The following is a 121,896-nucleotide window of genomic DNA, read 5'->3' on the forward strand; positions in this document are numbered from 1 at the left end:
GGATCATTGTAATTTTATGGAGGAAGCTCTACAGGCAAGGTGGGAATCTGTGGGCCAGCAGGAGGTTGGCAGTGCATAGGTCACAGCCAGGGAACCATAGTACTAAAGAAAATATTGGTCTGTATCTCAGCTTGTCAAGGCTTTTGAAACAACACACACCTTCAAGAACTAGAGCTGGGGGATGGTGTCAAACACCATACATCTGCTTCCCCACCAGGCATCTCATCATATATTAATTATGTCTAGGTGGTAAGCGAGATTCCCCTCGCTCCATATCCTTAGGCTTCCTGGTTGTCTTCTGGAAGGGACAGAGATGGTTTGTGACACCACAGTGCTCTGCAACAGCAAGTCCTTTCTGATGGCCTTTTCCCTTCGCTTGCAACACGGTTGCAAGACAGAGAAGCAGCTGATTTCAGGCTGTGCTCCTCATGAGTGATCGCAGGTCTGCAGCACAGAGGCACTTAAGAACAGTATTTGTAATCCCCGGATGCAAGAGACAGAAAGACTTGGGGCCACTTCCAAATATTCATGTAAGCCACAGAGCTTGAGGTGAGTACACATGACAGTTCAGTGCATGTTTTGGTCTTAAGAAAGGGTTATGTCTCTACAACAGTCAAGTTGAACAAGTTCTTGAGAAAACTGGAGAGATACAAGTACATCAAACTCTAGAGAAGCGGTCAAGAGAGGTGGGAAAGAAAAGCCTTCCATTTACTGCCCTGTCATTTCAGCTTCTTTCTGCAAAGAATCACCACATTAAAAGAAGTCATTAGACACCCCTGAAAGGTTGTGAAACCTCGTGTAGGAAGCACTGGTGATTGATAAAGTCCTGACAGACAAGTCGATCACAGATGACAGAATCACAGAAGTAGAGAAGCTGGAGATGAACCTTATCTTCAATAAGACAATTTACGCCCTTACTTAAAAGAAAAAAAAAAACAAAACAAAACACCAACAAATCAAACGTCTCCTTGGCTCTGAGCACACCGGAGGAATGAGACCTGGCTGAGCTGCCATAAACAAGGGTTGCAGAGGGTTGTACAGGAAGAGGAGGCAGAACAGGAGAGGGAAGACGCTCCTGAGATCTAATCTCCTAGAGGAAGGTGAAGCAAGTTACACAAAAGCGCTTTGAACATTTGTTCAGGTGCCAAGGCTCTGATCCTGCACGGTTAAGCAGATTCTTAACTCGTGCCCTTCAGTAGCCCTGTTAAAGTTACCGAGACTGTTCACACACGCGTCCTGGCAGAGCCAGGGCCAAGCTGACAGCTGGGAACTCACACCGTTTCCCTCTCTCCTTCCCAGCAGCACAGCAGCCGTCCGGTGCCTCTGCCATGAGCTCAGAAAGTTCAGTCCAGCCCTTCAGTGTCCACCCGGAGCGCGACTGGCAGCCGGGCAGCACTCGCAGCCCACCGACCCCACTGCCGCCCTAAGCACTCGGGGGCAGAAGGACCCTTCTCCTCGCACGGCAGCCGAGCGGGACGGATGGACGGCGGCGGGGCAGACGCCGCAGCCCTTGGCCGTGCTCGCAGCGCCGGGGTCGAGGCGCTCCCCGGGACTCGCCGCGCGCGCCCCGACAGGAAAGCAGCGCCCGTCCTGCGGGGCCAACAGCCGCCCCGGCGGAGCCGAGATGAGAAGCGCCGGCGGCAGCTGCTCCCTTGCTGGCTCTTTTCGGAGCTCCCGCTCCGCACCCGGACCCTCCGCCGCGCCTTCCCCGCCGCAGCGCAGCCCGCACCCACCTGCAGCGAGTCCCGGCGGAGGCGCGGCGAGAGGCGAACAGCCGCCGCCCGCCCGCCTTCCCCTTTCAGGCCGGCCGGCGGCGGGCGCGGGCGGGGCCGCGCAGCCCCGGCCCACGGGCCGCGCCCATGGGCCACCCCGCCCGGGCGGGCCACGCCAGGCGCTTGGCCGCACGGAGGCAGGGCGAGCACGGAGAGCCGCCCGCGACGCTCCGGCAGCCCAAGCAGGCAGGGAGGCAGCACCTGGCAGCTCCCGCTTGCATCTGCTGCCAGGTCTGTGCGTCAAAAGGGTGTTTAAGCATCCCTCCAGTGACCGGTGCTGGACCCTACTGAGACACTCGCAGGGCCAGGACCCCCTCTGCGGGCTTTGTCAGAGGAGGAGAGCAGGGGGCTGCGCTGCTCTCAGGCTGCGCCCGCATTAGTCAGCATAGCAAAATGGAAAGGACCGTGCACAAGGGACTTAGGATGGCCGGAACAGTGTCCCAGGGCACCCATACAGGTACAGCACATGCCAGAGGGGGATGTCCTGTTAGTCCAGTTCCAGCATTAACCACAGCTGAAACCGCACCAGCGATGCACAGGGAAAGTAGGCCTAAGCGCTCCATGAGGTCTTTCCTTTCACCAGGACAGCAACAGAGAGCAGTGACGTAGGTTAAGTCTGCCTAGCAGCTGCAGAAGCTTGTGAAGGGAATTTTCCCCTAAGGGTTAAGCGCATGGAAGAGCACATAGTTTTGAGAGCATTTCCCTCTCCCAGCACTTCTTGCCCTTGCTCGGTCAGCTCTCTCCCAGAGAGACTAATGACACTCTTCACATCCGCTGCTGACATTTAAGACAGCGTTACACCTTCTCCTACACCACCATGCTCAAGATGAAGGGCTGTGGCACACAGCATTGGTCACAGGGCAACTGACAGCCCAGTCTACCGGGTGATTATGTTCATTCCAACCTCTCCATAGAGGCATAAAAATAAGCATTGCAGCACACAAGACCTCCACTAGGCCCTACCCGCTAGTTTCTTTTCCCTGCACACATGGTCACAGAGCAGGAAGAGATCACAGGAGACTCAGAAATTACTTCCTTTAACCAGGTATATACAGAATTTTTTAGTTATGCCTATTGTTTCTTATTTCCATAGGCTGGTGCTACTTATGTTATATTGCCTGTTGCTATACAGCTAATGTGGTAGCAAAACTGGAGAAGACTTAACAAGATACTGTGGTCTGAAGGGACTCAAGCAGCCTTGGTTTGTCTTGGTGTAAATATTCTTCCACTCGTTTTCTCCAAACTTCTTCACTCAACAGCCAGCTGCACAGGCCCCCTTTCACTTCTGAAGACCTGTTACATGCACATGAGCACGTAACTTAGGAGACAAGAACTGGCCATAGAGAGGTGTAGTCACTTACCCATTCAACTTTGAGATAGTGTGACATCACCCCCAGCACTGATACCCTTCTTTTTCCCACCTGCTATTCCACACCTTTAACTTCCAGATCCACTCAGACTACAAAGGCAGCAATCTTTATTTTCCGATACATTTGTGTGCTCCAGCTTAAAATACCCCCAAAACATAAAAGTTTTTAAAAATTTAAAAAGTTTAAGAGTTCCAAATGTAAGTTCCTGATAAACAGAAAAAAAAAAAAAAAAAAGGCGGCAAATGACAAGTCAAAAGCAAGATGATGTTCAAATCCCCAGGCAGAAAATACTCTCTTCCCACCTTTCTTTGGCCTCTAATCCTTAACTCCTTGTAACAACCGTGGTCTCCTGGGCCCCTCAGCACTGTAGTCTAGAATCCAGGCACCAGAGTGATTGTGTAAGCTGGAAGGGAAGCCCTGAAAAATGCTCATTGGAACATGTTGCAGCTCTTGTCTATGGGGGTGGCTCATCAAGTCTCATCCAACCCTCAATTAGGTGACACTGCTTTGCACACAGATGTAGCTTCCTGTAACAACAGGGCTCTTCTTATTGTCACTCTTTGGGGAGGGAATGGAAACATGGAAATCAGGTCCTGCACAACCTCTTCAGTAGCTGACAGTATCGCAAGATGGGGTGAGCAGTTCTCACAGCCCACCACCTCATTTCCCAAACATGCACTACCACTGTTCAATTCATTCTGGCTATGGGCTCAGTAGACTACTCCACAAACTAAAATTAACTTAACCCACCTAACAAGGGAAAAAAGTAATTGGGGCAACCATTTTCTATCAGATGTGAGTTGCACCAGAAATAAGGAGGCAGACACAAAACTGGAGGGAAAGCAAACCCTCCTCTCAACAGCAGTAAGCCATTGTATTACGTCAGTTGCTCATGAAATCTCAGTTTAGGCTGCAAGTTACTGAACCTGTTTGAGGCTCCCCATACCAAACATGTACTTGTAGCTAATGCTTTGAATCTTACAGTACCAGGCTTTATTGCCTTAGTGCTACGGGAAACTGGCATTTTAGTTCTCGAGAGGGATTTAACAGACAGAAAACGGCTCAAAGGGTAAGTGATTCAACCCAGAAAATAAACTTAAGGCACCAATGACACATTCATCTCGATTCCCAACAAGCTGCACGACACATCGCTCAGAATAGGCATAAGCTGGCATGTTTTACGTTCAGAGAAGACAAGGAGTAACGCCACACTGCAGAGCCTCTGAAACAAAACCTACAGCAAAAAGCAGAGCTGGGTAGAAAAGAGGGCTTTATCTCCTCTGCCTCCTTCCCCATTCCCACTGAGCCAAACATCATGTCTTCTGTGCAGTCAAGAGTTTCTGCCCATCTCCACTCTCCAGCTACATTCCCAATGAAGGTGTTACCAAGAATGCCACAGCAGTACTACAGTCCTTGGTCTTTCTGGCAATAGCCCCCAACTTGCAACTGCAAGCAATGCAGTTACTCAACTACTAAGCTGTATTCAGACTCTGAGTCTCTCTAAATACTCGGGTTAGTGGCCTCAACAGGAGTGGAAAGAAGAGGAGTGTAGGAATTTATTGCAAGGTGTAACCATAAAAGAAGGAAACAGGAAAGAGGAACCCTGTCCGTCACACTGCAACTGTGAACTTGAAACGTCCTGTGGAGGCAGGGATTACAGCCAGAGGGTTTAAATCACTTGTTGCTCTTACAGTAACTAGCCAAAGGCAAGTTACAATACTTGCCATTTCACAGGTATCTGAGTGAAACTGACTGAAAAAGAAGTGGGAGGTTAAAAAACAGGAGAATGATTTCTCTTTCTTCTACTAGATGGGAAGGAAATTTAAAGGAAGATATCACTGCCAGTCTTTTCAAATAAGACAGTAGAAAATTTAAGTCTTGGAAGTCAACCTACTAGTGCCAATAACACCAGCTCAAGGATGGTTCCAAATTAGGGGCCTAACCAGAATTAGAAATAAAAGGGGTAAACATCCAACTATTCTCCCACATGCTCACACTGGAGCTGCCTGTCCAACAATGGGCTAGGGGAGGTAGCATTCCAGGCAGGCTTGACATCCATAATGTCCACACGCCCATCCAAGCCATTCTGGTGAGCAGATGGTTTACGAATTCCCAAGGAAATGTTCTCAGTCACTTTCAAACTTGACAGAATTGACTTCGGTCGATATAGTGCCTCCACGGTAGCTGCCTCGTTTTTTCTTTGTCTTCTCATGGCGGAAAGATTTGCCTTTAGTGAATTTCAGGATATTGTTAGCCTTCTCACCCCAGTCACCAGCTGCTCCTTTCTGTGAGGGATGAAGGGGGACAGGAAAAAGAAATTCAGGTCAGTACCCAAGAGAGGGAAGACAATGCTTTGCACTTCATCCCAGCAAACACCAGTACATTAACACTGGAGCTGATACAGCGCTCCCAAGCACTCCATGCCAGTGCTCACACACTTCCTAATAGCACCGCCTGCTGGAAGATGTTCTCACCAAAGACTGGCCGCAAGCACACTAAGGCTACTCTGCCGATGTGCATTTGCAGAGGTCAAGCGTTACCACTCTGGGCACTACCTAGCCCTACCTTTGCTTCAAATGAGTTATCAGCAACACGGGCATCCACCTCAATCTCTTCTTCCCTTACTCGGCGGAATGGAGAAGCTGGCTGTTAATGAAAACGAGATACAGTAAGTGCATACACATGCGTGATACTGCTTTAGTGACAACCTCCTTCCCTCTTTGCCCTATAAATATGGAGCCCTGCTCAGGTCACCTCAATCTTTAAGTGTTTCTCATATTCATAATCCTTTCCCTTCTTCAGATCGGGCAGCACAGGGATGCTCCTGTGCAAGCATATCCATCAGCCTTCACCAGAATAACATTATACACATACGTACACTCCCTAGGGTTCTCCCGACAAGGTTCAAGTGCTTGAGGAGATAGCACAAATAATCCTGTCTGCCCAACCTCCTCCAAAACCCCCAAACAAGTCTATTTGTTCAGGAGGCAGAGATGCCTCTCCCACCAATCACCACAGTCCACCCTCACTCACCTGTTTCGCTTTGGGAACTGTGTGTGGTGTTTTGGCTTTGATCTTTGCCTTTTTACTGGGTGGCGTCTCTGGCTCCTGAACATCTTCCCTCTTCTGTTTCTTCCCAATCGTGCCTGTTAGATGTACAGCAGTAAAACTTCAAAGGGAGTAGTAACTGCAGTGTTGTGAAAGGTAATGGCATCCCTCCTCCAGAATGCAAACGCAGTGTTGACACAGGTGCAAGAATCAGTCCCTGCACTACCTTACCCAGAAACCAGGCACTAATAGCCATTCTGGGTCAGCAAGGATTTTTCCATCCTATCCTAATGGATAATTTTGTGGACTAGGGTATCTCTATATTAATGATTTAGTGCACTTGAGAAAGTTCTGTTGGTTAAAATTTGCGAGTTCTTGGAGTCACACAGTACGCACTTGCACACACCAGTAATGCATTCAAAGTTGTTTTCCTCCTGGAGGGATAAAGATTGAGATTGTGCACTGGCACATCATCTGTGCTGCCCTACTCAACACAGACGAGGTCCTCCAGCAGTCTGCCTTGCTGTCACCACCAACCTCGTGCATGCACAGATGGCAACGGGCAACAACTGTACAGAAATGTACTTCATGTTACCACAAGTTCCACTGCCAGTAGATAAGCAATACAGACAAAAAGGACTGCACCAAATTAAAAACTAGCCCTTCCCTCTCAGAACTGCACCAGATGGCATAATGTAGTACCACATAGAGATTAAGACTGAATGTTCTTTAGCAAAGGCTCCCATTTAGGGCTAGCTCAATAACATTGCCTGCCTGACAGAACCACTTCCCAGACTGTAGGCAATACCTCCATTGACTTTTCCAGTCTCTTCTTCAGAGCTGCTTTCACTGCTGCTACTGCTGCCACCAGCTGGCTTAGACTTCAGGTTGTTTGCTGCTGGTGTGGATGCTTTTGCTTTCTCTGTGGAGGCAGTGGTCTTAGAACTGTTCTGTGCCACTTTGCCTGTCTTTTTGGGCTTCTTGTCCTCTTCGCTGGAACTATCAGATGAGCTGCTGCTACTACTAGAAGCAGCTGCCTTCTTCCCCACAGTTGCTTTTGCTGCCCCTGTAGATTTGCTGGCTGGTTTCACTGCTGGCTTCTTTTCTTCTTCACTGCTTGAGCTATCAGAGTCAGAAGTGCTTGCTTTTGGAGCTGGGGTAGAAGGTTTGGACACTGGCTTACCAGCTTTGCCAGCTAATTTAGCTGGAATGCCTTTCTTCTTCTCATCCTCGGAGCTGTTGGAGCTGCTATCTGAATCAGAGCTACTTTGTGTTTTCTTTGTGGCAGCTTGTGACTTCTTTGTGGCAGGGGTTGCTGCTTTAGTTGTGGGCTTCACAGGGACCTTCTTGTCAGAGCTATCAGAATCTAGAATGGAAAGGAAAAGAATAATCAAGGCTAAGCCCCATTCCTTCAACGTGAAGCTAACATGCAGATTCAATGCTAATACACAGTTCCCTTCATTAGCTGCTTGAACCAATACTGCAATGGGTATTCCTGTCCAGCTGCACCCTCTTACCCTGTCTAGAAACAGAGATCTGAGCAAGCACAACATGCATGATGAAATTCTCCTTTTCTCCTAACCCAATACCTGAGCTGTCTGAGGAGGAACTGGAGTCTTTCCTTGCTTGTCCAGGCTTGACAGCTACTTTTGCTGGTTTGGAAGTACTCTTCATCATGGGTTGTTTAGCTGGGAGCTTACTCCCTACCTTCTTCTTGTCGTCTTCAGAGGGAGAATCTAAACAAACAAAAAAAGATGTTCTTTAGGTTTGTAAGCTTCTGGTGCAAGTTATTTTAGTAGTAACATGTATACAACTCATAGGGAAGTAAAAATCAAAATGGGTTGTGGCCCAAGGCTGAGCCACTAGATAACCAGTAATAAGCAGTATTTCATGAACACTTCAACGGTCAAGGGATATGGCACCAATCATTCTTATCCAGCTGGACTGAGTTGAGATAATGAACTACTAATGAACTAATTAACTACTCAACTCAAGGTACCTATCCTGCCCACAAGAGGCAGGCCATTTCCTCCTGGCTGCGGAAGATGCAACAGCGTCCCTGGTGCCGCAGCCCAGGCTGGTGAGCAACAACGGGACAGCATTCATCTTTCCATGTATCTTTGTTGGGAGGAAGTGGAAATAATGAGTTTAAGTACTTTGCTACTGCATGCACAAGGAAGCAGGTATTTGGAGAATAACATAAGAGAAGGGGTATGGAATAAGAGACTGGAGAAAGAGGCAGTACAGGTATCACCAAGAACAAACTCAGGGAGAAGAAACATTGAGAAAAGAAGCCATGCGGTAAAGATCAAAGAAAAGGCAAGAAATTAGGAGATAAAGCTGACAAAGCAGGGCAAGTGAGGCAGCAACAGGACAGTATCTCATTTTAGCTTTCTATTTCCTGTACCAGATGTGTTTAGCAACAGTTTGAGGATGGAGTTGAGACTCCTTGGTACAAATATGCCTTCATACTGTGTGTCACAGCAATCTGGAATGCTAAGCCTGATCTGTTCCACCATTTCTGAACGCTTTAATAACAGAAATCAAACCCCTTCCATTTGCGAGAAACTAGGCAACAAAACCAGAAAACAAAGAACTCTGGCCACTTGTTGAAGGGTCAACACAGTCTAGAGCTAGCTGTCTGCAGACCAACAGGCAGCTGCAACCCACAGTCTCTGCTGTGGCACCAGAGATGTTGAGATATACAACAGGAGCACCTTAAACTCGGAGGGGAAACGTAGCACATAGAGAACTTACATGGGAAATACAGCATTGCAAACCTTAAACCTGATCAACAGAAGGTACAAAGCACACTGCCCCCATTTCTAGGGTCACGTTAGGAGAAGGCATCTTTTGAGTCTATTTTGAACTTCGTATGGTGATAACATTTTTTATTTCAGAAACCTCTCCCAAACGCAATGGGATAACAGAAACCAAAAATCTTAAGACAAATCCTCAAAAAGAGTAATCGTTAATGGTCCTGGAGGAACCTCACACACGATGCCCCACCCTTTCCATCCAGCAGCACGCAGACCTTTCTGCATTTGCCAATGGTCTCACTGATGTCTCACGGTCAGACTCCACTCTGCATAGCAGGCTGCTGTTTTTCAATTTCACATCTTGTTAGCTATGGAGACTGTGAAGCTTTCTAGCTCTTACACTAAGGAGCTTAGATACACCACTATACAGCAACCTGGCCAATAAAAATATTAACACAAAAAAACCAAAACTTATTTCTTGCATTACCTGAGTCACTGTCAGAACTAGATTCAGCCTTTTTGGTAGTCACAGCTTTGGTTTTGGGGCCAGGGGTTGTTTTAGCTACTCCCGCTTTGCCTGCAAAAGCAAGTTTAAAATGAACAGGCCACACCCGCACCAAACCTTTGTCCAAGATACAAACCTTTCCAGATGTGAAAAAGCTCCCTTCTCAGTGCACCACTCATTCAACCAGCAGCACATCGGAAGCCAAGCGAGTACATGGCCAGCTGCAGTAATGGGCCTGGCTTACTCCCACTAAACTAGATCTCGATGACTTTTCAAAACGACACATGCAAAGTAAATCAACCTGCACACGGTTTGGATCCACAGGTTGTACACAGTCTTGTCTGGGACACTTCAAATTACTCAGAAGCTTCCAGAGAAGCAAAGAGGAACATTGACCAAAGTCAAATGGCTTTTTCAAGGAAACCAAGACATTGACAAAACATTGTCCTCACCATGTAGTACTTCCTCTGTAGCCTCCTCTCCTCACAAACATACCTGCTCCTCCCTTTGGGGGCACCTGCTCTGCCTCATCACTACTGTCTGAAGAGTCACTGCTCTCAGCCTTTTTTGTAGGAGCCTTGGCAAGGCCTTTCTTTGTCTGCGTAGCTGGAGGAGGTGGAACAGCACTGTACTGACCTATGAAGAGAAACAGAGCATTCAAATGCCTGCATGATAATGCAAGTAGCACAAGGTGTTTGTTGTACTTAGAATAAAGCACTTATGCTATTTGGTTCCATTTATTCCCCTTCTGTAGAATCATAAAATGGTTTTGGCTGGAAGGGACCTTCAAGATCACCTAGTTCCAACCCATCTGCCTTGGGTAGGGACATCTGCCTCTAGGTCAGGTTGCTCAAAGCCCCATACAAGCTGGTCTTGAACACTTCCAGGGATGGGGCAGCCACAACTTCTCTGGACATCCTGTTCCACTGTAGCTACAATCAAAGCTACTGGCTCACAGTTTGAAAGGTTACAGCCACCCCACTGCTGTCTCCTGTTTCTACTGTGAGTTTAACTGCTCTCGGGGTTCAGCTGACCCAACCATCTCTACACAAGTTTTTTCTGCACTTTTAGAAGAATGGCAGCTTGCATTGCCAAACGTTTTCAGAAAAAAAACAAACAGATGTTAATTGTTGTTTGTTTTAATTTACTGCCTTCTCAAATCCTCTGGTTAGAGAATCAGACTGAGTTTCGATGATTGAGCCTCCAGTCAGATCATCTCTCTACTGGAATCCTATAAGCACTATACTATAATGAACAGAGGCTCATTTAGACCATCGGCTGGATTGCAACTGAACAGCCCTGGATACTTCACAAAAAAACTAAAAAAGCTTAAACTGCTGCAGTTACAGAATAACCAAACCACTGGCAAATTATTTTCCAAATCCCAGCAGACAGGAAACCCACAAGAAGAATGTACTTAAATGCGCCTGAATAGAAGACATGCAGCAAAACAAATAGAGTCTGTCACAATCTCTCTCACTCCCCATCCCTTGCTGAGGGAAGAGCTGAACTTCAAGTCTAACCCCTATGGCACACATGAAAAGAGCTGCTGTATTTCTGGTTAACGATACCACCAGCAGCACCACCTGGAACTTTGTGTGCAGCAAGACTTGCCCATGCCCCGAACACGCTTCTCCTGGGACAGCAGGACTAGCAGTAAGCATCCTCCCACACAGCAGCAACGGTATTTAGTACTTACCAGACTTTGGCTTTTGTTTTGCAGGTGGCTTTTCATCATCTGAGCTGTCAGATGAGTCCTCACTACTGGAACTTTCCTTGGCACGTTTGTTTTTCCCAACACACGCTTGAGTGGCTGCAGGTTTCGGCAGCGGAGATTTCTTGGGAACAGCCTTATCATAAGAAGGAAAGAAACACATACTAAAAAAAAGTTACAGAAATCTTGTGGGGACAGCTGGATGTGCATCTTATTTAACCCTACACTTCACTTAGAGAGCAAAGTTTGAAGACAAAGGGAGAAAGATTAATGAAGATTGTCAAATGCAAATTTTAGGAAACACATGAGCATCATGATCCTTCTGGCCACTCTGCTGTTGTTTTCTGCTGAAAGAATCCCTAATGAGGAGCTCCTCTGACTAAGGACCACAGAACTGACTGAAATGGTAGCAACTGCTACTTGATTAAACACAACTATGAATATTTTTGTGTTGTTAGGAAACATTTTCAAACACTCCCTAGTGGAAAACTTACAAATAGCTAAGCACCACAGTCATGCCAAAGTGAAAATCTAAAGGAGACTACAAAATGGTTATGACACAACAAGATGTTTTCCTGTAAAAGGAAGAAGCAGATGAAGCGGTAAGGAGATATTAGGGAAGAAAATCAGTGCATGGAGAGGTGCTAGAACACAAAATCTCACTGTATAAAGGAGGAGGAGGTATAAGAACCAGACATGCTGTGCTCAGCATCTGTGGTCTGTGCCTTTGTCTACGTATTTCACAGTCCCTATGAGACAGAGATACACACAGTCTTGCTAGACTTTTACACTGTTAATGAAGTTTTTCATAGTTTAATTCACCTTCTTCGGTGCAGCCTTTTCCTCATCAGAATCTTCACTGCTGCTGCTACTGCTTGCTGCTTTTCCATTGACCACCTTGGTGGCTGCCTGGACAGCTTTACTTCCTATTGTGACAAGTAAAAAGGGACATTAGAAAATATGCTACAGGAGATGAGAGGTAATTAAATTCAGCATAAAGTATCGTAGAGAGAAAAGAACCACAGGAAGCCAATAGGGCAGATTAAGGTAGTACTGCAAAACTGATGTTTTTATCATACTGCAAGCTCAGAGAAAGTTTTCAGAAAACTGTCCATTCTAGCTCATCAGAAGTTCCAGGACTAAAGGCTAAGTAAAGATCTTCCCTAGTCTTTGAGGGGAATACACTGGCAAAAGCACAACTTAAGCAGTTAAGGTTGCTGATTACAGCTACTTATGCAAACCATGCAGCATCTGGTATCGGATGTTTTATTTGCAATCAGTTCTACACCTCTTCCATGTCAGAAGCAGACTGGACTGGAGTGCAAATGGCAGCAACAGCAGATTTTCAGACTGCTATTTTAACACATATATATGGCTTTGCATGTAGGTACAGCCCCTATTACTCCTCCTGGCTTTTTTGGTTTTGGACTTTGACTCGTGATACACAACAAGAGGTACCCGATTTAGGTGTTGCTGGTTTCGGTGGCTGTTTCTTTGGTGCTTCTTCATCTGAGCTGCTTGAACTGGAACTCTCTGCTTTCTTCTGAGGCTGGATTTTGGTTCCAGCTGGCTTCACCACAGGTTTTGCCCCTTTCTAAACAACAGGAGGGAAAACTGATTAGCCCTTGTAGCCATGAAAAGCAAAAGAGGTTAATAAGTGGGACACATGTAAAGACAGCATAAACAGCTGTCTTTCACAGAGGTTACCATTTAGACCTGGAAACACCACTCTGCCTAATGGTTAGGGCCTTAAAATCCCTGGATAACAATTCTGCTGTGGAAAACCTCCCAGCAGTCTGTGGGAGGCTTCCTTTGCACCTCAGTCTCCAGTTCTGCCTCCTCAAAAGGGGGCAGCTCTGGGGCTGGCACTGTTCTCTTCCTTCTCCAAATCACACTAGTTTGAAGACTGAAAATACTGACTGGGCAACTCTGGTTGCTCTCCTCTAGTGTACACTGACACCATTCTTTCCCTCCCCTCCCACTTCTCAAGACTGTGACTGCAGCAAGAAACAGGAAAGGGAAGATTCTTTTTTTATATACAGACATCTATGTAGAAAAAGATCAAATTTATTTTAAAAATTGTAAATAAAACTTTCTCTGCAAAAAAGGAAGCCCTGGTAATCTCAGGAAAAAAGCAAAGAGTGGACTTGGATATGAAACAAAGTGAGTTCTGGGCATGAAATTAATTTTTCACAGGACAAGTCCAAATGATACACTGTCCACTACAGAAATGTCTTCTTACATTACACCTTCAGCAGCCTAGGAACTTCACAGCTCAGAAAAAGCGAGGTCAATTTCAGAGAGGGTTCTGCTGGTCAAATTTGCTATTATCCCTGACTGTCAAACATGCATTAAATAGACTGGAAAGAAAAACTGACCTTTGCTGGCTTCTTCTCCTCCTCTGAGTCTGAATCATCGCTGGAGTCCTCGCTGCTGCTCTCTGCCTTCTTGGCTGGAGGAACTGCTTTTGCCTTGGGCACAGCTGCTGCTTTAGCTGCAAATAAGGCACAGCACACATTGATGATAAGTTAATACCAACTTTCATGTACTTATACCCTGCACTAGCGGGTATCAGGGTAAAAGGATATACTAAGGTCATTAAACCCCGACTGAAGTTCGTAACACTGACTTTGTTTCTTGAGCAACGTGTGGCAGAAGACTTCGAAATAGGTAGGCAAGAGGATGAAACAGCTTCTAGACAATTATCTTTGTCACGTACACATTTAAGTGCAGACTTCTATCACCAAAAAGGACACCTCACAAGGAAAGTGTCCCCACAAACTGAAATAACATTAACTGGGTTTGCAGGCCTTTCAGCTTACAAAAACCTGCTGAACAAGCACAGACTTCCAAAGAGAACCACTGCAATGCTGTGTTAAGGTTCCAGATACTTTGCTTATTGTGTTTTAGCCAAATCTACTCCTTCCTGGTTACTGATTGTTTTTTAATAACATGGAGCAAAATAAATCATTTTGTCTCAAGTTATATTTGCAACTGTCCTTATCAAATAAAAATCAGATCTAAGTCCAAATTCAGCTTTAGGATAGCTGAAGTTGAAGACTAGATTTCTTTCTGCCTCTCTCCCTCTCCTTGTCTACTCGTTCTCTCCCAGAAATCTGCTGCTAGATACACACAGACTTGCACACACCGTGATTAAGGCAAGGCATAAAAACAATTCCAGATAAAAAGGGAAAAATATAGCTCACCACATGCGAAAATGCAGCAGAGGGACGTATTTTTTGGTAGCACTAGGACACAGACTTGAGAGAAAGGAAGGCAGTAACCTCACACAAGCAGCAGGTGAGTAAGGATGCTTGACACTTCTCTGGAACTTGAGGATATCATCTACAACTGCCCTGTATCAAGCAGGTCACCCTGCTCACCAATAAATCCTACGATTTATCAGGCTCCTAGTCATGCAGAAGTTTTGTAAAGTTACGTATATTTTAACAAATATGAAAGTACTTATAAAACCTGAATCAGTTTTCCTACAATAGCAGGATGAGAAACCATTTTTTAAAGCTCTCAGTGAAAATCAGAGTCCCACAAAAATATCATAGGAAAAAATCACGGGGTACCTACCACCCATGAAGAAAGCATCAGCCCAATCTACATGCACTCAAACCCCAATTTCACTCAGTGTTAAATCAACACATAATTTGAACGTGCCGAAGCAAGCAGGCATAACCCTGCTGAGATATCCTATCGGTGAGTGCTCAGAAAGCAGAATCTCAATATAGACAAGGTAATGAAGGTGCTACTTCAACAGCACCTTTAAAACTCGATACAGCCTAATGCCTTCACCAGTCTCAGCTAAGAGAGACAAAATGAATGGCCAAAACGTTGTAGCAGACACAAACTCTGATGTGCTTACACTACAAGTGGACAAAGCGATCATCTTAGCTCAGATGAACATACCCTACCTGCCATGGGCAAAAGACCTGCCAGAAACAAGATGAGTCAATACAAACCCCGTCCTTGATAGCTGCTGAAGCACCTCAAATGAGCTGCTGAAGCTGAGCTCCATATCCAGGCGAGGAGCCAACGTCGAATACAACCCTGGCCTGCCCTAGGGCTGCTCACAAACCCCACCTGGTTTCTTGGCTGGAGGCGCCTCATCCTCCTCGCTGGAGCTGTCATCGCTGCTGGAGGACGGTTTCCTCTTCGCCTGGGGGCCGTTGGGAACGAGCTTTCTCTTCTTGGCCGCCGGAGACCTACCAGGAGAAAGGCTTAACTGGGGGCTTTACGAGGCGAAGGCCTGACGGCGGCTGGCGCCGGAGGGAGCCCGGCGGCGGCAGCAGCGGCGCCGCCCGCCCGCCCGCCCGCCCGCCCCCCCCCCCCCTCCCCTCCCCTCCCCTCCCCAGGCCTGGTCAGTGCGGCACCCGCCGCCGGCGGGGCACTTACTTCAGCCAGTAACTGAAGATGTCCAGGAGGGAGGCCGCGTTGGGGTCCTGCTCCTTCTAAACCAAGAGAGAGGCCGCGTCAGTCGGTCGGTCGGTGAGCCGCGCCCCCCGGCCGCCCGCCGCCCCCCGCCCCGCCCCGCTCACCGCCGCCGCCTCCCTGGCGAAGGCGCGCGCGGCGCCCTCGAAGCGGTTCTCGCGCAGGAAGGCGAGCACGAAGGGGAAGAGGTCGCTGGGCACCGCGCGCCACTCCGCCATGCTGCCTCCGCCGCCACGTGCCGCCTGCGCGCACGCGCGCGCGGCGCCGCGTACCGACGTGGGCGCGCACGCTCGCGCGGCGCCTGAGCCCCGCCCTCGCCGCCATGTCGGTGGGGCCGTGAGGCGCCGCGGAACAGCGCTCGGTGCTTGGTAGCGGCAGCCCGGCGGAGAGGCGTGGTGGTGGGGCGGAAGGGCGTGCAGAGCAGTGAGCCGCAAGGGCTGCCGTCTTCCCGGCGTAGAGGGGATTTGGAAGGGCCCCGTTCAGTGGCGGCAGTCGGGTCTGGGTGAAGGCAACGAGCAGGGTGGTGATACCCGAAAAGTCGGCGTAATTGAAATCGAACTTTCCAAGACTCATTTTGGAGTTTTAGAAAGCAGGCATTCTTTATTACGGCGCCGGGTACACGGGGGATATCTCCTCCTGGCATGCACACCTGGCCCCTGGACAGAAACTTAATTATACGCTGCAATCATGCATATTCATAACATATTTACGAATCCATTGTTGCTCTCTTAAACGATTGGTTAATTTTGCCTCGCTTTACACGTAAATTACTTTGCGCGCTCAGTTGTCTTCCTCTGTCCCTTTCTTTTGGGTCTGGGGTATATTTAGGGTAGGTGGCCCGTGAGTCAGCAGTCGCGGTCTCCCCCTGTCAGAACTACCTTTTGCCCAAGTCACTGCTGCACATGCTCAAAGTTCAGAAATACATGATAACAAAGTTTATACGTTTTCTGGGATGCTGCCTCCAAGGGCAGACAGTTCTTGTTAAAGAGCCTCCCTTTTAATCACTCCTGACAGCTTCAAGGATGGTCATCTTGTTAGTTTCTTTAGGCATGTGTAAATCACCTGCTGCCTACTAAACCCTTCATGAAACTTTTACACAAAAGCTTTAACCCATTTATTGTTGGGTAACAGCAGGAAAGCTGCTCGTAGTGCAAAGGCAGGCTTGGGGTGCATAGCGAAGAGGAAGAGGTGGGAACCTCGGACAGTCTTTGCAAAGAGACTCAGGAGCTTGCATCTGACATTGAAAGAGGGAAGACTTCAGTCCGTTTAAACCCATTCTCCCCCATCAGTCTACCCCTAGTTGTAATTAATTTTAAGTATGATCACTGAAAGGAGAACAGCAGGGAGCAGAAGGAGCAGGGTTGCTTCATGGAGAAGCAAAAACTGGGAGCTGTGGGCAACCTCAGTGCTGGCACCGTCTCTGCTAATAGCACTGTGGTGTTTGCAGGATGCAGGCAGCCGGCTGCTCTCCAGCTCAGCTAGCTGCAGCCACAGCCCCGCTGCTCTCTCTAGGGAGAGCAGGTCTGTGGCTACAGCACCCCACAGGCCCTGCTGTGAGCCCAGCTAGAAACACAGCCATGTGCCATGCTTTGTGTTACCTGCCCACCTGGCAATAGTCCCAAGCTGGGGTGTAGGGGGAGCACCCCAAGGGCCCCCACAGCACTGCTGGCCTTGTCCCACATAGCTTGAACATGGCAGGCAGAGCCAAATGCTAACAAAATTCATCAGCAATTCAGAAAAGGTGAGCTATGAACCAGGTCCAAACAAGATCTACATGAGGAATCTATTCAGGAGCAATGGGAGAAAGGATAGAAGAAGAGCTAGAATAAAAGTAACACTTTGAGTCTAAAGGGAGTACCTATAAAATAGAGCTAGAGAGGGAATTTGGGATAAGGATACTTACAATGTACAACTGAAAGGCACTAAGGAGGTAACATTGGAGGCAGGACTTGAAACAGGTATATCTACAAAATAGAACAGGCAAGCACTAAAGACCCAGGCCTGAGCTTAAATGGAGCTCCTGGGCCCAGGGGCAAAGGGTGGGTGTGGAAGCCCCAGGTGAGGCTGATCAGGATGAGTATTAGTTAGTGTACCCAGGATCCTGATGAGGGGGAGATTTCATTCAGCTGTTGGATATTGGAGTGGCTTTAAATTAGTCATTTCTCCACTGAAATTTTTTCTTCTGTGAAACTGAAAGTTTGCTCTGATGAATGCTGTGCTCTGTTCTTCTTGCCTTTATAGCACACCTTTTCTGATTCTTTTTAATAAAGCATGCTGTAAAGCCTGCTGAAGGCAAAGGAAGAAGGAAGTCCTATGATGAAAGTCCAGAGTTGCTGCCAGGGTCAAACAAGCAGTAGTAAGTAGTTATGTTCTTTACATTTTGCTCACCTGCCTCCTCCTCTGCTCTTAACTATTTCCAAATGCTGCTGTGCCCTGCTGTGTGTGGGTTCTGTTCCTCTTGTGTGCAGTTAGGTAGTGCCTGCTGAACACACACTTGAGCAAGCTCTGGGTTCAGCAGAGTACATCTGGTGCTGGTGTCTCTGGAAGTTGCTGCATTTGCAGTGCTAGGGAAATAAAAGCAGCTCATGTAATTGGTGGATTGTGTTGTAAGATTCTGTAATTTTGTACAGGTGCCATTGCCTGTAGTGTAGAAAAGGGACATTTGGTTGAGGTCTTGTTAAATCTATGTGCTTTGTTTTCAGATGCCCCTGGTCTGGCCTGCCCCTCTTATGTATGGAATAACTCAGGGTCGTGTTGCAGAAAGGAAACTGTTTCCAGGAACCAATATTTCTCTCAGCTCTTGTAGCTTCCATCTGCAGTAAGCTACACCTGAAAGCTTCATCTGCAAAGCTCAGCACAAGTTCTGTATTTTTTTCTGCACCAGAAAGGAAGAGATGCACCCATTGCTGGTAAACTGTCCTTATTTTAAGCCCTGCTGTCTGAAGTAACTGCTGTGAAGAACCAGAGGAATTACTGGCTGTGCTTGATTCGCAGGCTCACTTTGCTTCTTGCCTGGTTTGTAAGCATCTCCCTCTTCCTTCTGCCTTTGACAGTTTGGTCTGTTCCCAGATGCTGTGTGAGTGCTTCTCTTCAGAGGTGTGTGTGGCTGTCTAGGTGTGCTCCCCTGTGTTGTGCCTGTGACTCTCCAGATGACCTGGCAGGGCAATAACCATGTGAGTAAAGCTATTTTGTTCTTATATTCCCTGAGGCAGTAGTGGGAGATCCTGGGATCTAAAAAGCAAGCAAATTCAACTGATTTACATTACTGCTTGTGATTCCTTTGCTCCCCTCAACTACTCCTCGTAGATTTTTTTCAGTCCTTCCCCTTGGCTGGTGTACCTTTTTCATCAAGACTGCAGGGAGAGCTATTCACCTTAGAAGAGAGGTCTCTGCTCTTCCCACTCTTTTTGTGGCCAAGAAAAGGTCAAGAGAGATGACATGAGTATTCAATCACTTGCTGAATCCTTTCCTTGTTACTCCTCAAAAATACCTAGCAAAAAAACAATGGCTCTGGAAAGAGCAATCTAGTCCTTTTCTTTGGACAGGGATAAGAGAGACCCTTGACAATAATGCTGCAGTGAATTGAAAGAAGGAAGGTTAAGACTTGTACAGTCAATTTTGGGCAAAGGAGGATGAGAAGCTCTTTCTATTTCCTCATTTTGTTCTTAATTCAGTATAAGCTATGTAGCTCTTTCCCTTAGGCCAGCCTAATGTTCTAGGGTGTGAAGGGGCTTTCACCTCAATTTGTCATCTGATTTTTCAGGTGGAGATTGCTCTAAAGGTTGCTGAAACAGTGTGCTAGCAGTCGTTTTACTTAAGCTCCTTTGCAGAAGCATATTAATTTCACTTGAGTTGCTTAGGAAGTTTAAACCCTAAAGAGGTTTCCAGCGGGCTTTGCACTGATTAAATAAAATACATAGCATCCTAAGTGACACTGATGCATATAGAGAAGCCCTATGGGCTCTCACTAAGCAGGAAGTTGACTCTGGTCCTTTGTATGATACTGCAAGACATGTAAAAGCTTGTTCCAAGGAGCATGTTGAAATCCTCATCAAACGTTGGAGAGATTATTTTGTTTTTAACTTTTTATTCTGAAAGTTAGAAGATAGCTTTACAAGGGAAATACTGTGGAATAATCATGATAAAGTCATATACATTATTATCCATCTGTTTTACTAGTTCTTAATATATGAGTATTATTCCATAAATATTTCCAAAGAATTTAGCTAGAGACTCTAGTTTCCAACTAGTAAATTTTTGTCACTCGCATAATTCCTAAGTAGATTCTGTATTTGCACACTTCTCCAATGCCCAGATGTTCTTTATTCTGTTGTACTTTTTCAGGAGGGTTCGGATAGGAAAGTGCTGGTTTCTTCTCTGCATACCTGGAGTTTCTATAAGGCTGTAAGTGTTTTTTATCTTAGTACTTTCTTATTGTGGGAGCAAACACTCTGTTTTTGGAAGACGGGCTGTGGCACGCAGTTTGTAAGCTTGCGGTATATTTTGGATAAAGAAAGATTGGGAGGTAACAGGAGAGTTTGACTAACATTCTAAGATAGAGCTCATCAGTAGAAAAAATCTGTTTGTAACCAGCTCTGTTTTAACGTTAGCGTTTGTGACATTAAGCTGTACACATAATATCCTCTCACTGCTTGGGAGTGACTGGACTGGGAAGCTAGAAAGTAAGAAATCTGCTTTTGCTTTGCTGAAGCGCATCAATGGAAGGCTTCACTGGTTCTCAGCAAAGAAATGTTTGAGTGCAAATCAGTGCAGGTGGTGTTTTTTGAGTTTGCAAAGGAACAGTCTGAAATAATTATTTAGGCAGAATCCGTTGCTTTATCTTGAGTGACAAAGTTAACTGGAGTCCTGCTCTCTGAACGCCAGGTGTCTTTCTGCTGCTTATTTTCTCTGTACTCTAAGGTGGGCATAGTCACAGGGAAATCCAAGTTACAAGACTGCATCTTCTAGAGGAAAACAGAATATCGAGTTGCTTCATTCTTTATTTGGTTTACCTAGGCAAAAATAAAACTCCGTGCTCCTAGGAGACAGAATTCAAAGCCCAAGTTAAGGGTGTTCATAAAGCAGGTCTTGCTTGTTCTCTTCCACAACCATTGCTCTCAGTTTCTCGTGACTAAGGATAGGGAGTTTCTGTATCAGCGTAACACACGACCTTTCCTCATTTAGCGCTGTTTCCTCGGCCACCTATGCGATATACGATTTGAGCCAGCTGGAAAAGGGAATGTCCTTCCTCCGGCAGGAGAATCCCGCCGCGTACCTGGAAGGCGATGCACCGCCGGCCTGAGCGGAGCCGAAAGCAGCCGCCGGGCAGGAGCCGCCCTGTGCCCGGCTCTGCAGGGGGCGTCGCGGGTCGCCGGCCGGCCGGCAGCGGGGCGGGAGGCGGGGCCGGGCGGCGGGACGGAGCGCCCGGCCGGGGTCGAGGAAGTGGGCAGCCGAGGGACGCACCGCGTTGCTCCGCCGGCGATGTGAGGGAAGGGGAGCGGCCGTTTCCCCTCCAGCGCCGGACCATGGCGTGCCCCGGTAGGTGCCGCGGCTGCTCGCCCCGGGAGGCGCGGGGAGCGGCGGGGTTCCTCCGGCCGTGCTGCGCGGCGGGGGCAGGCTGGGGGCGGCGGGGCCGAGCGGGCGCTGTCCCCGCTCTGCCCTGGCCAGCCGAGGCTCTGCCCGTGAACGAGCTGTCCCGCGCCTTGGCGCCGGTCAGCGGGGAGGCAGCGGAGCGCGGCGCGCTGCCCGCGGCTCCCTGCCCGCTCCGCCAGAGGGGCGGTGCAGCTGCGCGGCTCCGCTCGCCCGTGGCGCACCTCCGCGGCTGGCGGAAGGGGAAGGAGGGTCCTTTCTCCGAGTTTAGGGGAGCCCCTAAAGGGGGTCTTAAGAGCAGCAGTGGCTCCTGTCTTCGCAGCCAGGTTGCTGTGCTTGCTTTCTTATCTTGCTTCACTTGGCTTGTGCCCAGGGCAGATGCTGGCAGAGCTCTCCTGCTTCTTGAGTGCACTTCGGGTTGGCATCTCGGCTAGCTCTGAGGGAGGGTATTCCGTAGGGGAATCTGGCCCTGCTCAGCCTTTACCACCCAGGTGTTTTTCTCTGATGTTCTATAGAGAAGTCAGTTCTTCCTAAATACTGCTTTATTCCCCTATATTTGCATCTTTCCTTTTTGGGATATGGCTTGGTGCCCCTTGCCACAGTGGCACAGGATCGCAAACAAACTGAGCCAGGTTGCCATCGATGAGAATGTTTTAGCTAAGATATGTGCAGGTAGAACTGGTTAGCGTAGAGCTCCGAACTCCAGGGGAAGAGGGGTTTAGCCTATATTGTGTAAGTCTTGCCAGTGCCAGATTTGCAAGTTCCCCTCTCTGCAGGGAAGTGTATGTGTTTTATCTAAAAAAGGAAAAACGTGCCATTCTTGGGGTGTGAAGTAACGTTAGTGTTTCACTGATGCATATCTCCTTGTGATGTAAAAATAAGCTGAACAGAGGCCTCAGGAGACTTGTGGACAAAACTACTTTTCTCCCTATAAAGAGAAGGTGATTTCACAGACTCTTAAAAGTAGAACAACTTTAGGTTCACATACCGTAATGCAAATTTCATGTTCCTATCACTAAGTTTGGTTCGCAGAACTTTCATCTACTTTAATTCTGCTATTTCCTCTTGCTTGTTTGCAGCACTTTAAATAAAGTGAAGGTCTTCTATTCCAGTCAAAGCAAGAGGTCTCATAAGGATGTTAATAATTATTGCACGTGGTCATTATTACGTTGTTACGCATTCCAGATAGGCAAAGAATGCATTCATTTCCTCATACATCACTTAAGTACACACATTTCAGACACTGAAATATGAAAGGTGTTGCAGACTTGTGTTAATGGCCCACCATCAGCTTCTAACACCTCTTGGAAGCGCTCTCTTAACAATTTGATTATTAAGACACCTTGAGTTGGGTTTCATTTGTATCATAGGCAGTTGTCTTTCATTGAAAGTTGACCCCCCCCCCTATCAAGAATTGATATTTTGAGCTGCCTTATTTTTGTATATTCCATACACGTGAATCCCAACACAAACTGCTAACAGACTACATAGCGCGTTTTCATTTAGTCAGAATTTGAGGTGGATTTGATCTCGCAGATGAAAGTAGATTTGCTTGCCACTGCATATGATCATCTGAGTTGGAGTAAAGATTTTCTCTCTTGTTTTTTTGCCTGGCCTGTGGACAATGAGAAGTCACGTTCTCTTTGGGAGAGAGATGTGAAAAGTGACACAGAAAAGCAGTATGTTATTAGAGGCCCTGAACTTGCTTTATGGGACTCATAAGCACAATAGAAAACTATTTATGATCTGTAAATTGAAAAAGGTCAAACTTTTTGGCTTTTAGAGTGAAAAAACATGTAATAGCAGTTGATGCTATAGGATTCAAATTTTGGAATTGTTAAGTGGGCAAGATGTAGTCTTACCCAGAGCTGATATGACAGCTTCCCGCAGTGTTCTTTAGCTATTTCAGTGGTAATCAGAACCTTACAATATGGTTGTAAACAGCTATCCTTTGTTTACTCTGAATTCAAAAGGTTGTCACTACTCCCAGGTAGCTATGGAAGATGAGCCTGATTTATTGCTTCTCAGAGAGGGACTCTGAGGTTTGATATTGTCTGTCACTATAGGATACTTTTATTCTCCTGCCGTGGGCCTTCTGTGATTTTGGCTGAATTGCTTCATCCCCTTCCATTCTGTGTGCAGTTTATAAGCTAGGGAAAGCTTTGTATCATGTTCTGTCTCAGCACTATTTAGTCTGTGGGCCTTCCGCCTCAATCAGAGATCTCAGGCATTTCTGTAGTACTGGTTTGTAATCTCATCAGTCTTTCATCATTGCTATGTAATGGAGTGTGCAACTCAGCACTGAAGAGGCAGTTACAGCTTGAAAGGAGTCCAAAGGTTATGTTTTATCACTGCAAGCTGCAACAGGACTGCACCTGGGTATTCTTCTATGCAATAAATGGTTAAACATGCCCTGCAATGTTATTGATGTGCTGATATTTTGTAAACAGAAGCAAAAGCCACTTTTATACCTTAAGTTTAGGAATGCAGAAACAAAGTATTGTGAAAATTTAAACTAGATTACACTTGAGAGTGTGAAAGATTTTTGAAATGGTTGTCTGGGACAAATCTTTCTTTGTGTTGCTATTAAATATACTGTTTATATCTTTTGTACTTGAATTGAAGGCTTCTGTGTGTTTTTCCCAAACCAGCCTGTCCAACGCATTGTCAAAGCATCTAAGGTCAGGGTTAAAGAAATAAAGTGCTTAGTGTTCACCTAGGGATCTCCTCGTGTGTGTATAATAGCTCAAAGTTTATGTTGTGCTTTGAAGTGTGCTCTGAGTTTTTCTGTAACTAGTGTGTGAAGAGTTGTGGGAAAAACTCCCCCAAATGTTCTGTATTCTCCATTTATTACACTTTTCCCTGAGGACTGAACAGTAGTTGGTGCTGCAAAGGGAGGTATTTGATTAGACAAATAGCATGATCCAGGAGAGAGTTCTGTGTCATCCTTCTTTTAAAAGGGGATGTTGCAATTGAAACTATTTCTAGATGTTTGTTTTGTTTGAAACAGTCCCATTGCTGACTTAAGCTTATTTAGCTCTTCAAGACCTACTTCCAGTATTTTTCTTTATGAACATAGAGAGGTCCTTGGCTCTAAAAGTGGAGTCAGTAATTTTATTTCTCAGTTCTCCTTTTTAAAACCTTGTTCCTCTAGTTTATCCTAGAATTGTGAAAGGCTATAGGAGTTGAGGTGGCCTGGGGAGAGCTGGCATGGCTCTGCTAAAGAGAATGGTTTGTGGGTAGAGCAAGTGCTGTGTAGGAAGTCAATATCTTTCCTAAAGAGGAGGTAAATTTCCTTCCTAGTAGGTGCAGAGGCTACACTGCTTTGGGTGATGTTGTCTCTGGGGACGTAAATTCTGGCAGGGAACTTGCAGAGAATCTGTCAAGTTTGAATCTTTTGCCTACGTACTGGAGAAGGGAGGCTTCTTGGATATTTAGTGCCCTTACAGTGCAATGCAGGTTTAAAATCAATGACTCCCCCTACCCTGTGTCCTCTCCAAGCACAGCTGTTTCCTTTTGTTGAAAGACTGGAGAAGGGCCTGTTTGCTTAGTAGCGGAAGCTGCGATTTTTATTTTTTTTTTTAGAAATGCATGGTAAGTTAAGTGTTCCATTTTACAGAATGTTAAAATGCCATGGAGGCCACTGCCACTTTCCCCACAGTCCAGAGGTGGTACTACTTCCAGAGGGTGCCAGGATAGGACTTGAGGAGCCCAGGGCACACCTCAGAGAGTTGCTGCATTGTCTGCCTGTCTGATGAGATTGGGCTCAGCTGGCTGTACTGCAGTGCACGGCCTCTGTTCTTGGTAGATCGTTGTGCTGACCTTTCCCACTGTACTGCATGTAAATCAACATGTGGCTCTAGAACTCCTTCCTTTCTAGAATAATACAGCTGACCTGAATTCTGCTTGGTTTTCCTATTTATGCTCATGTGAGTCTGTTGTCTTTGCCAGGTGCTGTTCAGCCGGAAGCAATATTTTGGTGATAGTGGTGTTCTCGCTGATGTGAAAGCCACCTTTTTTCACAGCAGTTCACACTCTTAGCTTAAAGGTCTCAAGGCTTTGGATCTCTGTCTGCTTTGAGTTTGCTGGATCCCCTCCATTGAGAATACTGTCTCCTACAAGCCTCTATCTGGAGGTCAGGAGCTGCATTCACACAGAAACATGCAGCGATTCTAGTGAATACTGCTGAACTGTAGTGCCTGTGTTCTCCATAGATGGGACATCATCCTTTCACTGATAGAGACTTTCTATTTATGCAGGTGGCCACAACGCTTTTGGTTGAGCACAGAGCACGTCTCCACGTTTTACTTCTCAGTTGTACCACTTCTGTTCAACTACAGTTTAAAGTTGGTAATTGTTGTTTTAGAGCTTGGGTACTGTAGCCTTGAGTATCATTTCAGCCTTTGTTTCTTAATGAAGGTTCTGGGGAAGGTGGCAGAATGGAGTCTTTGGAGGCTATTCAATTTTGGTTGAATTTTAGAAAGGTGACTGCAAAACTATCATCTTCAATTCTGGTAAGGCGTGCCAAGTTTTAGGCATTGCCTTCTACTTTAATTAGAAAAATCTGCCTTTATTTACTTCTGGATGGAGATGGGTTGGAAATGTTGACGCTCATAAAGAGTCAAACTGGAATTAGAAGAAGACAGTTTGCTAGTAAGATTTGAAATGCTCAACACTGAAATTTACCGTGGGACCAGAGTAGTCATAATCCTCAAATTTGGGTAAACTTCTTCACAGGTGAATGGGAAAATTAAATTTAGACTTAAAAGTTTTCTTGAGATTGTGATGGGAGAGCACTGTATCATGTCATATTGGTTCAATCTGCATGTGATCTTTTTAGCAAGCTGGAAACAGTTTTAAAAGTGCTTTCATTCCAGCAGAAGTGTGTAGGTAGGAGCTGTCTCTAGAGAACTATGGAATAAGTCAACTTTGGTGAGCATATTTTTGGCTGTGTTATTAATGCCACCACTATTGTATAAGTTCTTTCCCTCTGAAGAGAGGATTTGTCATGCCAAAATGGTTGGGAAACCTTTGTATGACAGTTCTGGAGAAAGGACTCTAACATAGGCATGCAAAGGGTCTAAAGCCTGAATGATAGAACTGCTGTGCTGAGAGCACTGGGGCTGATGTACCCTTCAGTTGGATGCATGCTTTGCAGAGAGTTTACTTTCTGCTGCAATGAGAGCAAATGTCTAACACCATGGAAGCCATGGTGACTTCCTGTAAGCGTTGTGGGACCTCGTTTGAATAAAGGGCTTTCTTATTTTAAGTGTGCTATGTTTAGTGCATACTCCGCTTGAGCATGTAATGGTCTGCAGTTGTGTTATAGAGACCCTATGGTTGCCTAAAATGATTTAACTTCACATGCAAAGGTGCACTCCCCTTTTCAAGCTAGTTTGTTTTGGAGGTTGGGTTTTTCTGGTTTTTTTTCCTATCATCATGCTTTAAATCTGTAAATCTCCACATGTGGTTTGTTTCACTTGAAACTACATAGGAAATCCCCTTCTTCATAGGAAGGTTTTTGAGAATGAAAAAACTACTTAAATTTTAGTGGGGTAAATGCAAATAGGAGTTCAGCCACCCTTAGAATTGCTCTGTGGCTGTGAACATCACACTTTGGGTGTATCTGCTGTTCTTTTGAAGTGCTTTGGAGCTTCTGACATGATTTATAGGGACAGCCCTGTGGGTTTTTTTGCTGCAAAGCTATGGGTTGGTTCTTGCTTTGTATTTAATCCTCCTCCCTGTGATCATCTTGCACCTGTACAGGAACCCCTGGAGGATATGATGTACTGATTGTGTATGCAAGTGACGCCACTGAGTGGTGTCAGTACCTCCAGAACCTCTTCCTCTTTAGTCGTCACGTTCGAAAGCATCGGATTCTGAGCTACCAACTGGAAGGCAAGTCTGCCATCTCCCACCAGGAGCTGGACCTATTCAACAGGAGTCGGAGCATCATCCTCTTGCTATCTGCTGAGTTGGTGCAGAGTTTTTATCTCCCTCCTGTCCTGCAGAGCCTTCAGGAAGCTTTGTGCCCCCCATACAAAGTAGTCAAGCTGTTCTGTGGTGTCACGGACTGTGATGACTATTTGACCTTTTTCAAGGACTGGTCTCAGTGGCAAGAACTCACAAATGATGATGAGCCTGATGCTTACCTTGCAGCTGTCAAGAGGGCTATTTCAGAAGGTAAGGTAGCAGCTATGGTGTTGCGCTTCCTCATCAGGGGTTGGAGGAGGGAGATATGTTGTTTATCCTTGTATTAACACTGGTAATGTGTTTTACTGAAATAGAACACTAAAGCAAATTGCACAACACTTGTAAACTAGGAAGTTTTGCAAGTTAATTTTTCTATGCCTGCTCAATTGATCCCTAATTCAGGAGAGATGAGCAGTGACTCACAGAGAACTTCTGAATTTGGAGGTTATCTTAGGTGCCTGATTTTGAATGCAAGTTGAAAATAAACCCAGTATCTTTTAAAGTTCTAACTGTAAATATTTTCCCCTGCAGTTTGACCTCAATTGGTGGAGAATTATCTTTTCCTTCAGACTTACTTTTCTGTCATGCCAGAACCAAAATAAAGTTGTGTAATGTGTATTCTCTAGCACTGGGCCTAACATCAGTTATAACCATACTGGCAACAGATCACCTTCTTACCTGTGATGGAATGGCAGAGATTAATTGGAGAACTGCACTGATGTCCTTAAAATAACCCAACCAATCTGAAAGTGCTCACCTCGTAACAAGCACAGAGGAATTACTAACGCAGAAGTGTTAACAGCTGGAGACTACAGAAGCCCAATGTACTGAGCTTTAGTTGAGTCTGAACTTTCCTAAACTCTAGAGGAGTGTGTGGTACTCCTTTCTCATAGTTTCAGTTGAAATGAGGATGGAGAACTTGGAGCAGTCGTGCTGGTCAGGACATTTTTATGACACTGCCATACTTAGGGTTATAGTGTTCTTTGTCAGCCTTAGCAGGATTGGAGTCCTGTGGTTGCATCTTGGGTTAAGATTTATCTGTATTTATTGGCATAAATGAGGCAGTGCAGTCTTCTAGTGCATCTGGTGTTGTCTGCATAAAGGTGCTTTTATGCCAGGATAACAAGGACAGTAATCATCATGATAAATTTATCACAGTAAAAATAAATTTTGAAAGTAATCATCTTGGCTGAAACAGTCCCTCTGAAAAAAGATGACTTAGGGATTCTGCTGAAGATGGCATTCTCAGGTAACCAGGCCACAACAGCTGTTTCCTAGTACCTTTTAAAAAACTGCATGAACTAAAGTTTGCATCTACCATTCAAACACTCCTAAAACATCTTGGTTTCCCAATGGATAACCTAGGGCTAAAGTTGTCTGCTCCTTTGCTTTCAGCCTGTAAGAAGACAGAAAAGTGTCTGAGTGGCTTTTGTGCTCTGGCTGAGTGGCTGAGCTTTTGTACTCTGAAGAATAAAAATGACCAGAGATAATTAGCTTTTGTGACACTTTCTGGCAAAAGTAAAAGTTTATTTACTGTTTTCCTCCAAACTTGGGTCTAGAGCATGGCACCAATGTTTTATTGATTTTTAAATATGCTATTCAAAGTTAGGGAGGCTTAAACAACATCTCTGTGGATTACTAGTCTTAATGGTTTTACTTAACACGTCTGAGGACTGTCAGAGTTATTTTAGGCCAGAGTAGGAGCAAGTTCTGGTGTAGCTGAAGAGCATGTGAGAGTACAAAGGGATATTGATCCCGAAATCTCTTGTCAGAGCCAGCTCTCACCAGTCTTTTCTGGCTTGATGCATTCTGAGTGCACAAAGCACAACATGGGGCAGGAGAAAGACTCCTGCTTCCTGGGCTGTGGATGGAGCGGGAAGCGTGAGTGTCGCTGTCCTTCATTAAATGGACTGGTTATAGTGGGAGGTTTCACGTAGCCGAGTGGATCCCTACAGTGAAAGGCTTTTACCCATCTTGCTTGTTTTGAGCATGTTAAAAATCAAAGAGAATTTGAGGTGAAGGGAAAGGGACAAGCGTAGGAATGGATCAGCTAGAAACCACTCTGAATCATCTGCTTCTCTCTATAGAGAAGGGTTTGTCAAGGGGAAGCACGCAAAATCTGAGGTTTTTATACTGGGAAAGCATATCTGTTGGCAGTGGTACACTGAATGCAGAGCCTTGTCAACTAAAGAGCAGCCTCGGTTCTCTTTGATGTCAGATGCAGTCAATGAATTGTGTGAAGCTGACCTGGCTCTCTTCCTTCACTCAACAAATGGTTCTCCACAGGTGAGCCAGCTCCCTGTGTACAGCTGGCTGCCCCTTGGCACACTGGGGGCTGTGCCTGGGGGACCTGGGTGCTGGATCTTCTCAGCACTTCTCAGAGCCCACCCTGCGAGGGGGCAAAGGTGGGTCTTACTGGTAGTGCTATGCTGTCTGAGCAGCCAGAGAAGTACGTCTTGTGCACCTGGCTGTTTAGTGGGCTGGCTGCCATAAATCTATGGCAAAACTTCTTTGAGGTGAGGCACTACAGTCTGACTTTTCACAGTTGGATGTAGAGTCCTTCTCCAGAGGTTTCATCTCTGCTGAAAGTTAGCATGTGCTGAAAGTAACTGTGCTTTACCTTTATGTAAACAGTGTTTTGAAAGGGAGGTTGTGCTTTGGATTTTTATTATTTCTACATAACAACAAAGAAATCAGATTATTTTCTTTCTCACTTGAACAAGCATACATTGATCTCAAACTGACTTCAGTATACCTAAAAAATATTTGACTGAGAGAAAAAATGAGATAAAACCAAACTCATTTGCTGTGGACTCTGCTGTAGCGTTTTTCCAAATAGTTTGGTACATAAAGATTCAGAATTTCTGGACTTTGGTTGCTACCTGCTGTGAGCCATCAGCTGCACACAAGAGTTGGGTAATGTCATGTTTCTTCATGCACATCATAGCAGTTGCCAAGGCAAGCCATCTGCTGTCACTCTGACTTTTGTGAAGGAAGAACCTACTTAAGATAGGCTGGTTTCATGGCAAAAGCATTTGGATGAATGTGTTGGATCCTCCTTCTGTATAGGAAAAAAATGACTAGGTGACCTTTTCCATTGTGTGATTCTGCAGCCCAGGTTTTGTGAATGGCCTTAAATGCAAATGTTCTGATGCTTCCTCTGAAGAGAAGACAACCCCAGGTGGACATAGTTCCCTTTTTGGGTGAAAGTGTGAAAACATTCTTCTTGGTTGGTAATTAAAAATTAGCATCTGCCTTATAGTTTGGTTGCAGCTTACCCCAGCATGAGGGATTTAAAGTATGAGTGTTTGTGACAGCAGACCTCTCCCATAGAGAAACAGCCTGTGCTCTGCTCCCAGGACTTCCTTGTTAGGATTTTAGATGAAGGCTTTGAAGTTGCAGCTCTTAGAAGGTCTCAGGTCCATTCTCTACAGTAGATTATGAACTTTTACTGAGTAAGGCAGCCCTCAATTCTTACAGCACTTAGCAGAGAAAATTTATGACCGTGTTTGAAACTGTTTGTCTGGCTGTCTTCCTCAGGGAAGTACTCTCCACACACGTTCACTGGTACTTCTAACAGCAGCATCAGTGCACATTGAAAAACTAAGCCTGATGCAAAACTGACTGAGCTTCAGCTTTGTAATAGCTGAATCCTGAGCCATTGGAGCACATGACACAGGACATAGTGAGGGCAAATACCTTTCCAGAACCTGTACACTGGCCCTGCTCAGGCTGTGCTGTTGCCTCTAGTGCAGCTGTTAGGCTGTGGTTTGTTTAGTGCATCATGGGAACGTGACGCCCCCAGACATCATATGCTGAAAGCTGATTTAATTTTCATTAGTTAGTATGAGTTCAGAATTGAGGAAGCACTCATCTAGCCTTGTTGAGAACTGTGTGCTGACACTGACACTTGCTGTCTTGTAAATGGGGCATTTTTACTTCTACAGTTTCTCAATCCTGGCAAATTACAGAGGGTATGAAGGTTTCCATTTGCAGGCATTCCTGTTGTCTGTGGAGAAGTCTTTCAGGCTATGCAATAGCCTTGCTAAGGGCATGGAAACGCTCAGGATGGCACTGTACAAGCCAGCTCAGGTCCAGCAGGATATAGTCACCAACCAGGGTGCGGTGACCAGCCTGCTATTTAAGCCCTCATCTGGCTTGTGATACCACACCGTGCTGTGCTGTGTACGTTGGGCAGCTGGGAGTGTGTGCTGCACAGTGGGAGTCAGTGACCTTTCTCTTCCTCCTGTGTTGTCAAAGGTTAGTTGACATCTGTTTTGTGCTGTGCATGTTTCAATATCTCCATTTTTTTTCAGCCCCTGCCTATGTTGTCTTGAAAAATTTCAAATTTCCTGCTTTAAAAGTTGATGTTTCCAAAGTGTTTACTAATTAATCAGTGGCTTTGAACTTTCTATACCTAAGCAAACTCTTACGGGGAAAAACCCAGGGAAGTTGACATCTGCCTGAGATTGCTAAGGCAACGGAATATAACAGCAGCTGTGAACTGTGCCGTTGAAGGACAAGTGCAGCCTTGGCTGAGCAGAGCTCTCATACAATGAAATGGACAAGAAAGATCAGCAAACTTCTTGCAGAATAAGAGGATCAGAAGCGGGTGTAAGGAAGCATGTAGTGAATATGGAGAACAATGGGCAACTGGAAGGAAGATGAGAATTTTACTGGAGCCCAGTAGATGAGGAACAGCTGGAATGCTACTCCATCTAGTGAGGGGCTCATGGAGAGATGCCAGAGACCAAGGCAGTGAGCTTTTGTTGGCAGGGAAATGGCATAACAGGAACCACATAAGCTGTTATCATTCTCCCTCCTGTACATGTCAAGGAATTAAATTAACTTCCTGGCTTTCTTCTGTTGCACTGGTGAAACCACGAATGAAACTTGAGAGCGTTTCACAGAATCATTCAGATTGGAAGGCACCTCTTGATCATCTAGTCCAACCTTCTCAAGCATAGTCAGAAAAAGCAGATTGCCCAAGATCATGTCCAGTCAGATTTTGAATATCTCTGCAAGTGGAGACTTCACAGCCTCTCTGAGCAACCTGTTCTAGTGTTCGACCACTGTCAGAGTAACAAAGTGTTTTCTTGTGTTCAGATGGAATTTCATGTGCTTCAGTTTGTGCCCATTGCCTCTTGTCCTGTCAATGGACACTATGAAGAAGAATGTGGCTGCCTCTTTTTCATTCCCTTCCTCAAGTAAACATCAGTAAGAGCCCTCTGAGTCGTCTTTTCTCCAGGCTGAAGAGTTCCAGCTCTTGCAGCCTCTCCTTGTATGAAAGATGCTGTGGTCCTTTAGTCATCTTTGTGATCCTGTGCTGAACTCAAGTTGTAAAGATAATTGGAGTAGGCCACTTGGAGTTTGAAGTCAGGTTGGACAGATGCATAAAATGTTCTCAAGTGTCTCAACTCAGGGGGATGAAGTGGTAGTATGCAGGTGATACCTTTCAGCCTGACACTTCTGTAATTGTTTGATTACTTTTGCTCATCGCTGCCATTTAGGGCTTGAGCACTAAATTTACAATGAATTTTTAAGTTTGGCAGGAGCTGCTCTCCAGTTACTTTTGAGGTTAATAATAAATGATCTGTTCAGTGATGACACATAAATTCCTATTTGTTATGTGTCTCTCGATGGGAAAGATATGCCACCCCCTTAAAGAATGCATCCTGGAAATACGTCAGCCAAAGAGTTCTGAGAGTTAATTTGGCATCCCTGGTCATCATCTTAGAGAAGAATCATGAAGCTATATCAGATCAATGCCTCTGTGAAACTACCTCCTTAATCTTTGGCCTTACAGTAAATGATGCTTGGGGACCTGTTACATTACTAGAGAGCCAAAACTGTATCTCTGAGGCTCAGCTTGTGAGCAGACCCCAGTCCAGGTAGCTCTAACTTACTGCAATGTGCCTCTAGCCCTGCTGGAGTCTCTTTACTTGTCTGTATGAGATCCTAGATGAAATCCTAGCTTTGTATTTTCCTCGCCACCTGATCTCTTCAAGCCTTCATACTGTGGTCCCACATCTTGAAAATGTTCCTGAGGAGTTTCCAGTCCCAGCCATGCAATTGCCATTCTCTGCAAGAACTGTTTTGGCCCTTAGGAGGTTCTAGAAACTGCAGATTGGATATGGATGCCTGTGCCAAGTTTTTACCTCTGCTTGCATTTTCAGAGTCTGTTTGGATATCAGAAGTACAGTAAAGGAAGCAAACTGGAGGTAGGAAGGGACAGGAATCAATGTACAGACCCTAAAAGAACAGACAAATGTGAAGCTGAGGACTGTTTGGTGTTTACTTCTGACTCTCAGTGCTGTGTGGAGGAATATGTTCTGAGTAGTCCTATCTCAGGGAATTACATCCAGCATTTATTTCTGCCAGTTTATTGAAGTGGCCTTGAAGTCATGAGGTAGCATAGTTGTCTGCTGTACTGCAGTCCTCCCTCCCTCGCTCCTTTTTTCCCTCTCTTTGAAGGGGTGAACTAAGTGAATTCTTAAAACTGTATTTTTCTCTGTTATATTATGTTGAAATAGAAGACATGCTTCTTTGACCCTGGTCTTTGAAGAGGAACAAGTGAGGTATTAGTCAGCCCTCTGGGAGCATTGAGAGTCTGCTTCATTTTATGGGAACTCTGCAGCCTAGCTGGTTCTCACTGCCTGTCAAGGAGAGGAAACTGTGATGCTCTTGCACAGGACTTAAGGTTGAGAGAGCATACTGGTAGCATGCCCTTACTTGCAGATGCTAATATGGTTATAAATGACTGATGCTGGAAATGCAGAGACTTCAGAGAGCTGGTTAAAGCAATCAGAAACCTTAACTAAGCCCTCAAGTGATACTGAGATATATACATTAATGTCTATCCATCTGTAGCAAACAGGATTGAGCAGTGGAAGTAGTCTTCCCAGCTGCAGGGTGGATGCATTGTTTGTCGTCAAGGTGCTTCATAAAGTCCTGGTTTATGCATTTTAAAAGCAATACTTCACAGCTTGTCTTCCATGACATGAGATTCAAGCAGTGCTAGCATAGGTGCATACCAGCTTTCTAGGCAGAGACAATGAAATGATAGCCCAGAACTACTAAAGACTGGTGTGGTTAGGAAGTGTTGGGCTATAATAGACTTCATGCACATTGCAAATACTAATTGTATTTCTTTGTAGCTTATAGTTCTGGTAATTTGCCCACAGGTTGCTTTAAAGCAGTGACTAAGCTGTGTTCTAAGTATGTGCCAATGTGAACTGCAAAGCTTTAAAACACCTGCTTAAAATAAGAGCCCAGTGGCCATCACTGATGGCTTCTTCCAAGTTTGCAACTGCTGAAGTTATTTCTGCAAAATCTTGAGAAGTATGTGGTCAGACCAAAGATGTTTTACAGAGCAGGTCTGAAGAGATATGTGGGGCAGACTTCAGGTTGTTTCAAAAACCTTAGTTGTGCAGTTGGACAGTTGTTTTGCATCCAGGGTTGCATTTTGTAAGATTTTCATGACTTTGTTACTGCAGAAAACTTTTGATGCGTTTTTCAAAAGTGACTTGAGAATAACAGTGGATTTTGAGTTTCCCAGGGGGAAGTTTCATCAGTGGCACAGGCTGACCTTAGTATGGATTGCTGCAAAAGAGAGTGTGATCTGCCTCATTTTCTACCTTTCGTCTGGCTGGATGATCTGGCATTGGACTGCAAAGGTGGTATTCCAACAGAGACTATTTGAAGGAGATGGAGGGCAGGACTGCCCTTTCAGTAGTAATGTGGCCTTATATCTACTGAAGTCACTTGTAGAACCACATCTTCAGTCAAACAGCGATCTCCTGGTGAGATGTTTCCAAAGCACCTACCCAGCTCTCTTAGGTGGAAGTCCAGCTTTGTGGGCTTTTATGTGGACAGCCTTTTCTGTCGTGCAAGTGTTATGCATTGTGCTGAAATTGAAGCAAGGAGATACTGCAAGAGAAGAGATAATTAATCAGCAAGTTGGATGTTCCTATTTTTTGCATGGGGTTGCTCAGGAAGACTTGAATCAGTGACTGATGTAATGTGATTCTTGGCACCCTCAAAAATCGTCAGCCATGCATAAGCTTTTTCAGTATATGTTGTCACCTCCTGACACAGGTGATTGAAGGGAACTATTCCAACACCTCTTTCTTGATATTTTAGTCATGTACACAGTGTCTGTTGTCTGGGTGACCAGAACTCTACCTTCCTCAGAAGCTCTTTCTGTCTCTGTCCTGTTTCCATGCACCCCAGCTAGTTCTTTAGGTTTATGCACTTAATCCTGTCACAAATTGACCACTGGGCCTGTGAGACCCCCAGGCTAGCTGAGAGCTCAAAGAACTATTATGAGTTGGCTTGCAGTTTCTGAAGCGTAACAGCCAGGCATGCTTTGAGCTTGAGGCAGGCATGGTATGGTACATGTTTGCCTGAACCTTAGTGAAAGAACTACGAGCTAAATGTACTTTGCACTTGTAGCACGCTCTAGTCAGTCAGATAAACTATGTTATTTCTGTGTTATAAGGGGGACACTGCATTTCACCCCTGAGCTGGCAGCTACTGTCTTTGCAGCAGGTATGAGTGAAATGTATAAATGTTCCTCCCCATCCTGAAATTCAGGGTCTGGCAGCTTAGCTTATGCCCCTGTTAGCTGCTGAAGCAGAGATCCTGGTCCTGCGTCTCACTGATGCAGCCAAACACATGCTCTTTTCCACTGGTTCTGCTGCGTGGGCTATAACCTCTGGTGAAAATAAAGACAAAAAGGGGAAACAGGAAGGGGAAAGAGGACTGTGAAGGGTGCAGTTGTATTTTAAACTGCTATAGCTCTTTCTGTCGTGAACATCTGCCCCCAGACGAATGCACAGTTGGGTGGTTTTTTTTGCAGCTCAGCAGTCTTACTAAGCCAGGATAACTCTCTGGAGTGAGATGTGTGTTTGAGCTGAAAGAGTCTTTTCTGGACAAGTAACAGTGCCATAGGGGCAGTGTTGGTACTTGTGTGCTTTATTAGGTAATGGAAGAAGACATTTCTTCTCCTTGACTGTGCGAGGTCATCTGATCAGGTTTCTAAGAGCAGAATTTGGTACAGTGTCAGAACAATGTTTTGAGAGTATCTGTATTTGGGGAAGGTCTGTCTGTTACTGGGGTTGGAGGAAGACACATGCTGGATTCAGACTGCCTGCTTTTCCTGAGGTCTTGCACGTTGCAGCTGTAAGAGTCATTGTTATCTCACGTGCATCCAGTTCTTTACATTAAAGGTCCTGCACTCAGCTCAGGCCTGCTAGTGACTGAACAAGAGCTGTAAGTTTGAAAGAGTTCTGCAGGAGGTCACAAATTGCAATTTCATTTTTAATCAGTCATAAGATTACTGAATCTTGTGTTGTCTTGTCATCCTGGGGAAATTGCTGAGGTTCTGTGAAACCTCCCTGTGCTTAGATCTTTGTGGATGGTGCCTTCGTGCAACCCTACAGTATTACAGATGAAGAGTATGCCTTCCTGAGCTGCTGAGGAAGAGGGGTCTGCAGACCAGTGATCCCAAACCGAACTGTAAGAGCCCATCCATTAGTTATTTACAGTCAAGGCAGAGGAGGCTGAGGAGCGTTGCTGAGGCAGATGATGTGTGGTAGGCAGTTTCCCAGCTGCTACCTGTGTGGCACTCTTATCCATGACAAGAATTCCAGTGATGTCTTAATTCAGTTCCCATTTCCAGCCATTGTGAATGCACAAAGGGCTTCCCATCTAGGATTCCTACTTGTCCTTCTGCACATAGGAAATGTCACATGAGATGTGATGGGTATATGCATCAGCCTGTTCATGGTTGCTTCGCAGCTGACTTTGCCTCCTCAGTCCCAATTTTCATTTGACATTCATAATGAGTGCCTGGAATAATTAAAAACTGAACCCAGCCCAAGGAGCCAACTGGAAGTTACTGGTGATGTTTGTCCCTAAACTGGGATATTCTTACAGAAGGTACCTTTGATCCTGTGGGTTACCTTGCTATTCTCTGCCAATTCCCCATCTGCTTGAGGTTTTTATTTTACCACTCTTTTCTAGTGTATGGCATTTTTTCATATTTTTTCTTCTTGCTTTCTTTTCTGTGTCCTCTCCATTCTTGTGGCTTTTCATACTTTCCTCATACTTTTGGCTCTGAGGTTAGCATGATGAAAGATTACTTTCCCTGCTTTCCCTGGCTACTTTGTCAATACTCTGCCTGCTTCTCGCAAATGCAGCTGGAGTTGCTCTGGGAGACTTAATGTCCTTGTTCGCGCTTGGAAAAGGAGACTGGTCAGTTGCAAGCTTCCGGTGACAGCAGGAGCTCTCTTTGAGGTCCTTCCCTCTTGCTCTAAGTGTACAGAGATGAAAGTCCGAGGCCTCATGAAATTTCCTCATCTCTACTGGTGAGCTGGTCGATGGGCAGAGTGGGAAGTGCTCACAGATGCCAGTGAGGGGCTAGTCTGTGCATGCAGAACCTATAGGGACGAACTGTTGCCTAGTTGTGCTATTGGCATTAGTATCTGGGTGACAGAGTGGTCTGGACAAGCTGCTGGCTCCTTCCGAGCATTCACATGTCCTGTGGTGTAAGGGCTGTGACTTCTGAGAAACCACAGCTGTTGGCTCTGTGCCGATAGCCTGCCAGCTTAGCCAGGAGGAAATGGATGATAGAGCGAGCTGTGTGCTGTACAACAGCAGGTCAAAATAACTGGGTGCTTCGTATTAGTTTCTAAAGCTGCTAAATGGCTCGTGAAGCACATGGCCATGCCTGTTTTCCCTGAGCTTTTCCCAGGGCTGGGTTTCTGCAGGGCAGCTGTGCGAGGAGCCTGGCAGGGCAGGTGAGAAGGGGCTGGCATGGGGCTGCTAGCTGTAGCTCAGCTACTGGTGCTTCCTGGAGGGGGGCACGTTCTTCAAGGGGAAATGTGGTTGGGTTTCTTGGACCGCATCTCCACCCCTTGCTGCTGTATCTCACAGTATTTCACAGGCTGTCAAGTGTGGCCTGAGGTAGTCTTCATTTAAAGGGGAACAGAAAGGCCCTCCAGTGAGGGTGCAGCTGTTTATAAGCACAAGCTGTTGACCTACAGCAGCTGCTCATGGAGAAACTCAATTCAGGTGGTCACTTAACTTTCTAATGAGTCTGTTGATCTCCTCAGTGAAGGCCTCTCTAGCCTGGATATTATTACAATGATATAATTGCTGAATCTGTATGTGCAAATGGATTGTCATTACTCAAGTATCTCAGTGAGTGGGAAGCCTGATCTAATAACACATCCCTTTAGAGCATGGGTATTATCGAATGTAATGGGATGGTTTCCTCTCCCAATGCTTGCATTTCACAAGTCAGTAGCACGTGACTGGAACTTGGGAGATGACCATATTGCGAGATGAAGTATCACTTCACTGCTTATGTGGGAAGTTGGTAATTTGCAATTTCAGGATTTTCTGAATGAAAACACAGATGAATAATTTATACTTGGAACTCGGAGTGCCTGTTCCATCAGCTGTTAATCCAATTACTGATTAACATTGCTTGCTTCTTCCTGTATTACCTAACAGCTCTGTTCTTCCATATGACCTTTGGGCAGTCAACTCTGTTACAAGAATGCGGAAGTGCAAGACAGGATCAGGCAATGCCAGAATTTCTTAAAAGCTCAAGTTATTTTTTATCTGGTAATTTGTTTCTAGTATCAAATAACATCAGTAAAGCAGAGAGATTAGGGGCTTGTTCTTTCCTTGCTCCCCTCTTATACTTGCTTACTGTAGATGCTGTAGCTGAGAGGTTTCATTTTCCTCTGAAATAGACCATATGTTGGGCAAGAGAGGTACAAATGACCACACTAATGGTTCCATATTGAGGTGGGGATGATGTCCCTAGTGTCCGGATGCTGCCAAGTGTCAGCTTGTGCATGTGTTGCAGGAACATTATTGCCTTGCTGTAATTTGGTCATCACTGGCTCTCTCTTATCAGTGGTGATCTTTTTCTTTCTGATTGAGTCATACTGGAAATAACCAACAAAGATTACAGAGACACTTTTCTAGTAACCATGGCGCCTCCTCCTCTTCCCCAAAAGACGTGGTGTCTTGCTCTTTGAATGCCTGATGTGATAGCTATCATGTAAGGGAAGAATGTGGGACTTGTGGTTTATTTTCTGCTGTGCAGCCTGGCAGACCCAGGTGGAAGCAGTCCACCTTTCCTTAAGTGAAGAGTTCCCAGAACTGGGGTCTGGCTCTTGCAGCTGATAACTCTGGACAGTATCAATTGAAATAATGAGTCAAGAAATGTTTGTCTCAGTCTGTTTTCTGTGACTCTTAGTACCACTGTCTGAAAATCCAAAAGACCCCCTTCAGTACATAGCCTTATGTCAAAGTAGTTTCTTAGTCAAATCTGCAAATTTGTGTTGGTGCAGTATTAAAATCTATTTGATAAATTACATATACTGTTCTAGGCTTTTTTAAGAAATGTTAATGTTGGTGGTAATGCCTTACTTGAACTTTACAGAGCTGCAGATTTTTGTCTCTGCTTTTTCTACAGCAAACATTAAAGCAACAATCTACTTGTACTCATGTGAGTAGGCTTACTTGCCATGTGGAGTGATTCATATACTTAGTTAAGCATGTGAGCACCACTATTTGTGAAAAAACTTCAGCTGAATGATTTGCTAAAATTTTGTGGTTTAAAACCTGTCCCCTGAAAGCAAAGTTGCATTTATATAATTCAGAAAATCCCATTTAAGTCTATAGAAAACATACAAACAAAAAAATGTGCATGTGAAGGATTTCAAATATGGTAAATTTAAGTATTTGGTAATAATAATAGTAATGAAGAAGTCTAAATTTAAATTCCTGACTGATTGCTAGCTTCACTGTTTGAAACTAGCAGGACATGATGTCCTAATAGAAGCCTGCTTTAATAACTTTGACTCTCTTATTTTGTGAATACTTGATGTACCCAGAGGTTGGGGGATTCTGAGTAAAACCTGGGCTGTTGGCAGCTTCACTGTATGGATGCCAGAGGTTAGATAGTGCGATTGATCGCTTAGGGCTTTGTTATCGGAACTGAGCATTTTAAATAGAACATTTCTTACTAATGTAAAAGTTCTGCCAGTCCAAATCTGAGATTTCATCTAGTAGATATTTTTTACTGCTCTTTACAGATGTGGTTTACAGTAAGTAGTAAATAACAAATAACTCCGCAAATGTTGGCATAAATCCTTGACTGCTCCATGGTTTTCCAAGGTTTGGAAGATTTTGGCTATGGGAGATAGAGTTTTAAGAATTCATGCTAGACTTCTGACACGGGGAAGTCAGTGACTTTTGCCCCATGTTTTGGGAGACAGGGGGAAAAAAGGTGTGAATCATGTGAATCAAGAGGTAGAAACTAGATAAGAAAGCACTCTCTACTAGATATGAAATTGTCTGTTGTTTCTGTTCTCTAGTTGGGAAAAGTATTTCCTGGCAGGGGTAGGAGACCTGTAATCTGTTTTAATTCTTGCTAGTTTTTTTTTTGCAGCCAGTGATATCAGTTCAGTTTGTTATTTCATCAATACCCATGCTGTTACTGGGAAGCAGGAATGAGAACTTGTTTTGTACACACAGATTGTAGAGTTACATGTGTTTACTTCTACTCTTGGATCTGTTTGGGTAGAGTACTGTTATTCTTCTATGCAAAGGTTCCTGGTACATTTCAGTTTCAGTCTTGTATAGATACAGGATTTTATAGTTCTTGCTCAAGGAACAGAATCCTTTCAGACTACTGCTTCATATTGTTTTTTGTCGACACAATAATGAACTTGGGAGTGGGATGAGCAACATAAGTAGGATCTAGAAAACTAAAAGAGGCTACTGAAATGAAAGAAAAGTTGGTTTTCTTCGTTTCCTTTTCGAATGGAAGACTAAAGGCTGCTGCCTGTCCCGCAATGTACTGAGAGAGCAACTGGAGTCAGATGAGTCCAGTTGCTGATGATTCTTATATTAGACATTGACATACTCATTTTCCTATCTAACATGAGAAGGGACTATCCATCTCAGCAAAGAGCGGCGTTGTTGTTTGTTTCATAAGCGTGTTCAGTGCTACTCCAGCACTTCTGTGTCTTCGTGAATGTTCCTCAGCAGTCGTCTTAAGGGGAAAAAAGAGGAAGCTCTGTAGTTTGCATTTCTTCAACTAGATCCCCTTTTCTGAGCGTTACTTTGAGAAGAATAGCAAATTCCACCCCACCGCCTCCCTGGGTGTTTCCCACGATGGATGTGTATGATACGCATTTTCAGCAAAGGGACGTGATGTAACAGGACTTTGTATACTTTGTTTTAGACTCAGGCTGTGACTCTGTGACTGATACAGAAACAGAAGACGAGAAGAACCCAGTTTACTCCCACAGACTTGCCATGAGTGAAGAATATGGATCATCCAAGAGCATTGGGGACCATCCGGTGGTGCAGCCTGACCGCATACGGTGTGGGGTACTGTATGTCCACTCCTTGGGCTACGTTCTTACTGTGGGCTGGTGCAACCCATTATGCTGCTCTGTAATGGACAGCTTTACAGGCCTCAGAATTAGTCCCTAATTCCCTTTCTGTTGCCTTCCCTCTCAGCCCCCTGTCCTCAGGGTCTCTGTTTGAGAAGCTCAGTTCCCTAGACCTAGAACTAGCTTGGTAACTTGAAGCACCCGGTGTTTTCTAGGCTGCAAGGTCACTTATGGATTGGTACTCTCATTAATATAGCTGCTTGTCTTGTGTGCTGTGAGGCAGGTTCACACTTTTGACTTCCCATCTTCCATTCTGGTGTGATTTATTGGGGTGGCAAGTGGAGTAAGGTGATTGTAATGAACCAGGTAACTCTACAGCCTGGATGCAGTTTAATATGACAATTCTGGCGCATGTCCTGCAAGTGACTCCGAAGAGCTTGGATCATGGCTTCCTGTCTGAAAATCAGCATTTTTTAGTATAACATCCCCTCAAATGGATAAAGTCTAAGGTTTTTTCCTTTGTTTCCATTTAGAACAGGGCTGTGCTGCTTGAGGGAAGAGACTGATAGAGTTGCAACTAAATCGTTTTATAAATCTAGCTTTAATCAGTTTATAAATCTAGCTGGTAAATCTGGAGTTTTATCAGCTTAATGCATGTATGTATGCTGGTGCAGGCTGTAACAGAAGCCACCTGCCCAGTTACTCCATGACTGGAAGATGCTCCTGAAAACTATTCAGGACCGTGAAAATGACAGATGATAATTTGTGTTGGTTGCAATGAGAGCAAAATCCATAGAAAAGAGGCTTAACAAAGTAAGTGTGCTTATGTTGTGAAACTGCATGTTGTAATGCCTCTTCTTTTAGGTGCAGACAACAGTTTATATTATCATGAAATGTAAACTAGATGGCGAAGTGAAAACCGAAGTTGAATTCTCTCCAGAGAATGCATCATCTGTGCGTGTGCTGGCTGAGATGGAGAATGAGTACACAATCTCTGTGGAGGCTCCAAGTAAGCTGGGCTGATATTTTTCCCTGTGTTCTCCCCGCCATTGCTTCCTTTCTGTCTCAACCTGCCTGTACTGAAAAATGCCAGAGGGATGGGGTAAAGGTTGCAATGCAGGTAAACTTGAGGCCAGGAAATCTTGAACTTGCATTCTCATCTGTGATGCTTTTGTGATGAGGAACTGAGATAGAGCTGCTTGGGGGCTCTGTTTTCCTCTCAACAGTGGCAGGGCTGCAGTGTGGAAACACCTTACTGGCAGTCTGAGAGCAGATTGCAGCTTGTAAAGCACTTTGAATTTAACTGCGTGTTATAACCACCACCACGTTAGCATTGGCAGGGCACCAAGATAAGGTAAGTGCCAGTAAATAATTGCATGACTATAAAAGCGTGTGCTTAATGTGTGATGATCTTTCTGTGATGAGAGCTGAAACTATTTATCCTGGCTTGCCTTTTAATTTAGATATGTTCTGTCACTCGAGATATTTGCATCTGCAAAACTGTAGCTTATCTAAACTTTAAATTCACTACACTTTAGGGGCAAGATTTTAGACCCTTACAGATTGATAGTAGTTTCCTAGCATGATTTTATCTACTTTGGTCTGTTTTCTTGAATTGTGCCAAGAAATTATTATTTATTTGTTATTGTGCCAGCTCTGAGATAGAGACTAATAGTCATTTCTGAAAAGTCAGTGAGGTGGATTGATTTAAAGAAGGTGACCTCACCCACATAAAAATGTTCAACTTAATCTGTCTTAAATCAAGGCTTGTAATTTAATCATGGACCTGGAAACTAACTACACTTTGAATTACAAACATGACCTTCACATTGATGGAGCGTGTACAGCTATGTAAGCTCTGCAGTTTCTAACAATAAGAGAAATATATTTTTAATTCCTTTTGCACGTGGCCGTAACTATTTCATCGTTTCCTGAGTTGTTAACAGCCAAGCATATATACAGGGAAATATTAATTTCAGTGGGATTCAAAATATTTGTATTTCAAAGAGAAAATTCAGACCTATCAATCAATGCATACTGTACAAAACATCAAGAAGCTCCCAAGGTGCAGGTAGGAGATAAGTCCTGTGCATGGGTAAGGCTGCAAAGCTGGAATGCTTTTAAGTTGATTTAGTTCAGAGACTAGTGATAGGGATTGCAAAATCCCTAGTGACTTTTCTGGTTCCTCTCCCCTTCTTCCTTAGTTCTTATATTTTTTGGCATGGTTTAGAGACCACTCCAGAGAAAGCCAGGGTGAAGAGATGTGAGGCTTTCTAGTTTGAGATGGCTTATTGTTAACAGTAGTGGTCCAGCCTACTGTTAGCAGAAGACCTAGGAGGTTACAGGTGATGTACATTGACATGGCTATGAAGAAGGTAATTCCAAATTACTTTCCTACCTAGTGTTCAGACCAACATAATCTCTTTTTTTATGGCTCTTCATGAATTCAATAAAACAGAAACTGTTTTTGGTATCCAGCTGGCAGTATCTCCAAACTCGTATCCTCAGAGTATTTGATGCAGACTCATTCATTCCCATTGCTTGTTCTTAATGGTGATTTCTTCTTTCTTTTCGAAGATTTAACATCTGGGACAGTGCCTTTGCAGATATATTCAGGGGATTTGATGGTGGGAGAAACAAGCATCACTTACCATACCGACATGGAGGAAATTGGCAGTCTGTTGGCTAATGCAGCCAACCCAGTACAGTTCATGTGCCAGGTAATTAATCTAGCAAACAGCTGCTTTGAAGTCTGGCCTCTGAAAGAGCCAGTTAAGCGGATATAAGCAAAAGTGTTTGCCATGAAGTAGCTTTTCTGAAATGAAGAAATCAAGGAATTTTCACTGCTTTTAGCGAAAGCATGGCTGCTTTTTCTGTCTCTGGAGCAAATAGCTGGCTAAGGTGACTCAGACTATCCAACTAACAAAAAAAAAGACTTTTAGACTTTGATGACTTGAAAAGATTGGGATGACAGAACTTGATATAACAGAAAGTACCATAAAGAAATAAATAGTTTGGAAATTTGTACCTGAGAGTTCTTGGAAAAGATGTGAAAAGGTAGCAAAGATTCATACTAGCTGAACCAAGGAGAGTAACATAAAATGATTTGTTTATTCTTAGCACTTATTTCTTTAAAGCCTCTTCTCAGTTCTCATGTCATATTTTGCACGATGGGGGTACCTGAATCCTATTAAAGTGGTAAAGCTTGCACAAGCAAGTTCTCCACATGTGTTGTCTTTGCTGCCTGCCTGCATGTCCCTGGTTAGCCATGCAGCAGGAGCCTACAGAGTAGTGTTGTTAGTCACCAGCATACCTGCGGTGGGGGAGACTATCTTTCCCTTTCTTTTTAGTTCAAATTGTGGAGCAGTTGGTACTGGTCTGTGTCTCTACTTGGGGAATAAGCATGCTTCACAGTCTTTGACTAATAACCAGTCTAAAAGCCAAACTCGAAGTGTGCGCTAGAGCAATTGGAAATGGGCTAGTTGATACTTAGAGCAAGAGCGACACTTCATTGGAACAGTTTCAGAAGATACTTCCTACTTCCTTGACAGGAATAAAGTTTTATGTGCTTCCAGTTGCATGAGTGACTTCCTTGTTGTACTCTGTCTTGTGGAGTGCATGATTCTCATCTTCTCAGATTGATGATACTCTCTGGACCAGGAAGCTATTAATGTTCTTTGCTGGACCTGAACATTGCTACCTTCAGTGTTTATGCCTACTGTTTTCTAACATCTGCTAAATAAACACCTTCTAAATCTCACCTTAACTGAATCTTCAGACTCCCCCAAACAAAATCACTTTCCATTTATCTCTAGGCCTTTAAAATCGTGCCATACAGCATAGAAGCACTTGACAAACTGTTGACTGAGTCACTTAAGAAGAACATTCCTGCCAGTGGCTTACACCTGTTTGGAATCAACCAGCTGGAAGAAGAAGATATGACTACAAGTAAGTTGAAAGATGCTTGTTTTCTTTTTAAACTTCATCTGTATCAGTTGTTTTACCATGGAGCACCTTAACACTGCTGTGCGTACCTGCACAGGCTGCCTCAAAAATCTTGGATCTCAGCCAGGAAGCTCAATTTCTAATGATGCCTATAGAAGGGGGATTGCCATTTGGGTCAGATGACCCTTTTTTTAATACATTCATTCTCACTTCCTTGGACTGCGACAGATGCAGCTGTGTAGACAGCTTCAAACACAACCAAAATGAAAAGATGATGCTCCACAAAATGTCTCCCATATTTTCTCCCTTGTTCTTCTCCCAGTCCCATGTGGCATTTCTCCCCAGCCCAATCCTCCCCTAATCCTATGACTCTGCTCTAAGTTGCACCATGGGCACTCAGCAGTTGGTGTGGCACCATGACATGGTTGCCTTACAAGCAGCTGGATCCTACTGGAATGATGGTCTAAGAGGTGCTTGCAAACCTGTGATCTTATGTACCTAAAGCTATTACAATGCCACCTTCCCCACTAAAGGTCATAGGACTCAAGCCTGGAGACGCACTAGATACTCAGTTAATTTGTGCCGAGTTAGGTTTATTTTGAAACTCTATATATACTTTTCAGGGCACTCACACCTGCTTTGGTCTGTGTGTTTGCTAGGAATTTTTTCTCACCTAGTGGCTCTCTTGCTGCTCGAGAGAAACTTAGATTCTAACAGGCTTCTGTTCTCACAGCTCAGAGGGATGAGGAGTTGCCAACACTGCTCCACTTTTCTGCAAGATACGGGCTGAAGAACCTCACTGCCTTGCTGCTTACATGCCCTGGAGCACTGCAGGCCTACAGCGTAGCCAACAAATATGGACATTATCCAAACACCATAGCAGAAAAGCATGGCTTTAGGGACCTCCGCCAATTCATTGACGAATATGTGGTAAGAGGGAGCTACAGTCCTACATTGTCCCACAGCAGGTGTGGGCAGTGGCACCAAGCTTGGCACTTAATGTTGTGGGAGCAGGAGTGACAGGGTAATAACACAATGTGGTGTGGTAGGATGTAGAAGACAGACATCCAGCCACACTGAAAGCTTCCAGGCTGGAGGGTTGGGTGTATCTCTGGAGCTGGTGAAGTTCTTGGGGCTTTTTCACAGAACAAATAAGATGGAAGCAGAGCCCACCATGCTGGGTTCCCTTATCATCCATCCATCAAATGAAGCTTCTGCAAGGACGTGGTTAGTGCTTGGTGTGCTTTTTGAACCTTTTATCTTGGCAAAACTACAGTCTCTATATTCCACTTAATTCAGGGAGTTATATGGGAATAGAATATGTTTGGGAAGGTGCAGTCTGAGGTACTCTGATTAGTCATAGTACAGTCTGCATTGCTTATTAGCTCATTCACAGCTGATCTGTATATTCTGTCTGCACCACTTGAAATCCGTTTCTTCCTATGTTAGGGTAGCTGTCCATACCCTACTTGTTCTCTCTGGTATCCCAATTCACGATTCAGCTCTCTTTGAGCTAACCTCATTCCCAGAAAACAGCACTCTGACTTTTCCAGATTATGATATGGACCTGACTCCAGCTGCACCAGGCAATTGTTTCTGTGGGATCCTTGGCTGTGCATGGGTTTGTCTTTACTTCTCCATTCAAGTTGTTTCCAGCCTGTGTGCTTCAAAATAAAAAGCAGCTCATCAAGTCAAATCACATGAATTTCCGAGCATGTTTTATTTGCCCTTACTTTCAGTTGAAAAGTTGTGTGTAGTTGTCCCTAACAGTTGTCTGCATGGTGGGTGGTAGATCTGCCAGCCTTAGTATGGTTTTGCCAGCCCATTACAGTAGTGTTTAAGCCCAATTTAGGAGGCACGGGTGATTCTTAAACTTGGGGCTTACTTCTTGACATAAGCGTGAATTTAGGGTTATACTTTAGAGCTGTATAAAGGTCATTCCCTGTCCTGAGATCAGGAGGGCTGCAGAAACTGTAAATTGTGTGATTAAAATCTTTGCACTGGGGTGAGAGGTGCTTAGGTAGTCCTTAGAACCTCTTACTGCTGTACTGTGCACCTCCCATGTCCTCCTCTCCACCAGCACAGTGGCAGAGCTGTGTGAAGAGCAGGTCCTGCTTACTGACCATCAAGCTATCTGTGCAGCTTAGTACCAGAGCACACAAATGATCTGTACCAGTGTGTCCACTGCAAGGTAGTGACTAGAAGCACTACAAGTATGGATATCTGTAAATCCCAGTAAACCAAAGGGGTTTACTCATCTAATTTTCTCTCTGGCAAATGTTCCTCTGCACCTCCCTAAAGCATTGCATGAGCTACCTGCTTGAGCCATTTTGACTGTGGAGGGAAGCATGTGTAGACAGTTTTGACACACATGCCCTGTGGATTGAAGGCCTGTGAGGTGGTGGTTGTGGATTGGAGAATATCTTGTAGTACTGCAACTGGTTAAGATGACTGTGCTTGTGACATAGCTGAAACTTGGGAAGGAGACTGGGATGAAGCTTTGTGTTTTGCTCCATTGCATGGTTTGGTGAAGATCTGCACTACCCTCCCTCCTACCCTCCACCCCATGTTGCAGATATGTGAGAAAGGGTTCTGCTGTCCTGTGAATCGAAAGTTGCCTGTGTTACATGAAAAACTGCCTGCTGTGAGGTTTCCTGTTAATCTCACAGAAAAGGGTCTGTGTACTCCCGCTCTGGGTGTTACGTGCTGATGCCAAGAAACTGAAACTGAATCTACACCAAAGCTAAAATTTTGCTGCCTTGTAAGTGCGCCACATGTGGCAAGCTTTCCCCCTTATGGTCAGCTATGCTTGCCCCAAAATAGCCTTTCACAAGCGTTTGTATTTTTAGAATGAGGTTTGCTTATGCTCTAGCATTTTGTAGACATTGGGTAAGATGTGAAATTGAGGGGGTGAGAGGCTGTAGTGGCTATTCAGAATGCGTCAGCACCAGCTTGTTTCACCTTGATTACCTATTATTACAACATAGATCTTAAAGACTGGACCCAGACAGCTGTAGTGGGGATTTAATTCCTTTGAGAAGCCTTAGCCTGTGGGAATGGGCTGCTTTTAGAAGGCTTTTTCCATCAGCGATGGGAGAATGAGGTATCTATTGCTTGCTTTGATTCTCCAGATTCTTTATATAAATGAGACTTGAACATTTTTCTTCTTGCCTTCCTTCCTCTCCAGGAAACTGCAGATATGCTGAAGAGTCACATTAAGGAAGAGCTGATGCAAGGCGAGGAGGATGAGTCTGTTTATGAGTCCATGGCTCATCTGTCCACTGATCTGTTAATGAAATGTTCCTTGAATCCTGGCTCCGATGAAGAGCTTTATGAATCCATGGCCGGATTTGTCCCTGGTGCCCCAGAAGATCTTTGTATGTATATTCATAGAATCACAGAATTGTAGTATGGTTTGGGTTGGACCTCTAAAGGTTGTCTAGTCCAAGCCCCTGCAATGAGCAGGGACATCTTCAACTAGATCAGGTTACTCAGAGCACCCCACCCCATGTCCAAGAGGCCTAAGCTGCTCTGTCTCCTGCACATAGTAGCACTTCAATTGAGTTTTAGAGTAAGGACTGGTTATAGGTTTTCTGCTCTCACCACAAGGAAACCATGCTCCAGTTCTGATGTTGGCTGGCTGATAAAGTTGATCTAAATCTTTCTTTGATTGCCAGTGTACAAGATCAAGAGCTGTTTCCTCAGTGCTTGGAGGACTCCCTGAACAAGTGAATTACCATTTGGAAGAGAACAAATTTTCTACCATGTCCTTCCTGCTTCTCCCTCCTGAGATCCAGGGCAGTAGGGACACTGTCTTACAGGCACTTGTGGAAAAGAACGCCATGTAAAATGTGATTTTACTGACAACCGGGAAACTGAAAAACGAGCTGAACTTCCACCTTAACAGCTTGAGAACAAAAGGAAGCAAACATCTAGAAATATGTGTACTGAAAAAATTATAATTGAAAATTATTATTCTAATCCATCTGGTTTATTGCTAAAAATATAGAGCTAATTCTGATAAATATGCAGATGTTTAACTTTTTCACCATTCTATTAATATTCAGTGAGGCCGATGGCAAATACCAAGTTAAGTACCTCTGTTAAGCAATTGTAAATTTGCTGTTCTCTCTTACCTGCCTATTTGGTCTGTCTTCATCCCACTGATATATTTTGTGATTCCCGTGATAAGCAGAAAATCTAGCTTATTATAGTTCAAGTACCTACATAAAGTCTTCTAGTGTTTCTGCAGTTTTAAGTGCGCTGCCGCAGGGGAAAAGCTTTCTTACTGAAACACGTTTTCTTATAGACTGTATCTGTCCTGGGCTTCCCCTCTTATAGATTATACAGTGCTATAAAACACTTTTTCGTTGATGATTGAGTCCAGAAGACTTTGTCGATTCTCTGCCTGAAATCATAAACTCTTCTTTGTGAAGTTTTGGTTGGCAGCTGCAGGGATAGTTTTGCTACCAAAAGCCAGGATTATTCTGCCTTCAGGTGGAGATAAGCAGTAAGGCCGGTTGGACTCCTAAGGAACAAAGCTGCTATTGTTTGCAGTAATGGGAGAGCGAGTTTTGAGATGTTTGGAAGCCCTGGCTGCAATCAGTGCACCTCTGAATGAGGTTGAGTGACTAAGTCTGCAGAGAGGGGGAAAAACGTGTTTAAAACCACTAAGCCCAACTTGACTTCTTCCACCCTTTGGATGTCCAGATCTCCCAGAAACTATGCAGGAGATATTCCTTTGTTTCTTTCATGGATGCAAATCAATCTCCCTGTAATTTACCACTTTTGAACCGGACTGTGAAAAGTCTCTCTGAAAATATTCTTATATTGGTTCAGATTTAGATCAGAATTGCTTCCTCTGTCAAGAAAACCATTTGCCAGCCCTCCAGAGTGCTGGTGGAAGAACTAATTGTTTTAAGGCACTTGTTTGTTCTTCCCTGCTGAAGATCACCACCTCCCTCAATCTGCTGCCTCAGTTACTTGTGTGTGTCTCCTTGCCTGTTTCTATCAAACAAGCAACACCAAGTTAAACAGTTCAAGTACACAGGTTTTCCTGCCCTCGGTTACTCTGATTGACAGATCTCAGGAGGGAGTTTGGCTGGTGTTTTGGTTGAATACATGAAACAGCCTGCTTGGCTGACAGGCATGGAGATGGAGAGCTAGGAAAGGTTGCCATGATGGGAAAGGTTTTGCACTTTGAAGCCTAAGTCGGGCCACTTTCCTTAAGCTTCCTCAGTAGCAAAGGCCCAGCAGGCATATGTCCTTTTGGGGAAGCTTCTGCAAGCACAGCCACATCAGCATGGTGGCAGAGGTCTCTGGGATCAGCACCAGAAAGTTCTTCCGGTGTGCAAATGTGCTGCAGGCTCTGCAGGGCTAATAGGACCAGAAAGGTAAAAACCCCAAGCTGTCCCTACAGTAGATACTTATGGTTCCTTTACTGAAAAGCAGAGCTGAATGAGTCTGAATTTTAAAATGTTCTTCTCATTGGTATATGACTAATCTGTAATACCTCAGCAAGGAATGTGAGTGTTTCCTGCTTCATCTGGAGTTCTAGTGTATTGCTCCTGCTCACAAATTCTGTTACCTTACACTCAGGAGTCTTTTACTGAAAATCTGTTTTTCTTATGTAGTCTCTTAGTCTTTGCCTGAAGAATGTTTACAGTTTGTCTGAACAGTGCTTAAAATCTACCAGTATTGTAACAGGTAAGGTTAAATTGGCGTGACGCTTGACAATTAGATTGGTTCTCTCAAAGTGAATGTGTCTCAATATTATTTAGAATACCAGCACGCAAGTAGACCCTCACTGAAATTAGCGGGATGGTTTAGAACTGCCACCACAAAGGCTTCAAGCTTTTGTGCTGACTTTAAAGATTTGTGAGGATGAAAACTCGCTAGGAAATCAACTCCTACCGAGGTACTTTCTCCAGGTCAGAGTAGCCCTTATGTGCGTAGTTATGGCTGTGGTGTAGAGGACAATAGCTGGGGTGTTTTAAGTGTAGCCATGCTGTGGCAGCATGCCCATTTATTGTGATCAAGATGTGCTGCCAGCACAGTTTTTCAGAGGCTGATCAAAAGAAAGTTAGATACCACAGGGTCAATTTGGCAGGAACTGGTTTGAGAATAAGGTAACGCAGGACTGGAGACATCGTAATGAGTTAAAAGTAGTAGCAAATACTTGAATACCAGTGTATTCTGTTAGTTCTTGTATTCTTCATCCCACTTCTGATTTTTCATTGCGTTTTTATGTGTTATTTTCTCTCTGCGTTTGGTCCTGGGGAAAAATTACGAAGAAAGTGCGGAAGCTGTGCAAGGGCCCAATTTTGCTTAAACTGATGCCGCATGAGAGTTGCCATGTCTGTGTTGAGTTGCTAGTTCTCCCTTTAAGTTTTTAGATAAATGATGGAATTAAAAAAATGGAAAAGGTTTTGTTCTTCTACAGAACACTACCTCCCCTTCTGCTGGAGAGGAGCATTCTTTCCCAGGTAGATCTTAATGCCCCGAGCAGCATAGATCATAAAGTACTCTTAACCAAATCAGTGGGAACTCACTAGCTCCTGCTGTTAACTTGTTTGCTGTTCTTTAATAATGAGATTGAATGGTCTTATTTAATTTCTTATCATTAATCTAACTGTTCCCACTTCAGAAGAGCATTTTCCTCTTACTACACTTTTCAAATACCTGTAAAGTCAAACATAATTTTGCATAATATGCTTCAGGTTGGTGCAGGTTGCAGGTAAATGTCATTTAGCTGAGTCACACACCGCAACAAACAGCAGCTGAATAGCGAAGAGGAAGCGTTATCTCTACTGTATCAGTCTGGTACTATAAACTACAGCATCATACGAGTGCTTTGCTTTTTCTGCTTTCCTTTCACCAGCACCTCCTGCTGATTTTTGCAAAAGAGTAGGCTGGAATTGTGTACAGGAGGGGCTCTGAGAGCAAGGAGTCTTGAAAGTGCTGAAAACGTGTTTGCCTGCTTTGGGTGTGTGTGTTATGCTGTTTTACTTGGTGAAAAAGTTAGGCTGTATTTCCTCTGTCCACAGTCAGACAGTGGCAGTGGCTAAGGGCTGGTGGAAACAACTCCGAACTCTTAGCACTGTTTCCGTATCTGAACTGTGTGGACACTCAGGCCCTAGATAGTGAGTTTCGTGCAGAGATTTAATGCTTTATCCTAGAGAGTTTCAGCTGACTAAAATGTATTGTCCTGTAATTTGCAGACCTCCAACACCTAAAGAGTAGATGTTAGTTCACCTATAAGTAAGTTGTGATGCCTTTATTCTGCTCTTGCATATCCTCTCCCTTCTCTACCACTTTTATTAACTTGAGACCGAGCTTTCAGCACTGTCCTCGTTGATTTTTATTTTTTTTTCCTTAGTTAATGCAAGAAACAGCAGCCTTGTCATCTTTGAGCAAACTGAGGGAATTGTGCACAAAAATATAACTGCTTATAAAGTTCTGAGTGTGATTTATGCCAACACATTGAAGCCTTTGTCTTGCATGACAAAGGACTGGTCTGTGTAAAGAGGTAGCTTGCTTTGTGTGCAGGAATACTTGGCATCTAGTGTTGGCAAATGTTTAAAGCAGGGTGGGTGTTACTACTTTCTAAAGGGTGCTCATGGATGGGTGTTTTAGCTGTTGCAAAGAGTCTGTAGATCATAACTCGTCTTCTGTATGTTTGTGCGTAGGCTGGTTGAGCTCCCTTCTGAAGCCTTAAACCCTGCAAAGGGAAACAGCAACTCTGAATAAATGTCTTTTAGCTACTAAATTCTGACATCTAGGAACTAATTAACCCTCTTCCTGCTAACCCTCAGACCAGCTTTCCCCAGTAGCCTCAGGAAAATCTGGAGACCTTTCCTCTGATACATAAAGTTTGTGTGCACCACCTTCTTGTCACTTCCATCTCACTAGCCTGCTTTTGCAGCAAGTGGAACAGAAGGTGTCATTGACGAAGTCAAGAATTTATTTTCAATTTTGATACATGGATACAATGTTAGGTCTTATTTGTATGCAAGACAGGCCTGTGTGCAAGAGGGTAGCAAGGTGGCAACCATGTGTTTAAGGAGAACAAATTAGTTGATAAATTTAACTACATTGACTGTGTGATAGAAAACAAACCCTGCAGCAACCTGTTGCACTGCTGGTTTAGTAATCCTGCAGAGCACAGCCAAAACTGGGAATACACTGTTCCCTCCACAGAGAGTGGAAGGAACTTTGCACACCTGTCACATTCTGTTCTGCCTCCAAATCCATAAAGTAGGGGCTTTCCTCTGGGCCTGTATTTGCTACGGGTTCATTTCTAAAAGCTGTGTTGAAAGTAATCAAGGTGGCTGCAAGGTGGAAAAATCTCTCTGCAGGAAAACACGAGTCTGTAGCGCTGATTCTTTAAGATGCTCAAATGTCAAATCCGTGCTTCCATGTAGTGCAGCAATACCTAAGTGAGCTTTGTATTAGGTTGATGGTGAGCAGATGAGCTTCAGCAGCATGCAACTTGGCATGGACTGCAGAGCTCTTGAGAAGCTGCTGGTGTGGTTAATCCATGCAGTGTGCAGTATCGCTGTGGCTATGCTGGAGGTATTCTGGTGAGATTCAAGCTAGGTTGGATGCGTTCACATGACTGTCAGTGGATCCTTTGACAATTATTGTTTAAAAAACCCCACAACATTCCAACAGAGCAAAATCTTGCTAGCATATTGTAATCTCTTTCTCATAATCTCCTCAGCTTTGTGGGAAAAAATAAGAAAAGTCAGCAAATACTAAAAAGAAATGTAGAGAGGAATATTCTATATTCCCTCATGTAACCCAAACCATCTAGTTTACACAGTAATAGATATTTTACAATATGTGTCAACAATTCACTTATATCAATAAGCCTCAACAATTCATTTATATCACTCTTGGTTTTAATATCATTAGGAGTATGGTTACCTTACATTTTACTTTAGTTTTAGGGTTACAATGAGATTGAGTCTTTTTTTGAAAATCAGAATTCTTTATGTCAAAACAGTGACTTAAAGTATCTTACTGTTTGCTGTCACTCCTTTCTCAAAACTAAATTATCATTTGATCCTCTAAACACCTTCCAGTCCAACTAATTAACTCAGCCAGCTGTTTTTTCTTTTGTCCAATAAACAAAGCAAATACTGTCTTCTGTTGTGGCCAAATTGCCCTTAATGTCTTGTATTGCCAAGTCGCAGAGTTTTCATTGTTTGATCTCTCAGGAGCACTGTGCAGAGGCCAAAACCTTCACTTGGCCAATACACTCTCAATACTAGCTAATCTTCAGTGCCTGCTTGGAACATTGTCATAACTTCTCCATAAGCCATGTTAGTCACCCTCAACTTTAAGCATCAGGCAGCTGACAAAGATTTGTGCAGAGTGGACTGAGCATAGCAACTTAGGAGTCTTTTTTGAGGCAAGTATCTGGTCAGTTGCCTGGCTTCCTCTTTGATTTTCACCATAGGCCATAGCTCCAGTCAGAAATATCACATCATTTTATTATATTATATTACATTGTTCAACATGTTTAAGGGCATAATTAACAAGTTCATCTTTCTACTTTTTCTCAGATGTAGAGATGCTTCAGACCAAACCAGACACTCCAGTAGCTGGAGATGAAGTTTCTCTAACTACAAAAGACTCAATGCTCCGCAAGTTTTTAGAAGGTGAGACCTCTTTGGAGAGAGGGATGACAGTAGCATGGTTAAACCAATTAAACAGAACTTGAGATTTCTTCTTGATTTGTTAATGATAGGAGCTAGTCCACACTGTTTGACATGGACAGCTTTGCCTTAGTGAGTACAAACAAGGCACAACAAAAAGCAGCTTGAGAGGTGATTTCACAAATGTGGTTAGTTTCTTACCAAAGCGGAGGAGTGATTTTTAGTTTCAGTCCCTGCCTACCAGTTAGTGCAAACACACAGCTGGTATCTATTCAGGAATGGCTGTCTTTTGTCCTTATCTTAGTGATGGGAATTAATTCTGGTGTCCTGATGATGGACAGAGGCTGAGTATATAGTAGAGCACCATAAACTAGTGATTAATTTTAATGTAGATGTTTTATTCAAAAGTCCGTCCATTGAAATTGGCAGCCTGGAAAGAGGAAAAGAACTGCTGGCTCCCAAACCTGATCTATGCTCTGCCTCTTCACTGCTCCCTCTGCCTTCTCTGACCAAAGCCACACCTTAGCTCTATGCTGTCCCCACTGAGCGGGATCAGGTTGTCCAAACCTTTTCCTGACTCACCAGGTTCCATGGGATACAGGCTCACTCTCTGTGGATGACCCGGCTAGAGGCAGAGCAAGATTAAGTCTGTGGCTCTTAACATGTTGTTCTGTTTTCCTTGCCAACACCGATGCTCTGGCAGTCCCGTTGCATTGACTCAACTAGGTGTTACAACATCACACAGATGTGTGTACTCAGCCCAGCTTCCTCTGAGACACATTGTTCTGAGATCAAGTGTATTGTCAGCTGATGGCAATTGCTCATTTCAGACAAAGGAATAATTCTCTGGAGTACTCTGTAGACCACCACAAGTAGCTTTTGGGAAAAAACAGAGCTCTCTTTGATTTGTTAACTGTTATGATGTGTTAATTAACTGGAATTAAATGAACTACCTATTCCTCGAGTTCTTAAAAACAGTTATGAGATTTCCACTATGGTTTCTTCACCAAAACAGATGGTACAGGCTTAGTGGCAAAAACTTATGTGCTACTAGATGTTAATGACTTTAAAGTCCTGTCTTGAAGGGCTTTGGCACTTTGAGTGACTGCAGAACTGGATGTTTTTGCCTATGAAATGGCCAGGTTGGTAAGAATGTGGTACGTAGTGCATCTGGAGGGATCCAGTGTTTAGTGAAGTGGCCAGGTTGTTTTTCTTACAAACTCTACTCTGTTGTAGGCAGCAACATGGATGTACCAGATTCAGAGGAAGTTTACCAGCAGTATGGTGAAGATGTATACTACTCAGTGGAACAAGATACTCTTCCACAGGAAATGGCTAGCAGACCTCCAGTTCCTGTTCCAAGACCGGAATCCAGCTCTCCACAGCCGGACAATGAGCTGTACATCTCCAAAAGTGAGTTGGGTACCAGGGCTAGACTAATCAACTGTAGAACAGCCTTGCCATGGGCTCCAGTTGCTAAATAAATGCCAAGGATTATTTGGCTCTGGAGCCTTTCTCACTCTGGAAGAGCTGGATTACCTTTGGGATTCAATTTCAGATCTGTTTTTCATCTTATGCTTGCTCTGAAAACGTGGGGATATTGTATCCTGAAGCCTTAGCTTGAGCTTGCTCTTAGTCAAAGCCGTAGGATGACAGATTACTTCCAGACTGCATAAACAAATCCAACTAAATAGGAAAGATCCTGATATTATAAGGACACAATCAAGCTAATAAAGTGAGACATTGCTGCTCTATAATGGTATCATTGATTCAATAGCATTTACATAGGACATGATTCTGTACCTCTCTCTGAGGTGGGGTTTAATTGAAATTGAAGAAAATTGTGCCTCTTTGTTTGCTAGGCAGTTTTGGCAATCTTGGTCATATTTCACAAACATTCTATCAAGAACTACAGTAACATGTGGGAGAGGAATTTCAATGACGACTCCTTCCCCCATGACAGGACTGTGGGGAAAGCATGTCCAGATTTCTCTTAGAGGTGGCTGAGCTAAATTCTTCGAGGTCAGTAGAAGAGGAGCTCGAGTGTACAACTCCTTATCTTGTTTTCTTCGATGGACTTAGTAGAGTAACAGCAGCTGTAATGCAGTGCAGAATTGTGAATGCTTCCCATGTTCGTCCTTGCTATTTCTGTTTTCATGAGATGCATTTCGGTATCTAAAGAGTGTTTGTTTTACAGTTTTTGCACAAAAAGCTCAAAGACCTGAGAATCTCTATGTCCCTAGAGGAAGGGTTAAGAAAGGTAAGTCAGAATTTCACCTTGAAAATCTTTCTAGTAATCCAAAAGCAAATCTGCTGAGGTAGCTTCAATTGTGTGAATTGTGACAGAATAGTCTGTTTTACAAGGCTCTGGGGATAATAGTCCTAGATGAATGACCCAACCTGTCTGACCTTATGTGACACTGGAAACTTTTTATAACTGCAGAGTATGAGGGGTGTACCCTTGTATCACATAGTGTACATATCCCATCTTGGAGTTTATCCTCAGTCAGGATCATAAAGGATCATTGAAGTCCTTTTTTATGTTGTGACCCATATTACTTCATGGAGTCGATGTCCCACTTTTGATCTTCTGGATATAGCCACGGCCTGTTGATCATTATTTTTGAGGATTTAACCTTTAGTGAACTGCTTGCCATTGATCTCTGCACTTCCAAAACTGAAATTCCTTCACCTCTTATCCTGTGCACTATCAGAGTGCCAGGAACCACATCTGAGCTTTTATGTCATATGTTGGGAACTCATCTTTATGTTGCAAATGAGTTAAAGAGCCAGCATCAATAGGATGAATTTTCACCTTTCTATTTCTGGAGTTACACTACACATATTACCTAGGAAGAGTCTAGGTTTGTGACTGCCAAGGTGAAAGCTGTGGTTTGTGGATTGCTGAGGAGAGAGATATTTTTGCAGTGAGGAAGCAGAGCACTTTAAGGAGTACATTTTGTGCTGTTTGCTTAAATTGTTTTAATAACAGAGATTATTCCTGGGACATACTTGTGTACAAGGCTACCTCTCAGCTGGGCTTTTAGCCCTGACAAGTAGCAGGATGGCATAATGACAAAACACTCTTATGGTTAGGGAAACACAGTCTATAACACTGATTTTTTTTTTTTTTTTTTTGCATTTCTGCTATATCAAGGGGGTGCTTAAGTTTCTCTGTATTCAGTGAGAAGGGCAGATGCCACAAGTTCAGTAATATTTTTGGTGTTCTCTTCAGAGACAATAGTCAGGCCTCTAAGGGACCTGTCTCAATCAAGCATATATGATCCATTTGCTGGAATGAAAACACCAGGTCAACGGCAGCTGATTACGTTACAGGAGCAAGTGAAAATGGGCATACTCACTGTTGATGAAGCTGTACTTCATTTTAAGGAGTGGCAACTGAACCAGAAAAAGAGATCAGAATCATTCCGGTTCCAGCAGGTACAGGCTTATTCCACTTGTTTAAGAAATACAACTGTCTCTCTAGGTATATATCACAAGCTGTTTGGCGCGGGTACGTTTCTTTCCTGGTTGGAGAAGGAAGACTGCTAACATAGTCCCCAAGCTAGTAGACTTCTCTCCTGACACGGAGGGACTGTTGCCATACAGCAGCAAGCAGATAGCTGTTTTACAGATCTATTCATCTTGCAGTAGATAATAACATACACAAACAAGTGATGCACATTGTAGTTGCTCACCACTTGGTGACCAACACCTGTCCCATCCTGGCAAACGATTCCAAAACAGGTAAGTCCCAACACTGCAATCCTAGACAAGCGAGAAGCCCAAAAAGAGAGTGAGGGAGAGATAGAACTCCAGAGAGTCTGAGAGAGAGCCCTCTGAAGAAAAAGAGTTCTCAGAAGAGCAAGAGCTTCTTCCCAGGCAATTGTCATCTAAATACTGGGCATGATGTTGCATGATATGGAATACTCCATTGGCCAATTTGGACCTCAATCCTAAATCTAAGTTCAAATCATAAGGGGAGTTGTGGGTCCTTTGTCCTGGCTGTGCTCCCCGCCAGCCTGTTGTGCTCCTGCACACCGGCAAAAACACGGGAAGCTGAAAGGTCCTTGGTGTCTCAGTACCATTTGTAAATACCAGTGCACTATCAACATTCTTCTCCTAACAAATCCCAGACTGAATTCAAGACACAGAGCTCTTCTACCTGCTGAAAAGGAGAACTAACTCTGTCCCAGTCAAAACTGGGACAACTGTGCATGGTTTTCTAGGGTTTTGTGTGCGTTTCTAGATCGGCTTAAGTTAGGGCAACTGTTAAAATTGGTTTCTGTCTAACAAGTAACCTTCTAAATCTGAACTACTTTTTTTTTTAAGAAGCAAATGTTAGCGTAGTGCTCCTTTAGTGTGTGTGACCAGCAGGTATATTTGCTTAGTTCAGTCCATCCAGTGATGGAAGCCAGTTGGTCGTACTAAAGATTACTACTTTGAGTAGGGCAGGCACCCAGTAATGGTTCTAAAAAACCCAAAGCACCAAAAGTCTTGAATCTTTCAGAAGAACTAATTTGAAGATAGTTCAGCAAACTGACTGAAAACCTTCTACTGCTTTTTGCTGTCAGAGAGTAGCAGAGGGGTCATGAGGAAACAGCTCTATTAATGAATAACATTTATATCTTGCTATTCTTAGATATGATTTTTAAAAATGTATTTGGAGATGGCTTTTGTGATTTAAAATTATTAACTTTGCCTGTAAAATTCCAGAAAAATTATGCCAAAACAAGTACTCCAACTTTTGTCAAAAACAGGACAAATATCTGTAGCAGAGATGAAGTGGCATGCTCTGTGCCCCGTCCCATGAGCAGCTTTCAAAGTCTCTGCTCCAGACCTTGCCTCATGGTACAGCAATTGCTCCATCTTCTTTTCCACCTATTCAGAGGTTTCCTTCTCTTACACATGTACATATTTCCCTGTTGGAAAAGTTGTCTTCCCCCCACTCCATCTTTCCTTACTGTAAGGTGCAGCATGCTGCCACACAATGGTGAAGAGACTTTGCTCCCAGTTACATTTCCAGGTGTCTCCTCTTGTTTTGGTGGGGACATCGTGAATTCTTTCTGGATTCCCTCACACTCTGGGATGTGTGGCAGCCTCCTCTGTCCCTGCAGTCAGAATTATCTGTTCATTAGCACAGAAAGGACTGTGCAGTTACTTGAACGTGGGTCTTGCTTCTGTGCCAGTGTCACAGTGGAAACAGAAAACAGTTTTAAACCAAATGTGCTGCTTTTCTGCAACTGCCAGTGAGTCTGTGAACTTGACCTTAACAGACACAATGAACATTTGAAAAAACTTGGGTTCTGAAAGGCACACTGATTTCTGAAGGGAATAGATTAAAACCTGTTGACATGGTTTGAACTTCAGCCAGGTCTAACAGGCTTTGTTACAGCTTGGTTGCAAAGTTAGCAGAAATATATCAGTATTGTCAGAAAGCTGCTCATCCTCCTTTATCTAAAGCCCTGAAAAGAATATCTTGTGATGTTTTCAGGAAAATTTGAAACGGCTACGAGACAGCATAACCAGGAGGCAAATGGAGAAGCAAAAAAAAGACAAAAGTGCAGGTAACAGTCTCTGATTCTGACATTCTCGGGTAGTGAAGCAGCTAACAATATGAACAGGCTCTTCAGACAGAAATGTCTCTGTGGGTATTGTAGTTATATGATATCTTGATAGTCACATCCATGTGTGTGTTGGCTAAAACATAGGAAAATTACTTGACTCCTCAATTTCCCAGACTGAGGAAAGGATGCCCATATCTGATGTTAATCTCGATTCATTCATGTACAGTTATGATCACACTTACATGGTTGTGTTTAACTTTGTTCTGGGGTGCAAAGCTGTCTCTCAGAGGCTATGCTTGCATAGACTCTTCTGAGCTGTTCATTTTCCCTTCCAGATTTGGAAATTACAGTACCTATTCGACATTGTCATAAAACTTTGGGGAAACCAGAATGTGGAATATATGAATATGCCCCCAGGAAAAACATTTTCCAACCGAAAAAGGAGTTAAAGCGAGGAGACTGGAAAACAGAAAGCACATCCAGCACAACAAGTAAGCAAACCCTGAGTGTTGTCACCCTCTCTACAGAAAAGCGGGATGGAAAACACTTCCCTAGCCTGACTCTGGAGTCAGCTCAGGGGGCAGTTCCTGAATCCCCTTACTGGCACCGCTGCCCAAACCCTGCATGACTCATGCTGGCTGTCCTCAAAACTGTAAAAGCAACTCCAGGTACATCAGGTAGTTCAGGCATCTTTGGGATGGCCTACATGCCACCAGGCTTGGTCAGATGAGTTTCGCCTTTCTCAAAGCGGGAAGAGGGTCTTTGCTCATGAGCTAGTGGAGCTCATTGACAGAGCTTTAAAGTAGACTTGAAGTGGGACTGGGATAATATCAGGCTTGCCCTTGACAAGCTGATAGCACTTGAAGAGCAGCAGAAAGGAATTACATCTAGTAAGTCAGCTTCATTGAGGGCCCAACTTAAATGCCTCTGCAAATGCATATAGCATGGGGAATAAACAAGAGGAGTTAGAGACATGTACATGCCTGCAGGGCTGTGATGTTATTGGCATCATGGAGATGTGATGGGATGGGACCTATGACTGGAGTGTTGGAATGGAAGGATACAGACTGTTTAGGAAGGACAGGCAGGGGAGATGAGGAGGAGATGTTGCCCTCTATGTCAGTGACCAGCTGGAGTGCATGAAATTCTGCCTGAGGATGGATGAGGAGCTGATCAAGAGTTTATAGGTCAGGATTAAAGGGAGGGCGGGGACAGGTGACATTATAGTAGGAGTCTGCTAAAGGCCACCTGATGAGGAAGACCAAGTGAATGAGGCCCTCTATAGACAGATAGAAGCAGCCTCATGTTCAGAAGCTTGGGTCCTCATGGGGGACTTCAAACACCTTGATCTGTTGGAGGGACAACACAGCAGGGTATAAGCAATCCAGGAGGTTCCTGGAATGTGTTCTTGATAACTTCCTTCTCCAAGTGACAGAAGAACCAACGAGGAGAGGTGCTATGCTGGACCTTGTTCTCACCAATAAGGAGAGGCTGGTGGGGAACGTGAAGCTCAAGGGCAGACTGGGCCACAGTGACCATGAAGTGGGTGGAGTTCAAGATCCTTAGGGTGGCAACGAGAGCACACAGCAAGCTCACTACCCTGGAATTCAGGAGAGCAGACTTTGGCCTCTTCAGTGATCCGCTTGGTAGCGTACGATGGGATAAATCCCTGGAGGGAAGAGGGACCCAAGAAAGCTGATTAATATTCAAGGATCACCTCCTCCAAGCTCAGGAGAGATGCATCCCAACAAAAGGAAGTCAGGTGAAAACGCCAGGAGGCCTGCATGGATGAACAAGAAGATCCTGGACAAACTCAAGCACTAAAAGGAAGCTACAGAGAGTGGAAGCAAGGACAGATAGCCTGGGAAGAATACAGAGAAATTGTCTGAGCAGCCAGGGATCAGGTTAGGAAAACTAAAGCCCTGATAAAATTAAACCTGGCCAGGGACATCAAGGGCAACAAGAAAAACTTCTATAGTTATGTTGATGATAAAAGGAGGACTGGGGAAAACATGGGCCCTCTCCAGAAGGAAACGGGAGATCTCGTTACCCAGGATATGGAGAAGGCTGAGCTACTCAATGATTTTTTTTTTTGTCTGTCTTCACTGGGAAGTGTTCTAGCTGCACTGCCCAAGTCACAGAAGGCAAAGGCAGGGACTGGGAGAATGAAGAACTGCCTGCTATAGGAGGTCAGGTTCAAGACCATCTAAGGCACCTGAAGGTGCACAAGTCTGAGACCTGATGAGGTGCATCTGTGGGTCCTGAGGGAACTCGCAGATGAAGTTTCTAAGCCACTATCCATCATATTTAAGAAGTTGTGGCAGTCTGGTGAAGTTCCCACTGACCGGAAAAAGGGAAACCCAGCCCCCATCTTTAATAAGGAAAAAAAAAAGGAACACCCAGGGAACTACAGGCAAGTCAGTCTCACTTCTGTGCCTGGCAAGATCATGGAGCAGATCCTCCTGGAAACTATGCTAATGCCCATGGCAAAAAAAGGAGGGGATTGGTGACAGCCAACATGGCTTCACTAAGGGCAAATCATACCTGACAAATTTGGTGACCTTCTACCACGGAATTATAGCATTGGTGAAAAAGAGAAGAGCAACTGACATCATCTACCTGGACTTGTGCAAAGCATTTGACGCTGTCCTGCATGACATCCTTGTCTGTAAATTGGAGACACATGGATTTGACGGATGGACCACTCGGTGGATAAGGAATTGGCTGGATGGTCGCACTCAAAGAGTTGCAGTCAATGGCTCCATGCCCAAGTGGAGACCAGTGACAAGTGGTGTTCCTCAGGGGTCAGTATTGAGTCCGGCACTGTTTAACATCTTTGTTGGCAACCTGGACGGTGGGATCGAGTGAACCCTCAGCAAGCTTGCTTACAACACCAAGCTGTGTGTTGTGGTCGATCCTTTGGAGGGAAGGGATGCCATCCAGAGGGAGCTTGACAGGCTGGAGAAGTGGGCTTATGAGAACCTAATGAAGTTCAACAAGGCCAAGTGCAAGGTCTTGCACATGGGTCGGGGCAATCACAAGCACAAGTACAGGCTGGGTGGAGAATGGACTGAGAGCAGCTGTGAGAAGAAAGACTTGGTGTGTTGATTGAGGAGAAGCTCAACATGAGCCGGCAATTTGCGCTCTCAGCCCAGAAAGCCAGCCATGCATCAGAAGGAGCGCAGTCAGCAGGTCGAGGGAGGGGATTCTGCCCTTCTACTCGGCTCTCGTGAGACCTCACCTAGATTACTGCATTCACCTCTGGGGTTGCCAACAGAAGAAGGACATGGAGCTGTTGGAGTGAGTTCAGAGGAGGGCCATAAAGATGATCTGAGGGCTGAGTGCCTCTCCTATGAAGTTAGGCTGAGAGAGTTCAGGTTGTTCAGCCTGGAGCAGAGAAGGCTCTGGGAAGACCTTCTAGCAGCCTTCTAGTACCTAAAGGGGGCCTACAAGAAAGCTGGAGAGGGACTTTTTACAAGGACATATACTGATAGGACAAGGGGCAATGGCTTTAAACTGAAAGAGGGTAGATTTCGATTAGGTGTTAGGAAGAAATTCCTCACTCTGAGGGTGGTGAAGCACTGAAACAGGTTGCCCAGAGGAGCTGTGGATGCTGCATCCCTGCCAGCGTTCAAGGCCAGGTTGGATGAGTCTTTGAGCAACCTGATGTAGGAGAAGGTGTCCCTGCCCATGGCAGGGGGGTTGGAACTAGATGAGTGGAAGATTGCCATTGAGCCTTGTCAGGGAAGGCATATCACCCATCTTCAGTTCTTACAAGTAGATGGCAGCTGCTCTTTTAGACAAAAGGATGCTCCTTCGCTGGACTCTCAGCAGGCAGTGTGCTATTCTGGTCTGAAGGGCATAGTTACATTGCAAGCTGGGAACCAGTCTCTATATGTTGTTTCCTTCATTGTTGTAGATAAAGGACAGCATTTTTCATTAACTGTGGTATCTCTTGAGTGACTTGGACAGTCTGCACATTTTTATTGTCTTTGTTTATTTGGTTTAATTTGTGCACATAAAATCCCTGCATTCTTGCTGTTATTGCCGACTGAGCAATTCTTGCAGAATTCAAGATAATTTTGGTCCTCTGAAAGGAAAACTGAGTCACAGTGAGGTTAGTACCTTTGTGGCTCTTGGCAAGATATAGCTGGCACACATCCAGAGGTATGGATCTGTAGGTACCAGAGGCAGCTGACTGAGCCAGTAACTTGCATATAAGCAGTCGTTAAAGAAATGTTAACAAGGCTGCAGAGTTCGCTGTGTGCAGGTTGGCTCTCTTTCCCATGGCGTGACTGTGAGAACGGACTCTAACACAGTATTTAGCACTCTGAGTGCTGCAGTTTGTACCCACTGATAATGAGAGTTACCTCACCAAGGCTAGGGAGGGACTGCAGCTTTTGAGAAAACCTCTCTAGCCTCTGTTTCAATGTATATGTTTCTGAACATTAATGTCCTAGTATTGCACAGCTCTATAGAACATTATGTATTTATGACTGAAACCAGCCATAGCAGTGTAGGATATGTTTGTGAGTTGCTGTTCCCTTCAGAGATGGCATGACTGATTGCAAAAACATTCCCTACTCTGATTCCATGCAAATTAAATGGATTTGCATAAATGGTTGCTGAAGGTTGTTTGAACAAACTTGTGATTTTTATCTCTGAAATAGACTAGGAAACGTTCCTGTGATGAGTAGGGATTGTTGTGAGAGGAGGTGGTGAATGGCTATTGGGAACAACAACCTCTCAAGCAGTCACTTATTCCAGGAATGAATGTGTGGCAGTGCTCAGAGCCATCTACCTCCATGCAGTTGTTAAGGACACGGGAACTGATAATTTATATATACATAAATGTTGGGTGTGTAACACTTGTGAAAATATTTACCTGACTTGCCAGCTAATACTGGCACTGGATCCTTTCAGTTAGATTATGGTTGAGACCTAGATAGGGCAGGAATCTGCTAGAAAGAAAGCAAAACTGAATGGTTTGGTCTTGAGGTCTGTGTTGTATGAAATGCTGTTGTTTGGATCCTGAACATGTGAAAAATAACAGTGGAAATAAATTAATCTAAACAAGCATTTAATGATGTGCGCAAGAGGTAAGCATGAGGTTAGAAGGAGTCCTAAGTTAGTGATTTGCAGTTAAATCACCAGGATTTAATAATCAGTTTGTTTTCTCTTGCTTGCGCCAGGTAGTGCAAGTAACCGCTCCAGCACTCGGAGCATATTGAGTGTCAGCAGTGGGATGGAAGGGGACAGTGAGGTAAGCTCTCACCTTTGCTTTACGGGTACACTGTTCTTAACTACATGGCTTGTTTCCATCCAAAAGAAAAGGAGCTCAAGGATGGCATTGCATTTCCAGAAATGGCAAAACGTAGCCACTTCTGTTGTGAAGCTAACAAGAACCAAATTCTGCTGATCTGTAACTTTTCTTTATTTTGTAGGATAATGAAGTCTCAGAAACAACTAGAAGCCGCAGCCCAGTTGCCTACCAAGCGGAGAGGCTGCCTTTCCCAGAAAGGCCTCCCAGAGTGCCTCCCCGAGGTGCAAGCAGGTACAGCTAAAATGCAGCTCAAACATGGGCTTTCAGTGAATCAATATGGAAGCCTTGGGCAGAAAGCAAGGCAGGAAGCAAACGTGTCTTTCAACAAAATCTACCAGACTATAATCTGTAAACACACACTATTAGGAACTGCAAAATCCTTGTTTCTCATCTGTAGTACTTGGTGGAATTGGTTTCCTAGTTGGTAACTTGCCTGTTGTGCAATGCTGTTACTGCGGTTCAAACCCTGCAAGGGACAGCACTGTTGAAGCACATGACACTTGACCTAGAAAGACGGACTCAGGTGGAGTAGTATCCTGCCCCTGGCAGAAATTTAGTACCTGATCCTCCTGAGAAGATTCTCTTGGTACATACAAAGTGTAGTGGAGAGGGAATTCCCCTTTGGCATTCCCTTGGAGTTTTTTTTCTTTTTACAAATTTCAGATCTCTCCAAAGCACGCTTGCTTACATGTATGATTGGCCTCAAAGTAAGAACTGCACTGGCTTTATAAAAGGTATTGAGGGGTTTTTGCCTTGATTTGATCACACCACTACAAACTTGTAAACATTCCTTTAGTCCAAGCAGTGCAAGATTATGAAGTCCAGGTCCCAGAGGCTTATCTAAGTACAGAAGCTAATAAAACTCTCCAACAGTTAAAATAGTAATTACTAACGTATGGGTGCAGTAAGTTCTGTATGTTGCCTTGGCTCTGGCAAGAATATAGCTGGAATTTATCTGTAGTTAGTTTGAAAAAAAGATTTTAAATGTTTTGATCTCTTCCTATTGCTCATCATCTAATTTTCAGGAAAAAGCTATTATACTGTCAAAGTTTTATTCCAACCAAGTATTAGAACATTAATAGTAGAATTACTGCAGCTGAAGAGCAGAAGAAATAACTTGGACAGGAACAGGGCTCTGGCACCTTGGCACCTGCTCTGTTGCTGAATCACTGATAGTCTGTTTTTCTTCTTGTATGACTATTGCTTGTACAGTATTCTTAGATATGTTATTGCATGCAATGTGTTATTCCAGAAGCCTATTCTCTGCTGGGTTTTTTTATGCATTTGTATTCTTTGTCTTTTTTTATAGGCCTGTAAGCTGTGAAGGCTTTTATCCTCCACCTGTGCCCCCAAGAGGTCGCTGAATCTCTCAACATCTGTGGAATATGAGATTTTTGTTTGTATGTGTGTTTGTACAGATATTTTTGGGTTGTCTTAAATTATTTATAAGTGGGAGCCAAATGTTTTCTTCCCTGTCCTGCTCCCTAAAGCTCTGGTGACTTTTCCCATGATTTTCAGTGAAACTTCTTGGCCTTCTATAACTTTTTTGCTTGGAACAATTTTGGTGCTTTGGGACTTGAAGAAAAAGTATCATGTTTGGGAAGGAGAACACTGATGCGTGTCTTGGCAGCCTTGCACCAACATGAAGTTTCCCTTTGACCAAGAAAGAACACATGTCCTTTTAGAAACTAAATCTTGATAAGCAATGTTACCAAAACCTTCAGTATAACCTAAAAGGGCTTGACTGGAAAACATGCTTGAAAAAAGTAAAGAAAATACTTTGTTTGAAGACCTTGTTTGAAGAACACTCATTACAGCAGGAGCAGGTGGATGTACTGTTGTTTGGCGTAACATCTTGGGTATGGACATACTGACCTTTCGAATCTCCCTCCAGTAATCATTAAACCATGGGAGGATGAGAAGTTGTCTTTGTTCAAGAAAGTATTTTTGCATACAGCCTTGAAAACACCTTTCCCCTTCCCTCCCTGAAGAGGATAGACATTAACAAGGTGTTGTGTGTGCTGCATTTACGATGAAAATTCCCAAGGCAGCTGGTAAGGGACCTGCTGTATCACAAAACAACTGTAGTTAAGCCTTTTTTTGGGGCAGGGCTGAGTATGCTGTTGCTTGAAATCACATGAATGACCTCTCAAATTAGAGGAAAGAATTGGCAGCAATGCTGTATTCTGTGTCTGTTACGCATGTTCATTGTAGAAGCAATGTGAAGGCGTTTCACTTCACGCTCTGGAACAGTGTAGTGAGTCTCCAATATAAATGCCCACACCTCACAAATACCAGCTGTGGAGTTAGCCTGCTGCACTGGAAACAGGCAGCCTCGGGGCTGGGCTCTGCTTGATCTGCTCTTCCTTTCTAGCGATGTCAATCTGCAACACCTGTGTCCAGCCTTTTTTCTGCCTGAGGACTTAACAGCTTAGGGAAAGCTTCCTGGTTGGCTCTTCTGTGTTCCAAATGTAGAAAGCATGTAAAGCAGAAATTAATTTTGATTCCTTATCTCAAGGGACTCAAATGATGGAATTGAGGTGTCCTGGGTATTCCTACTTTTTTATTCCAGGCCTTGCAGTCTTCTGTGCCTTGGGGGACAAGTATAGGGCTCTGATTGTCCATGAGTGACACAGATGGGAATTCTGCAAGATAACATTCAGGGTAGAGAATTAAGCTTACTTGGTTTTCGAGCGATTCCCCCTCTTCCAGCCCTGAGAGAGACATAGATACATCTGTATTAGTTGATCCCTCAGGTACAGGTAGGACATGTAAGGCTTGTGTTTGGTCATGTAAGATCCCCTTGATCTGTAAGAGAGCAGGTGATAGAGTTGTAGCTCCTTTCTGTTGCAGGGTGGCAAAGCCAATGTGCGGAGATGCAGGAGTGACAGACAGCAACTGTGACTCAGCCAGCACTGAGTGAAGGTGGAGAAGCCCCTGCTAAGGCGTATAGGCATAAGCTAAATATCATCTACACGTTGCACTCATAGGGCATGACTCCAAGTGCAGCTCAAATAGTGTCTCCTTTTGATGATAGAGGGATGCAGGTGTTGTGCTGGAGGCCTATAGCTACAGAGGTGACCTTTTTCTTTTTTTTTTTACTTTTTTAAAGGACCTCAATGCCTTCTCCAGTAACTCTGATGCTGCTGACTCTCAAGGACAGTTTGCTTTTTGTTCACAGTAGCCAGGGGAATGGTGAGGTGGGAGCTGCCTTCCTGTGGTGTTCTTGGAACAGCACAAAGTTCCTAGCACTATTTGGTCAAATTGGAAGCAGAGAAGGAGGATTTGGTGCTGAAATCAGGATAATGGTAGCATGGATAAATGAAGGAAATGGGGATAAAATAAATTAAAGGAGGAAATTCAACAGCTTGATTGTCTACAGCTGTCACACATTCTTTGGTTTGCACACAGGTCCCTGGATTTGCTTGAAAGTTCCCCATCTCCTTTGTATTGGCTGCAGCTGTGCTCCAGAGCTTGGAGCTGTGGTGTGATAAGAGCAATTATCTGCTTCCACATATGCCAGGGGCAACATAAGGTAGAAATGTAGGATGTGGAGAAAACTGTAACGTAACAAGGCAGGAAGGGAAGAGCAAAATATGAAAGTGTCATGCACAAGATTGCTTTTCAAAACTGTTGGACTGAAGAAGCTCAGGAATTTGTCTTCCATGGCTAATTTTTAATTCTGCACTCACTGCATGTGGTAAACCCCTCCCACAGAAGACATTTGGCTATCTGAACTGTACTTGCCTTTGCACAATCCTAATAACATGGCTGTGAACCACTGGATTTTAATTGCTAGTCCTGCAGTAAGATGGTTTATATCTGAATTGCTGAAAAGTAGCTTATAAGTAGCCTTTCAGTCCTGGTCCTGTTTGCTGCTCAGATACTTCCTTAGTCTGACCTGACCTGTCACACAAAACCAAATGCTAGTGGAGGGGTCTTGGAGAAGAGGTGAGCTGGGACAGGTGGGACTGAGTAAGATTATAAATGCAGTCTGTTCTGGCTCCTCTGCACTGTGTGAGGGGAAAATACCCAAGATACAGCTGTAGTCTCAGGCATTCCCTTCTCACTTTCTCTTTGTAATTTCTCCTGGATTAGTTATGGATCTCAATTACAGCAAAACTATCACCCTATCGAGGAGAAAAGGAACAGCACTAAAATGGCTTCACTGTTAAATGCAGGTAAACAATCAGGATGCAGGTATGACTTTCATGTCTCTTGCAGGCCAGGAGCGATTCACCTTCTTAGCCACCAAAAGGTGTGTTCCACATTGGTTTGGTTTCGTTTAGTTGTTTTAAGCCTCTTATGGCTTAGTGCATGGAGTTGGTTTATATGTAGACTCCAGTTGTATGGCCTCCACCCAAGATGAGAAGTGCACTGAAACTGAAGCTCAGAAGAGACTGGAGAAGAAAATCACATGCAACCAGATTGTTGGTTAATCAAGAATATGCTTTGGATGGGGAGAGTGGGAATGAAGTGTGTTTCCATCCAAGATTAGAGCTCAAGGACTGAACAAATAATAAAATTGCTGGTAAAAAGTAAATGCCCTGGCTACCTGTCAGGGCATCAACCAATCCACCAAGCTCAGTTGGCAGCTGGCTGGCCCAGGGAAAGTGTTTGCTCTTTGTACAGCGAGCCTCACAAAACCTGCTGCAGCAGATGGCTCTGGCTGGCCCTGTTGTTGACTGAGACTTACATACTGAAAAAACTGAAGATGCTGAAGCCTCCTCTCTGTGTCTCCCAAGGGTGAGCTACTCTGTTTTGGACTGAGATGGAACAGCTATAAGGAAACATGGTGTTATCAAAGCTGTCTAGGTTTTTCTTTTTTTTTTTTAAATATAAAGAGGTTATATATGGGTTTTGGGTTTTGATGAGTATTTACAGAATCATAGAATCGTTAGGGCTGGAAGGGACCTTCAAAGGTCATCTAGTCCAACCCCCCTGCAAGGAACAGGGATATCTCCAACTAGATCAGGTTGCTCAGGGCCTCATCCAACCTGGCCTTGAACGTCTCCAGGGATGGAGCATCCACCACCTCTCTGGGCAACCTGTTCCAGTGTTCTACAACTCTCATGGTAAAAAATTTTTTCTTAATATCCAACCTGAATCTACCTCCCTCTATTTTAAAACTATTACCCCTTGTCCTATCACAACTGGCCCTCCTGAACAGCCTCTCCCCATCTTTCTTTTAGGCCCCCTTGAGGTACTGGAAGACTGCTATAAGGTCACCCCGGAGCCTCCTCTTCTCCAGGCTGAACAGCCCCAACTCTTTCAGCCTGTCCTCATAGGAAAGGTGCTCCAGCCCTCTTATCTTCGTGGCCCTCCTCTGGACTCTCTCCAACTGGTCCATGTCCTTCTTATGTTGAGGACTCCAGAACTGGACGCAATACTCCAAGTGAGGTCTCACGAGGGCAGAGTAGAGGGGGAGAATCACCTCCCTCGACCTCCTGGCCACGCTCCTCTTGATGCAGCCCAGGACGCGGTTGGCCTTCTGGGCTGCAAGAGCACATTGCTGGCTCATATTGAGCTTCTCGTGCACCAGTACTCCCAAGTCCTTCTCCTCAGGGCTGCTCTCGATCCATTCTCTGCCCAGTCTGTATTTATGCCTGGGATTGCCACGACCCAGATGTAGGACCTTGCACTTGGCCTGGTTAAACTTCATGAGGTTGGTACGGGCCCACCTCTCCAGCCTGTCGAGGTCCCTCTGGATGGCATCCCTCCCTTCCAGCATGTCGACGGCACCACACAGCTTGGTGTCATCGGCGAACTTGCTGAGGGTGCACTCCATGCCACTGTCCACGTCACCGACAAAGATGTTGAAGAGGGCCGGGCCCAACACGGACCCCTGAGGGATGCCACTTGTGACCGGTCTCCACTTGGACATTGAGCCGTTGACCACTACTCTCTGAGTGCGGCCATTGAGCCAATTCCTTATCCACTGAGTGGTCCATCCATCAAACCCATGCCTCTAAAGGGACCTTGATTCTACAGATATAGGCAGGAGATTGAACATACTACATGGAAAAGGGTTCATATAAATGTAGCTTGCCAAAATATTTCAGGGAAGGTAATTTGAATGCGTAAGACACAAGGGGAAAACCTTGTACAATCGGTGTGGCAGTCAGTGGTGAACAGGGAAATCTGTATTTGAATCCTTCCTGCAAAGTATGGATGGCCTCTAACAGCATGCAGGAGGTCCTGCATTCAGCTGCTGTCCCTTGCAGTCAGTTTGTTGGCATGTGCAATATCTGAGAAGATGATGTAGCCCCATTTTTTAAAAAATATTGTGCCTGATACCCTCTAAGAATTGTTTCTGTATTTGTTTAGTTGAAAAATTGTCTGATCAATGAACACTTAATACCGTGAGCTTTTGGCTTGGGGGTTTTATTTGGTTTGGGATTTTTTATTTTGACCTGGTAGTTTGGGGTAGTTCCAACTTCACAGACACGTTTGCAGGCTTTATCTTAGCCCGTACTGACGGAACGCTTACCGTTTGTTACGTCCGGGCGCAGCTCGGCTGCCTCAGAGCCCGCCCCGTGCGGCGCTTTGCACGCGTGCGTTCATCATCGAACTTCTCCTGCTTGTAGGAGTGCTGCAAAAAGCCGGACCGCTTGTGTCTGAGCGTGCTTGCACACAGCCCTGTGTCGCGTTGTTCTCAAATAATTTTCTTTTACTTTATTGACCGATGCGTTACGACTTTACAAAATAATCTCATCAATTAAAAGCCACCGAGCTTCAACACGCTCGTGCTGAAGGCCGCAGTGTCTTGAACGCCCGCGGTGCCCGAGCGTTTCGGGTCCCGGCTGCCTTCCCGCTGTTGCCCCCGCAGACTCGGCCAGCTTCTCCCCCCTCCTCCGGCGGCGGGGGAAGCGCCGGGCCCCGCGCAGCCCTCCGCCGCCCGGCTTGGCTCCCGGCGGCTGCCGTAGCCGCCGCGCTTCCGGCGTGCGGCCGGATGACGTGGCCGGGCGGAGCGGAAGTGGCGTCGCAGGTCGGCGTTGGCGGCGGGGCGCGGGCCGGCTCCGCGGCGGGGCCTGCTGCGTGCGCGGGGACGCTGAGGCCCGAGATGGCGGCGCCCGGGCTGCAGCTCTGCGCGGCCGCCGCGCTGCTCCTCCTTCTCCTGTGCCTGCCGCTGCGCGCCCGCGCCGACGAGCACGAGCACACGGTGAGGCGGGTCCCGGCCTCCCCCGGGGGCGCCGCGGCTCTCGGGCCGCAGCCGCGGCCTCTCCGTCCGCGGGCCCTGCTGCCGCCCGGGGGGCGGTGGCGCCCGCAGCGTCCCGGAGAGCGCGGCCCGGCGGGTGAGGCGGAGCGGGGAGCGACGGCCCGCGGCCTTGGGGCGAGCAGGCGTGGCGGGCGGCGGCCCGGACGGCAAGCGGGCGGCTCCCGCCCCGCGGGGCTTCCTTCCCGTCTTCTGCGCTGCCCGGGTTATTTTGGCGGCGCGGGCTGAGTTTATTCGGGATCGGGTCCCTCTCTCTGTAATTCGGTGTGAGCGGGACGCTCGGGGCAGGGCTGCCGGAGTTTTCCGATCCGGTTTGGACATCCTTGCGTTGGGTGTGAGCGTGGCAGCGGCGCGGCCGGGCGTGTAGCGCTGAGCTGCTCCCGCGCGTCCAGCCTTTTCCTGGAGCAGATAAACGCCGCGGCGGGTGTGCGCGCTTTGTTTAAAGAGGGCTGCCTTGCTGTTTGGCTTGTGCTCTGGGGGAGCAGTCGTTTCTTCCGGGAGGATGTTTGCGTTTGCTTCAGAACAAAAGTCCGAGCGCGGTGCTGCGCTGCCTGGTCGGTGACAGCCCGGTGGGAACACGCTGCAGTGTGACAGCCCGCCTCGGGGAGAGGGAGGTACGGCGTGGGTCTGGGCTGAGGAGTCAGAGCAGGAGAGAGGGGTCTCGGATTTGGAACACTGACATGGACCCTTAAGGAAAACAGGTGCATAGAGTACTGCTGACTTGAGCACTCACCTGTTCGTACGAGGATAGCTTTTCTAAGGGGTTTGCAATATCACCCAAAAAGAATCTCTAGGAAGTAATTACATGGGTGGGTAGAGCGTGGCTGTGGTTAAACACAGTGTCTTGTCTGTCAGAACTTTTGTGCTCTTGAGCAGCCCGGCTGGTGAACGCTTGCTCAGTTTCTTAACATGGTTTTCTCTAGGTGTGGTATAGTAAGCTTAATAAAAGTTCTTAATAAAACAGATAAATAGTATTGATAGTTTTTGTATAAGCAATAGTTAATTAGTTGTCTAATTCTATTTATAAGACTTGGAAACTGTTTAGAATTGTCTTTATTTTTTAAAAGCTAATGGGATTTATCAGTGCTGCAGTAAATGACAGAAAAGTTAAGCTAATATTGAGTACTTCCAAGGAGCAGATATTCTTTGAACTAGCTTAGGTCCCAGTTTTGTTGCTGAACCTGTGTTTTAGGGCTAGGTTTCTGCTGAGGTGACATGGTTTTCGACATAGCACTGTGTTTATTTTAAAGGCTGTTTGACTTGAGGGTTTCCTAATTATTCATTTAATATTGGTAGTCTGGGGAAAAAAGGATTTCATAAAACTGTTATTGAATTTATTTATTTTTTGAGCTCTCCTTTCAAAAATGAATTCTGATGGGTTTTAGATCTTCTGAATGATTACTTAAACAATTACCAATGGCAATCACAAATTCCTTTTGAAGGCTTGTCATTTTTTAATCTAAATTACTCAAATCTTTGAGATTATAACTCAGTTTCTTGGTATAGTATCCTCATTCACATGGTGTACAGTTCAGTAACATCACGTGATGTGTTAGGAATAGTTGGTGTAGGAAGACAGTTACCTTTTTTTGGAAGACTGTCTTCTTGCTTAGATATTTTGGTAATTTAATATAGTACAGGAGATTGGAGTGGAAGCATTCATAGCATGAATGAAACATGAACAGGGTTTTGTAGTAGTACACTGGTTTTGAGATTAAGAACCTGAAGGAAATGTTCCCTAAATACTACATTTTAATGAGTCTCAGTTTTGAATAAGATTGCAGTTGGAAGATTAATCTTTCTATAACCTAAAGCTTTATTACATTTTGGAGACTGCTCACTTTTGGGGAAGTGGAGGGGAAGTAGTAGTATACTGATTTAGGACTTGGTAACTTCAAAATGTAAATTTTCACTAACTTTGGGACTTGAGTCCTCTTAGTAGGAATACGCACCGTTATGTACTGCCATTTCTTTATTAATGCTTTAGTGTGCAACTTCTTGTGCCCAAGCACTTGATCGTATCTGGGTAAAGGTGTGTTGACACATCTTACCACAGTTAACTTTCAACTGCCAGTGTACAGGGCCTTAACTGTATTGAGCATGCTGAATATTTAGAAGTACTGATTTAAGTGGGTTTTGCCTGTATTCTGATAATGGCACCATTTTTGACTGTTGGCCTTTTACTTGTGAAAGTGATAGTATAGGTGAGATATTGGTGGCCTTATCACAATATACGCTGATCCTGCAGAAGCAGGGTTGGTGGGCTCTCCAGCCTGGCCTTTCCTTTCACATCTTGTGTTGCTAGACTTGTTGGAGTTGATGATAAAATAGACAAATCAGAAAAATATTCTGAAATGTCCTGGGGTTTTTGTTGCAGAGAAATGGTCTAGGGAGTAGGTAGCATTTTAATTTTAACATTGCTTCAATTTAATTATCAGTGCTCTGTAAGCATGGGAACATATCACAAACATTGAAAAATAAACAAAACCCAGCCTATACTGCGTAGCAAAATTCCTAATTTAATTTATAATGATTGAGAAAAGCATTTTTGTTTGACTTTTAGCCTGATGAAGTATGTTAAAGCCCTGAGCCTGTAAAGCTTGTTTGAAGTTAATACATAAAATTGTGAAATTGGTATAGTATCTGTAAATTGTCAGTTAGAGGAACACTGTAGAAAACATTTCAGTGCATGTAAAATACCTCTTTGCATATGAAGTTGTGTGCAGATGAGCAACCTGATTCCTTTTCGAAGTTCTTGTGGTTCCCTTTTGAAGAGGTGAAATAAATGTCGCAGAAGCAGGACGTGGTGTGCCTGAGCAACCTTGTGCATCTAGGAAGCTAACAGTAAAAGGACTGCTTGTACCATAGTTCAGACTGTGCTGCCAGTACAGTTCTGGCCACGTTTTGGTGAGGCCTACAATTCAGAGAGAAATGAAGAGATGTTGCTAGAAATAACCTGCTTTATCTGAAAGAGAGCATAAGGCTGAAATCCACATAATGGACTATGGATGTGAGCTGCAAACATGGAGTGTTATCACAGTGCTTGATAGATAGAATATCTGTAAGATACTGGGGACTAGAATCCTGGGCTGTTACTTGCTGGCTGAGTCTTACTTGCTGCATCTCTTATTCCCTGTCCTGCTTCTGCAGCCTTGCTCTGCCAATAACAGCGTTGGTCCTTTTTCCCCTGAAAGATGTGCTGGTGTTCTAGGAACTGCGTTGTGGAAAGCCTTATTCCAAACTTCTACTTGAGAAAAGGAGTAAAGTTGCGTACTTTCTTAAAGAAACTGTTGATTTCAATTTGTTTTGCTGAATCATCAGATAAGATTTGGTAGTTGTGATCCTCTCTGTGTCTCCATCGTTTTTTGCGAAGCATTTTCATGGTTTAACAAAGAATGTCAACAACCTGCCAGTTTCATATCCTTTTATCCAGCCTTTTATATACTCACTTAATCTAGCCGTAATTGTTTTGTAGAATGAAGAGTTTATTTCTAGGACTACCATGTTAATTTCTGCGGTTGTGTGAAGAGAACAGTAAGTTGCTTTCCACATCACAAGTGCCCTATTGGGTAACAGGAAAGAAAGATGCATGTACTGTGCTGAAGATAGTCTCAGCATTGTTATGCTTGAATAGTTTTTAAACCATACAGATGTATGGAAATTGTATTAAGCCTCAAAGTGGCACACACACATGATGTTTTCAGTAGTTGTCATGGAAGAAGTCCACGCTTGGCCAGGTCAAACTGTGCAAGCTTCGTGCCAGTTTAATGTTCTGCAGGGAATTAGAATTGTAGTGTTGCCTTGTTGCCGGTATAGATGGGTTTAATGTGATTTTTAGCTTGCACATGCACAAGATCTCTATAGCCCACTGCTCTGAACAGGCAGTGTAACCATATTGTGCTGCTTTGGAACAGATGTTCCCAGCTGTGATGAGGATTGTTGCTTATACGTGGTTGCACTTGAGGTGCAGACTGGTCCTCCACCACCTGGGTGGCAATTATGGAAAAAAGTTTCTGAAGGTTTACCTGCCATTAATCAGATTGTACCAGCATATGGTAGGTAACTCTTGTGGATGCTGAGACTTGTTCAGGCTGCCTCTGTGGTTTTGCACAGTTGAAATAGATCATTATATACTCCATATAATTATGGAAATTACTGAGCTGGTATGAAGCTTAGTGCAGAAAAGGATACAAAGCCAAACTTGCTATGCTTACGGAATGAGTACTACATTTTTCATAAATTAAGTAAATAAAAGGTATTAAAATTGTGTTTTGTAGTCTTCTCTGATATTTGAAAGTGGTGAACTCTGGCACCGTTACCAAGTTGTTAAACGCTTGTGTCTGTGAATTTAATTAGGATCTCTGACCTATATGCAGTATATTGTCCCGTCCTATGAACCAAAACCAGAAGAGCTTGCCAAGATGTACCAGCGTAGAGATTGCAGCATCTTATTTGTTGACCTTTTTTGCCTTGTCAGTTACTGTATTCTTAATGGGACACTGATGTTGGTCTAGCATGTGAAAAGCTGCCTTTCCACCATCTAATTTGGTGCATCTGGCACATTCTGGGGTCTGTTGGAATCTCAATGAGTCAAAGTGTTTTGCTTACTGATTAGGTAGCAGAAGATGAGGAAGCTTTTCACCCTTAACAGTTGGTTGTGCGAGTTTTATATTGAAAGAGACCTTTGGACTCTTCACATCCTGTCTTATTCTGTGCTGGTTTTGACTATGAGTTATTGCTGGCTTGCCTGACAAGGTTGACAGAAGGCAATAGGATTTTGATCTGCTCTGTTGCCTTCAGAGCTTAGAGGGTACAGTTGAACAGTTGCTTATCAGAAGAATAAAACCAAGAATTCAGGGTTCTTCTGTTTTGTCATTTTGTCCAGTATGTCTAAGGATGATCAGTTCCTGATGAAGTGAGAAGTTTCTTCAATATGTTCTGTCTGCTGAGAATGAAAGGTGGTGCTATGGAGCTGAAATTTTCTTCCCGTTTTCAATGGTTCCACATTCTTTCTCCACAGTTTGCTGGAGACTGCATAAATGCTGAAAGAAGATATAAAAGAGCACGACAGTAGTTGAAACTGCTGCAGGACTGACAGTGAATGTGCTGACCGAAATGTGACTGATACTGATATAGTGTACCTGAGTGCTGTGGCTCCCTTAGAAGAACTCAGACTCTTTAGCAACTTCTTTTATGTTATCTCTCTTGTAGTGTGACGTTTTTGCTGGGAGGTGTGTTTTGTGTTAGCCTTCTTGGAACCTAGAAGTCCTCATATAGAGGTGACAGAACAGTTTTACAAGATACTCTAGTTTTTTGTCTTGCCTGAATAAGAATTGTTTTCCTGTGTATTGACACTGTTATAGTTGTAGATGCTTTGATATTGTGAAGGCAGTAATGGAAAAACACAAAACTAAAAATCCAAGCCACCACAAACTTGAACTCTGATAGCACTGAGTTTTTCCACCAAATAACATACCACTAGAGTAAGATTATAAGGATGAGATATGTCATGACAGGGAGACTTATTTAAACGTGAAAGCTCGTCTTTATAATTGAGAATGAGCAAAACCCAACAAATGTAGGCAGAAGAAAATCTGTTTGAGTTTCTACTAGACGCCACCACCCCCCCTAAATTCAGGCTGAAGTGGCTTAAGCTGGATTTCTTACTGCATGCCTCTTAATTTTGAGAGGGCACTGGGAGCACCTGATGGACTGCTAATTGCTGTGACTGCTACTTGGCAATTGTGAGGTGTAACCTGGGATGGCTGAGGTGCCGTGTTCATTTATGTAGCAGTCCTGAACAGCTTTCTCTTGTGCTGTTCTGGGATGGTTGTGAGAAAGGAAGAAGCAATAAATGTAGACTTAATTCTTTGCTTATGTTTGATTTAGTCCCTTTTCTCTTCAGAGCACACTGATGGCATGTTGGAGTCATAATGGGAAAAACTTACAGGCCCTGAAGGAGGGCTAAACATCATGCAGATAAGAGACAGGCAAAGACCAAATTTGTTGTTTTAGGTGTTGTAATTACAATGTAGTTACATTGTTAGATCAGAAAATGTAGTAAGATTTTGATCAATATGTTCTTAAGAGTTGTTTTCTGTCACTTGAAGGTGACCTGATATAGTTCCAAAAATGCATAGGTCCCAATTCAGTATAAACCAGGTCAGAAACAAGAAACTAAGGCAATTGTCGGTGCTTGCTTTATTCAGGCACTGTCAAAGATGAAATCACAGACTTAAAGATGTTGTCATATTCTATTACTGAAGGTTGAACATAGACATAGGTCAGTTCACATGTAAGCTCTTGCATTAGAAGGAGTAATGCTAAAGTGGGCTCTTGACAAGTTAAGACCGTTTTGAGAAAGGGCTGAAAATATATTCTGCAGCTGTTAGAGGAAGAAACAGAAGATGTGCTAGGCATAACAGTCTAGAAGGATATGGACCTGCTTGTCCCTTGCTCTGTTGGCAAGAGCTAGAGGTGGTATCATAGTGCAGATTCCACTGTCTGCTTCTGCTGCTGAGGGGGCTGGAACTGTGATTTTTTTTTTTTTCCTCTCTTTCTTCCTTCTTTCCCAACTTCCTTTGCACAGCTGTGCTGTACTGTTATAACCTTTCTGGTTGCTGGCAGGGAGGAGGAACGTCTGCTTTCTCTTGCTGTGTTGTTTACTCTTTCGCTATTCCTTCATTGACATTCTTTAGCTGTCAGAAATGTTCCGAAGTGTGTGCTCTGCAAACGGGCAGGTTTGTGAAACTGATAAGTGTTTGATCTCTGCTGTAGCTTAGAGTGAAATTAGTAAGATATTTAAAGCTTCTTGTTGGAAATCACTCAGATAAGAGGCTGGAAAGACCCTTGTGCATCTTTGTAAACAAAAAAGATGGGGCTTGTAAGTGAGATGACATGTTGGTATAAAGGGATTAAATTGCTTCCTAAAGCATGTTTGTTTAAATCCTTGAGTTTAACTTTTGAACACCTCATCTGAAGAATTTATTGCATTCCACCTGTAGCTAATTATTTCTTAATTAACCTGTTGGTATGACTGGTTATTTAGAACAAATGAAGTTGAAGAACCTTTGTTCAATTGTTAAAAAGGGAGATGCAGAAGTGTATTTGGTATTTCAGCTGTGTGCTATGAAGTAGTTATGGCTAATTAACATTTGACTTTCTTTTCTTCTCCAATGTGTTCTTTGTGTATTGGTCTTAAAATAGTACTTTAATTTTTTGTGCTTTAAAAAACCCAGAATCTATACGGTGATTGTATTTGCAGGTGTGTACAGTTATAAGAAGGATTTTTCCTGTCTTAAAAGTTAAATGACTGTCTCTCCTAATCTGTTGAAATTATAGTGGGCGAAGAGGTTGTGTTGGGTGAGAGGCTTTGTAGTAACCAGCAAACCTGATGCCTCATCCAGATACATTCAGATGCAGTGCAAGTAATGATTTCGAATCACTTAATTCTCCTGACTTCATGCAGTATTTGAATACTGATACATGAATGGATTTAAGAACTTTTTTGATGTTGAAAAGTTTTAATGGCTTGCAGAAAAAGTTACTGGCTCCTTGACAAGGTATAAGTTTTCCTGGCTAACAGTAGCTGAGAAAGTGAAGGGTGGATATTCCCAGAAAAAATTTCATGGCAGCCACCAGAGCCCTTGCTGTTCTGTTTTTTCACTGTGAGAATGTTGGAAATGCATCAAAATAGAGTCCTTCTGTGTAACTTTTTTGTCTCTTGGCTACTGTAGGTATGCCACAGTTGAATTTTAGTGATTCCTGTGAGGTGTTGTGCTCTTCCGGGAATTTTGTATGGTAATTTATACCATTACAAAAAGGAAAAGGAGTTGCGTTCTAGCAAAATACAGTATACCTGTCACCGTGGGCGGATTGCCTAATTTATTTGCTAAGATCTTGTTTAACAAGACGTTAGTATATTTCCTTTCTGTCAGTGGAGATAAGTAGTGTGTTGCTTTTAACCGATGCATCTTTCCACGAAATTTGTAAAAACTTATTTATTTTTGAGACTGCTTTTCTCCGCTTTTGCTCTCTGCATGTTCTGCTTCTCTATTAAATTTTATGAATACCCCTCTTCTGATATTTCGGTGATAGGCTTTAAGAAACTGTATGATTAACTAAGGGTTTGTTTTTTTTTTGTAGGAAAGCAGTCTGAAAATCTTGTCCTAAAATCCCTGCCACCCAAAAGGCAAAAATACTCAACTGTCTTTAAATATAACTGTTGCCTATAATTGAACAATCTTGCTAGTTAATATGAATGAGAGTTTCTTGAATATTTCTGTTAAGCTGGGCTTCTCATCTAACTCAATAACTTTATCTTTCAGTACCAAGATAAAGAGGAAGTTGTTCTGTGGATGAATACAGTAGGACCCTACCACAATCGCCAAGAAACATACAAATACTTCTCTCTTCCTTTCTGTGTGGGATCAAAAAAAAGTATCAGCCATTACCATGAAACCCTAGGAGAAGCACTTCAAGGAGTTGAATTGGAATTTAGTGGTCTTGACATCAAATTTAAAGGTAAGCAATTGGAAGTGCATTTAGTCACTTTAGAAAAATCACGAACCCTTAAAACTTGATTTTTTTGAACTGGAAGAACTGAGTTTGCTGCTGCTAGCAACTGAGTGTATTTCATATTGTGGCTTGAAACACGCTGCAAGATTGCATGCTACCACTGGCTTTTTAGTTTACTGGAAAGTTTTCATCTATGTGTGCTTGAAGGAAGATGCTTGCAAACTGATTATATTTTATAAAATAAATCAAGGATTTCTGCATATGAATTATTAAAAATATATTTACTGGAATTAAAATTCTGAAATTCTTCTGAAGATGTAATTTTTTTCCTGTGATGTTGATTACTTGCAGACTCTGCAGTTGGAAGGGAGTAGCAAGGGCTCAACATCTCCAAGTTCTACCTTAACACAAAGTTAATTATTGTATTCTTCTGGTTCCTATCTAGTTTAAAATACCCTTGACAAATACCTTTATATTGTTGTCTCTAACTCATCATATGCCAGTCAGGATGGAGCTGGTGTGTTTTTTTTCTGTTACTTCCTGCTCTCTCTCTTTTCATACTGTTCTGAAGATGACATATAACTTCTCTTGCAAATACATTTCTTTGTGTTAGGGGTTGATCTTCTATTGCATAAGTTCCCTGTGCTTTTTGATACGCAGAGTCCTTTCAGATATCTGTAACTGAGAATTGCAGAGCTTCAGATAATAACAGATTCTTTTTGCCTGTATTGAATTTTAACATTTATGTATTTAATCCAATTTTGAGTTTCTGTGTATATATGGTTTTTTTTTCCGCTAGAGGACTACACTTCATTGAATCACCAGTGCTTAACTGGATGGAGAACTTAAGCAAAGTATCTCTTGTCTGAGCATTTGCAATCAGATGAGACTTAGTTTCTGTAAGTTACAAAAGTTTTATCCAAAATTGGACATCTGCAAAATAACAGACTTGATGATGGTTTTGTTGCAAGTAGGATAAGTGGAATAAAAGATTAAAAGTTTGTTAAAACCATAAATTCTTCATAAATTTTTAAGTTGTATAGGGGATAGCATTTCTGCATTAAAGGAATTTGAAGTTGAATCTTTCCTTTTAAGAAACGAGCTGTGCCTCTGCGCAAGCTCTGGGAAACAGTCCTATTACAGGTTTGCAAGACTTGTAGCTCGCTGAAAGTTTTATTCAATATGGGAGAAATAGTTTTCCTGTCAAACCTCATAGATTATGCTCAGAAATGCAAAATGAGAAGAACAGAGAAGGCAACTGGTGGCAATTCACCATGTCTGTGAAGGTTAAGTAAAACTTCTGTTGTCAGAAGATGATAAATATTTATTTTTACAACCAGTTATATATGTAATTTTTACTTCCTTTAATTGTTCCATCTTTGTGAAGAGATTGTGTTATTCCAGTGACAAGTTTACTGTCTAGATGCAACACCAAGTTGAAAAGACTGGAAGGTTTGTGAGTTAGTTTACTATTCCAAAGTGTCTTGTTCCCAGATTTATTTTCTGAAGGTTATCCTTCTGAAGGTTCTCCTATCATATCAAATTTTTTCTAGATCAAGTCTTTCATTTCGTGACTGAAAATACTGAGCCGATTGTGCTGTTCTATAGCTCACTTTTCAGCAGTTCCGTCCTTGACCTGCCTTTTTCTTATTGACCTGGAAGCAGTTATTAATAATCTGTTTTTATAATGGAAGTGTTGAGATGATACCAAGGGAAGGAAATGGGCTGGCTTAACATCAGGAAATCACTGAAATCTGTGAAAAAATTTCTTCTTTAGGGGGTCAAAAAAAGTTAGAGCCTCTGTTGTACCAGAAGGTCCATGCAGTAGACTGGCTTAGATTTGAAGAGTGTTCATCATCTTTTTCCTGAAGCAGCAGATGAGATGGATGAAACTTTCAGTTTATCTTTTGTCTCCGCTTGTGACCACCGTATAGTCTGTAGCCAGATGTAGTTTAGCTTTCCAGAGTATTTTCTGCCATTTCTGAGGGAAACATGCAGAAGCAGAGCATTGAACAAATCCATTCTTCTGTGAATACACTCTCAAATACTTCTGTAAAATACGCTAATAATGAAGAAATTAATGAGTTTCTGTTATTCTTTAATTAAACACTTAGAAAAAAAGATACTTAACATCGATTTTCTAAAACAAAAATAAGTACAACTTGGGTAATACTGAACCTCCAACTGCTCAATACATAGAAATTGGTACCATTCCTATTTGGTTAAGAGAAGCCTTTTGGGATTCAGAACGACAAGGACCCAAAGTCATCCCGGACTAACACGAATTCAGAAAGGTGGAAAAGTGCTGTGGGTTTTGTACCTTGGATATGATTATGTCCCTGCCATATTAGTTTATCTTTTATCTTCTGTAGTTCTTCACAACAGGCACGCTTGTTTTTCTTCAGTCTTAGTTTGCTTTCAGATTAGGAGTTTCAGATTCTGATTCACAACTGCTTGTGCTGATGTTTTCACACAGAAAGCTTTAGATTTTCTCTATTATAAGTATTATTTATTGTGAAAAATGGAGTGCAATTTCTTCGGAGTTTATGGTCTGATCTTCCACCCATACTATCTTTTCCAGGTGCCTTTTTGCACCTCTAATTGCGTTACCAGTGCATATCAGGTATGTAGTTGCTGTATTGGGATGTATTCTTCCTGACAGAGTGGGTGTGATGTCATTCAAAACAAGCTTTGAATCAATACAGAAGACTAGATACTTCAGAAAGAATCAGGTGTTTATGGCTTTTAAGTATAAGTGATTGATGTGCTGGTACATTTCCCAGCAGGTGGGGTGTTCCTCTTCATCCGTGTCCTTTGTTGCTTTTTAAAAAATTATTATTAACACATTGGAGCTCTGTATAAATTGATAATCTGTATTGGACCTGCAGTGAATTTAACAAAAGTGGCAGCAGGTCAGACGTTTTCTGTAAAGCAGATGGTACATGGTAGCTGGTTGATGACTAAGTGTGTGTACATGATCTGGGAAGCTGTCCATGTGCACTTCTAGTATTTTCCCCTTACAATCTGTGTCCTCTGGATAAAAGATGAAGACAGTAATCTCTTTGCTGTTAGCTGGCATCCAGCAGCTTCTATATCAGGAGGTACTTCAGTATTTCTAGCAATGGATTTGTGAAGTGAAATCTGAACGGGAGTTAGTCAACTCTGTTTTACTATCTTTAACCTGCAATATAAATACATTTTTTTCCAAATTTCAGAGTAACAAGTATAAATTAACTGTAGCAGTAGTTATTAGTACTTATTTAATATAAAATTATGTAAAATTTGTTGAAATCCAAATCCCCTTGATACACAGGTTTTTGAAGTAAAAAAACAGAGCAAAGGATTGCTATCTGAGATTCGTTTTTTACAGGATTAAAAGCCATCATAAAAGCAGTACAATTCATATCCAATGCATGTAGGAAAATTTAAATTTCATAGACTAGCCCTTAAAATTTAGTATTTCTATAAATAATTCTTTTCCAGTTTGGTTGTTGAAATTGATGGTAACTCAGGTTTTTGGTGGCTTTAATGGTAGATCTTGTTCTTGGCTGAAGTGGTGTTCACTTAAAAAAAAAAAAAATTGTAACTAGATTATATCATTGAAATTGAAATTGGTTTTGTGAGGATAAATTCTATCTTATTGTGACTATGATACTCCCACCTCTGCACTAGTGGTCCAGATGTTGCTGCAATGAAATTGAAACAGAGATTGATTGGTGATTTGTGTTTGATTCCTTTTTCTTAACAAATAGAAGCTTATGTTTTGGCACCAGTAGATTCATGTGTGTCATAGTATAAGCCCAGACGGCAACTGAGCACCATGCAGCCCCTCTCTCACTCCCCACCAACGGGATGGGGGAGAGAATCAAAAGAGTAAAAGTGGGAAAACTCATGAGTTGAGATAAAGACAGTTTAATAGGTAAAGCAAAAGCTGCGCGTGCAAACAAAGCAAAACAAGGAATTCCTTCCCTACTTCTCATCGTCAGGCAGATGTTCAGCCATCTCCAGGAAAGCAGGGCTCCATCATGCATAACGGTTACTTGGGAAGACAAGTGCCAGCACTTCTGAGCACCCCCTCTTTCCTTCTTCTTCCCCCAGCTTTATATACTGAGCACGTCATATGTTACGGAATATCCCTTTGGTCAGTTTGGGCCAGCTGTCCTGACTGTGATCCCTTCTATCTTCTTGTGCCCCTGGTAGAACATGGGAAGCTGAAAGTCCTTGACGGCTTAGCAACAACTAAAACCATCAGTGTAGTATCAGTATTGTTCTCATACTAAATCTGAAAACATAGCACTATTCTAGCTACTAAGAACATGAACTCTATCCCAGCTGAAACCCAGACAATATGTTCTTAAGAAAAAGATATGGCTTCAAGGAGTGTTGAGTGTCCAACGTCTACAGCTGAAATAGTTAAGAGCTGCTCAAGTACCTTTCAGTAGTCATTTAGATGCTTGAATATGCGTTTAAATGTCTAACTATAGGGACTTGCTCTTCAAAATGTTGGCATGACTGTCTGAAAGACTTGTACAGATTTTCTTTGTGAATATGTGAATCAGATCTAAGTTCTGAGTTAACAGATAGTCATGTTTTTCCTCATGTTTGTTTGGGATTATGACAAGACTAACAATTTTTCCTCTTTAAATGAGTGTCATAAGAGTTTACAGAATTAAATTAGATTTGGATTTAATACTTTTATCTTTTTATCCTCTGGAGTGAGTAAAGGGAATTAGAATTGTTCTAATAAATTAGCTTCTCCAATAAAAGCCAGCTCTCTTCTCAGTATAGTTTGACTGGACAGCAGTAGCAGGTAAGTGTGAAACTGAATGTTGTTCATCATACTCAAACAATTATTTAGGCTGCAGCTGTCAGTAACTGAAGTACAGTAGACTGTGTAAGTAAAACTGTCAGTTGAATCAGTGGACCTTGCCTGTATTTTTGAAATAGAATAAGAAAATTACTGCTCTGCAGAAATGTATTCTGCTGAGAATGGAGGTTTGCACTTGAATACTCGTAATGGTGACTGGTGGGTCAAATCTACAGTGTATAAAAGAATCCATGAGGTAGCGTTTCCTTTTGTGTTTAAAAATGTGTCCTGAAAGGATACCTGCGACCATACAGCAAAGCTGGATTTCCCTTATGTTACAAATATCAACAATGTTGTTCTTATATCACAGGTCTCAAATCTGTATAAATATCTTTGTGAAGAAAGTAATGACTTCAAGTTTTCAGTTGGCTTAATTCTCTTGTCAAGCTAAATCTAGAGTGATAATGCTTTTTATGCAATATGTCAAGTTCTTTATTCAAGCATTTGAATTGGCATCCTCTACGTTACACCTGAGGCTTAGTGAATTATTAAATGTATTGAACATTGGGATCATAGTGACTTCAGTTTGAAAATTAAATTTTTGACATTGCCATACAATACCAATTAGAAAAGATGAATTTAAAGGGGAAAAGGATCTTTTAACATACTTGAATTTTTTCGCTTATTTAGAAATGTTATTAAATGACCGCACTTCTAAGTGAGAACTCCTTGCGTAAGACTTCTGCAACACCTCTAGAAAACATGACTGCCATTCAGGATGATGTTCAGTGTTGTGCTGGGAGATGGTCAGACATAATGAGGTTTTATATGGTTAATCCATTTGAATAAAACCCAGTTGACCTGACTGTTCATACGAAATTTGAAATCTGGCACAAATGCGCGTGCTTTTTATTGGGTCTTGCTTTCATCCTGTTTTGAAATTTACTTAATGTGCTACTGATGTTACTGAATCTGTACTATATAGCAGATGTTACCTCTTTGACATCCCTGATGTAGATAAGACATACCTCTAAATTCACACTCTTCTTGGATATGCATCTAATCTATCCAGCATACACTGAACTTTAAACCTCGTAAAGCTATAATGAAGTAGGCTTCAGCTTCCCCAGCCACTGAATGCTGTTCTAAGCTGCTTTCATGTAATCATTTTAATGCAGTGGACTTAAGCTTAACCATCTAATTCTGTTCTGTAACTAAACAATAGCTTCAGCAATCTCAGTGGCTGGAGAAGAGCTCACTTGTTTTCATTCCTCTTGCCTTCATTCAGTTGTTTTAGGGGGAGGTGAGAGGCAATGTACTGTGTAGCATGACTGAGGGCGAAATCATGTACTACATGTGAAGTCATGCCTATGTTTTGCAAGAATTGAATTAGATTGTTTCTAAAGATTCTTCTGGGGTTTTGTGCCCATGCACTGGACTAACTCGTAGTTGATCCACAGTTGATTGTAGTATCTCTGTAATGTCTTTTGATATTCTGAATACTGGGAGTAAAATCCATAAAAATGGATGAAGATGTTTTTTTGGTGGCATGCTGCTATCTGCAGCCTGGTCAGCTGTCAGTGCAGTCCTTTCATGTCAAATGATATTTCAAAGCTTTTTTGTGTTTTTTTTTTTAACAGCAGTAAAAGCCACTGTTTACATCCTAGAGCATCAGATGCAGAATGGCTCATTTCAGTTAGGTTTGGGATGTGTTGTGGGTTTTTTGTTGTTTTTTTTGTTTGTTTGTTTGTTTGTTTTAAAAAAGGCAAATTCCAGAGGTCTGAAAGCCCATGGACTAACTTGGTGTTAGATTACAGTCTAATACTAAATTCGTCTTGGTTATTAACTGCAAACAAAGGCTGCTGTATTCAGGCGATGAAGTGGGAAAGGTCTCTAAACAGGGCACTTAAATGTAGTTAATGTGATTTTTATTTCAGTAGCAGCATTTCCTCCTATCCTTGTGTTGTCCTTCAGTTTTGCTTGTAGTGCTGTGGTTGAACCGGTCAGGAGAGTGCCATCTAAAACCAGCCTGGCTCCCATAGCACTGCCCCAGATCAAGCTTCTGTGCTCCGACACTGGGTATTGCTTCATTTAACAGCCTCTACCCCTTTCTCTCTTATTTTAATTCACAGTATATTTTCATTTGATCTCTGTGTTTTGAACAGACCTTTATGGGTTAAAAAATTTAACATTAGAAGGGCGTTATCCTTGAGTATAGTATGAAACTGCTGGAGTGTGACATTAAAGTGCCAACTATTTTGGAAAGAATCAATCCCTACTTAGCAACAAATCCAGAAGATAGTGATTCTGATCTTTTCTTTTAATTAATGTCAAGATGACTCCAAAAAAATCTGTTAAAGTGAAAAGGTGCCAAGCAGAGGCTTTTTTTTTTTTTCTGAAACGCAGTCCAAAAAAATATAAGATGCAGCTCAGTAGTGGCATAAGTGCAAACTGAGGCCTAGATTTGTAAGTCTGTATTTCAGCTGTGGTGCTCTTCTCTCCTGAATGTACCTGTTCAGGTCCTGAAGATGTAATTCATGGTCTAAAAATCTTCTTGAGACACTTGTTGACTTGAATGGTTTTGTTATTCTCTTTTTTCACCAGCAAAAGTTTTATTGCCTAATTAGTCTGAATTTTATTTTTTTTTTTCAATGAAAAAATGAAGCTTACAGTGTATTTATTTGTTAGGTCTTGGAAGAAAGGAAAATAGAAAATACTAAAGTTTTCATAAGAAATTGGAGAGAGAGATGCATCCATTCCATAATAGCCAGGGGCACTGTTTTCTCCAGGGCTAGAGGAAATCACTGCAGTTATGCAGGACTGCTGTTGGCTGATTTCTTATTGCCTTGCTTTGCCAGGCTTTGCTTCAGTTTTGCTTGAGCAGACATGCAGTGCATGTTCTCATTTTGAAAGATTATAATTGTCAGAGGAATAGTGGTTTGTGTTGGAAATACTCTACTTCCTGGTGCTTTTTCTATGCAGATGATTTTATTTTCTTTTCAAGCTTTATATTGCAGTTAGTGTATAGGAGAAAGTAAACTGGATTTTGGTACAGATTAGAGCTTTACTTGGGGCACAAATTGGTTTTATCTACTAGAAATGGGTCCTCAGTTCCAGTGACCACAAGAAGAGGAGAGAGCAGGAGCTGGAATTGTTTATGTTCACTTTGTTTCACTGTTTGCAGAGTGAAAGCATTCATTCACTAAGAAGTGAATGTTTTTTTGGCTCTAAATCTGTTGCTGCCTGAATTCTTGTAAATATGAGCTGTTTTTTCTTGCTTCATTTGAAAAGGAAACATTAGGGAAGGAAATTGGAATTGAAAAAAAAGGCTGCTAACTGCATTACTAAGAATTGTAGATGGGGGAAAATAGCTTTCTGGCTTGAAGATGTGGATTTATTTGAAGAACGTGCATTCTTTGCATTATTCCTATTTTTGTCTTCTGTCTTTTTTTTTCTACCTTTACCCTGATTGGTTTGTTTCTTCCTTTATGGTAGTTCCTTGAAAATTGATGAGAACTTTAAAAAGTTTTAGTTTTTATGAACAATATTCCTAGTTAGTGAGCCTGATTATACTAAAATGGAGAGATAATATCGTACACAGTTTTAGGCATTTGTTAATAATTTCATACCTCCTGTTAAAGAGTTCCCATAGCCTGTCCAGGTAAAGCTGCCATCAGCAAACGAATGTTAATTTTGTGTAGGTGAAGTGGCAAAAGGATACTTTGAAACCTTTCTTTATCCATTCTGTGGGAAGCTTCTGTGTATGATTGCTTTAATGGTTCCTTTTTAAATGTCTTTTTTTGTTACCTACTTGAGGATCGCCAAGAGCGGTTAAAGGCTCCAGCAAGGTTCATTCCTCCGTTTGCTTGGTGTGCCTTTGCTTTGAGCTGGCTCATTAATAAATCATTGACTGTGCTTTAATTTTTTCAAGATGATGTAATGCAGACTACTTACTGTGAAATTGACTTGGACAAAGGAAGAAGAGATGCGTTTGTGTATGCTATCAAGAATCACTATTGGTACCAGATGTATATTGATGACTTGCCGATATGGGGTGAGTGATACTATGCATGAACAATTTGATTACAACTACAGGAGGCCTTGTACTAGTGGGTTTCATGAAGTAATTTAATGACTAAGCTTCATTACAAGAATCTCACAAGTATGTAGAACTTATGTAACCAAATAATACAAATAAATTGAAGGATTATTGCATTGAAAGAACAGTTGGATGGCTTGTACTAGTGAACTACAAAAAAATGAAAAACTCTTGTTTCTCAAGCACTGATATAATAATACCAAGTTCTAGGATTAAATTCTTTTAAATGTTCAAGTGGTAATTAGATAGGTCAGCTATAAGGTCCATGTTAATGTGTTCATGAATAACATTTTTTTTAAAACTCAATGTTTTAGCTTTGTTTTGCTAGTTCTCATTTTTATTAATAACACAACAGTTATTTGATTTACTTTTATGATAATTTAGTGACTTTTAAACAACTTTGCATGTGCAGACTGTGGTTATATGAAGTAATTTTGTTTTATTTGTTCTTAAAAAGTTCTTGAAGTTGCTCTTGCTGAGTGTTGTTAATTTGGGCTTAGATGTACTTGTGTCTTGAATCAAAATTTATGTGTCCTTATTGCCATTGTCTCCTAAGCTCTCTGTTTTTTTGTCACTCTCTTGTAACCTGCGGTCACGTACCTAGAAAAGCGTGGTCTGCAGATTGCATTTTATACTGATAGCAGTCAGCCAAACTCCCCAAGCCCTAATCTCCTTATTGTAGGTGTAAACTGAAGGGAAAGGAAAAGCACTACAAAATACTTTAAGGTAAGGTCTTTGTTGCCTGTGTTCTGACAAAGAAGTTAAAAAGAAAAACTAAAATAAACAAAACCCCACAACATGTACAGAAATTAAGTTCAAGCCACATGACAGAAGTTCTTTGATAGATAGTATGCTGAATAATATTACCCATTGTTTATTCATTCTGACAAAGGCTGATTTTTTATAATATAAATATAATCTTTCTTAATAAATATAATATATAATAATAAATATAATCTTTCTTATAATTTTAATTGGTTTTAGAAAATAGTTAGCTATTGAAACATGAGCCCCAGCTAGAAATGCTAGTGGTTTTTTTATTTATTATTTATCTGTTATTCAGAAAGACTCTTGCCTTTTTTAATGTATCTGTTTTTAAGAGATAACATTATAATGCCTGACAGGAGAAGTACTCATATATTGTATTTGTTCTTTTCAGCTGATCTGCTTAGTGTGTGTAACAGGTCTGTGGCAGGGCTTGGAGTAGACCCTAATTAATCTGTGTGGCCTTTACTGTACTTCTTGGGCAATTGGTGGTAGGCTTTTTAAAAGCATCCATGAGCAACACTTGTTGCTACAATATTTTTTTTATGCTTTTGGACTTTCAGCAAAAGATCAATAAATGATTCTCCTAGACTAGTGGCAGCTGTGTAGGCTTTAGGCTGCCCAAGGATGGTGGATACTAAGTGGATTTCTTTAGAATCCTGTGTGGCTAGCGAGTCTTGGAGACTTCCTTTTTTAGGACTGATTTTTCTGATCTTATTTGGAAACGTTTTTTCTCACCTCAAATACTGAAGAACAAATACACTTAGTAAGTCTTCTACACACTGACTAAATTTCCTCAACTGAAAAATATGTTTTAATGTGATTCCAGTGTTTTTTAGTGTACTTCAGTTATATGCTTTGTATGCACAAGAAGTCATTCCTAGTGCTACAGCTAACAAACATGCAGAATCTAGATGTCATCTTCATATGACATTAAGACGCTGTTTTTGATAGTTGTTTGGAACCAGGACCTCAAGCTGTGATACTTAATAGATGACTGCAGCACTGCAAGTACTGGTAATATTATGCAAGGATATAATCCGACATCAGGTAAGAAGGCAAGCGGTGCTGAAAATTTTGGTCTGTGTCTCCTGAGGGCTAGGTAAAACTAGCAGGATTGCACATTAGTCAGTTGATGTGAGCCTGGCTTTTATTCCAGAAAATTAATCAGGTCTTGATGGGGGACTGAGAAAGGAGTGGATGCACCTGAACTGATCGGAATTGTTTGCCTGCAAGTCTGAAGAAGTCCTTCTGATCTTTGTGTTCCAAGTACAGTTTAGAAAACTGTGAATATAGCTTTTCTGCATTAATTCTGGTTTTGCTGGGTCTCTGTTTCAACAATAGGAATATTTCAGGCTTTGAATGCTGCCTAGAACTTTAAGCTCTGAAGCTTCCTGCTTACTGAACAGTTTTTATTATAAATAATTTCTGTTACGAGTATGGCATGAGTAATATACACATGGCTTCTCCAGCTTGTTGGTGTCTTCGACTGTGTTGTATAGACTTGCCTAGTATCCCATAATGTGGTGGTAGAGATACTAAGGAAAACTGTCTTTTGCTTGATCAAGTGTCATCACATAGCTGTTAGTTTCAGGAACTGTAATGAAAAACATTAAGACTGCTTAAAATACACGGGAGTAAGAACTTTAGTAATGATGATTGCACCTGTGAAATAATCTCAATACTGATAAGTGTTTTTTTTATTTTATTAAGATAGTGTCCAGAACTGGTTACCCTCAGCTTGCATGAAAAATACCTTGTGCCAAAATGGCTTTTTTGTAACTGTGTGTAAGCTATCATGTTGATCCGCTTCATTTGGATTATTTTCCTAAGAACCCTACTAGCCAGCATGTATTATTTGTACTGTATCACCCAATTCTCTATTTATTGTTTATTTGTGTCTTGTAGCCAGACTAAACCAAACTTTTGTTCTTGAAACGCAAATGGCTAGAGTCATTTTTTTTGTGGTACCAAAAGAAAGTAAGTATTCTCTGAAGAGTTTAAAAGAAAAGGATTCAGAGGGTGTTAACGTCTGCTGAGAATTCTAGGCAACCTCTATTTATTTCTATTCTTAAAGCAGACCACTCACTTCTCTGGGCTCATCCAGATAGATTTGCAACATGCCTTCTGTCTCCTGGCAAACTTCAGTTGAGTTAATGTTTCGTGTTCTTCATGGTTTTCCACCTTGGTAAGGCTTACTGGTGTCAATGTCATATGCACAGCCATTAATATTTGCAGTTCTCCTTATGAAGTCCTCAAAATATCCAGTAAGGAGTACTCTTTTTTTGGTGAAGACTAGGCATGAAATAACTTTTCTTAACTGCTGATTCCTAAAGGTAATGGCTTCAGACTGCTGTTGAGGACTTTGGAAGGTTTACACTTTATTTTCTGACCTTAAAAAGGCAACCAGATCTTTTTAAGTGCATTCAAATAAAGTTATTCCATCTTCTTAGCTCAACATGAGCTGGCAATGTGCACTGGCAGCCCAGAAAGCCAACCGTATCCTGGGCTGCATCAAAAGGAGCGTGGCCAGCAGGTTGAGGGAGGTGATTCTGCCCCTCTACTCTGCTCTCGTGAGACCCCACCTGGAATCCCCAGCTTGGCTCTGGAATCCCCAGCACAAGAAGGACATGGAGCTGCTGGAGTGGGTCCAGAGGAGGGCCACAAAGATGATCCGAGGGCTGGAACCCCTCTCCTTTGAAGACAGGCTGAGAGAGTTGGGGCTGTTCAGCCTGGAGAAGAGAAGGCTCCGGGGTGATCTTTTAGCAGCCTTCCAGTACTTAAAGGGGGCCTACAGGAAAGCTGGAGGGGGACTTTTTACAAGGGCGTGTAGTGATAAGACAAGGGGCAATGGATTTAAACTGAAAGATTAGATATAAGGAAGAAATTTTTCACTCTGAGGGTGGTGAGGCAGTGGAACAGGTTGCCCAGAGAAGTTGTGGCTGCCCCATCCCTGGAAGTGTTCAAGGCCAGGTTGGATGAGGCTTTGGGCAACCTGGTGTAGTGGAGGGTTTTCCTGCCTATGGCAGGGGGGTTGGAACTAGATGATCTTTAAGGTCCCTTCCAACTCTAACCATTCTGTGATTCTACTTTTCCTGAATTGCTCTCCCACAGTGGAGTGGCTAGGCTTAACTTTAACTGTCTTTGATTCAGGACATCTCTCTAAGTATATGGACCACTGTGTTAATTCACTCCTTCACGTAGTAATTGATCAGAATGTCCTTTAAATAGTTTAGAGGTCTCTATTGTCATGGTCTTGGATACTACCATGGGAACAGATGGTGTGCCAGGTGCTAGGCTGTATGGTATAGGCACTAGCTGGCCTGTGTTTCACGTGGGTGCATACAGCAGGCAATCCTGACAGATGAGTATGAGTAAAAAACATGACGGAAAAATACCACCTTGAAATTAAAAAGCACAGGTAATGCACAAGTGCCATTCCTTCATGTACCTGCTGTTTCAGGATAACCTGTTCCATATCCTTCACGTACTTGCTCTCCCACTTCCCCAATTTCGTATATCTAGAGTGCTGCTTTTACTGTGGCTTTTCCATCTTGTATGTGATCTTTGGTATGATGTTTTTGACATTAAAGATGATGCTTGTAGCCTATGAACTTGATGACTGCTAGACTTGACTTTTTTTTTTCCCCAGCATAGTACATTCTCTGGAATTTTTCTGTAGTAGATTAAACATTTTGCAGTAAATTATTAAAAAGTAAGAACTTAATCATGGCTATTATTGAGTTCAGTTGAGTTCTAATGCACCAGCAGCATCTGAGCAGCTTTCCATGTTGGAGGTAATAAAAATCTCCAAGTAAATGATAACTTTCTGAATTTTTTAGTGAAAGTAACAGAATAGTCAAAAAACTACCGTTCTTGGCAAGCATTAGAAGCTTGTGTGAAAATGAGAGCAAAAAATATGTGATGGGGAGTCAACTAATGAGGAATACAGACTGAAAGTAAAATTTTTAAGAGGAAAAGAAATGAGTGAAGGGATAGACGGGAGATGCGAAAATACAGAGGTGGGGGCTAAGTTATGTTCATGGAAATTAAATGTGTATTCAGCTAGTTGTTTATCTGGTAAGAATTCCAAATAAAATGAGAGGTACTGTTGTTGTGTCTTCTGTTTCTTCTGTGGTGTTTGTAGCTGCATGCTTTTTTCTTTAAATGCTGTTACAAAACACTTCTTGCAGATACCTGTGGATTGAAGGTGTAATCCAGGTATTACAGTTAAAAAGAAAAGCATAGGGTTTGCTGTGTTCTCCTTACTGTAGTTATGTTGCTTTTTTTAGGTGGCAAAACATTTGTAATGCATATTTAAAAAAAAAATTACAGAATACTCGAAAAGCATACATGTAATAGATGCTTGCACTTGTTTCCTATGCAGGTATTGTTGGAGAAGCAGATGAAAATGGAGAAGATTATTATCTTTGGACTTACAAAAAACTTGAAATCGGTTACAACGGAAATAGAATTGTAGATGTCAATCTGACCAGTGAAGGAAAAGTGAAATTGGTACCAAACACAAAAATCCAGATGTCATACTCAGTAAGTAACTTGGTGATGCATCTATAATAAGAAACGCTATGTGGTGAAATAGCTCAAAAATAGGTACTGTGATGTATTAATACGTCAGGCTATAGTAGAGGAAGATGCATCTTCACTCCTTCAAATATTTTTTTTTCATTACTGAAACACCATGGTAAATTTATTAAGAATAAATGTAAAATGATTTTTTTAAACACTCCAAACAAACTGAGGCTTCTATAATCTGCAGAACAGTGTTCTGGTGGGAAAGTACGATATCCTAGAAGTACGAAGGACCCCCCAGTAGGTACACATCGTCTTAAAGTTTGGAGCTCTGACATTTGCATCATAGATTTGAACTGGATTTAAAACCCACTGTAAACCTTCATGCTTTGTAGGCAGTTAGTATCAAAGCTTACTTTGTTTTTGCTGTTCTAGTAGACATTTGCCTTACTTACATAACCTTATTAGTAAGGTTTTTCTGGAGCCTCTGTTATTGAATTGCTATGATAAAAGGTAAAGAATAAACAATGTTTGCTGAGCTAAGGTAAATTTTTTTGTTTTCTTCCTTATTTATTTGATGTTACTCAAATCTGTAATGGTTTACTTCTCATGTTCACCACGTTTGTATACTGAAACTAGTTCTTAATGTATTGCTTTTCTACAATGTGTTATCAGTAGGTGTCAGCATAAGAATTGTTTTAGAGGATATTCTTGCCACTATTACATTTGTCTTCTGCTGATAAGTTGTATATTTTGAAGTGCAGATAGTTATTTTTTGTCTATGCTTTATAGAATTATGTTTACACTAATCTCCCTATTTCTACTGCAAAAATTGATAGTACAAATTTTGAAATATTCTATTTCAAATTCCACCAGCATTGTGAAGTCCATTTACTCTGTCATTTTTGAGGCGGACAGCACTGAGTAGCTGCCAGTAAGGCAAATAACATTAGACGTTCCCTTAAAATATTTCTAGCTTACGGAGCTCAAGACTTAACCTTTCTAATTCTGTTGGCACCACTGGGCGATTGCTGGCCTGGCGTGTGTGTGGTGTTCGATTCACAGGTTGTCTCTGGTGGACTTCTTCTAAGCAGTGCTTCGTAGTGGCAGATGCTCTAGTGAGAAATGCATCTACTTAAAACAATGTTGAAAACTATTAATATTTTGAGCAACTAATCCTGAACAAGATTGTAACTTGAACTGAAGAACATTAATATCATACCTCAAAGTGAGTAATACTGAGTCTTGGGGTTTTTAATCTGTCTCAGGACTGTGGTGAGTGATAGGGGTATTCAATCTACATCTATACACTTTCTTCTGTACTCAGTAAGAGAACATCTGGAAAGGACAGTTCCTTGTCATGTATTTTAAAAAGATATGCACAAGGGGTCTGCATTTGTTTCAAGATCCCTAAAAATTCTGATATTTCCTGATCTTGGCATGCTTTTGATTTGTGTTTAATTTCTGAAATTGCACTTAAAATTAAAACAATCTTGCAAAAATTCTGAAAAATACTTTGTGTTACCATATTAGCACCGTATAGTTCATGACTATGCTTAAATCTTCCAAATTCAAAGCAGTCCTCTCTGTAGCTAGTGGAGTAACTGATAGCAGTAATATGGTGCTACCCTGTGATAGTATGGCCATAAATGCATACTTTTCCAGCTGGTTTCAGAGTAATTTATTGGCAATTGAAGTGTCTAGATTGCAGAATCCTGTGGTCTTACAGGTTTTAGGCTGCAGCTTTTAGCTTGTAGCTTTTAGAGTTCTAATGTCTGGCTTTTATAGTCCAGCTTGATGCATTTTATCCAAATCCCTTCCAGCCAGCCTCTGTCTTGCTTTATGCCCTTTTCTTTCCTATTGGCATCTGTTTTAAATCTGCTCTTATGTCTTCTAATTTCCCTCACTTCTGCTAGGCTGCATCTTTTTTCTTGGGCGCTGTGCTCAGAGAATTTAGGTACAGAGGATTTCTTTGAATACAAGTCTCATGCATTGTGGCAGTAAAACAGATCTGAGCAGCTATTGGGGTAGCAGAAGTAGGGGGTGTCATTGCTCAGTGCACACTGATGATGTTCTTCACAGGCCTCTTTTTCATACAAACACAGCACATGGAAATGTTGAGAAAAGGGAGTGTGCTGTCAGCAGAAAAAAAAATCTTTGGAAAAATTCCACTGCTTTCTAGCATGTCATTCTTGAACATATTTAAACATGCTTTCTTTCTCTAACCTTTGTTCTGAAACCTTGGGCAAATTTGGGAGGATTTTTCAAAGGTGTTTCCCAAAAGTGATTCAAGAAAATTCATTGTTCTACAGGTATCTACTGTGGAAAAAAACATGGTCTTTAAACTCTTCGTTTGACAAAGCTGAAAAATAGGGTCGTTTGGATTTTGGTTTTGACACCTTTAGTATGACTATCTTTATGAGCTCCTTCTATAATCATGAAAAGGGTCTGTTGTATTTTGACAACTAGAAGTTTGCCTCTTTGGTTGGTCTCGCAGAGATGGTGAGAGCTGAGGCGGTGCAAGACTGATTCTTCCTTGTTCCTGAAGGTAAGCATAGACAAGATTAGGTCCGTGAGGCAAGGTGGCTGATGTTCATTCTGTGTCTGACCTGTAGATATCAGTCTTTAAGAACATCAGTTGATTATTTTTGCCAAAACCTGGATTCATATTGAAGAAAACATCTGAAGCAGATTTCTAAAATGTGTTTTGGGTTTCTGCAGGTGAGTACAGCTGAACATATCACAATGAGCTTTTGAAGTGTAAATTTTCCTCTCTTTAGGTGAAATGGAAGAAATCAGATGTGAAGTTCGAAGACCGATTTGACAAGTATCTTGACCCATCTTTCTTTCAGCACAGGGTATGTATTATTCTAAGAAAACCATACAAATATTCTTTTGAAATGATTGCTTCAATTCATATGATGAATTCATGGATGACATGAATTTTTGGATGACATCTTTGAATTTTTTTACATCCCAGCTGTTCTGGGACAATGAAACACCGAGGTCTAGGACTGTATGTTTTAAGTGATAGTTCTGTTTCTCACATAGGATGGCACCAGTTTTTTAGAGTACTTCAGTAAATGTCTGCAGGGAAACTTCAAGCCTGTAGTAAATACAAGGTAGTTCAAGTAAAAATATTTACAATATTCACATGATTGGAAGCAGTGAAGTTTCAGGGACACAACTGTACGACTTGTAAGCTGAATAACTGCAATTGGTCGTATGTACATGTTTTACTGAAATAAACGCAAAGCAAAAAGTGGTAGCCAAAACCAGTAGGTGAGATTGTAATCTCCTTAAGGGTAGTATGCTGAGCTCTACTACTTACTGAAATTAGAGGCTTTGGGTTCTGTTTGGAGCTTGATGAAAACCGGAAGATGTGCTTGTCAGAGGCAAAATAATGCTGCTACACATTTTGGTCCTGTGCAAAGCAAAGGTTCCTTTGGCTTTTTGATTGTGAACATCTCTTCTATGACTTAAACCTCTAGTCTAAGAAGGCAGCAGTACATCATTTTGCCTTTCCTTTACCAAGGGAGTATGCATAGCCAGTTGTTTGAACTTTGCTGGTGTTTAACTAAGATGTGATAACTTTGTCATGAGCAAGCTTGACTGTTGAAAAGCTTTATGTATGGGGTTTCACAGGCCAGTTTTAGTGAGACTTTCTACAAAAGTAGTGTTACTTACAATATGGATTTATTGTTACTTAGCTGACAAACTCTTCTGCTAGGCGATGGTTTATCCTTTTTGGAACAAATTTGAAACATTTACCATTCTAAACCTTAAGGATATGTTTTCTTTTTGTAGATTCACTGGTTTTCAATTTTCAATTCTTTTATGATGGTGATCTTTCTGGTTGGCCTAGTGTCTATGATATTAATGAGAACTTTGCGAAAAGATTATGCAAGATACAGCAAGGAGGAAGAAATGGATGATATGGTAAGATCTCCATTCAAGCTTTTTTAATCTCTTTTTTTAAGGCTTATTGTTTTCTCTTCGTATATTCATTGTGTTAGCAGCGTTCTTCAAGTGGACAGAAAACTGCCCTATGTGTGTCTTGAAAGTGTTACTGATTTTCTTAATAATGTGCTCCTAGATTGCAATCCAGGATTTTGTCTGTAGTCACTGTGTTAATGTTCATATCCACACTTAGGTTAAATGAGGTCCATTCTGAGTGTGTGATAGAAGCCTGTGTAGACTCCTAAGCTCTTCAGAGGATTTTAGGGACAGGAGGGAATCTGATAGATTTTACTGCATCATGCATTCAGGTAGTAATTTTTCTTGTCTACATAAGCATCAGAAAAGTAAACATTTCTCCTAGATTTGATGCATTCAAAAGAGAAGACATACTGCACTTGTAGTTGCTTTAATAAATCAAACCTTTAATTTATGCCTAGCTTGTGTGTTTGTCATTAGTTGTCCTGACTAGACTTAAAATTCTTTTTTTTGTTGTTTTTAGGACAGAGATCTAGGTGATGAGTACGGGTGGAAGCAGGTCCATGGAGATGTTTTTAGACCATCCAGTCATCCTCTAATATTTTCATCGCTTATTGGTTCTGGTTGTCAGATTTTTGCTGTGTCTCTTATAGTCATTGTTGTTGCAATGATAGAAGATTTATACACAGAGTAAGTGTAATTGTGCCATGCTTTCTGCATATAGATGCTTAAATGAACAAAATAATTACAAAAATGAGTGTTCTAACCAGTCTGGAAAAAAGTGTTTGAGAGTCTTTAGCAAATGATCAGATGTAGTATTTAGAAAGGTTCTTTGAAGTTGTAATGAAACTTTGTCCTACTCTTATGTGAGTTGTTCTCCTTTAATTTTACTGTTTTAATGATTGCTTTTTACATTATTTATTATGAAACCGTAGTTTGTTGTTCTGCAGCTAGTTCCCAGTAGATTATATGGGAAATAAATGTTAACATGTACATACTTAATTCCTGGTTTCATCTGGGGTGACGAGATATTACTATATTTCTTACCCTTTTTTCCCCTCTGTGTCCTGTAAAGACTGAAGTAAGAGTGTGCTGTGTTGTGAATAGTCCTGTTTACTGCTGACAATGCGTTAAGCCAATCTTAGCCACAAGTATTCTCAGGACTGGAGATTTAATTTCTTAAGTTCTTTTCACCAGATACTGCCTAGCAGGTGTTGCATGTAAAAGCTCCAGCAATAGATGGGCCGTGGTCTTAACTGAATAGAATTAATTTAAAACAAATAGTACCTCACTTTAAATTCAACACTGCATGTGGTTCACCTAGGTCTCTTCCCTACCTTCTGTCTGCTTGAGTGTTTTGGTATCCTGAATGGACTTCATCTGTTTCTGTAGTGAATGTATTTTGCATACTGAGGGGATTTTTTTCTTTTTTACAAGTGCTTTGTTCTAAGCAATTACTAAAATTTCAAATGTCTGTTCTGTTTTCCGTTGCATATCACCTGTAACTATTGATTTTAACAAGTTGTAGTACTTCTGATGTGCCACTAGGGAGAACTCTTGTTTTTTAATTTAGCTGCCTTTTAATGGTGTGTTTAAAAAGCCACTCTGTAGTACCAGTATCTTGGTATGTTTTCATTTTTCATATGGTGTTATTCCTCCCTTGTGCGCCATGGTTACATTTTTGGATAGACTTACATACACATTTTTTAATTGTATAGCATGTCATCTCTTCAAGGGAGGGAATGAAACCATTTCAGAATGTTTGTGCACTGTAGGGAAGCTCTAAGTTAGTAATAGCAATTGTAAAATATGTCAGAACAATAATTAAAAAAAATATATGCACTTAGTCTTTTATTGCAATAGGCCTTTATATCACTTTCAAAGTTAATTTAATTCTGGGTATGTAAAGGGAACAGTTGACTGAATCTGGTGCAGAAAATTCTTATATTTAGGAAAATAGTGATGTGAGTGAAAAAAGATGGTAAACCAGCATTGTAAGAATGATTTCCCATCAGTGTTCTTCAGGTCTGTTAAAACTCTTGGGAGTCGTGTAGCTGATGTCAACTAAAGTCTTTTACTGAAATCTGGTCATGCCAGCTATTAATTTCTTAATACCAGTTTGTGTTTTGAGAAGCTTTTCTGTTAGAATATATGAAACATAAGTGAGTAAGCTCAAAAATAAGTTTTGAGATGTCATTTTAGATGAACATCTGCTGGTCATTTTACAGGTAGTCTGGATTTACGTAGGTAACTTCAGACCATTTTTTGGTTTAGCCCAGCTGGCAACTAAATGCCACACAGCTGCTTGCTCACCCTCCCCCACCTCTGGGGAATGGGATAGAGAATTTAAGGGGAAAAGAGGAGGAGACTAAAGGTTTGAGAAAAACACGAGTAGCTGAAAGGTCCTTGGTGTCTCAGTACCATTTGTAAATACCAGTGCACTATCAACATTCTTCTCCTAACAAATCCCAGACTGAATTCAAGACACAGAGCTCTTCTACCTGCTGAAAAGGAGAACTAACTCTGTCCCAGTCAAAACCGGGACAACTGTGCATGGTTTTCTAGGGTTTTGTGTGCGTTTCTAGATCGGCTTAAGTTAGGGCAACTGTTAAAATTGGTTTCTGTCTAACAAGTAACCTTCTAAATCTGAACTACTTTTTTTTTTTTTTTAAGAAGCAAACATTAGCGTAGTGCTCCTTTAGTGTGTGTGACCAGCAGGTATATTTGCTTAGTTCAGTCCATCCAGTGATGGAAGCCAGTTGGTCATACTAAAGATTACTACTTTGAGTAGGGCAGGCACCCAGTAATGGTTCCAAAAAAACCAAAGCACCAAAAGTCTTGAATCTTTCAGAAGAACTAATTTGAAGATAGTTCAGCAAACTGACTGAAAACCTTCTACTGCTTTTTGCTGTCAGAGAGTAGCAGAGGGGTCATGAGGAAACAGCTCTATTAATGAATAACATTTATATCTTGCTATTCTTAGATATGATTTTTAAAAATGTATTTGGAGATGGCTTTTGTGATTTAAAATTATTAACTTTGCCTGTAAAATTTCAGAAAAATTATGCCAAAATGAGTACTCCAACTTTTAATGAGGTGATAATTTAAAAATGACTAAACTACTCTGATTGGACTACTCCATGCTGATTTGTGGCTTCATTATAGTATTTATAGTCTAAATCAGGTTTTCTAATTTTCTGCAAGATGAACACTTCTGATGTTAAAAGTTAATTTCTGAGGGACGGCAGAAACATCATTCACAATCTTAGTATATTTTTGTTAATACTGGCCTTTACATTAGGCAAAGAGTACCTTTTATCTGCAATAGTTAAATCTTATACTTAATATGTTACTAAAAATATTAAATAACTGCTTCTGCTAAATGTACATATTTTACTGTAATCTTTTGCTTTAATACTGTTTGTTTTTCTATTTCATTTATCAAAAAAATCACTTCTTGTAGGAGAGGATCAATGCTTAGTACAGCTATTTTTGTTTATGCTGCAACATCGCCAGTGAATGGATATTTTGGAGGAAGCCTTTATGCTAGACAAGGAGGTAAATTGTTTTAATTTCTCAGGATTTGCATTACATTGTTAAACGGATATGTTGTTATTTTCTGATTTTCATTGATATGGAATTAGGTCATTCAGATGGAATCCATTAAATTCTTAATAAACAGAAAATATTTTGAGTATATTTCACTTTTATATTATTTTCTATTCAGTCTTGGCTATGTTTTCTAACTAAAGATAGCTGAAGTCTTTGGTTAATTTAAAAGTAATAAGAGCTACAGAACCGTTAACAGTTATATCTTATGAATTAATTGCTGTGCTCTTGTATATAATTGTTTGACTCGTGACATCCAGAGAGTATAATAGTCTCTTCCTCTTCTGTAGCATGCTGTTAAACAGCTCATGTCATCTTCTCCAGATGACTCCTACATAGCCTTCCTCTATAGGTACTTGGAGGCGTTATGTTTACTAACATGGAAAGAATGCGTATACAGTACTTACTAGACAGTTAATTGGGGATGGGGAAAACTGTTTATAGCATCTTTTAAAGATTATTCTACTTTGCAGTATGTGTTCTGCTTTATACTTAGCAAATTCAAAATGAGTATCAGTAGAGAATAAAAGCCCAATAAAATTGACATAACAGATTTGGACAGGCTGTCTTCAACTGCTCCCTGCTATGCCTCTGAATTATGACCAATTACATCCTTGCAGTCCACTAGCTTCATCCATTCCCTATGCTACAATAAAAGAGTAATCAATATCCATTATCTTCTACAGTGTTTTAGGAAAAATAATTCTGGTAAGTTTGCAGAAGAAAATTTGTATCTTTTTAACACGACATACTTGTGAGTGTTCAGTCTCAACTGCACTCTAATCTACTCTGAGTTTGGAGGTTAGATGTTTCTTTTCTGTTTCTTGGCTTCTGTATAAACCTAGAAAAAACAGACCTACATAAATTAGGGTTGCTGTTCTGAAATGTACCGTGTTGTATAGTTGAGCCAGATTTGCATTTTTTTCTGCAGATCAAACGTATCAAGCCGTGAAATGCTGATTATGTTAGCTCATGGTAAAAATACATATGTTGGTCTTAAAAAGCATATGCTAGTTTCCTAGCTATATTTTATTTAGTGCATATTACAGATGTACCTATAGTGTATTAAATTTAAATATAGACAGTATGTAAGAGCACAGAAAGTGAAAATTCCTAAGGTATTGCCCAAGAGGGTTTTTTTGAGCTTCTCAGGGAGCTCTAAACTTAGTAGTAACTATTAACAAGTGTTGCTGTTCCCTTTATGCTTGGGATTTAGAACCGGCTTTCCTTCTACCTTTTCTACTGTTGGAGATGTCTGAGTTCAATTTTGCTGTATATTAAATGCTGTGGCATTTTGCTTTATACCAGGGATAGCCAGTTCCTTCATGCATCCTGAATGTATGGAGTCAGCTTAGTTGGATCAAGACAACCCAGAGCAGGTGCTGCCTGAAAGCAGCTGTAGTGCTGAGTTGTCCGAGGAGCAGTGCTGAGCTCTGATGTGCTCTCAGGGTATGAGCAGGCTCTGCACAGGGCCAGCTCTACCATCTCTGTTTCTACTAATTTGCAGCTTACATATACACTTACATGTCATACCCCAGGTTCTTTGGCCGGCTTCATTAGCGTATACTGTTCTCCAACCGAAGTGTTCTTACACTGTATCACTTTTCCTGTCTTTTCACCTGGCCTAATAAATAGATTAACGTACTGCATCTTGTGAGTTGCCAGGAGTCAAATGAAACTGTTAGTTGACTCTTGGCTCTTGTATCGATGTAGTATGTTGCTACTTATTTCTTTCACCTTTTTTGGGAGAAGTCATCAAACACCAAAATTCTGGAGAGCTTGCTGATAACTTTTTAAACAAAATACACTCTATCTCACCAGCCCCATTGAAATGTGCTTTCGTACAGGAAGGCGATGGATAAAGCAGATGTTCATCGGAGCCTTCCTTATTCCAGCAATGGTGTGTGGAACTGCCTTCTTCATTAACTTCATTGCCATCTATTATCATGCCTCAAGAGCTATACCCTTTGGAACCATGGTGAGTCATTTTGTTGGAGAATGTAAACACCACAGTAGGCACAGGAAAACTACTTTTTAATCTAAATACAATTGTGAGTCATAGCTTTAGCTTCCTAGTTAGAAATTTATTCTGGGAGGGTTTTAAGATACTTCAAGTATAACTTGTTTTAATCACAGTAGCAACAGCTGCTGGATGACAGCAAATCTTCTCTCTGCTTACAATGGTGCTTCTGCTTCATATTCGAACTTAGTGTTATAAAAACATGGAAAGTTAGCAACTTGAATTTTCTTCTGGATGGCCAATGCAAACTGGTTATAAGCTAAAATGCAATAGGAAAGGATTCCAAGTGAAAGCTACTTCCACATCATTGCAGTCAAGCAGAAAAAAATAAAAATAAAAGATCAACCAACAATATGAGATGAGAAGTCCTGAAGAGATCTGGCTTGATGAAAATGAATCACTGTTTTCACTTTGTGAAGTGGTATTTAGTATGCAGGTATAGTCTTGTGTCTGAGTATAAACCATGTCACTTGGAAAACAATGCTGGTTGGATTACTTTCTCAATTAATCATGATGACTTCTCTTGTTTCTCGTGGATTTGTCAGGATTTTGTTTGTTTTCATGGCCCTTTGAAGTAACCTTAAATAACCCTGTGAATACAATGTAGAAAATAATGATTTGGCACTTTAGCAGGATTTCTCTTTGAGCTTGCAAGGGGTATTCGAGAGCATAATTTTTTTAAATATGCGCCATAACATTGCTTTTTCTAATTTTATGCAGTAGCACTGTTAACTTAAAGAAATATCTTAATACAGGAGGGCTTCTTTTCTTTTCTTGGGATTTAACCCTTTTTAATAGCTCCCTTCTTTGCATATCAGTTTGTTATTCAGTCTGTTCAGAGATGTTTGAATAGCCTTGGATTTCTTAGTTTAAATCTACCACAAAACGAAGCTTGGTATTACAAGTTCTGTCTTACAAATTGTATTATTTGGGATATAATCAAATTCAGTATGTGACTGAAAATACTTCCTAAGAACACATTGTTAATGAATGGATGCGTTAGAAATCATAAATGGTAGGAAAAAGAAAGACAATTCTCAGTTTCAGGCAAAGGCTTTCAATAATTTTCTGATGGAGGAGTCATTACTTTACATGTACATTGCTGGTTCTAGTCACCTCCTGATTAGTCATATTTTCAATGCATGCCTAAATACCAACTTTTTACATTGAATTCATTGTTATAAAACTACTAAATATAATATCAAGCTAAACATGGTTATAAACTCTCAATTTTCCTGATTTTCTTCTTCAAGAAATTAGACTAAAATTCTATCTTTGGATATGTTTGTATTAGTTGATCAGTGCCCAAAAGGAATATTGTATTAGATTTTCTTTCCTAAGCTAGTAGCCATATACAATACTGATAAAAAGGTTTACAACATTTATCTTTGATATGTGCATAGAGGCTCTGTTTTACTGCTGAGCAAGCATTTATGATACCATATTTCTTACTTGTATTCCCATTTGGAGGTCAAGAATGCTGAGGGAAGGGAATTCTACCTGTGCTGAAGTTTATTTTGCAAATCTGTTCAACTGATTTGTATTTTAAGATCACGGAAACATGTACTTGCAAAAGCAAATGGGAATATAAATCTTCAAGGGTCACTTAATCAGGATGTTAGGGCTCTTTATACACTGTGATTTTAATGATCTCAAGGTTTTATGAATGTGTTTGAATCATTATGACTGTGGCAATAAAACTTCAGTGGAGTTAGCAGACTTCTAGTAGGAGAAGGTTATGAATCGGAAACTTCATCAGAATAAGCAACGCTCTAATGACTTCAAATCAACTAATGAAGCTGGTTTGTAGAAGAAAATGAAAATTGTTTGGAATTACCATGTTATGCTTCAGGTCGAAGTCCCAGGAAGCCCTCTGGCTTTATGGGTGAGATACCTTTGTGTCTTTCCGCCTCTGTTTTCAATGGAGAGAAACTTCCAGAATTCTTTAGGGCAAATGAGCTGCTGCTGCTTTCTTGGGGAAATAAAACCTCTTTCATCTAAATGTACTAAAACACAGGAATTACTTCCTTTACCCTGATGTGTCTTGAAACCAACTTCCTTGATTTAAATTGCTGGCAAGAATTACCACCTCTTCTTGACTGTGATACATCTGGAAAAAGCAGAAACTCTGAGCGATTAGTCATTATTTATATATATTTATATATAATATATAATATAAATGGTCACTAAGAGACTATGCTTAAATATGACATCCTGTGCTTTGCCCATTTTGCATTGCCACTTCCCAGTGGACTGCTACGTGGTCACCTCTCTGAATTAATTCCTCTCTCCAGACAGGTTTTTCTGCGGAATGTAGGCAAGAGCAGCTGATAGTGTCAAAGCCAAGACACCCGCACTAATGCACAGTTGCTGCATCTTTGATTTACTTGGTATCTGCTCTTTCACGCTCTGTCTTGAAATGCTCAAATTGATTGGACACTTCGGGCCTTCATGCATCGCACTGTCATTGCAGTCTGTTTTAAACTTCAAAGCTTCATTCACCTTGTGTATCTTATTCCCGATGTCTGGGATCTCCTCGAAGATGTGGCAGGGACTGGGAAGATCCAAAGCTTGTTTCTGAAATCATTCTTCAGTCTTGGGACTTTGCCTTTAGCCCTTTTGGATATACATGCAAGCTGTCTACCTATACTGTGACAAACCTTCTGTAGGGAAATACACCATGAGCCTCAACCAAGGCTTCATCTTTTCCCTGGGATATCTTTCTGCTGCCCTTCTCTTGAAAATGCAATAAGGAATGTGACAGATTTTATTCAAATATGAGAGCTTTTTAAAACTTAATGGTTTAAAGCTTTCAACTCCCTAAGCATGTGAAGGAGATATAAAAGTCTGGGTCTTTTCTCTCATCTCTTTGCCTTTATAGAAATGCAATGGGTACTGTTCAGTTCTTTGTTCTTTTGGAGCCCAAATTCGATTTTTTGGGGGTATTTTGTTTATTGTATCCTGAACATAGAGTTCTTCTGAAGGTGTTATACACCTTGACTTACCTTGATTTTTGTGTCTTTTTGGTGTGTTATCAATCATTTTTCTATTTTGTTGTGCTTGATTTACATGCAAAAAATGGAGCATTAAAAATAATTTCAAATCATGACAAGCGAAGTGACCTCCGTATTCCTTTACGAGAAGTGTGGTGGTAGTTTTATGCAGAAGTACTTACTAAGTAATGCAGAGTTTCTGCAGAGTACAGCATGATTGAATTTGAAGGGACTGTCTTAATTCTGACATTTTGTAAGTTGTGACTGCTTACATTGTTCTGTGTGTGATACATAATTTAAAGATTTCCATTAAGGCTACTATGACTGATGTAATATTCTGACTGCAGAATCCATGCAGCTTCTATTAAACTGTTTAAGATGTACCATTTTTGTTTTGTTTGAGCAGTAGATTCCTGTGTGGCTAATGTTTCCAGTATGCATTTTTTATGATTTAATTAAATAAGGTTACGCACACTGAATTTCTCTTGGGATCGAGATCCTAGTGTTTGCATCTCTAAGACCTTGTTTAAACTAGAAAAAAGTGTTTCCTTCAACAGATTGCTTAATCCAAACTGCAGCCATCCCTGACAGCTTTAAGTTGCTGGTTTAAGTATTGGCTGCTACTGAAAAAGGAGGACATGATAGTGCCAAGGATTTTCATGCCTTGAGCCGGATAAGGAAGTACACCTGGCTAAAAGCAGAAGAAAAGGTAGTTATATACATTCAGCAGGGTGTTTCCTCAGATTGCTGGAAAGCAACTGTGGAACAGTTAGTCAAAAAACTTATTTTTGCTGACAATAGACACAGCTTAATGCTTCTGCCTAAATTTTCAACAGTTCAATTTATTACTCAAAGCAGCACTTTAGATTAACAGCTTAGTTGTAACAAAATTAATAAGACTTTATTTTGAAGCCTTTATTCTCTTGTTGTTCTGTATAATATTTGGGCAGATGATGTGCTGAAAACTCTTTCACTGTACTGATTGAGTAACCTCTATATAGGGGGAAATGTCTCATGACCGAGAGTGCGGTTTTGGTGGCTGACAGGAAGGATCAAGCTGCTGCTTGCTGCTGCTTTGACAGTTAATTTTTACTGCTTTTCTCCCTTGTGCATTAAGCAGTCAAGGCGCCATAGCCTGCCAGTAGCTGTTTAATATTAGATATGCTCATAAAAATTTTAATTATCACCTTTGAATGAAGTTTAATCTACAGTTGTCAGAAAATATGAAACACATGACACTAGAACATAAATTATATCCCTCTTGACAATGTTTCCTTTCAAATAGGGAAAACTGAATCCTGCACGTTCAGTCAAGGGCAGTAGAATATTCTTTCCCCATCAAAACAAAACAAAAAGGGGTTAGAAAGAATGCAGGCTTGGCAAGATTGACAATCTCTTCTATGGCAACTAGAACCCACAAACTAAATCAGGTGCTTGTGTATAAATAAGGTATTTTGTACAACAAAAATGCAGCAGTTAAAATTAAATAGGTATCTTTTAATATACCAACTTGGTAGAAAAACACATGTAATTTGTCTTCAGTAATACGGATTGTGGAGACTGTGTGCTTGTTTGATGGAAAACTGGGTTTGTAGATGTAGTAGATTTGCCTGTTTGCATAATTTGTGTTTTCTGAAGTGACAGTTAAAACTATTCTCTCAGTTTCTCTTGGCTGATGTTACAGGAATACTTCTCTTAAAAGGCTCACCAAGACCTAAATTTCTTACCTCTGCCTGTCATGCAACAGCTATTATTGGGGGTTTGGTTTTTTTAGTATGTTACCAGTGACCTCTTTAGGGAGGTGCTTCTGCAGGAGGGCAGAGCATGTATGTGTATTGATCCTGCCGTCATTTCCTCTTAACTGTTTGTGATGGTGGAATGGAGGCCAGTAAGTGCCTGAGCTGCTTTCACCATTGTCATCTCATTTTCCAAAACCTTTGAGGCAGAAATCTCATAACTTCATCTCTTTTCCAGTTAAGACACTACTGTACCCTAGGGCCCTGTGTTTGCTTCAGTTTGGGTTTAAACTCTCTATGCACCACTACTGCCCTAGCCATCTGTGGCAATAGGCAATACCTGTTCAGTTTGGGAGGGAGTGATGTCGTCACCTCAGGTCCGAAATTGAGGAATGTGCCTGAAAAAGCAGAAGCTAGAAAGCCAATTATCTCCAGTCATCTCTCGCATCTGGATATACTATTACTGCCAAGAATGAAGAAAGTCATTTTCAGCAAGCATCAGTCTGAGCAGGTAGACTATCTTGGAGTCAGGCAGTGAGTTGAAAGCAAGAAAGAAAATGCTACTGACGTCAGCACAGGGTTCCGAGATCAGGAAACAGACACCTTGATAACTTCACTGTAAAAGACGATTGTGGCTGGATGAGCAGTACAGACGCCCTTTCACGCTGCCTGCGTCTGAGCTTCGTGCCTCAGCCAGATTTGAAACCTCCCTGCCAGAGCACCATGGACAGGGCCATCTCCCACAGCCAGAGGTCCTTGCCAGACAGGCAGCAGAGCACGCTCTTCTTGCAAATGGAAGTGGCTTCGATACGGTGAGCTCAGAAGTTCTTTGGATCCTGTCCAGGCCTTAATTCTTGAAGGTCTCTTCTACCCACTGGACTTCAAACAAGCTCTGGGACTTTCTGGTCAGGATTTTAATAAATATAGGACTCAAGATGTTGTTCTTCAGTGTTTCGGACACTTTTTACCGTTTTTCTCTGAAAATTCTCCTGTGCTCATTGTTTTAAACTGAGCAGTTTTCAAGTGCAGAACCTGCATCCGTTAAGTGAGTTAGTTATATACTTCTCCTGTAATTTCTTCTTAGGCAACCTCAGTGTCCTACCTAAGACATTGTGCTTGATTACCTGTGTTTTTTCCAGTAATGGAAGGAGATAAATAGGAGATACTAAAGATGTATTAATTGTGTAAAATCTGCTTTATTATTGGGAAGTATAAATACTACTTAGCTTTTCCTTTTTTTACCACTGAAGCTTCCTGTTTTAGTGGCTTATGATGTAATTTGTTAATAATCTCTCCACAAAGATACACAGAGCAGTCTGGACAGTGCTTCTGCTTGACCACCTGTTTGGTATACCTGTTCTGTGAAGCACGAAGGCTTGCTCCATCCAACCCCAGGCAACATTTTCCATTTACATCTGGCCTAGGCTAGTAATGATATGCAAGTCAGTAACAGAGGGATAAACCTCTGACTTGTGTCAAATGTTGCCTTAAACTAGTGTGATTGACTTAACCTGAGGTTATATTGAGCTGATGTAGTGCAGCTCCTCATCTGCTGAAGCCTGGTGGTTCTTGCTTTTCAGCTGCTTCCAGTAGATTTGTGAACAGCCTTTATTTATCCTGGAGTAACTGCTTCCTAAACAAGTCAGTGTGGGACTCTTAAACCTAGTCCTCTGTCCATTGTTTTGGATTAGTCTGCTGCCATGGACTTTGCGTCCTGATGGATCGAAAGAGGAATGTAGCTGCTTTGCCCAGGAATCACCAGGGTGTACACAGAGCCTCAGGCAACAATGCTTTTAAGAGGCAGTACTTTCCTATGTTTGCATAGAGAAGGTCACAGGGTCAATATTCAGAACTATGGTTATTGCATTACAGGCAACTGTTCTGTCTTTAATTATCAATATCAAAAAGTTAACAAACTGTCTAATGCTAATTCATTTTGTGTGAAAGGGTTGCGAGTCTTATTGAACACTTTAGATTTCCCCATTTTGGAAGATTGGGTTTAAACTCTCTATGCACCACTACAAAATATGTTGCCTTCAAGGAAGAGAGCAAAAGTAGAGCTACATAAATACACTGGAAAAAAAGGTGATTCATGGTAAAATTTTAGGGAGGCTATTTCATTGGAAAGAGCTGGAATGTTGGCTTGGCTTTGCTGCATTATGCATAAACTTAATCTCTGTATGTAAGTAGGGCCATTGTGCTTCTAAATTGTGTGCCTGTGTGTACTAGTGGTCACTTGTGTCTTTGGCAGTCTGTGTTCTTAATTACCTTATTGATGGATAGCGGAGAAAATGGAACCCAAAATTTTGATTGGTAGCATTCTGACATGGCTTTGGGTTTCTTTTTTGGACTACATTAAAAATTTTGCACCCAGCTTTTGCAGTTTTGTATGCAACTACCTAGCTGCTAGATACTAACTCCCAGGGACAGCATAACTGCAAAAGTATAAGAGAAGCCAACAAAATTTTCTGTGATGAAGTACCATGAAGATTTCTGTTTTATTCCTTTGCAATGTACTGAGTATAATGATTAGATGAAAACAGCAAAAAAAAAAATCTGTAATGGTTCTGTTCTCCAACTGATGCAAGAAAATATACTTAATTTTTATTAGGAAGTTTCTCAGGAAATAAATACTTCCATTTGATAAAATAGATGTATATTGGCTAATGCTTCATAACTAGGGCTATGATTCTACAGCAATAACTACTAAGGACTAATACATCTGGAGTAGGTTGGTTATCTTCTTTTGTTGTCTTATACCATTTTTTTTTAATTACTGTTTTGATTTTTGCTTACAGGTGGCAGTGTGCTGTATTTGTTTCTTTGTCATTCTTCCGTTGAACCTCGTCGGTACAATTCTTGGCCGCAATCTGTCAGGACAGCCTAATTTTCCATGTCGTGTCAATGCAGTGCCTCGTCCCATACCAGAGAAAAAATGGTAAAGACAAGCATTCATATTAACTAGGTGTATTCACTTCAGTATATTTAAAATTACTTTTTAGATGTGATAATTAAAAGGTTTTCTAGAATAACTTTTTTTATTTAAAATTGAGTTGTGTCTAGAAGAACGCCTCTACTGACATTTCCTTAAATAGGATTTTTCTGTTGAATAAAAACACCAAGTGCAGTTAATGGTTAATAGTCGTAGCAGATTTTACAGTCCTGGATCACTGATTCATGTTTGGTCTGAAATGCTCTTCAGTCTCTTATGTAAAAGGGATGGTCCCAACCCGGTTCTTGTATGGGTATCTTCAAACTAAACCTTTCCTCTTTAGTTAATGCCTCTTACAGATTTGGGATTGAATGTGTCTTGGAGGCAGAACTGTTCTATTTACTGGTCTCAATGTACAAGATGAGACATATTTGCAGGGTGATGGTGGGGCGAAGCTTGCAATGCTGTTCCCAATTCTGCACAATTCTCTGTTGATGGCACAGAGCCTAAAGTACTCCAAGTGTACAGTTTGAATTGCGAATAAGCCTTTATTATTTTTGAAGTGAATATAAAGGGGTGGGTGCGTAGTCTCAACAAGTAGATTTGGATTTTTGGAAAATCATGAATGCAGTCATTTTTTCCTATTAATTTAATTCTGAGATGGAAGCAGCAAGCAGTGGAAATTAAAATATTCTCAGAAGGTGTTTTTAATATCATTTTCTTGCTTTCCCTGTTCAGAGGAATGGAACAGACAAAGTGAAAGGGGCACTGAGATGTGTATGCCCACAATATCCAGGAAGTGCAGCACACTTTGTCTCTTATTAGTGGTGGATTGTACAGCTCAGATGCTAGGATTTGATTTATATTGTGACCTGTATCTTGGGACTCTGATGGATTTTTCTGGATGGGCATGACAGATAAAAAGAAATAAGATACTTCTCTTGAAGATGATGAAATCGCACACGGTCAACTTAGACAAGTCTCCCTATAAATAATAAAAGAAGCTGCAGATTAAATCACTGGTTACTAGCTAAATTCAGCATCATTACAAGTACTACACAGAGGTCACCTTTAGTAAATGACAGTATCATCTACAGGTAGCTGAGTATTCATTTTTGGCCATAGGCTCATGACTCAGTATAGCATTAAAAATAAATACTGGTTCTTAATTATGTAACCATTACCCTGCAAAATTTTCTTTGTGCTTTTTGCTGTATTCGTAGCCATCAACAGCTGAGTTTTCACTGCCTTCATTCAGGGCTAGTGGCTGTTACGGAGCTTGATTGCTTAGGCCCTTTTTGGGCAAGAAGGGTTAGTTCTGTAGCCTTTATGGCTGGTTAGATGTCTGACTTTATGCCTATAGGTGATAGGCATGAGACTTATGCTTTGTTTCAGCTTTCATCAAGAATAACTTCTCCTGTCCGTACATATGACATTTTTTGGGGAATCTTCTTTCTAATATGGTGGTATGAAACAGAAATGTTCGTGTTAGCGTGCCTTTTAAATAATTATCTGTGCTATATTATCTGGTTATATGTCTTAATATGTTTATAAATTACAGATTAAAATTGTCCCTAAACTAATATTAATACCTTTCAGGTTCATGGAACCAGCTGTCATTGTTTGCCTAGGTGGAATACTCCCTTTTGGATCAATTTTTATTGAAATGTGAGTATGTCAGCTATTTGCCAATTGGATTAAAAAATATAATCGTTTAAGTTCAATTACAATATCATCTGTACGTTTCGTTTACTCTCTTCAGGTATTTTATTTTTACTTCATTCTGGGCTTACAAGATCTACTATGTTTATGGCTTTATGATGTTGGTTCTGGTTATCCTCTGCATTGTGACAGTTTGTGTGACTATCGTTTGTACGTATTTCCTGCTAAACGCAGAGGACTACAGGTGGTAAGTATTGCGTTAATTGCTTAGTTAACCAGATTGTGAGAGTTTTACAGAAGAGTAATGTTCTTCAGTCTGGATGAGTCTTTTCAAAGTGTCCCATGTCCAGATTTTAACCGTAGGGAATAAAAGCAGTTGTTGGATCCTTTCTGTACAGGAGCTTTCTGAGTGTATGTGTGAGCGTGTATGTATAAAAAAAATAAAATCAAGGCACACAGGAATATGAAGAAGGATCATCACTTGGTATCAGTGGTAGCTGTTGCCATAGAAGCTTTCGTAACTTATAGCAGACAACATATAGATTTTGTTAAATAAGTCTGTAGAACCAGTACACTTTATTTTCAGGGTGAGGTTCTAGAGCATCGTGCATCTTCTTGAGAAGCCTTTTAGTTAGATGTTTAGATGATGGACGTGTATGTTTACTTCAGGCAATGGACAAGCTTTCTTTCTGCGGCATCAACTGCGATTTATGTTTACATGTACTCCTTTTACTACTACTTTTTCAAGACAAAGTAAGTGATAGTTTTCTTTCTTGAATATCAGAGTACTGTATTGCTAAATAAGTTCATTGAGAAAAACTGGGGAAAATATCTATCATAAATACGTGTCTTTCTTTTTCAGGATGTATGGCTTGTTTCAAACATCATTTTACTTTGGTTATATGGCAGTATTTAGCACAGCTTTGGGAATAATGTGTGGTAAGTTTCTAATACATTGACAGTTTTCTATTAGAATTTTTCAGACTGTCATGTTTCTGATTTTAGCTCTGTGGTTTTGTTGGTGGAATGTGTTTGTCTGCAAGATGTGCTCAGAAAAGCTTATAATCTTTAAAAGAATCTTAGATTCTCTGCTTATACTTGCTTCTTACCTGACATAGGAGGTTCTGTGGATTGTGTCTTCTGATAGGAAGATAATTTATGTATTGTACAGAGAATTATGCTCTCAGTGCAAGCTTGAAAGACTCAATATTTGGCAAGATTCTGCAAAATAAATTCCAAATTAAGTTGAGTCCATGCTAGCATTTTGTTTCGGAGTTTTTGCTGTTGCTGCAAAACAAGGAGCTAGGTACGCCCATTGAGGTATCAGTGGTATTGCAATACTGGTGACGCTACCATCTGTATGTTGTGGCATGTATATATGAGGGTGACCAGAACAGAAAGGACTGACACCTCAGGCTATCATTTGAGAAATAAGTATTGGAATATTCACAGGTGAGGAGAGTGCATAGTGCTTGTGTGTACAGCTGGATTGCATTGCTTTTTAAGTTACTGTTTTGACCGATGTTCAGAAAAAAAACATAGTTCTTGCCATGGAGGCAATTCGGTAAAGTCAAATATACTTGTTCACCTGTTAGCTATATTTTTATCCTTTGCTATATGACTTTCAGAAAGTGCTACTTGGTTCTTTTGCACTTTCCTGTGATGTTATTAGCTTTTAATGTGTGATCCGTATTTAATACTTTCCTTCTTAGTAGTGAATGAATAGTCTAATAGACTCTAGTGGAAGGATTTCTTTGAGTTAGATATGAGACACATGATGTCTTGCAGGAATTTAGTCTCTGTAAAGTATACCTTTATTGATATCTCAAGAGGGTGGGTGATTTCACAATACTTTATAAAAAGGAAAGGGAAATCATCTCATAACTGCTGAGTACCTGTTCCTCTTTTCTCTCATACAATCTAATCTTGCTTCATCAGGTTCTTGGCACATTACAAGACTTCCCTGCTGTTCTGGTAGTCTTGCAGCCATTTTTTTTTCTTTAATAGGCTTATACTTTCAGCTCTAATCTTTTCTTTCTAAAGTGCTCAGGCTGGTATTGATTAAAATGTCTATGATGCAGAAGCCAAGCTTGCCCACCAGTTTCTGTAACTGAAATGTTTTTTAAAACATGGAAAGGAAGATTGTCAAATGCTTTCTTGTCATGGTAGGACACTACTTGATGGAATATTAGAGTAAAATCCAATTTTACTTAAAATTAGAAAATACTTTAACACGTTAAACTTTGTTTCCACAGCTCTATTGAGATTTTTTTTTTTTTGTCTTTTTAAGTGTGTTGGAAGTGAAGCTGTGAGATTCCTTTTTACTGAGAACTCCCATTTTCAGCATGTGGAGGGAAGAAAAAAAATCCCCTGTCAAAAAGCATTTGTCTAGGGAACTTGGTGCCATTGAGGTCTAACAAAGACGTTTGTGTTAGAGAATTGTGCAGTGTGCGTGCTACTGACTGTAAGTCTCCTGTGAAAAGTGTGGAGAGCTGTGCTTTGGAGGCTCACACAGATGGGCCTCTTCAGTATCACATGTTGCATATGAGACGAACTAGTTCGGGTCCAAGGCAGCCTCAGGCAAACTCCCTGTAGACTTGTATCATCCAGCTTTGGTTTAAGTGCCCCTGACAATGCCTAGTGAACTCAAATCCCACATGTAGTGGGATGCTTTGGTCCACAAAGGCGGCTGCCGTCTGCAGAGCATCTAAGTTCTGGGACTGGACAGTAAGGAGCCCATGAGAACTTCCAAACCTTTTGAGCTCCTCATGCTTCCCTCTTAGTGACAGAAAAGAATAAAGCCTATACCCCAACTCAGTGGATTGCTTAGGAGCTAGGTAGTATAGAAAGGCCTCTTGCAATACCACAATTCAGCATACAGATAAATACCGTAAGTATGACTGAAAGGCTTTTGAAAAAAAAATCTGTGCTTGCAAAGTCAAAACTGTAGTAAGTGTTAAGTGGTTTGAAGTAATAAATGAGAATTAATCTTCTGATTTGTGGTTGTTCTTCTTTACTATTTGGATTTTTCTGTTTATTTAAAAGCTTGCTGTTCTACTGAAATATGATGACAGTGTATTTCTCCTAAACCTATGTAGGCCATAACCAAGTTAAACACCTTATCAGATGATATTTATAAATAACTAAATAAAGAAAATTATTCCCTTTACTATGGATTTTTTTATTCAAATGAGCGAACTGTCCTACATTTGTTTCAGGAGGACATTCTTTAGTTGTCATTGTCTGGGGTTTCCTCCTCCCTGCCCCATGTTTTATTCAGTGGCAGTGAAGTAGCCTTGAGGCTTAACCCCTGCTTTGAGTATTGGCCGTTAGTGGCCTTCATGGATAAGGCTCCTGTGATTCAGAATAGGTTATGATTTGTTTATGGGGTTGAGAACTTGTGATCTCATGTGACTGCTAGTCTCTACTCCCTCACTTCCATCTTATGCACACGTTGTCTAGATCCTAAATTAAACACAATTAGTGCTTTTTCTCCCAAATCTCTGTGATATCTGACATCACATAACTAGAGAAACCCTCAAAGAACAAGTTCTGAAATGTGTCTGAGTTTAGCAACTAAAATGGGCATTGGTTCTGTTGGCAGTGTCTGCTTTAACAGGCAAAACACAATGAGTCTTAATACAGGAGTCCAGTGCCATTATTTTGTCCACTTACTGTGTAAGACAGAAGAAGACTTTCTTGACAGGCTACAGAAGAATCTGCGAGTGCTCCTGTATGACCGCAAGCTCCCATCACCGCCTCTGCACAGCCCGTGCTTGGGTGTATCTGAAAGCTTTATTGGTCTCTCCTTGAATGGCCAGGCCTCTCTGCTGCACCATCAGCACACTTAGAACTTGAAAGCAGCAACCTGGTCTTGTGTTTGTTTTAATCAAACTCTACTTTGTCCAAGTTAGCAATACAAATCCCTCATTTGCTGGCCACTGGCCAGTGGAATGGTTGTCATGATATTTAGACAGCTTGAAAAGCTGTGTAACACAGAGGCTGACTCCACAGGCTGCTTACTACTCCGATAGCATTGGAACGATGCATCAGGTTTGCCTTGTGCAGATTTCCTGATTAGATATGAATGTTGGGCTTTCAGGGGTCTAAAAACCAACATTCTGTGTGAGTTTAATGTCTGACCTCATGAATTACCTGAGCAGTCCCCAGGATTTAAAGAACTCTTGAGGCTCTGAATAAATCTGTGGTCAGCAATGCTAGCTGCAGGTCTGTATGGCCTTAATTTCTAAAGGCAAAAAAACCTTTATATTTTTACTGAAAAATGAAGTTTTGGCAGAAACCTTTTATAGCATTGGTTCAGCTTTCGTACTTGACACATCTTATACAAGTCTGGTGCATCCCAGATCATGGAAAACATTGTTTTATGCTTTGTTCTGGGCTTTTCTTTATTGCTTCAGGGAAGCAAAAATACCTGCTTAGAATCTGTTCTTTACTGACTATCCAAGTGTTTGATGTTAGAAGTTCTCTTATCTGTACTGAGTTCTAGGCCCTCACTTCTCTATCCTTCCCATATTTTGTGATGTGCTACTCTGGCAGTCTGACAGCAGTTCTCTCTAGGTCTTGCTTGATTTTTCAACTTCACTTCTAACCTGAGAGTTAGCCAAACTGACTTCCACAAGGGTGATTTACTCTCATTTTGCATGGAAAAAATGGAGAAGTACTGGGTTATTCCCTGCAGATGTCCTAAGACAACAGTGTCTACTGAGCCTGGCAAACCTGAGGTTCTGGGTTTGACCAGGTAGGTTGCTGAATCTCTTTCTCAAAAGAGGTCTTGGTCCAGTGCATTTCTTTCATTTTTCTAGGTGTTCTTAGTCCTGCAGTATTTGAGTTTAGCATAAACTGTTGCCCCTGTCAAAACCCAGTGACCTGTTCTGCTATTACTGCTGTGACAATGTATATGCTGCTCATGACTCTTACTAATTTGAAAACCACAGGTTGCAATTTCCTTTAAGTACTAACTGCTACTAGTTTAATCTCTTTGTATGGACCTCCTTGGAGTTTAAGGCTCCTGCAATGGGGATCTATTATTATTTGTGCCTTGTGGGAAGAAAAAAGCCATCTGCCAATAAAACACTCATCCAGAAGGCATGTAACTTAGAATAAAAACTCGCCCTCCCATCCACCTTCCCTGCAGAGTGGGTGATTGTGTGTTTTTTACCCTCTGTTCAGAAAAAGGGACCCAGTTATTGGCATCAGTAGGGGGGCTGCTATATTTATCGAGGCCAAGTGAGCATGGCCTCGGTAAGATGGCTTAATGGATTTAGATTGCTAGACTAGGGGAGTTCTTGCCAGACATTCAGTGGGAGCATGGATAATTAGAATTTGAGAACAGGTATTGCAGGTAAATAATTTTCTGTGTGCAGAGTACATGCTTTTTGTGACTTGCTCTGTTTAAGCATGTGTGTTCTATGTTGCTGGCTTATTTTGGTGATCAGCTCTCTAACATGTTTAATGTTTTTGGCTTATTTTGCAGGAGCTATTGGTTACATGGGAACAAGTGCCTTTGTTCGTAAAATCTACACTAATGTGAAAATTGACTAAGGAAATTAGAAAATTGAACTATGGATCAGTTCCTGTTTTCAAGGGGATGAACTTGCACAACAAAAAGCGCGAGAAGAGATTTGGGTTTTAACACTGGGCACTATATGGGTCTCCATTTTGTGGATGGCTTAAAGTAACATCTATTTCATTGATCCTAGGTTCTTACTGACTGCTTTCTCCAACTGTTCACAGCAAATGCTTGGATTATATGCAGTAGGCATTACTACAGTACGTGGCTAATCCTCCCCCCCTCAAAAAAAACAACAAACAAAAAACCTAGCTCATTAAAGATGAATAGACTAGCTCTCTTCAGTGAAGAGGACAAACAGTTTATTTAAAGCATTTGTTCCATTCAATAAAAAGAGGGTAACTTGGCTGCTAAAACTACTTGATTAGTAGTCTTCCTGGTACTTAACATTTCTAAATTATGTAAAAATGCTGTTCCAGAAAGATTACTCTTCTGATTTTTACTGCCATTGCCAGGATAGGAGGTATGTTTTATATTTTGACTCCAGGTGCTTTTTAGTTTATTTGCGATATCAACTATACCCTACACTCATTTGTTTAAAAAATAATTTAAAAATATATAAAAAACCCATATGCATGTAATATATCAGCTATTGTTCTAGTTGGACCAACTTCCCTTTATTTATCTTTAAAGTAATATCCAGCTACATCTTAAATCCATCCAAAGAAAATGCAGTCTGAAGACGGGATGTGTTCTCTGCAATGCAATTTACTGTACAGTTAGAAAGCAAAATGTTAAATGAAGAGGATTGTTTGTTTTTTAATAAACACGTTGAGGTCTAGATTAAAACAAAACCAACATTTTAACTGAATGTCTAAAGTGATTCTCTTTCTTTCCAGGTTAGTCTTGCTTTTTTTTTTGGCTTTTTTTTTTTTTTGTTTGGGTTTGAATGAAGATTTTCCTTTAGACATTATACAAGGGGTAATAAGTGTATATAACATTAAATAATGTAACTTAGGTGTAGATCCCAAATGTATTTGGATGTACAGATTTACTACAGAGTACTTTTCTGATTCGGTGTAAAAATGTGTGAATTTGGGTGGCTTTTTACATCTTGCCTGCCATTGCATGAAAAGTTGGGGTTTCTTCACAATGTGTGTATGTCATGCTTTTCTGTTCTATTTCCTTTCTCAAGCTCTTACAGGAATTAAATTTGTAATTTAGAACATTTTAATTTTTGTTAATCCTGTCTGGACACTTGTGTAACATCAAAAGCACAGTTGCTTTAGAGTGTTCAGAAAACGAAAATAAACTTTTCAGACAAAAATATTCTTATTGTGAAAATAGATGAGTTTGCAATTGAAAATGTTTGAAAAGGCAGTACTGTGGAATGCCAGTTTCTGTATACAATATTAGTGTGGTTTTCAAATATCAAACCCCCATGCTTTGAA

At 41.9% G+C, this 121,896-nt stretch overlaps 3 protein-coding genes across 3 annotated transcripts; 2 read left to right on the forward strand and 1 right to left on the reverse strand.

Moving 5' to 3' along the window:
- Window positions 1-3,265: 3,265 nt before the first annotated feature.
- On the reverse strand, window positions 3,266-15,826 carry NOLC1 (nucleolar and coiled-body phosphoprotein 1). Its single transcript, XM_086616445.1, has 14 exons — window positions 15,716-15,826; window positions 15,573-15,628; window positions 15,261-15,382; window positions 13,547-13,662; window positions 12,627-12,762; window positions 11,991-12,094; window positions 11,154-11,304; window positions 9,950-10,090; window positions 9,437-9,526; window positions 7,780-7,926; window positions 6,999-7,556; window positions 6,176-6,288; window positions 5,708-5,788; window positions 3,266-5,427 (listed from the first exon to the last, which is right to left on the reverse strand). The coding sequence occupies exons 1-14, from the start codon at window positions 15,824-15,826 to the stop codon at window positions 5,269-5,271; spliced, it is 2,085 nt and encodes a 694-aa protein (XP_086472571.1). The 3' UTR covers window positions 3,266-5,268.
- A 22,401-nt stretch (window positions 15,827-38,227) lies between these two features.
- Window positions 38,228-67,792, forward strand: PIK3AP1 (phosphoinositide-3-kinase adaptor protein 1). Its single transcript, XM_086616517.1, has 16 exons — window positions 38,228-38,246; window positions 41,443-41,591; window positions 42,461-42,605; window positions 44,174-44,316; window positions 45,412-45,544; window positions 46,275-46,471; window positions 48,729-48,918; window positions 55,111-55,206; window positions 56,440-56,616; window positions 57,401-57,463; window positions 58,439-58,644; window positions 60,698-60,770; window positions 61,106-61,261; window positions 65,963-66,033; window positions 66,215-66,324; window positions 67,403-67,792. Exons 1-16 carry the CDS (start codon window positions 38,228-38,230, stop codon window positions 67,455-67,457), a joined length of 1,983 nt encoding a protein of 660 aa, XP_086472643.1. The 3' UTR covers window positions 67,458-67,792.
- A 5,253-nt stretch (window positions 67,793-73,045) lies between these two features.
- TM9SF3 (transmembrane 9 superfamily member 3) lies at window positions 73,046-121,311 on the forward strand. Its single transcript, XM_086616323.1, has 15 exons — window positions 73,046-73,255; window positions 81,637-81,832; window positions 90,565-90,687; window positions 95,885-96,045; window positions 98,808-98,885; window positions 99,835-99,966; window positions 100,487-100,653; window positions 103,427-103,521; window positions 105,420-105,550; window positions 113,120-113,259; window positions 114,853-114,921; window positions 115,016-115,162; window positions 115,585-115,668; window positions 115,778-115,854; window positions 120,410-121,311. The coding sequence occupies exons 1-15, from the start codon at window positions 73,046-73,048 to the stop codon at window positions 120,475-120,477; spliced, it is 1,878 nt and encodes a 625-aa protein (XP_086472449.1). The 3' UTR covers window positions 120,478-121,311.
- Window positions 121,312-121,896: the final 585 nt, after the last annotated feature.

Source organism: Tauraco erythrolophus, chromosome 9 (assembly GCF_009769465.1).
Source record: "Tauraco erythrolophus isolate bTauEry1 chromosome 9, bTauEry1.pri, whole genome shotgun sequence".
NCBI classification, from domain to species: Eukaryota; Metazoa; Chordata; class Aves; order Musophagiformes; family Musophagidae; genus Tauraco; species Tauraco erythrolophus.

Bases quoted from the DNA above. Each gene is read 5' to 3' on its own strand.
- NOLC1 (XM_086616445.1), bottom strand. From the start codon at position 15,826: ATGGCGGAGTGGCGCGCGGTGCCCAGCGACCTCTTCCCCTTCGTGCTC. The intron at 12,095-12,626 runs GTACCTCTTGTT...TTGTCACAATAG, and splicing joins ACCAGCAACACCTAAATCGG to GAAGTAAAGCTGTCCAGGCA. The intron at 11,305-11,990 runs GTGAATTAAACT...TCTTATGATAAG, and splicing joins AAAAGGCTGCACCGAAGAAG to GCTGTTCCCAAGAAATCTCC.
- PIK3AP1 (XM_086616517.1), top strand. The intron at 44,317-45,411 runs GTAATTAATCTA...ATTTATCTCTAG, and splicing joins CAGTACAGTTCATGTGCCAG to GCCTTTAAAATCGTGCCATA. The intron at 57,464-58,438 runs GTAAGTCAGAAT...TGTTCTCTTCAG, and splicing joins TAGAGGAAGGGTTAAGAAAG to AGACAATAGTCAGGCCTCTA.
- TM9SF3 (XM_086616323.1), top strand. From the start codon at position 73,046: ATGACGTGGCCGGGCGGAGCGGAAGTGGCGTCGCAGGTCGGCGTTGGC. The intron at 96,046-98,807 runs GTAAGTAACTTG...TCCTCTCTTTAG, and splicing joins AAATCCAGATGTCATACTCA to GTGAAATGGAAGAAATCAGA. The intron at 115,669-115,777 runs GTAAGTGATAGT...TTTCTTTTTCAG, and splicing joins TACTACTTTTTCAAGACAAA to GATGTATGGCTTGTTTCAAA.